Genomic DNA, 120241 nt, shown 5'->3' with positions numbered 1-120241 from the left:
GCCATTACTGTTATATAAACCCCTCCCCTGAATAAAACTTCTGGAAGCTCCTGAAGCTTACTCCGAGATGTCCATGCATACCTGGCCTCCTTGGCAAGTATGGGGGGGGGGGAGGGCATTCTTGCTGCTACACCCGGTCCGGAGCTTACCCGTGGCCCTCGTCCCGCATTACTTCCTACTGGCCAGAGGCTATGCGTGAGAGCGAAAGGGGAACACACGGAGGAGCCAAATAGGCCCGGGATCTCCACGGAAGGGGGTTTAAAGTTAGCCCACACCGGCAAGGCTTGGAACTTCACCTAGCCCCCATTCTGATACATGGGCTTTAAAGCTACTCACCCTGGCTCCACAATGAGAGCCGCCCTACACTGTATTTGCCTGGTTTGTCACCAGCCCTCCTTGGTTCAGTGTCGTGCCAGCTTAGGGGCATGCTTGAGGGCTAGGGATGCTGAGAACTCACTACGTGTGGCCTTTGCTTTTGCCATTGGTGCAAGCAAGAAGCTAGACTTGCCAGTCGAAGCCCTGGAGAAAGGCACAGTTAATCCAAAGGAGAGTCAGGATACACAGCAAAAGGGAAATAGACCAATCCACATGATTCACAGCCTAGCTCCACACTACACTGTAGAAAGTGGGTCAGCTCCAGGGAAGGGCAAGTCCATTTGTAGGTCTGCTGCACTCCCTCCTCATGTTTTATATGATACCTCAGCTTCTCTAACAGCCAGTTCCTCTGTGCCTGGGTAGCTCTGCCATGGGTTTTAGACTCTACAATCAAGACAATACTATTACTAACCTATTACCCCATTATTGCCTATTAGAATCAAGCTAGGGAAAACATTTCTATTCTTTGGAGAATAGTGGTAAATTACTTCTTAGCAGCCTAGTTTCCCTTTATTAGTCTTGCTAAGAGAATAAACAAGTAGAATTAAACTGAACAAAGTCCTGAAAGATATCCATTAGAAGAAATGAGCTATTTTGTAAGAACGTGAAGTTTTTTCTGACCCTGCTGTTTGAGTTCCATGACAGTAATACAGGAATTCCTCAAAATTAAAACTTTGTAGCTTAGCAACTTATCCATCAACCTCCAAAGATAAGACACAAGTGATAATGTCATCCAAAATAAAAATTACATGACATATGCATTACTTATGGGCAGTCTTCCCATGAAGCTATTTACACTTCCCATGAAGTTCTAACATGCTGTGTGGCCTAGTTTGTCAATCCACACCAGGCAGGAAGCTATAGTTCTAGAAAAAGATAGCAAAATGAAGATGATAAGAAGGTCAGAGGGAGTCAATTAAGTGTCCTTTTTGTTGCTATAAATAATTGCAGCTTAGTAATTTACAACAATGAATATATCATCTTGAAACTAGGGAAAAGTCAAACAGCTCTCACTATGCTAACGTCAATGAACGTGTTTATTTTTTCTAGAGGTGCCTTCACCTTCCCCGCTTCTAGATGTGCAAGGCACATTTTCTAGCTTCAGTGCCACTGTTGTATTCCATGGCCCATGACTTCCCAGCTTCAAAGCCCCACATCAGCAAACCAAGTCCTCCTACGTCGTCACTCTGGCATCTGGTTTATCCCTTTTTACCTTTGTGGGCCCTGTAATGAATTAGGTCCAGAATCATCCAAGACCTCTCTAGTTAAGGTCAACTAGTGAGTGACCTCTTATTTCCATCTTCAACCTTCATTGCTTTGCTACGGGACAGCAAGCTTCAAGTTCATGGACACTTGAACATTCTTGGGCAGACCATGTAGCAGTAAACAAAAACGAAGCTGTGGGAACTGAAGTAGTCATTCAAGCCATTTTGTATAGGGACAAGTAGTTGTCTCCACAGAAACAAGCCCAGGTGAAGGGAGAGGGAGCTGAAGTATTTGATGCCACATTCTACAGGCCAGGAGTGATGGATAGTCAAAATCAAGATTTTCTAGGATTAACATTCCTGTGGTCCCAGGCTGAAAAGTGAGCCAGGAATTCATACCTCTATCCCCAAGCTACACAGGTGACTGAGATCTGGAGGATCATGGTTCATACCCAGCCCTGGCAGAAAAACACACTAGACTCCATCTCTAAAACAATCTGCAAAAAGCCAAACTGGAAGCATGACTGAAGTGGTACAGTACCGGACAAGCGAGCAGAAGGTCCCAAGTTCAAACCCTAGTACCAGCAAAAAAGAAAAAAAGTATTTTAGGAAGGTTTTTCTAGGAATATTAAACTGGATGTGGCGGTACACACCTGTAATCCAACACTCAGAAACCTAAGGCAAGATGTGAAGTTCAAAACCAGCCTTGGCTACATAGTGAGACTTTATCTCCAAAACAAACAAAATAGAAATTTATTAGTTTGTGTTTTGAAATCAGTTTCAAAATAGAAATTTATTGATTTTTTAACAAAATAGGCCTTTTACACAGGTAATTTCATTTATCTAGAGATTATACAAGGAGCCTTGCTTCCTGCTAATGCTAGATGTTTATATAACTGAATGGTTGTCATTCTTATGAATGTAACATTTACTACCATTCACTCTAACTTAGTTGCAGAGTTGAATGAGAATCTTTAAATACAGACAACTTAATTTGATGCTAAAATTTTAGAAATATTTAAGCATGTATTATAAATACATGTAACTTCCTTTAAAAGCAGCTAGGGGAAAATGTATAAATGGTAAAGGAATTAAACTTTGACTTTGTTATGTGCACAGGTATTATTAAATTTTTGAATATGTGAAATTTAAAAATTGCATGAAATACACAAAAATCACAATTTTAATTTGATAAAAATTATATATATGTGTGTGTGTGTATATATATATATATATCGTAAACAAGATGGTTCTTTACAAAGTGTCTATATTGCTGAAATACATAACAACCATTTTAGGAATAAATATTCCACAGAAAGAAAAGCAAGGTAGTTTTTCTCAAGTCTTTCTTGAGTACTAATCATAAGTAAGTCACATGGCATGCACACAGTACCCCAGACTGTACTCTCAAGTACTCCAGTACTCTGCTACAATGATGTAGTATTGTGATTCTGGCAAGTTCTAACACAATGCAGCCACACTGACTCCTTGCCTGAAGACTTTGCCTTGAAAATGAATGAATACAGTAAAAAATGATCGAACTTAGAGACAGTTCCTTATAAAAGCAGAACACAGGGCTTCAATCAGGCAGAAAACCAAACATGGTCTCATCACCAAGGTTATCTTTAGGCCTGAACCCTCGCAGGCATACGCTTAATTCTTTACAGGCTCAGGAAGGCCACAGTTCACTCCACCACTTACAGTCTCCTTTACAGTCTTTTGAAGGCTGATAATACCAAATCCCAAATGAAGTCATAGCCAATGACTTCCATACGACACTAGGGAACTCCGATTCGTAGAAAATCTACCTAGCAAGCACTTATACACACTTCACTCTACACATTCCTCTTCTTAGGCTTGCATCCACAGTTCATTTTCATCCATCTCTGTGGGAGAAGCGCTTTGCGTGGAAAAGGATGAATAACCACCATCCTCGGGGATGGGATTCTGTGTTGGCCAGTTGTTTTCTTGCAAGAGTGATCTTGGAGACAAAATAAATTGAGTTTCAAAATATTCTATGGACTCTCCATCTTCCTTCTCCAGAAGGAACTGATACTCACCAAATCGGACCATGCACTTGTAGGGCAGGTCTATTTTATTGAGGTATCCCAGCTCCTGGCTGTCCACCATCAGGTTGGTCCTCCTACTCATATTTTTTATTTCAAAGGAGAGGACTGAGCTGTTCCATTGTTTAAATGCTTGCACAGAGAACTGGACTCGGGAAACCTGTCTGTCCTGAAAAGTATAATGACAGATACTGGAATTCCGTCCAACCTTCACCACTTGGCTAGAGGGGAGTTTCTCTCTGTTGTTAAACTTTATTGATTGAAATATTCCACCCTCCTGGCCAGGATGGTAAACAGTCATCCGGAGACAAGTTAATGTCTCTTCTGTGTCAGCGTCTTCAAAATTAGACATGATGGGCTCAGCCTGCAAGAAGGAAATCACCACGTTAGTTCAACCTTTACTGCAAGAGTGGAGAACTTTCTTTTTTCATTTTGTGTAAGTACTGGAGTGTGAACTCAGGGCCTGGGCACTGTCCCTTACCTTTTTCACTCAAGGCTGGTTCTCTACTACTTGAGCCACTAATGGATATTTGCTAGCTAATTGGAGAGAAGAAATTTTATTTGCCTGCCTAAGCTGGCTTCAAGTTTTGATCCTCAGATTTCAACCTCCAGAGAAGCTAGGCCCACTGGCCCTCTGCAATGTGTGAAATTTTATTCTAATCTCTTTCTATCCCTTCATATTTCCATTTCTAGTTTACCTATATGACCATACACATAATCTCAACAATGGAAAGGAGTGATTATTAACAATAAAGTCATGTAATGATAGCACCAAGCAGCTTATTCTTTCTCATTTAAACAGAATAATCTGAGCTGAAACAAAATCTGATCATTATACTTTAAAAAGGAAGTCAGCAAATAAATAATCTCTGGTTGGAATCCCTCAGAAGACACATGTGTAAAGAAAAACTTGATTATTAATTGTTTCACAATGAGATTATAAATGGTAAAACATGGTTAAAGCATCATAAAAAAGTCAAACACATTTATTACAAATTTTTTTTTTTTTTTTGCCAGTCCTGGGGCTTGGATTCAGGGCCTGAGCACTGTCCCTGGCTTCTTTTTGCTCAAGGCTAGCACTCTGCCACTTGAGCCACAGCTTCACTTCTGGCCATTTTCTGTATATGTGGTGCTGGGGAATTGAACCCAGGGCCTCATGTATACGAGGCAAGCACTCTTGCCATTAGTCCATATCCCCAGCCCTTATTACAACTTTTATCCTTACATCCTAGCTTTAGTTTCTAGTAAGTAAATGAATCAAAAGAGCATATTTGATAGTTTGAAATTTTATCTCTAAGTAAAAAAAAAAAAAAAACCCTGAGTTCAAGTTACAGTGTTGGAGTGTGTGTGCACACATGCACATAAACACACTTCAAAATCCAAACATTACTCTAAAAATAAAAACCTCTAACAAAGTAGTTCTAAACATCACAGTATACCTCGGTGCTAGAATTATTCTTTATGATGAATGATTCCTAGTGACTGGCAAGCAAATGGCCCTGAACCACAAGTATCAGGATCCAACTGCTGCTAAACACATCCTCCGAGCCCTTAGCTCTGAAGCTCATGCTTCACCATCTGTGCTCTTGCTAATCACTGGAATATTTACATTAGTATAACAAGAAAAGTTATTTTTGACACAAAGCTGCCCCTTAATACCAACTACATACATGGTTGTTTTTTTTTAATTCAAACAGTTGAAAAAAAAAAGATCTAAAAATAAGTCTCATTCCCCACCCTAACTCTTTTGTCTTCCTCTCCTGGAATTAACCTGCTTCACCCCCAAGTGCTGGGATTATAGTTATGTACAGCCACACCCAACTTAAAAGTTGCTTTTGATCTTATATTAACTTTCTCCAAACTTGTGTGGACACACACGTACACTCATGAAAAACTCTTGTACAAGGCGACACAGGCAGGCAGTTTTCAGCAGTGGTAGAGTGGGCTGAGGTGTTGATCCAGACCCCTGTAATGACCTGCCTTGGGCTGATGATACTGAAGACCACCTCAGAAAAACTAGCTTGTCTCCATGAGGACTTTGGTGTGGCTGAGAAGGAAACTGCTGCTGGACTAGGTGCAGGCTGGTCTTGCTTTGAGTATCTGGATCCCCTTTGGACTCTCTGACAAGTAAAGTTATGTCATCTTGGAAACAAAGAAGTAGTTCTCAATGAATGACAGGCATGCACTATTGTCTCGGACACTTTGTTGATTTAGGAACTCCCTTGCGTTTTGTCCAAGTTGACCTTAAACCAAAATCCTCTTGATCCATCCTGCGCATCAACATAGCTCAGATTCTGATGCAGTGAAGATGAGAGGTGATTCATCCTTCTGAGCCCTCCACAAACCTCCAGCCATGGCACTCTGCACTAGTCTGGGAATCATTTATTGAGGAGAAAAAAAACAAGATTATTTTACATTCACAACAATTCCCTGGGGTTGACATTATCTTCCTTATGAAGAGAAGCAAATTAATTAAAGAGTACTCAAAGCTGTCTTAAAAGATGCAGAGTGCCAGATACTGGCCTCGCTTCTCAGGAGGCTGAACTCTGAAGATCATTGTTTGAAGCTAGCTCAGGCAGAAAAGTCCATGTGACATTATCACCAATGAACCACCAAAAAAAAAAAAGGCAGAAGTGGAGCTGTAGCTCAAGTGTTAGAGTGCTTTAACTTGAGCACCAATACTTGGGGATAGCACCTAGGCCCTGAGTTCCAGCCTCAGACTGGCACACACACACACACGAGTTGAAGGGGAAGATTGCTTAACCAATTAGTGTAGCTGAAGTGTTAGTGTCACTGTTTCCTTAAGTAAATGCTAACAGATACATAAATGCTAAGATGAAGAAATATTTGCCACGCGTTTCATCTACTTCAGGGCTGCCATATTGCAAGTTGCTGTCTTGTCACAAACTCTGCTATTACGGAGAGAAACACCAGAAACTGTAAGCCTAAATGAGACTTTCCCTCCCTTATTTATGTCAGGTTGGCAGAGCATGACAGAGTTCTCACAAACACACATCCAAAAATTCTTTCCTGCTCCTCATGGCCTCTTCCTTTGGCTGTACAGGTACTAAAACATTAACTTGAAGAAAGTTGGAACTTTTCAACTTCCAGTACTTGGAACATGGTTAGCATATATGAAATGTCTCCTTGGCAATTCTTCCTTGCACTTGTGCGCATGCACTGCAATCTCCTCTACAATTCCTCATTTGCCTCACCTTTTTAGTTCAAGGTACTCGGCTGTACCTTAAACTGAGGTGCAGAGGACAACCCTAACTGCCCCAGGCTAGGATCTGAAGCATTTTGGAAAATGGAAATGAAGCTGAGGACAAGATTCCCAAAGTCTGGTACCCTCCAAATGCCCAAAGACAGACCAGGCTTCCATTTCTCCAGACCCCTTTAGTTTAAGATGAAAATATGCTGTTATTTTTCTTTTAAAAATATTTTATTCTTATAGAGCTGATGTATAGGGGTTACCGTTACATAAATAAGTCCGGTAAAGAATACATTTCCTTTGGTACGTTACCCTTTTCCTCCATCTCTCCCAGTTTTCCCCTTCCATCTCCACCCACAAGTTGTGCAGTCCAGGTTCAACATGGTGTCTACTGAGGACCACTGCTGTATTTGTTCCTCCTTTTTGCCTCTGTCCTTATGCGCATATGATGATATAAAATAATATTTTACAAAATGAACTCCAAGAAATGGAAACAAGAGACTTTTTTGTTGTTGTTGATGCTGTTTTTGTTGTCTTTTCCTTTTGTCTTATTAGTTTATTTGTCTTGGGGAGGGTAGGAAGGGCATAAACAACCTCATAACCTATAAGCCTTCTAAGTCATTCGCTTCCTCGGATGTTGCTGTTCTAACTGACACACAAAGGACCCACAGAAAACTATGGCGGAACACATGGATTAGCTGGTCACTTGTGACATCTTTCCTCCAGTCCCGCCCACGGCATCATAAAGAGTTACATTCTAGATTCAGATTGTTCACAAAATTCACTTTGTCCTAGATCCAAGCGCAAGAGCTAATGCGCATGCCACAGCATAATTCTAGGATTTTTGAAGTTGCTCATTTTGAGCTGTTTTAGTACTTAAGGGTATTTCTAGTAAGATACTGATTGGAGTTTAATCTAAATAGAACAGGACTTGAAAAGAACAAGGCCCTAGTCCCCCAAGGTGGGGAGGGCCGAGGCAATGAAGCCCAAAGGGCAGAGAGTAGAAAGCCAAGCCACCACCAGCCAGCCAAGTGCGGGAGCCACTTTTGAGGACATCCACAAAGCAAACCAGTGCAAGGCCTCTTCGATGACCAGCCATGGCAAGTGCTTGAAAACGGGGGGCCCCCAGGTGGAGGGAAGAACCCCAAGCCCATCATCTACAGGGGCTCCTATTTTAGCCACAGACAATGGCAATCTGTGCAGACCCTCCTGCGTTTCTGACAGCACATGTCAGGATGTACTGGAAATCAGAACAAATAGACTTCTCCCCTTTGAGTGGGAGCATCAAGTGCACAGACCCCCCTGGATGACCAAAAATAATGATATTCCAACTACCGTGGACCCTCTGTCATCACCTGGGGCTCCTGACACAAACAATCATCTGTTCAGACCCCTCTTTGTGGTCAATAATGGTGATATTGCAGCCACCACAGGCCCTCCGGTCTTTGACAATACAGCCTTCAGACAGACAGGTCCCGGGGTTCTTATCTCTTCCCTGAAGAAGCGGGATGTACACAGAGCCCTTGCAATGACCAACCTCCGCCTTTGGAACTTAAAACACGAAATCCTGCAAGGCCAGGCTGTTGTACCCCAGGGGGTTGAGGGTAAATCATCCACAGAGGACAGTAAGGCCCACAGAACACCGCAGAACAAGAAGGAGCACATTACCATACACCCCCAAAAAGAGCCCCGAACCCCTGAGCTCTCAGCTTCAGCAGTGAATAACTCAGTTGACAGCTCACCTGCTAGAATCCAGTCTGCCAAGGCCAGATCTTGTCTACCAAGGCCAAATCTTGACAGCCCTGCCTTGACCATCAAGCGCATCCTAAACACCTTCAGTGGCCAAATAATCGAGGGCCGAGCCACTGCTAGCCTGCCTGCCCGGAAGTGCTCATCGGCTGAGATTAAAGCAGGCAAGGACAAGGTGGCATTGAAGATGGACAAGATGGTACGATTTGACTTGCGTAAATCCATTGCAGAGGACACGAACCTGCTCCAGGCCACTTCAAACACCAAGGAGAGGCGTAAAGCAAAGAGCTGCCCATTCATGGACAACTATGATGAGTTCAAAGCTAGATATCACTCTACAGGCAGAGAAGTGAAACAGCGTAGCTCATCCTTGATGTCCATCCCCTCAAACACACAACTCCTAGGGGAACAAGGCTGTAAACTTTTTAACTGCCTATTGACCAAAAAAACAGTGAGTTCTAAAAGAGTGTTGGGCACCATGGTCAGATGCACTGCAAAGGCTGGCGCATCTGCAGAGGGTGCTCCATCTGGCAGGTCCTCCTCAAAGATCACTAAGAGGGTCAGGTTTGACCTGAGCTCCCAAAGAGCACAGGACCTAGGCACTAAACGCCTGGCTACTGAGGAAGCAGCCAAAGGGCTTAAATGGTGTGAGGCTTCCTCTCCCACTAATGTGGTCCACAAAAACTCCAACCTCCAAAAAGCAAGGGGAGGAGCTACAAGATCCCAGGCTGCCAAAGCTACTTTGGTAGTAGAGGATTTAAACCAAGATGGGACCATCTTGCTCAGCAAGAACATGCAAGAAACCAAGAGCCCCCACTTACGTGAGACCACCACCATATCTGTGGACATCCAGGCTGCTGGAACTCATTCAGCAGAGGCCACTGAATGGGATGAGGCCTCTGAGAGCACCAAGATCACAGATCAAACAGTAAGCCAACCCCCTGAACTCCTCCCTGCTAGGGCTAAGCTTGCCAGGCCCGTAATAGTCACCAAAAATATCTATCTCACCATCAACCCTCAGGACCAAACCACTGGACTTTTGACTGCCAAGGATAATCTGAAAAGCAAAGAAACGAAACTGCACAAGAATGACTCAACCACCAAAATAGTGCAGCAAACCCTGCGTCTTGGCCGAGTGATACTTCTGCCAGCCAGGGTGAACCCAGAAGAATTGAAGGAGCAAAGGGCTGTTATGGGCAGGGGTACGAGCATATGTGATCTTGGGATTATTGGCACCAATCTCACTCTTACTCATCCCCAAGTAGAAAAACTGCAGGACTTTACTAAACACGGACGCAGCAGGGGTAAATGCCCAACACCTCACAGCACTTCATGCGCCTTAGTTGTCGCCTCGGGTGAACAATCAGCACTCATGTGAGCACACGAAGTGTAAGCCACACCTCCTGAGTGCTGCTCAGATCACCCACAGCTACCAACCCTGAGACCAAAACAAAAGCACCAAACAACAGAAATTGCCCCACTTAAAACATCACCTGAAAAGGAAGATAAGGGGAAGCATCAGGAAAGATAACTAGTCAAGAAAAAACAAATCCAATGTTAAGCACAGTTGCAATGAAACAGGAAGCAGCTGCACGAAGAAACTTTGTAAAGGACCCCGAAACAGCCTTTCTGGAACTTTCAGTCTTCCTCTGTCATGAATGCCAAACGTACAACTACACTGCAGATGACCAATCATTGGTGGGATTATGAGCCCTAGCTGGGGAATATAAATGTTTCAGCCATGGTCCTAGCATGGGAAAATAGGATCCATTTTGTGTGTTCTAGCAATTGTAAGTGATGAAAAATTTTAAAAATGAATTTCCATTTTATTTACATATAAAATATATGTATAAAAATAAGGCTAGAAACAAAATTCTACAATGTGACTTTGGGTCCAGCATTAAAGTTTTTAGTGAAATATATAGGTTTTTTAAAAAACAATTTTGAGAAATTGCAAACTATAAAAAACTAAAAAGTAATGTGAAGACAAAACAAAACACTAAATTCTCACCAAATAACTTTTTTAAAAACCCACTGAATTGTCCTTCAGTGACATTTTAAATACTAGTATTGACATTCTTTGGGAATGTGTGCTCTTGCTTAAAACATATCAATAAAAATATTAAAATAAAACAAACATTCTGGACTTTGTATTGTTTTGTTAATAATGCATATGGATGTTTCTTTTTTCAAAATTTTATCGTGAAGGTGATGTACAGAGGAGTTACAGTTACATAAGTGAGGTAATGACTACATTTCTTTTTGAAGTGTTACCCCCTCATTTTCTCCCACTCCCCCCCCCATCCTGCAATGTGGGTGTTTTTTCCCACATCCACACCTTTACGTCTCATTGCTCACTGCTGTGTTTCATTCCTCTCCTCCAACATGGTGACACCATGCCACCTGCCACACACCAAGCATCCACTTGTGCTGGTACTAATTAGGGGTTCACTGATCAACAATCTTCAGTGAGGCTGCTTCTGGGTGCCATCTTTACTAAACACCCATATCAAAACCACGCTAAGAAAATAACAAGGAGTTGGGGATTTAGCTCAGTGGAAGAGCACTTGCCTGGCTCAAAAGTGCTAAGCCTTGAGTTCAGTCCTCAGCTCTGAAACAAAACAAAAACCAACATTCCCCTTCTATGCTTGCTGAGATCTACTATCAAAATACCACCTCTGGTTCTAGTTTGCAAAGTTATGCTGATAAAATCAAATGTGTGCTAGCTCAGCAAGCACAGGCCTATCCAACTAGCTGGGACCTGCTGGAAAGAGAATTGAGACTTGTTAATGTAGCATCATTCATGTCAATATGAATGAAAACCCAAGTGATGTAAGCATAATGGATGCAGAAACATAAACACTTTCATTTCACTTTTCCTTTTTTCCCTCTCATAACTTCAGTCTGGGTCCAAGAGGGAAGGGTCAAAGACAGATACATAAACGGTATATAATTTGAACAAGAAAGTCTAGTCTTCTTTCTTGAGATTTTTGGGGTCATTTATTACTGCACTCTAAACTGAATTGACAAATGTGTTCATCTGTCTTAGAAAGGTATGAAACCTAGCAGACTGACCTGCGTGCTATTTGCTATCAGGCCTTTCCCTGTTCTAGGCACAGTGCTAGGCCCTTATGAGCTGTTTGCCAGTGGCTCACATCTGTAATCCTAGCTGCTCCAGAGGCTGAGGTTGGAGGATGCTGGCAAGAAAGTCCATGAGACTTTTCAATTAACCACTAAAAATACCAAAACAACAAGAAAAACCCATATGGTAAAACTAGTAAAGACTAACCAAATCACTAAAATGACCCCCCAAAAATTGCTACATTTAAGACTGAACTTGATGGATATCTTATAAAGTGTATAGGTACTCCAATTAGTCTTAAATTACCAAGTAAATAACCATGAGCTTATACAGTGGCACTGGAGGTTGCCTACGGCAAGGAACCTGGGAAGGAGGTGCAGAAAGGAGAGTCAGCCTCTACTGTTACTCTGAACCTTTGGGACTGTGTGCTATGTGCATTCAAAGCTCTTCAAATATTTCTCCAATTTTTCTTTACAAGAAACATCAGGGGTGTGTGTGTGTGTGTGTGTGTGTGTGTGTGTGTGTGTGTGTGATCAAAAGGGAATTGGAGACTAGCAATGTATCAGTGCATAGCAACGTTTGCTATCTGACATCCATCCGCAAGTTGTAAAACAACTGTTTGGCAATTGTTTTGACTGATAGTTATTGAAACTTGACAAACAAACCAGCATTAACATAGGAACTACAACAAACAGACAACAAATATAGAACTAAAAACAAGCCATACTCTGAGCCTTGTCACAGAAAGCAGAAGGGGTCTGTTCACTCCTGATGTCTGGAGAGGGGTGCACCTCTCCAGTGTGCGATCCTAGGGTTTACACACTCACCAGGGAGTTACAGAGCTACTCAGAGGTTAGATTTGGATTCCAGAAAATGCTCTGACTCCTCTCCAGGGAAAGAAGAGTGAATACACAAGCTGTGTGGACACAGAGTGCTCAGAAAAACACTCTCACAACCATCCCCCAACCCACTCCACCCCCACTGTCCTGCAAAACTCCTCAAGAAATGTACTACCTGGCACTGTTGAAGCCTATTTGGCCTTCAAATGGAAAAATTAAAATTAGATATCATGATATGTTTGCTCCGAGGAGCCAGATGTCAGAGCAGTTTAACAGAAATTTGGCATCCTTGATTGCTCATGCATGCCAACAAGATTTTTTTTCAGGCATGGGAAGCTTTTTCCCCCTGGTGCTCTACCACCTGCTGAGCCATGCTTCCAGCCTGTACTTTTCTGGCTCTTTTGGAGAGACGCACACAATAATGTTGATGTGTTAGGAAAGGTACCCTAGAAAGTTCTGACTTTCACCCTTGCCTTGCCACAGCTTCCCATCTTCTGGAGAGAGGAGGTGAAGTTTTGACAGGCTTTTCTCCCCCAACAACCATTCAACACCGAACCAGGCAGCAGCTCACGCCAGTAATCCTAACTACTCAGGAGGCTGAGATCTGAGGATGGAGGTTCCACACCTGCCTGCCTAGAAAAATCCATGAGACTATCTCCAGTGAAGATTCTGGTAAACCCACAGTCAGAGCATCTCAGATTACAGGTCTTTAAAAGGGTGGGGGAGGGTTGAATGCGGGATGAAGAAACCAAACCCCAAACCCCAGGAGGAAAAGCCCTCAGGCAAGCGGTTGGTGATCCCCACGAGGAAGGTCAGGGCCCCACTTTGCGGGGACCCGGGATCCATCCCGAGCCTTTTCCAAGCCCCCCACGGAAGGCAGAACCAGAATCAGAAACCTGGCACTCGGCAGAGCCCAGTCAGGGCAGGGGAGCGAGAGGGAAGGAAACAGAAAACATCTTGCAGGACCCATGGAATTGTGTAAGGGCCTTGGGGTGCCCGGGGTGGGGGGAGGCGGGGGGAAAGGGGTCACGCGGCGCTCTGCAGAAACAGCGCTCTGTCCCACAGGAAGAGTTCCGGGACCCGCCCGGTCTTCCACCGCTCCAGGCGCTCGCCTCGCTTCATTTAATTTATTTATTACGCGTTCTTGGGCTGGGGGCGAACTAGCTGTAGTTTTATTTGGGGGGGGGGGTATTTTTCCCCTAACTTTTCCTTAATACCTGCTCCATATGTCTGCCAGCCAGGAGGAGGGGCAGGTGGTGAAATTGGCCACCACCCCCCCGCACCCTCCAATTCCCCGGCCTAAGTGGGACACACAGACCCGGCCCCAGCCTGCTGATCAGATTGCTGACCTGGGAGTTTGCGAACCCGCGAGCCTTCCCGGACAGCTTCGCTTCGAGGGCTCGGAGGAGGCAGACCCGGAGACCCCGAGATCCGCACCGCGCTCGGCGAGGGCGCTGCAGCTTCTACCCGGGCTGGGCGGCGAGCGGCGGGGAGGGCGCAACCGAGCCCGACCAGGGGTTCCGAGCCCTGCTGAGAGCCGCCAGCCGCCGCTGAGCCTCTATAAAGGCTGGGGGGAGGGCGGGAAGCGTGCCCGTGCCCGCCCCGTGCCCGCCCCTTCCTCCCACCCGGCCTCCCGCCTGGAGCCCGGCCCGTCCCCCCCCCCCCCCCCCCCCCGCGACCTCCGGTCGGTCTCTGGACCGGCTTCGTGGCGTCCTACACCGACCAGGACCGCGCCCTCCGGGAATCAGCCGCCTGGATGCCAACACGCGATTCTGAAAAGACAGGAATTAGGTCACCACGATCTTAACCCCCGCCCCCCAATCATGGGGTCCTGGACAGGCAGGGAGTTGAGGTCATCTTACAGATGTGTAAACTGAGGCAGGATCTCGGGCTGCGTCGGGACGCCCAGGTCCTAACGCCCGAGCGGTCCCCTCGCTTCCTCCCGTGCACCCCTGTCCTGCAATCGGATCCCTGTACTGATCCCGGGTACAGAGGGACCCCCCGGCACCGGCTCTGCCCCCCCCCCCCCAGCTGGGAGTCGGTGGGTACGACCACTGCTCTGCTCCGGAGCACGTTAGAGGAAAAGCTAAAGAGCGGGTGCCCCGAGCAGACAGGCCTGGGGCCGCGGACGGGGGCACACGAGCTGGAATTAGGAAGGACCACGCAGCCCAAGCCCTTGCGTGGACTGGGACCCCGTGCGCGGCTGCTTTCCCGAGGGAAACTGGCTTGACTCCAGAGTCTGCGCTTAACTTCAGGACAGTCGCTTGTGAGCCACTTCGCACCGGCCACAAAAAAAGAGAAGACAGCCTGGCCGCAAAGGAATTGCAAATCCACAAACACCGACATTCCACCTTACTCCAGTCAGAAGGGCTGTCCCCGCGGTGAGGGGAAAGGAAACCTCTTACACAGTCGGTGGGAAGGTCAATCAGGGCAGCCACTCAGTGCTTACCTTCCTCAAAAATCTAAAAGTAGAACTTTCAGTTCTACCACAAGTGATCCGACTCTATGACAAGCGAGGGAGTGAGCCTACATGTGCATCCGTGAACAAATGAAGAATGTGGCATGTGTACCTCATGGAATATTATTCAGCCATAAATACGATAAATAAGGATGCAATTAGAGATTGTCATATTAGGTGAAGCAAGCCTTTTCTCTCATAGGTGGAACCCAGGTCTAAAATAAGCAAAAAGAAGGCAGGAACAAGAAAGGAGGAATGTTTATATGGGGGTGGGCGTGGTAGGAGGCCAGAGGGATAATGGAGGCATTTGATCTGATGACATTGTATGCATCAGTGAAAAGATCACAATGGAGCACATCATTTTGTAAAATAGAAGGATCATTCATTTGAAAAATGATATGGCTGGGTGCTGATGACTCATGCCTGTAATCCTGGCTACTCAGCAGGCAGAGATTTGAGTATTACAGTTTGAAATCAGCAGGGAAGTCTATAAGACTGTCATTTCCAAAAACTCAGAAGAAGAGCTGTGGCTCAAGCTAAGGGTAGTGCTCAGGCCTTTAATTCAAGACCCATTACACACACACACACACACACACACACACACACACGAAGAAATGGATGCTACCCCACCTCTGGCAGGAATCACACAAGTAAGTAAGTGAGGCAGATTCCAGTTAGGTCTGCAATTGTGTTCGTTAATCATCAACACTTATTATTTCTTCTCTACCACAGGAACAGCCAGATGTCTTCTTTCAGTTGAAGATTACTAAAGCAGAAGATAACGCATTCAACTTGATGATGCCAATAAACTCACTCATACCATAAACACTATTACCAGTGTAGCAGTTGCTGCTCTATGCTATGAATATGCTTAATAAACTGTAAAGGACCATATAAGTAGTTTGTTTTGGTTTAGTCTGGGTTTTAGTGATACTGGAGCTTGAACTCATGGCCTCTGTCTTGCTAAGCAACTGCTCTACCACTTGAACCAAACCTCTAGCCTTCAACTAGGTGTTCATAGTAACATGAACAGAGAAACAGAATAATGGCTAAAATGTCCAGATGCTGAAGATTATTTTCTTCCTTAGTTTCTCTGAAGATGAATGACTTACTTGATTTACTAAATGACCCAGAAAGAGACTTCAAATAAATAGAGATTGATAGAAGAATAGAATTTCAGTGACAGTTGTTTCCATCTGACAACTAGTTTTTAAAAAAAAAAAAAAAAGATTTAGAACTGAGAATAGTTTCATAGAAACTGAGAAACAGCCAAGCATTTGATAGGTTTCTGTTCCCTAAGGCATTGGGGACATGCTGGGCAGGGGCCAAAACCAGCAGGTGAGAAGAAGCTGTCTGCTTCTGTCCCGTAGGTCACTGTGCTGTGCTCATTCTTCAGTCCTGGCTGGCTATCAGTCCACATGAAAACTGACAAAATGTCCAGACAGCTTCTAGAAGCTTGAATAGGCCCTGAGCCCAAAGGAAATGTACCCATTTTTTTCTGTAACTTCGATTGATTGAGGTTTATGAAGATCTCGAGGACATATTTACAACTTAATAAATTTTAAGTCACTTGTGTTTAATTTGTAAGCAAAGTAATTTGTGCTTTATTGCTGTTTCTGTTTTGGGAGTGTGTGTGTGTGTGTGTGTGTGTGTGTATGTGTGTGTATACACTGGGGCTTGAATTTAGGATCTGAGGATTGTTTCTTAGTTTTTTTGCTCAAAGCTGGCACTCAACAACGAGTCACAGTTCCACTTCCAGCTTTTTGGTGTTTAATTAGAGATAAGATTCTCATGGATTTTCCTTCCCATCTGGTTTTGAACTCTATAATCCTCCGATCTCAACCTCTTGAGTAGCTAGGATTACAGGAATGAGCCATCAGTATCCCACAACTGTTTCAGAAGTTTGGGGGTTTTTTTCCTCTCTTTTCTTTTTTTCTTATCTTATCTTTTTTTCTTTATTCTTTTTCTCTCTCTCTCTCTCTTTTTTTTTTTTTTTTTTTTTTTTTGGTGCTGGTCCAGGGGCTTGAATTCAGGGCATGGGCAATGCCCCTGAGCTTCTTTTGCTCAAAGCTAGTGCTCCACCACTTGAGCCACAGCTCCAATTCTACCTCTCTGATAGCTTATCAGAGATAAGAGTCACTCCTGCCCCAAGATCCAGATCTCAGCTTCCTGAGTAGCTAGGATTACAGGCATGAGCCACTAATGCCTGGCTCCAGAAGTTATTTTAAATGAAAAGAACATTTTTACCAATTTACTAGCAGTTTGCTTGTTTCAATTTCATTCAAAGTCAAAGTTCAATCAAATAGAGCAGTACTCTTTTGGATAACAGGAAAATCACTCTGATAGGAAAAGTGGCTTTACTGTTAGAAGAGTACAGTTAAGACTTTCTGCAAAGAAAGGTGAGCAAGAGCTGGGTCCCACTGGCTCATGTCTGGGATTCTCACTACTCAGGAGGCTGAGATCCCGAAGGCGAATCCAGGTGGGAAGCCTCTCAGGCAGAAAAGTCTGTGAGACTCAATGTCCAAATAATCAGAACAAAAGCAGAGCTGGAGGCATAACTCACAGGGCAGAGCACCAGCTGTGAGGCTTTGAGTTCAAGCCCAAAGAAAGAAAGAGAGAGGGGAGGGAGAGAGGGAAGGAAGGAAGGAAGGAAGGAAGGAAGGAAGGAAGGAAAGAAGGAAGGAAGGAAGGAAGGAAAGGAGAGGAGAGGAGAGGAAAAGAGAGAGAGAGGGAGGGAGGAAGAGAGGAAGCGGGAGGGAGGGAGGAAAGGAAGGAAGGAAGGGAGAGAGGGAGGGAGGAAGAGAGAGACAGGAGAGAGTGCGAAAGAGAAAAGAAGAAAGGTTGTAAGAAAATTACAGGAGGAAGAAAATACTCCACATCGGATGGGAGAACAGCAGGGCCCCTGTAGTCGCAGCCACTGCAGGTCTGGTCTCACAGGCCTGCTGTAAGGGCCTGACTGCAGTTTGCATTTGTATAAAGAACTAAACAAGAACAAATTCCTCCTTGTTTGTCTCACTGTGGTTATATCATCTTAGTAAATTAATTCTTTGCTCCTGAAGTGACTTCAAAGACTGGAACTTTCTTGCACTTCGGTGTGCACCTTTTCCATCCGACCAAGTGGGTCAGACACCTCACCTATGAATTTAATGAAGGCCTCGGAAGTTCTAAGAAGCAAACTAAATGATTCCTGGAAGACATTTAAAGTCACCCCAAAAGCTGAACGTGGATTCTTCACCAAATCAAAACAGAAGAAACTATTAGACACATATGTTCTTGATAGAGGGCTTATTTGTTTAAAACTTTAGTACCTAAGTGTTTAGTTTGAAAATACTATAAAATAACCACAATTCAACACATTTATGTCTAGCTCTCAACAATATAAATTTCCGAGTTTTATTAGTGGTAGGAAATAAATAAAATCTTGTCTCAGTGCTTCTATTCAAGCCACGGTGTCCCATTGGTAAATATTCCTCCCTCATGCCCAATGTTGGGCTGGGAATATGGCCTAGTGGCAAGAGCGCTTGCCTCGTATACTTGAAGCCCTGGGTTCGATTCCTTAGCACCACATATATGGGAAACGGCCAGAAGTGGCGCTGTGGCTAAAGTGGCAGAGTGCTAGCCTTGAGCAAAAGGAAGCCAGGGACAGTGCTCAGGCCCTGAGTCCAAGCACCAGGACTGGCAAAAACAAAACAAAACAAAACAAAACCAATAGCCCCACAATGTGGGTTCTGCGTAAGTGCTAGTTAGTAACTTGGCTATTTGGGGCTGTAAAATTATTTGCTCATGGGAAGAATCACAAGAATACATTTTAGACACTTTCTCATTTAAAATTTAAAAAATAGAGGAAGTTAATTTGTGGCTAGGCAGTCATGCCCTATAGGAAAAAAGGAAAGCGTTGCTTTCTGTTGCTTTCTGTTTGTGTCTCTGATAGTTGGATTCTGTGATATCCATTCTCTGTCTCCCACTGACTTCTTTGTTCAATCAAATTCTTCTATCTACATGTACCTTTGGGTGGCATTTCACAGCTGGGAGTGACCCAGCCAACAGCTAGCCACAAAGACACCTGCAACTGTCAACAATCACCCCCAGCCCCAGGGGAGATCTTCAGCATTCTGAGATGCAACCCCAATTTCGGGCTGATGGAAACTTGCCATAAATAACAAAGGCTGTGTTTCATTTGGTCAGTTGTTTTCCATACATTATAGAACCTGCCTTTATTTTCCCTTTAAATTCTTAAAATGCTATAAAATGACCACATTGTATTCATTACACCATTTACAGACATTGAAAATGCATCTTCTAGGGCTGGGGATATAGCCTAGTGGCAAGAGTGCCTGCCTCGGATACACGAGGCCCTAGGTTCGATTCCCCAGCACCACATATACAGAAAACGGCCAGAAGCGGCGCTGTGGCTCAAGTGGCAGAGTGCTAGCCTTGAGCGGGAAGAAGCCAGGGACCGTGCTCGGGCCCTGAGTCCCAAGGCCCAGGACTGGCCAAAAAAAAAAAAAAAAGAAAAGAAAATGCATCTTCTATAAATATTTTATGAGGAGTTTAATGGGTGGCATCTTAAGCTGCAAAAATGGAGGCAATTTGTTACACAATAGAAACCACTTGAGCTGTAGAGCACCAGCCTTGGGTAAAATGAATGAATGAATGAAAGAATGAATAAATAAATAAATAAATAATAAAGCTAAGGGAAAGCTCCCTGGTCATGAGTTCAAGCCCCAGTACTGGCACAAAAAAGAAAGAAATGAAAGAAGGAAAGAAACCTAGTAGAGTTGTTTTTATTAGAGTATTTTAGTTGATCAAGAGTATTGGCGGTGAATTCTAGTCCTGGAAACATTTATCATCCACTAAGAGACAGAGGTCATAAAAGCACGATGAACAATAGACAAAATGTGAAAGGGTTGCATTATTTCTGGCAGTTATATGCCTTCTAACCTGTTAGTGATCTTATTTGTTAGATTAAATTTCCTTGAATAGTATTCCATATCAGTGTGTTTTTTTTAGTTTAAAAGAAAAAAGAATAGCTCCCCTTTCACACTGTATTTAAATATTTAGATTTAGTTTATTAGTACTTCTGCACTAATTTTTAGCCATATTGAAGTTTTTTTTAATAATTACTTATTTATTGTCAAAGTGATGTACAGAGGGATTGGTTACAGTTTCATATGTAAGGTCATGGGTACATTTATTGTACTATTTGTTACCTAGCTATATTGAAGTTTGATCTGCATAGCTAATATCACTAGCTTCCCAATAAGTTTTTACAGCATTCCATATTATCAATAAGAGAAACCTTAAAATGTACAGTATTTGATTGGTCATATATTTGTTTTATTTTCTCCTAAAATAGAATAGGTAATATTGACCAGGAAAAAAAAGCCTGATATGCACTAAATTCTCCATCCATCCTCCATCTCTTCTTCTCCCTTTGTATTTACTGTTGTCATTGTGATGTTGGCTACATACCTATTCTAACAAGAAAGTTCCCCAAATGTGTACAAATTGTGTTACCCCACAAATACATAGCTACTCATTGCAATTTAAAGCTTCAAATTTATGACCTTATTAATTGTATATTAAAACAATCATGGTGATCTTCAGAGGTCCTCTTGCTCCAACACTATAAAACTTTGGGAAAAAAAGTATAATGCATAATTTTATTGCAAAATATGCTTCCTTCAGAAGTGTGTGTGTGTATTCACACTTGCAGCCAGTCCTGGGACTTGAACTCAGGGCCTGGACACTGCCACTGAGCTCTTTTGCTCAAAGCTAACACTCTACCACTTGAGCCACAGCGCCACTTCCAGCTCTTTTGGTGATTAGCTGGAGTTAAGTCTCGTGGATTTTCCTGCCCTGGCTGGTTGCAAACCAGATCTCAACTTCCTGAGTAGCTACAGTTACAGTTGGGGGTACAAGGAACTGGTTTTCCCTTGACTATCTTATTTAGTCTAGGCTTAAATTCCAGGGTTGTTTTTTTTTTTCTCTCTCTCTCCTGAATTTATTCTTCTTACAAAGACTTAAAAAAAGATTCCATCCCCTGCTTTCTGCCATGATGCCATTGTTTTCTTCTGTCTAAAGTCATCCTTAGCGTTCTTATCTGTATGTCTCCATGCTCCTTCACTCTGCATCCTTGAGGGCTCTGGGCCACTCCCACTTCATTGTACCAGAAATAAAAACTCCCATTACTCCCAGCTGCCCCGTTGTGGCTCTGCTCATAGGCAGGGCTGCCTTCCTAGGTGAGCAACCTGCGATCTCTTTGGTGTTCCCTACTTGGCTCTATTGTTGCCTTCTTGAAATTCTTAATTTTTAGACAGGAGCCCCATCCCCAAATTATGTTGCTGTTCTTGTTTGGGGGGCACAAGTGGTTTGTCTGCTACCATTCTAGGCACTCTTCCTCCAGCCCCTATGCAGATCCCTCTTTTTCTACAGAATCCTAGGCTGGGTGTGTAGCTCAGTGACAGAATGTTTGCCTTCTGGGTTTGATCTCAGAACCCTAAAATAAAAATCTCTCACCCATATAAGTTCTAATATTAGCAAGTTTGTTTTTCTTGGTGGCCTTTTTGTAAAATCCTATTTATTCTTTGCTCATCTCTCACTGCAGTTTAAGCTTTTTTACTTCCTGTAAGTCATTTGTCCATACTTCTGTATCTGTCACGTAGGCCTGGGAAGCTATGTCATGATAATTTCTTTTCCTGCCTGTTTTATTTCCACTGTTGGCCACAATTAGTGGAACCCAGTCAGTACTTCTGTCTAGAATAGTTCTAGCCTTTCAATTTATTTTCCTAATTCCTATCTTACTTAAAAAAAACAAAACACAACAAACACCTTCCTATCTAACCCCTATCTTACTTTCTACGCCATCCACCAGCTGGGTGCTGGTGGCTCATGTCCTTAGTCCTAGCCATGCAGAAGGCTGAAATCTGAGGATTGCATTTTGAAGCTAGCCCCTGGTAGGAAAGCCCACAAAGCTCTTATTTCCTATTAACTTCCAGAAAAGCTGGAAGTGGAGCTGTGGCTCAAGTGGTAGAGCTCTAATCTTGAGGAAAAATAAATTCAGGGACAGTACCCAGGCACTGAGTTCAAGCCTCAGGACTGGAAAATGCTAAAACAAGAACAACAACAACAAACAAACAAACAAACAAACAAATAAATATCCAGCTTTCTAGCTATGAATGCTCCTTCTAAAGTTGTCTGATCTTATGACCCTATACCTTAAAATATTTCTATGATCTCCCAATGTTTTCAAGACAAATACCCATGCATCTTAGGATGAAACACAAAGATCTTATATTGTGAGCTAACCCTTGTCTATTTTTCAGCTAATTTCTATCATTTGGCAAAAAATTGACACTTTTTTTGTTGACTGTAAGACTAGAATCCAGGGCCTGGGTGCTGTTCCTGAGCTCTTTTGCTCAAGGCTAGCACTCTACCACTTTGAGCCACAGCTTTACTTCTAGTTTTCTGGTGGTTAATTGGAGAGAAGAATCTCACAGACTTTCCTGCCCGGGCTGGCTTTGAACCATGATCCTCAGATCTCAGCCTCCTGATTAGCTAGGATAACAGGTGTGAGCCACCAGCACTCAGCCTATACTTGCTGGTGAATGATTGCTCATTCATCAGCTTGTTTGGGCATTTTCTATGCCAGATGATTAAACCTGGAAAATAAAAATGAGCATGACAGTGAAGCCACTTCTATGTATGTGCTTCCTTTTCTAGATATCCATGTAAAATGTCTGTAATGATCAAAGCTTGTGATGTTAAAGTTTCCAATGTCTTTGAAAACTTCCTGGAAGATATATTATATCTTTATGTTTCCATAGCCCGGAGGCTTTGCCAGGAATCCTTATCAGAGACTGGCACGAAGTCCGTGAGTCACCTGTACTTATTGCTCTGTCTGATACTTCCTCTTTTCCAAGTGTTCAAGGACATCTTTTAGGCCCTAGAATCCCATCAAATGCCAATTTCTAGCATTTTTTTTGTCACCTATCTCCAAACAAAATTCTGGAGGAAAAAAAACCCTGCCTGTCATATTTTTAAGATGATGTCCATCTTTTATTATAACTTTATATCGTTGTCAAAGGCCTTGGGGTCATGTTTAATAAATAAAACTCTTATGTACTCTTTTTTTTTCTTTTGCTAGTCCTGGGGCTTAAACTCAGCACTTAACATGCTGTATCTGAGCTTCTTTTGCTCAAGGCTAGTGTTTTGTCACTTGAACCACAGCGCCACTTGCAGCTTTTTCTATTTATGTGGTACCAAGGAATCAAACCCAGAGCTTCGTGCATTCTAGGCAAGCACTCTACCACTAAAACACATTCTCAGCCCTAAGTGAGTCAAATTAAGATGATATAGCCAAGTGAGTCCACATTCCCTGGCACCCTACTAAAAGGACATGCAAATTACTTTTTCAGCAGTTAGAAATGTCATGTTCTTCTTTTAGCTCCTTAAACTCCTATTTTCCTTCTACTTACTTTATGGACTTTTTTTTTTTTTTTGCCAGTCCTGGGGCTTGAACTCAGGGCCTGAGCATGGTCCCTGAGCTTCTTTTGCTCAAGGTTAATACTCTACCACTTGAGCCACAGTGCCACTTCTGGCTTTTTTTGTGTGTGTATGTGGTACTGAGGAATCAAACCCTGGGCTTCATACATGCTAGGCAAGAACTCTACTGCTAAGCCACATTCCCAGCCCCCTTTACATACTTTTCTCTAAATGAAAAGTCAAAATGCTTCAAAGATTTTATCATATTTTCTGCCACATGTACAACTTATGTACTGAAATTATTTACTTCCTTTGACTACAGACACTAAGTATTAAGTGTTTTGGAGATTATATTGTACATTATTTACAACTATTAATTTATACCTGATTAAAAAGACAAAAATAGGGGCTGGGGATATGGCCTAGTGGCAAGAGTGCTTGCCTTGTACACATGAGGCCCTGGGTTCGATTCCCCAGCACCACATATACAGAAAATGGCCAGAAGTGGCGCTGTGGCTCAAGTGGCAGAGTGCTAGCCTTGAGCAAGAAGAAGCCAGGGACAGTGCTCAGGCCCTGAATCCAAGCCCCAGGACTGGCCAAAAAAAAAAAGACAAAAATAAAGAGTTGGGCATTTGTCTCATGCCTGTAATCCTGGCTACTCAGGAGCAGAGGCCTGAGGATCACAGTCTGAGCCAGCCCAGGCAGGAGAGTCCATGAGACTCTTACCTCCAATTAACTGCTAAATCTGGAAATAGAGCTGCTGAGCAAAAAAGCTAAAGGATAATGAACTCGGCCCTGGATTCATGCTCCAGACCAGGAAAAAAGAAGAAGGAAGGAGAAGAAGGAAGCTGAAGCAGAAACAAGAAGGAGGAGGAGGAAGTGGAAGAGAAGAGGAGGAGGAGGGGGAGGAGGAGGAGGAGGGGAGGAGGGAGAGGAAGGGGAGGAGGGGGAGGAGGGGGAGGAGGGGGAGGAGGGGGAGGAGGGGGAGGAGGGGGAGGAGGGGGAGGAAGAGGAGGCCTGAGTTCAAGCGCAAAAAGACAAAAATAAAATTATATATTTTGATGACTATGGTTTTGGTCAGTCATGGGGCTTTAACTCTGGGCCTGGATGCTGTCCCTGAGCCCTTTTTCAGCTAAGGCTAGCTCTCTACCACTTGAGCCACAGCACCACTTCTGGTTTTCTGGTGGTTAATTGTAGATAGGAGTCTCATGGATTTTCCTGCCTGGGCTGGCTTTGAACTGAGATTCTCAGATCTTAGCCTCCCGAGTAGCTAGGATAACAGGAGTGAGCCATGGGCATCCAACTTGATGAATATTTAACAATGAAATTTTAATTTTTAATTTTAATTTTATTTTTTTGCCAGTCCTGGCACTTGGACTCAGGGCCTGAGTACTGTCCAAGGCTTCTTTTTGCTCACGGCTAACACTCTACTACTTGAGCCACAGTGCCACTTCTGGCTTTTTCTGTTTATATGGTACTGAGGAATTGAACCCAGGCCTCATGCATGCAAGGCAAGCACTCTACCGCTAAGGCATATTCCCAGCCTTGAATTTTTGTTTTAAAATGATTTTTTTCAATGAGATTTTAAAAATTCTTTTATGGATGAATGCTACCCATAACAAAACAGCATTCTGTGAAATAAATAAAAAAGGAAATATACTGAACATAAAGGAATAGAAATAGAGCTGATGGCTCATGTCTGTAATCCTAGCTACTCAGGAGGCTGAGCTCTGAGGATTGAGATTTGCTGCCAGCCTGGTGCAATAAACCCCATGAAATGCAACTTCAATTAGCTGAAAAGAAAGAAAAAAAGGCCAGAAATAGAGTTGTGGCTTAGGTGTTACAGTGATAGGCTTGAGCAAGTAAGCTCAGGGACAGTGCCCAAACCCTGAATTCAAGCCCAGAACTAACACAAAAGAAATAATTATGTAGTAATCTGTTTTAAGTGTTTTTAAATTATCTATCTTGTAACTACTTGATTTCTAATTTTGTTGGGAAGCAGAGCTGGAACTTATCCAACTCATTAAATAATTTGTTTCTTAGTCCTTAGAGCCATTCACTCTCAGTTTCTGAGAAGTAATTTTTTTTTTGTAAAAAATGGGATTAAAACTTACCAAATTGCATTTAATTAAATCCACCACTCTTTCAAGCCAGTGTAAACTTCAGTCTGGCATGCCAAAAAAGTATTGAAAAAGTTCAAATACTGTTGGCTTCAAAAACTTGTCCAGCAAAATGTATTTGATAAGCATATTAAAAACTTTTTAGGTATTTTATATTCTTGGCAAATATCAGTTCTTTCATTAAGGCCAATGTCTACTATGTAACATAATAAAGCAATTTTTCCTATTAAATCAGCCAGCCCAACCATATATTCTGTCAGAAAAATCCTAAACCTCATTCTACAGTCCAAAGAAACTTGCTGGTACATGTTTTTCTATGACATTGATCTCCTTCTGCAGGTGAATTCCAAGATACAAAACAAAACAAAAGCTTTAAGTTGAATTTTTCTTTTGGTAACAGATCAAGACAATGCCATGCTCAGGGTTTCTTGCTGACATTCTTCTCCTGGCTTTTGGAGAATAAGTTCTCCATTCTTAGTTTGACAAAAGTATTTCTTTACACTTTCATTGAGAGAAGGAACCTTTCCAGAGCAACACAGTTCCCAGCATACCTTTCACCTCTGTGGTTCTCAGAGGGGTGTGTCCTGTGGTGAAGCATTGCTGCTTGTCCTGGAGTTAGATGAGATGACGAAATCAAATTCTGAGACAGTGACAGGGTTTGTTTCCTTTTAGATTCCCACTTCCTGAAACCAAGGCTGTTTACAAGAAACCCTACACTTTGGCAAGATTGTGCTGGAGTTCACTATTTTCTGAGTCACATTTGCTGGTCTTCAACATAAAAGTGAGTATTGGGCCTCACATGGAAATTGGCAGTAGGTGGGGGTACAATGGATGGCACTGTGTATGTGAAAGTGTTTCCCAAATATAGACCTGTCCATCCTGTTCCCATTTCCTGGTCTTGTCTAAATCTAAATAGTACTGGGTTCTAAGGAGGTACTTCTAGCAACTACTCAGAAAATGAGAGAAGGGAGGAGGGGAGGCAATAGTAAATTTCAGTTACTAGGAAGAGGAGAAAATAGTCCTGTTGGTTTTTTTTTTTATTTTTAAGGTTTTAATAACAAGGCTCTTATGTCATGGAGTTTGCTAGACCTGTTGATGAACATCTGCTAAATTCAAATGTTTGGTGAAAACAATATAGGATTGTTGGAACAATCTATTTGAAAAACACACCTTGGAACATGAGAGATCATAGAGATCATAGAAGCCTCCTTCCTTCCTTCCTTCCTTCCTTCCTTCCTTCCTTCCTTCCTTCCTTCCTTCCTTCCTTCCTTCCTTCTCTCTCTCTCCTCTCTCTCTCTCTCTCTCTCTCTCTCTCTCTCTCTCTTTCTTTCTTTCTTTCATTTTTGCAGTCCTGGGGCTTGAATTCAGGGCCTGGGAACTAGCCCTGAGCTTCTTTTGCTCAAGGCCAGTGCTCTACAACTTGAGCCACAGCGCCACTTCCAGCCTTTTCTGTTTATGTGGTACTGAGGAACTCAGGGCTTCATGCATGCTAGGCAAACGCTCTGCCACTAAGCCACATTCCCAGTCCCAGAAACTACTTTTCATTATGCTCTTTATTATTTTGCCAGGAAGTAGAGGAATAAAAAAGGACTCTCCATATATGGGAATTGTGGGTATGGCCAAGAATTAATGTGTGTGTTTTTTTAATGGGGGCAGGGGAAGCATCTCCAAAAAAAGTTTAAATGCCTTTCTGTGTCTAGTTAGAGGAGCCCTCTCATTAAGGAACATCAGAGCTTTATCTTACTCTGGCAAGCCACATTAAAATCTTTCAAAATGCTTAGTAACAGGTCAGTCTGAGTGCATGAACAGGCAAAACCAGAAAAGAGAAGGCTTTAAGCCACAGCATCACTACATAACGGAATCTTGTTTGCAATATTTGCTTGCTTCTTTCTGTCTCTACCTCTGTCTTTGTCTCTGTTTCTGTCTGTCTGTCTGTCTCTCTCACTCTCTGCACCATTTGGGGATTTTTGTTGTTGTCGTTCTTTACTTTTTATTTTTAATATTCCTACAAGAAATGATATTCACTTTTGGCTGGCTGATCTCTCATTGGTGGGGACATTTATTTAATCCACACATGTTTTGCTGCCGCCAAATCTATACACAAGCTTTAGTACCGGCTCCCTGCTACCGATTCTCTTTTCCTTAAGTGTGGGTGAACTGCAGACAGCATTTGTAATTGAACCACAGAAGCTGTGTGCTCCAACTCTGCAAATTACCTGTCTATAATATGTATACAATTCTGTAGGAGTCAATGTTAGGAGATTTACCACTGAGAGATGTCTAGAACTGAGAAAATGGAAAGCCTTAACGCCTGCTGATAAAAAAAAAAATGTATTTTTTTCTTTCTACTTCATTCCCCACCCTGTCAACCTTTAGCTTAGAGAAAAAAATGCCAAAATGATTACAGAAATAACTTAGAGTCTGAGCCGTATCTTTTAAATTCTTCCCGAATAAGACACCAAAATATTGTAGCATCTCTATATGCATAAAAATGTACTAATAATTATTTTAAACTTCTCCTCCTCCTTCTCCTCCTCCTCCTCCTCCTCCTCCTCCTCCTCCTCCTCCTCCTCCTCCTCCTCTTCCCCCCTCCTCTCCCTCCTCCTCCTTCTCCTTCTTTTCCTTTTCCTTTTTTGGGAGGAGAAGGAAATACTGGATTTGAACTGAGAGCCTTGCCTTATCGTTGCTGAACAGGTGCTCTAACACTTGACCCATTCCTTTGACCCTTTTTCCTTGGTTATTTTGAGTCTTTGGTTTATATCTAGTCCTGCCTGCACCATGATTCTGCCATTTAAGCTCTCCATATAGTTGGAATATTGAGCATATACCACTATGCCCAGCTTTTTTTTGGCCAGTCCTAGGCTTTGAACTCAGGGCCTGAACACTGTCCCTCGTTTCTTTTTGCTCAAGGCTAGCGCTCTGCCACTTGAGCCACAGCGCCACTTCTGGCCATTTTCTATATATGTGGTGCTAAGGAATCGAACCCAGGGCTTCATGTATACGAGGCAAGCACTCTTGCCACTAGGCCACATTCCCAGCCCGTTTGCATCTATTGCTTAATTTATTTCAGAGGATGGAATCTTTAGTTATAAACTGCCCATAAGTAGACAGAATAACTCTTATCAGAAGAGTTGAAGCTTCTGAAGTAAGCACACTTCACATTTGTGCTACTGTGTTTGTTGCCTGTGTATATGGGGGGAGGGATATTGACAGTGACATTTATTTCTGCAGGATGCTGTGACTTGCTCTATCTAGAGCGCTCTATGAATAATTAAATTTACAATATCAATATTACCTGGTGTCTAGAGAACAGAAAGAGATTACAGTTTAAATAATAAATAGATATTGACACAACTTCTTTAAGGTGTGTTACACATCATACTGGTTTTAGGTGATATATGTCAAAATTTTATCTTTGAAAGTTTGAATTATGTGCTTAGTGTAATGTGAATTAAAAATATAATTTTCTGGATATTATTGCTTAGGAAGTAGCTATACAGAAATAAATAGAGCCAGTTACTATTGTACTGAAGGAAACATGGAAATAATGTTAGAGATAATATGCAAATAGAGTAAAATTGTACAGGTAGCATCTAAAATTCTAATTACTAGGAAATGCTGAGAAGTGGATATTTGAATGCCTTCAAACTTCTCTGGTTTGGAGCTACAGAATTCAGTCTATAATATCATCAATTGAATTTTCTAATTGTAGGAAATGCTGGAGACACTTGATGGATAAAGCACTTCATTCCACTCATCAGATTTGTACTACTTCAAGTGTTCTGATGAATTATCATAAAATTGAAGAGATGCAGAAGATAATTACTATTTCTTGAAATATAGTCATCAAAAAAGTGAATTGTCTTAGAGCAAGTAAGCTTTCTAGCTCTATTTTCCTACTTTCACCAAGATGTAGAGATGGCTCTGAATTTGGGGGGAGTGAATCCCTTAAATATCATCTAGGTGAAGTATATCACAGTATGTGATAATGGTCATTTAAAAATGGCCATATTTGTCAAGCATTGGTGGCTCACGGCTATACTCCTACCTACTCAGGAGAATGAGATCTGAGAATCACAGTTTGAAGCCAGCCTGGGCAGAAAAGTCCCCATGGGACTCTTATATCCAATTAACCACCCAAAAACTGGAAATGGGGCTGTAGCTCAAAATGGTAGAGTACTAGCCTTGAGCAGAAGAGCTCAGGGGACAGTGCCCAAGCCCTGAGTTCAAGTACCAAACCCACCAACTGATACACACACACACACACACACACACACACACACACACAAAGACATGCTAGAATAAAGAAAAGTAGCAGTAGTACAATAAATACAAAGTGACAGTCAAAAATCAGAACCAATTAACTATTGAACTTAATAGAAGAAATTCACCAACCAGAAATTCCTATTTGGAAGTGGAAGAATACAAGGAGGCATTCCTCTACCCCTTCTTTTTTTTTTTTTTTGGCCAGTCCTGGGGCTTGGACTCAGGGCCTGAGCACTGTCCCTGGCTTCTTTTTGCTCAAGGCTAGCACTCTGCCACTTGAGCCACAGCGCCACCTGGCCATTTTCTGTATATGTGGTGCTGGGGAATCGAACCCAGGGCCTCATGTATATGAGGCAGGCACTCTTGCCACTAGGCCATATCCCCAGCCCAAAAGACATGTGAAGTTCTTTTTTTTTTTTTTTTTTTTGGCCAGTCCTGGGCCTTGGACTCAGGGCCTGAGCACTGTCCCTGGCTTCTTCTCGCTCAAGGCTAGCACTCTGCCACTTGAGCCACAGCGCCGCTTCTGGCCATTTTCTGTATATGTGGTGCTGGGGAATCGAACCTAGGGCCTCGTGTATCCGAGGCAGGCACTCTTGCCACTAGGCTATATCCCTAGCCCCTCTACCCCTTCTAAATGACTGAATGTGTGCACCAATGCAGAAAAAATGATTAATAGTGTATTCTTCCCACCCCTTACCCATGTGGGGAGTTGATTGTGGATGCTGAAGGTGAGAATAGCTCCCATCCCTAAATATCTTTGTCCCACACATGGACACCTATGGGGAAGTTTAATTTATAAATTTGATGCAGTAAGACCTTGATAACAATAACGGATCATAAAGCAGAACAGTTATAACCAAGTAACACAGTAAAGTGATTTACTGCTAAGTGATTAACACATGGGTAGCATATAAATCATGGCTATACTAGATAAAAGGGTGATTCAAAGTCCCAGGCTGGTCCAAGCAGGACAGGAGAAACATTATACCACTTGGAGCAGCATGCAGAATGGTTTGTTTCTGGAATTTTCCATATAATATTTTTAAGGCACGGATCATTATGAGACTGTGGGAAGTGAAACAGTGGTAAGGAAGGCTACTGTTGTAACAAGAAATTTCAGGGAGCAGGGCCCTGGTGGCTCACGCCTGTAATCCCAGCTACTCAGGAGGTAGAAATCTGATCGTAGCTTCAGCAGGGAAGCCCAAGAGACTGTTATCTCCAATTAACTATCAAAAAGCTGGAAATAGAGCTGTGGCTTAAATGGTAGCCTGCCAGATTTGAGCACAAAAGCTAAGGGACAGTGCATAGGTCCTGAGTTCAAGCCCCAGTCCTGGCACACACACACATAACACATACACACGCAAAGTATTCGTTGAACAAATTTTGTGGGTCTGTCTTTCTGCTGCAAGTTGTCTGTACTTTATCTTGTTTAACACTTGCTGCAGTTTTGTGAACCAGGAACTATCACTGGTAGCCTTTGTTCAGTAACAGGAATTGATTATTGGTTCTACCCATTTGCTGAGCTGGCTGTTATCAAGATGCTGTTATTCTTCCTTATGTTGTAACTTCCTCCTTCTCTAATCTCAATCATTTGCCAGAACTCTGTCCCATTATTTGATTGAGATGATACACCAGCCAGAACAGACTTTCCGTTGCAGGTTGTCTGCCCTCCCTGGCTTAAGCATGAGGCTCCAGTGTTTGTCTTGGCCTTATCCACTCTCTTTCATTCCTCCATTGCTCTCCCTGTGCTTGCATCATGCTAAGACATGAGAGATTCCTCCCCTAGGAAAAGATTTTGCTCACAATCAAGCAGTGTTTGGCAGGAGATGAGGGACAGAAATGGGCAGATGTTGTTTTTAACATAAGCATGAAAGATATGATAGTGTGAAAAAGGAAATCATAGCACAAAAAAATAGCTATTACAAAACAAATAGACCATAGAAGCTACAAAGCTAATCCTTTGTTATTGTTGATGAGAAAAAAGCTTTTCTGTACTGCATATAAGCAAAGTAAAAATTAAGTGAGCAGGAGGGCACCAAGGAGTGTCCCAGACCAAGTCCTTTCTGTGCTTCAGTCCCCTCCGCTCCTTCTCAGAGAAGGCACAGCGCATGCGAGGTTCTGCCTCCAACTGTATTGTAATGAAGTTGTTGACTGAGATAGATCAGTGTGGACTTGTTGAGAATATAATCCATCTTTCAAAACCAAGTCAGTGGTTGAAAATGGAGTTCCCAGAGAGCCTTGGCTGGAGAAGGGAATCCCATCTTTGCCAACAAGCTTCATAATTTGAAAACCATGAACTGAATCCCCAAGGAGTGAGTAAAGATGGAGGAGGGGAAGGGACTGGCCACTGGGCCTTTGAATATTATAACCATAAAGGGTGTAAAAGAAGAGGACCCAGCCTAAAGTGTTAAAAAAGAGTTCTGTACTTAATTGATAAGATTAGTAAGATCAGTAAGAAATTAGAACCCATGCGGACAGTTGGTGGGGATATAAAATAGTGCAGCAGCTACAGAAAACAGCATGGCAGTTCCTCAAGAAAGTAAAAGTAGAAAGCCTATCTGAAAAATAACTAAAGGAAAAAGAGCTGGGAGTAAGGTTCAAGTGATAGCGCACCTTCTTAACAAGTGAGGTCCTGAGTTCAACCCCCAATACTGTGAAAAAAGAAGAGGAAGAGGAAGAGAAGGAGGAGGAGGAGGAGAGTAAGAGGGGGAGGAGGAAGGAGGAGGAGGGGAGGATAAGAGAGAAATTGACAATGCCTGAAGAATGGAGCACAGCACTGAGGAAGAGGGGGGGGAAGATCAGTGTAGAAATTAATTATCAAAACCACAGCCTAGGGAGCCTCTCCCAGGCAAGAGGAAGAGGGCACAAGAGATGGAAACCATGTGATGAGGTACAGTTGGCCATGACAATGAAGTTCCCCAACTACAGAATGTGTGCTACAAAGAAGGGGGGGGGGGGGAAGGGGCGGGGAGGGGGAAGGACACTGCCCACCAAGGCTGTAGTTCACGTTAAAGTTCAGAACCCCCACATTTGAGTTTGCAAGTGGAAGACCTCTGGAGCATTTAATACATAACTACAGCTCTTGTGACTTCCCAGTCTTCTTTCATACATTTACTTATTCTAAAATATTCCAAGAGCTGGGCCCTAGCAGCTCATGGTTGTAATCTTAGTTACTCAGGAGGCTGAGATCTGAGGATCATGGATTGAATTCAGCCAGGTCAGGAAAGTCTGTGGCACTTATCTCCAATTCACCAGCAAAAATCCCAGAACTGGAGGTGTGGCTCAAGTGGTAGAGCTTTGAGAGAAACAGCTAAGGGGCATCGACCCATGGCAGGAATTCAAGCCCCTGTGTCAGCACAAAACAAAAATGAAATAAATGAAATCAAACAAATAAATGCTCTAATAGTATTAATAGTCTTTCCTGCTCTACAAGTAGTTTTAAACTACTTTTTTTTACTATTCATTTGGTTAACAAGCTCTTACTCCCAAGATAGCACCCCTGTCTCTTTTATCATTGCTACATTGAAACATTATAGATTTTGGGACAGTGGATTGGTGATTTTTTTTTTTCTAAGATGGAATTCAGAAAGATTGATGTAGTCTTACTGAAATGAAACTTAACTAAATTCAAGTGAATATTATAGATTATTACTTCAGTGTTTCACAACAATTTTATTTTTCCGGGTCCTCAGTACGTGTTGTAAATTATGTATTAGGTGAATGGATTAACTCTGCCATCCATGTAGACACGTGCCACCAGAAGAGGGCAGCAGTGAGACACGTGGGAGAACTGGGTTACCAGCTCTGGAACTCGCAAAGGCATCAAGACCCTGGGTGAGTGAGTAAAGAGAATGACTGCACAGTTGTAGATGCTGACATCATAACAATCAGAACAGATTTATTGAATGGGGGGGGGGAATCTATGGAACAACAACTTTCAGAGTTTTCTGAATATCTGACTCATAATTCAGTATTTGAGAAAAATGTCTGGCACATTTGATGAGGAAAAATTCTTAGAGAGAAAGAATTAAAGGGTGCACTAAAGTGAAGTGTGTGGTTTCTCATCTCTCTTCAAGAGAGTAGGCAGAGAATGTTGTAGTTTTTTGAATAATATTACCAATGCCCAAAGATGGAAGGGAATGTTCCCAATTTATCAGCAGTAAGCAAGGCACAGGAAAAGCAACTAACTCAGCCTAGAGCTGCTTTTATAAGTATTGACTCTGTGTGTGTGTGCGCGCGCGCACGCCAGAACTGGGGCTTGAACTCAGGGCCTGGGAACTTTCCTTTAGCATTAGTCTTCAAAGTTGGTGCTTTGCCATTTGAGCCACAGCTCCACTTTCAGCTTTTTGCTAGTAACTGGAAATAAAGTTGCATAAACTTTCTTACCCAGGCTGGCCTCAAACTGTGATCCTCAGATCTCAGCCTTCAAGGAACTAGAATTACAGGTCTTTGCCACTAGTGCCCAGCAATAACAGATTTTTTTTAAAGCACTAGTATATGCTAGGAACTATTCTAGGTAATAAGGGTATAGAAGCAAAGTAAATATTATTAAAGTATATGTTGAGGTGGGAAAACAGATATTTACAATGATTCATTCACAATTTATAACTGAGGGGGAAAAAAAACAAACAAACACCAGAAGCTAGAAAGCAGTCTACCAAAGAGGACCAAAGTAATGAGTTTGGACTCAGTCCCTCCCCCCCACAAATTACAGATAAGGTGAAGCTGAAACAAGAACCCAAGAAAAATTGTTTTCTTAGTGTCTGTTTATACCATTTATATTGTTTATTTCCTTTACCAATGAATAAAATGTATACAGTAAAGTTTACAGACTCACAAGAATGACACTAAGAGTATTTGAATAGCTGTTTCAATAAGTTTAACAACTCGACCACACGTCTACTTCCAGCTTTTTGGTGGTAAACTGGAATAAGTGTCACATATTTTTCTGCCTGGGCTGGCTATAATTACAGGCATGAGCTACCAGCTAAATCTAAGAATTTTTTTAAAGCAGGGATCACAATGATCAATTCTTAGAGATCTATAAAGCCAGAAATCTTAGTGACCAAATTCCAGAAGGGGGTGTGCCTCCACTTGGTCTAAGTGGGCCTCATCCTTTGGGACCAGAGACAAGAATAGAAATAGACATTTAACTAAAAATAAAGTAGTTATCTCCCAAAGTAAAATTTACAAGTCAATCCCTAAAGAAAATTGGACAGAAACGTTCATTTGAAGATTTTTCAGCCCAGGGACTTTCCTCCTGAGTGTCCATAGCTCACAGGCATTGTTGCTTGAACAAGACTTCATTTAAAGTTCACAAAGGACCCTGAGCTCCCCTGCTTCATGCCTGTAATCCCAGCTACACGGGAGGCTGAGATCTGTGGTTCAAAGCCAGCCTGGGTAGGAATTCCATGAGACTCTTTGCTCCAATTAATCACCAAAAAAGCTGGAAGTGGAGTTGTGGTGTAGGTGGTACAGCGCCAACCTCAAGCCCAAAAGCTAAAAAACGGCATCCGATCCTTGAGTTCAAGCCCCAGAACCAACATGAAAAAATAAGTAAATAAATGAATAGTCTACAGAGATGCCCAGCTCTGGTCAGGATGTCCTTGCTATCGTAAGCAAGGGGGGGGGGGGCATTCTTAGGTGGGGTTTGTGGGATGTTGCTGGATGAGCTTGGAGCTTGCAGGAAGTTTCTTTGCAGTTTCTGGCTGTGTTCTCCATTATTTTTCAGCATATGGAGTAGAAGCCATTCTTTCCTGCTCACTAAATCAGCAGGCTACCATGTCCAGAGGGCATGGAGAGACTTCAAAGAGAGAGGGAGAGGACCTCGAGAAAGCCTGAGGCAATCATTTTAGGTTTGAAAAAGAAAAAAAGAGGTCAATAAAATGGATTTGCCTAGGGTAAAGTTGGCCCCCAAACTAACTCTTCAACTAAACTGTCCAGCTTGGTGAAATCAGCTAGCCTTGAGTAGTTTTAGAGTCCTTATCTGCATCATTGAGAAGAACAATACTTCCCCAAATGTCAAACCAAACCAGATAAGTTCTTAGTTCTTGGATGTAAGTGTTCAGTAAATATTTGTTATTATCCAGATCTTGTTAGTGCTTTTGTAATGCAAATAGTAATGAAGAATGATGCTTTTCTGCTAATAAGAGAAGAAAGTGGATTTTTTTCTAAGTTGAGAAGTGTGGCAGTGAAACCATATTTCACAGCTATTCAAAATTATCTTTTTAACCTAAGCTACAGCCAGACAGCAATGCATACTGAGCAGTGGGTGCCAGTGGCTCTCACCTGTCATCCTAGCTACTAGGAAGCTGAGATCTGATGATCATGATTTGAAGCCAGCCCATGAAGGGAAGGAAGTCTGTGAGACTCTTATCTCCAATTAACCACTAACAAAGCTCATGGTAGAGTGCTTACCTAGCATACGGGAAGCCCCAATTTTGATTCCTTAGTAACACATACAAAGAAAAAGCCAGAAGTGGTACTGTGACTCAAGTGGTAGAGCGCTAGCCTTGAGCAAACAAAACTCAGGGACAGTGCCCAGGCCCTGAGTTCAAACCCCAGGACCCTATATATAAACAGCATCTACCCTGATGTATCTTCTCACAATTTTCTGACCTTGGAGCTCCAGTTGCGCAATTGGTTAGCGTGGTACTTATAAGACAATCTTCTGACCTTAAAATTTATAATTGGTGTGAGCTGTAGGTGGCGAACTTGGCTATGAGAATCCTAAGCAATGACTATAGAACAAAGCTGTGGCTGGTGTTTTACCATGGAAAGGGCTAGCAATGGCTGTCATTATCAAGGCTCTTCATGACGTCAAGTTAAAAGGATTTACATCAAAATTCTTCTCTGAGGGGACCACTGGCCAGTCTGTCTAAGTGGGCCCACCTTCAGTCACCTACCACTGAGACAGAGCATGTAACTTCTGATGGAAAAAAGCCTGGATGTGTGCTCACACTGGCTTTGTGTTCACACTGGCTACTAGTCCCCGACACAAGAGAAAGAAGTGCGGAATGGGGAGCAGAAAGAGTTTTCCTGGAAGTCTCTTGGGAGGTACACATATGCTACCCTCTTGACAGTTGTATATCACACTAATTAATTACCTGATCCAAACTACCTATCTCTACCTGGTTTTAATCTAGATTAAACAATAATATTCTTCTAGCTTGTGTGGCCCACTGCTGAATACTTTTCTCCCCCCACAGTCCCCAAGGCAGTTCTGTAGGAACCAATCACCATCTTCTATTGACATCATTTCATTGGCTGACAGAGACTTCTAGAAAGCCACATTGAGGAGTTCAGGTTTCCTTCTTTCATACTTCTGTATAATCTCTGTGCCCTATGTGAGCAGTTAGAGAGTTTTCCTTTCAACTCTACTCTGAAATTATTGAATGGCTGCAGGTCACAGCGACATGTCTATGGAATTGGTGGGAAATTTTGTGTGACATTTCCAAACTCTGCCTGCTCAAGCAGTGGCCTGAGAGGTTTTGTTGATTCATTCCATTGTGAAAGAACACAGCGACTCACCCCACATGATAGATTGATGACCTTCTGCTGCATTATAAAGCAGGGTCACGGTACCCAAAGAGTGTCTGGGCTTGTGGGTCAGGTGAAGGGGCCCCTCCTTGTTTCCATGGGGCCTCTGCCCTGCCATTTATCACCAGAGTGTAACGATCACCACACACTGGACACTCACAAACGTGTGTCTCTGGAGTCTGGCAAACGTGCCATAACTGGCTGTTAATTCTGAGCACTGGCTCGCCGTATAGTAGGTGAATATAGACATTTTTGAATCAATTAAAGACGAAATGCTCATGATTAGGAAGAACAGGAAGGCAGGAGGGAGGAAGGGACAATGTAGAAAAGGAAAAGACTATAAGCCGGCCACATTCCTCTATTAATCTAAGGAACATAAAAAGAAAACTGACGAACAGCCAGCCCATTTGTCCACTTATTTATATACTTAGCCATTTGTTAATTTTTTTTTGTGTGTATATGTGTATGTGTGTGCGCATGTGCACACCAGTACTGGGCTTGAACTCAAGAGCTGGGTGCTATGCCTTAACTTTTTCATTCAGGGCTCACGCTCCTACCACTTGAGACACAGCTTCACTTCAGGCTTTTGGCTATTTATTGGAGATAAGAGTCTCAAAGACTTTTCTGCCCACGCACTTTGTTGCCCACGCTTACTCCAAAACACCGTCCTCAGCTCACTTAAGATTATAGGCATAAGCCACTGATGCCTGACTAATTCATTCATTTTTGCCAAATTTTCAAGGGTTGACTTTGCACTGAAACCAATGTTCATTCACTAATTCCAGTGAGAGTACATCTTTCCAAAGAGTATAGTGTTTATATTTATTTACATTATTGGCCTTTCCCAAACCTGTGTATTTCATATTTTCGAAGGAAATTTTCAGCTCTCAGAATGAGGTCATTTGAGTTTTCAGACAGCTTCTAAAACTCATGGGGGCTGGGCACTGGTCACACACGCCTGTGATCCCAGCTACCAGGAGGCTGAGGTCTAAGGATAGCTGTTTGAAGCCAGACCCAGGCAGGAAAGGCTGTTCTACTCTTATCTCCAATTAAATAGTAAAGTGCAAGCCCCAGGACTGGCACACACACACACACACACACACACACACACACAGACACAGACACACACACACACACACACACACCTCATGGAGTTTCAGTTGAGCTAAGATCTGTCAATATAGAAGTTATCAGAAAATTTGGAAATTGTGAGATGTTATCTAAAAGTGGGTTTTGGATTTGAAGATATCATTAATGAAAGGTAGACCTCAGGAAATAGGAGTTGAGATGTAAATAAAAGCAGCAACACATTAACAGCAAGTGTCACTTATGGAATTGATAATGGGGCATCTGACATGAAATAAGAGGGATAGTGAAGAACACGAGGAAATGCATGGCGGTAGGGCTCAGGACAGCCATGTCTGCTCCTATAAGCACTCAATAAAGGCGGGTTGAATAGGCCGGCTATTGTGTGGCTGCAGTGCTGAGAGGCAATGAACTGCCTCACTAAAGGCAGAGTTTATTTATTTACTTATGTATTTACTTCAGTACTGATAACAAAACAAAAAAAAGATATCCCTGTGAGCTTGGTGCTGGCTCATGCCTGTAAATCCTAGCTACTTGGGAGGCTCACACTCAGAGCAAGAAATGGAGAATGGTATGAGAAACGTGCAATGCTTTCTGGCACCATAGGGTGTGTCCTTGGGTGAAACAGCACCATATATGGATTATTGATTAGGACTGTATAGCATTTTCTATAGACCAGTCCCATAAAATGCTCTGCAGCTGGCCCCCAAGCCGAATCTTGGAAGACGATTGCTCTGCTGTGCGAAGCCAGCTGCGCCTGGGTTATGGGAAGACCCATCTGTCCCGTGGGAGATGGCCAGTAGCATCCTTTGCCAGAAGCAAAGTTCTCTGATGAGTGTGGGTGAATGAGACTTTCAGGGATCCCACAGAAGGTATTGTGCAACAGTCAAATCCATCCCCAGAGCACATTATCTGTCTTAGGGAGAAAAATGACTACCAAGTCTATGATGAATGGAGTTCACTATATGCAGTCAACAGGAGACTGGCCGCATCACCCAGTCCCTAGGTTTGGAGGTGTATGGATGGCTCCGTATAGAATTCTGCTGCTGGCGCTTTAAACATCCCGAAGTGGTGGTGGCCCTATCTGTTTTCATTAAAGGAAGTCTGTGTAGCTGAGCCCTTGCATAAACTCATCTTTGACACCCTGGTCACTTTGTCCTTCAACCCACTGAGGAACTCTAGTGGGAGTGAGGGAATAGGGTAAAAACAAAAGGTGTCTGTGGCACTGTCCTCTCGTCCATCTGATTATTGACAGCGCCCTGCAGTGACACCTTTTGGTGAATGGACACAAATGCCCTTACACCAGGGACTGTGAGAGCTTCCTCCATGTGCTATGCTACTTCACACCTCTTAGTCGATATCTTGCCATCATGTCCCTCCATTCTCATCTTCCCAACAAACTCACAGGCAGTATATATGAATTGGCTCTCTGGGATGTTTCCTTACAGGCAAAAGATACAAGCTAACTATACAAAATAAGTATATACAAAAATATGCAAGTTTCCTACTCATTGGGAAAACATCACTGCCCATGTCCTAATGTCTACCAATGGGGACAGCTTTGATAACATGTCTGTTTACTTATGGGAGATGTTATCCACAAGCATTAGTAAATTAATTTTGAGTCTTTTCTTCCCTGAGTACAGAGAACTATCTCTGTGAGGCTATAGATACAGATATAGACAGAAGTGGTATTGCAGCTAGATTTGGTGCCATGGTAGTTGGACGGACAGTATAAGATCATATTGTGAGCAAGTAGGAATAATGATGAAAGTATCTTGTGTCTTTACTTTTTACTTGACTTGGATCTTCTGTTTCCAAACAATTGGATGAAGGAGAGCTGCTGTGAACATTTGAAACTAGGTTGATTAATAGCAACATTATAAAAGTTGTATATGAAAACCGTATTGCCTATATCCTATATCCAATGATTAGCTAGAAAAGATGATCTCCTCTTTTGTGAGTTTTCACTTGGTTCTGGTAATGGTTTGCTTTGATGTGCAGAAGCTGTGTAATTTGATGCAGTTCTATTAGTCGTTTCATTCTTATATCTTGTGAAATTGGAATCCTGTTTAGAAAATAAGTCTAAATAAGCTTAATCTTGTAGTATTTTCTCTTTCAGTCCGGTTTCTGTTGGGTTTTAATACGAGGGTAACACTGGCTTCATAGAACCACTTTGGTAGTATTTCATTCCTATCCACTTGCTGGTGTAGATTCAGAAACAGTGGTGCTAGTTATTCTTTAATGGTCTGGTAGAATTGCATCCAGACCTGGGATCTTCTTTTCTGGAAGACTTTTTTTATTGTTTTTTAGTCTCATTATTAGTTACAGATATATTTAAGTGATATACTTCTTGATTCAAGTTTGGTAGATCAAATATATCCACAGATAGACACAAGAAGCTCATGCCTGTCATCCTAGCTACCCAGGAGACTGAGACCTGACAATCATGGTTTGAAGCAAGTTCCGGCAGGAAAGCTTGTGAGGCTTATCTCTAATTTACCACCAAAAGCTGGAAGTGAAGCTGTAGATCAAGTGGTAGAGCACTAGCTTTGAGCAAATAAAACTCAGAGACAGCCCCCAGGACCAGCATACACACACACACACACACAGTATATATACGTATACACATCTATGTATATACATATATATGTATCAGAAATGTATTCATTTATCTATTTCATCTTCAACCTCTGTTATTCTCTTTTCAGCTGTTTCATTCCATTAACCATGTTTGCAACTGAAGTCCTTTTGTTTTGGAATTTGGATTGTTGAGATTTTTTATATTCAGATTTCAAATTGAACTTTTTCAGGATTCTATATGTTTATTGAATTCCTATTTCATAGCCTGCAGTCTTCTCTATTATATTCAGCTGCTTGTTTGTATCTTCTTTGAACTCATTCAGGTGCTTATGCCTGCCATCTTATGATTGATTCTATTGACTTTATTCTTTGAAATTCATCTACTTCACTATTATTCAAGTCCTTTATGGAATGGTTAACTGAGAGAATTATTGCCTTGTGTTTTAGTCTTACTGTGGTTGTATATTTGGGATTTGTACATGTGAGTTTATAGGATATGATTACTCTACCAAATGCTGGGTGAGGAAAATAATTCCCAAGGTCATTTGTTTTATGAACTCCTTGTTATTTCTATACACTTGCTACTAAAGTCAAGGAGGAAGCATGGATGATGAAAATGAGCAAACTCATTGGATATATTTGAGGAAATGGGACAGGACAGGGCTAGTATTGCTGTGAAGGAGGCCTCTGAGTCTGACAGTGAATATGATATGATATAGTACAATATAATATCATAATCAGGAGGCAGAAATACAACTTCCATGTTTTTCAATGATTTAATTCTAAAACATCTCAGTAGTAACAGTGCCCTTGTTGGATAAGACAACACTTCATCTAGACAAGTTAAAGCAGATTCCAATAATAATAGCTTTTCTCCATTGGTGATGGGTTTCAATGGGTATTTCCAAAACAGTACATGTTCGGGCCTTTTGCAACATTTCCTTTCCTGGGGCCTGGGGGTGAGACTCAAGGCCCTTTGCTTTAATTTCTTTTTCAGGCTCTTTTGCTTTTACCTGGGACTGGCCCAAGGCTATGATCTTACTAGCTCCACTTCCTTGAGTAGCTGAGGTTACAGGTACAAACCACCAGGTCCAGCCTGGTATCTGAGATAGAGTTTCACTAACCTTTTCCCCTGTGTGCTAGCCCCAAATCAGAGTCCTCCTATCTCTACCTTCTGAGTAGCTGGAAATGCAGACCAGATCCTCAAAGTCACCTTTTATTAAATTTGTAGTTAGAAGTTTATGTTTTACAGATATGAGTGAGTAACAGCATCTTCTATATCTATCTATATTTTTATACTGTCTGGTCAGGTGTTATATACAGTGTTGTGTTGTCCTCATAAAATGAACTATGGGCTGATATTTTTTCTCAATGCTCTAAAATCATGTAAACACCCAATTACATATTTTAGAAAGATTTGGTGAAAATTAATTATGGCAGAATTGGAACTTAGCATCTGTGTTAAAATTGTAGACAAAATCTACACTTATTCTTTGATATTTTTCTTCAACCACTTTTCACATGTATTGAAATTGTCCTAGAAAAGATATACTTCATGCAAATGTTCACATTTTTTAGATTGGACTTGTACATGACAGTATTTTACCTAAAACTTTAACTATGTGGTATTTCCCATTCTGAAAATACTTTTGATCCATTTATATTCATTAACCTTTTTCTGAAAATTATTTTACTGGTCTTTTCAAACAACTAGCTTTGGGTCTATTTCTGTGTGTGCATATATGTGTACTTGTCCTGGAGCTTGAAATCAGGGTTTGGGCACTGTCCTTTAGCTTTTTCATTCTAGGCTGGCGCTTTATCAGTTGTGCCACAGTTCTACTTGGAGCCTTTTCCTGGTTAATTGGAGATAAAAGTTTCTCAGACTTTATGCCTATGTGGGCCTCAAATCTTGATCCTCAGATCTTGGTCTCCTGAATAACTAAGATTACAGGAATAAGTAACCAGTGCCTGGTTGACTTTGTCTATTATTTTACAACTATATTTTTAAAGAAATGTATTTTTTTTCAGTCACCCTGACCTATCCAAGGCTTAGTTTGTTGCTCTCCTTCTACTTCCTTGAGATGAAAGCACTGTTCATATTTCTTTTTTTTTAATTGTTAAAGATTACAAACTTACAGATTCCAATGTGCATACAGTTCTGGTTGAATCCTTAAGTTTGGAATTGCATTGGCAATAACAAAAGGATGATTTCTGAGTGCTATTGAAATCTCATGTAGTTGGATTATATTTTTATTCATATTTCATAATGCTACTATGTATTGTGGTCAATGTTTTTCTTTTACAAGATTCATGAAGTTTCCTCTTTTTTCTTTTTTTTTTTGTTTGTTGTTGTTGGGCTTGAACTCTGGCCCTGAGCAGGGTCCCTAAGCTTCTTTTTTTGCTACCGCTTGAGCCATGGTGCCACTTCCAGCTTTTTCTGTGTTTAATTGGAGATGAGAGTCTCACAGGGCTGGGGATATGGCCTAGTGGCAAGAGAGCTTGCCTCGCATACATGAGGCCCTGGGTTCGATTCCCCAGCACCACATATACAGAAAATGGCCAGAAGTGGCGCTGTGGCTCAAGTGGCAGAGTGCTAGCCTTGAGCAAAAGGAAGCCAGGGACAGTGCTCAGGTCCTGAGTCCAAGGCCCAGGACTGGCCAAAAAAAAACAAAAAAAAAGAGTCACAGACTTTCTTGTCTGGGATGGCTTCAAACCACAATCCACAGATTTCAGCCTCCTGAGAATACAGAATTATAGGCGAGAGCCACCAGTGTCCAGCTTCATAAAGTTTCTTTAGGGTCTATTGCAGTACCAATGTTCATAAATATTCAGTAGTAATATACATTTAAATATACAGTTATTTTTGATAACAGGCAAAGAGTGTGCATTGTGTGTGTGTGTGTGTGTGTGTGTGTGTGTGTGCCAATACTGGGGCTTGAACTCAAGACATAGATGCTTTCCCTTAGCTTTTTCACCCAAGACTGAGCCACAGCTCTACTCCTAGCATTTTGCTGGGTAAGTGGAGATAGGAATGTCATGGACTTTCTTGTCCAGCCTTATATCAATCTTCAGTCATCAGATCTCAGCCTCCAAAACACCTAGGATTACAGGGATGAGCCACTGGCACCCAGCAACACTTTAAAAACAACAACAAACTGCCACCCACAGGATAATGGACTTCATTTATTTTCCTTTGTTTTTATACACACACACCCCTGTTTTCTGCGATATTGTACAATATCCAGTTTGCTATTATTTTGCTGAAAATGGATCCCAAGGGCTTTGTGGGCTACCGTCAACTGAATGATCTTTGTTTGTAGGAATTATTACCTCTAAGTGCTTACTGCTATCCCATGAAAATGAGAGCATGAGGGAAAGTGTGTGACATCACCGAGCCTATTCTGATTATCCAAGATCAGGTTCTCTCAGCACTTGATCCTAATCAAAGGGGGGGGGGGGGCGGAATACTTGGATGCAGTTCATTTTAATCTTCGTTGAAAGGAGTGTGGATAGACACTTAGGGGGAAAAAAGTGAAATCAGCATAACACCTCCTCTTCAAGTGCAGTGGGGCTGGCAGCGTGTGAGCGTGGATTTGAGCCTCTAATTCCCCTTGATGGAGACAGAGGATTTGACTGCACAGAAAGCCATGGTTTATGAGGCCTGGGGACAGACGGCTGCACTCAGAAGAGAGCGCTGTTCAGCGTCTTCAAAGTGCTGCAGCCATGGCTGGGCTGCGGCTGTGACCACATGTAATATCGCCTGTAGCTCTTTAAAGAGGATTAGCTTTAGCGGGAGCCCTGAGCATTCAAGGCTGGATTTCATGTAGGGTCCAATATGCTAATGAGATGCTAATGTCTATTGCAAACATTTCGTAATATGGAAAACACTCAAAATTCAGCTTTGTGGCTTTGCACAGTGGGAAACCAAACTTTATCATATCAGAAGTACAGAGAGAGAGAGAGACAGAGAGAGAGAGAGAGAGAAAGAAAAACAACTGTACTTTTCCCTCCTAAAATATCTGCCTGGATTAAAAAAAGCAAAGTTAAACATGCACATATATACATATTTAAACTCAAATTGCCATGGTAGAAAAAATACAAACTCAGTCATCCTAATGTACTATCCACTTATCAGATGGTAGCCCCTCTGTATAATACCTTAATAATAGCAATAAAATTATTGTTAAAAATAATATCCTTGATCTATGCCTAGGAGAAGCTGGAGAAGAAATAATTCACCTTTATAGGAACTGATAGACATAGGAAATTGATTTTTTTAAACCCATTATTGTTAGGACTACAAGAAGGATTTCTTCCCATTTGAACCTAAAATTTCTCCTTATTCTCACCTTTTGGCTGAACCAAGTCTTCTGTTCACAGTTGGGAAAACTATTTTCATTGTCATTTTCCTATTTCTTGGGAAATTAACATGAGAGTTGGCCAGTTTCTTCAAAGTACACATGCACTCAGCCAATACAAAGTTGGTTTTTTTTTTCCCCTGTAGGATTAGAATTTCAGAGAATGTTTGGTGCAGGAAAGTTGAATTCATGAGAAGCTGGTTGATTTCCAAACCATGGAATGATGTGTAATGTCTTTGCCTCCTTGCACGCGATTCCCCGAGATTGAAATCCTCTAAAGCTCTCATCTCAATTGCTGGGAAAGACAGAACTCTGCAAATACGTGAAAAACATTGCCTCTGGCATGATTTCCAACGCGTGAGCTTTCATTAGTTAGTAGCATTTTGCTTTACTCAACTGAGTAGCTTAGGTTCGCTTGGTTTTTGTTGGTGGGATGGTTGTGTGTGTGTGTGTGTGTGTGTGTGTGTGTGTGTGTGTGTTACCTCAGTTTTGAAGGGTTTGTCTTAGACACGGAGGAATGGTAATACATATTCATGAAAGATTGCTTTCCCTGTCCCAGTGAGGACCCACAAAGCCCTAGCTGTCTCCCAGCAAGCTGACTTGGATTGTGTGTGAGGGCTAGAGAACCAGATTAGCACAAACAGCAAGCCCACTCCTCTCCTTGTTAGGCCTGGCCTTCCTGACAATTTTCCCAATTGTTGCTTTGTGACAAGGCCTGTCATTACGTGATGGCTTCTTTTGGCCATTTTCAGATAAAGATAATTTCCTTAACTTCCATTTTATTTGACAACAAGCAGTTTGGAAGAGAAAGGAAATGCTTCGAGTCATTTATGGATTAGGGTTTTGTCACTTCAAAGGCATCTTTGATCTAAAAATATGTGCTGTACCAAATTCATTATGTCTTTCCTTAAAGAGCTCTTAAATTTATTGATCTTCTCCTCAATTATTCTCCTTTTACGTCCAGTAATGATGTGTGAGGCGGCAGTGTGAGGAAAAGCCTAAGGAGACATGGGGGTGGGGGGAGAATGGAGCCAACTGGTCATTTTTAAGGTCATTACATGAAGGAAACAACAGGTGCTTTTGTTCAGAGTGGATTCTTCTGGGAATCATTGGTGACAAAGGCCTCTATGCTGCTCATTGCTCAACATAAGGATGTTATATGAAGCAAGTAAGACAAGAGTGTGTTTAACACTGACACTCTTAAGGAAAAACCCAGCTTATACCAAAGTTGAACTTGTGATCATTTTTATCTACAACATTGTTTGCATGTGTTTCCAAAAACAGCAAATGGCTTCTGTTGTTGACTAACGCTTTTCTGGCTTCTGCAAGAGGCAATCTTACCTTGGCCTAAGGCTGCTCAGCTAGCTTGAATTCTCACAACTGGATGGTTAGAAAGATTCCACAAAACCTGGCACAAGAGGGTAAGAATCCATTGGTTAAGATGTATAGTACTAGCTGGGAATATGGCCTAGCAGTAGAGTGCTTGCCACGTATACATGAAGCCCTGGGTTCGATTCCTTAGCACCACATATATAGAAAATGGCCAGAAGTGGTGCTGTGGCTCAAGTGGCAGAGTGCTAGCCTTAAGCAAAAAGAAGCCAGGGACAGTGCTCAAGCCCTGAGTCCAAGGCCCAGTACTGGCAAACAAAAAAAAAAGATGTATAGTACTCATAAACTGATATGTCGAATGAAAACCCCTTTGTACAACTAAAGACAATTGAAAATAATATAACATAGTGAACATTTAGAAGGTTTGCTTGCCCTCTTAGCCCTTCTTTTCTAGGTGGTACCGTTCTGATCCTACATGAACTATATCTCATGTTTCAATAACATGGTAATTGTAGGACAAAGTGATAAACAGTTTACACCTCAAATATCACAATTAACCATTATCTCCTAACACTTCATATTGAATCATCAAGTTAAGACCAAACAAGCTGCTTATTTCCATTTCTGCAATTCAGGAAAGTAGTTCAAAGAAATAGCATGGCCAGTGTGCTTGCCTTGTATACATGAAGCCCTGGGTCCAATTCCCCAGCACCAAATATATAGAAAATGGCCAGAAGTGGCGCTATGGCTTAAGTGGCAGAGTGCTAGCCTTGAGCAAAAAGAAGCCAGGGACAGTGCTCAGGCCCTGAGTCCAAGGCCCAGGACTGGCAAAAAAAAAAGAAAAGGAAAGAAACAGCATAGCCCATGTGTGGTGGTGCATGCCAGCACTCACTACTAGCACTGGGAAGGTAAAGGTAGGAGCATCACGTAGTTCAAGATCAGCTTGTGCTACCTAATGAATTCCAGGCTTCTAGTCCTATGAAGACCCTCTCTTAAAAATCAAAACATGAGCCAAAAAACCTGTCCAGCTTCCATGTTCTTGGTCTGTATGCACCAGTGACTTCCCTTCCGAACATCCAGAGACATCTGGTATTTATATTCATCCTAGAAAATCGTGAACATCCAGAGACATCTGGTATTTATATTCATCCTAGCAAATCGTGCGTCCCAGAGTGTATACATGGGAGACACTGGTGCTCTGCCCTGGAGCTGCACGCCAGTGTGGACATATGCAACGTCTACAGCATGACCGTGGTTCCTTAAAAGCAATAACAATTGCTTCTTTAGAAAACAAAACAAAAAAAACCCAATGCACTGGATTTCCAGAAACTAGTGTAGTACAACACAATACTTTTCCATTTTGAAAAACTAGTTTAAAGCTTTAGGTCTCTTGGGGCTTTAATTATGCCTCATCCTAGAACTGGGATCAAAACAGCTCTCACACAGAAATGGAGGGACTGAGGGCGAACAAATGCAGCAGCCCTACTCATGTCGACACTATGTGGAAAATGAACTATACAACTTGTGGGTGGGGACGGGAGAGAAACACTGGGAGAGAACGAAGGAAGGAAGGAGTGACATTGTTCAAAAAGCAATGTACTCATTACCTGACATGGGACACTGTAACCCCTCTGCACATTACCTTTATCATAACAATACAAAAAAATTAAATAGCTCTCAAAGCAGTGGTAGAGCATTTTGCCATGTGCCTCCTCACTAAAAGCCAGATTTAGCTGGGTTTTACAGATGAAAAATACGAGGCATAAAGATCCTAAGCAACTTGCCCATTGTCTAAGATTCAGTAAATGGCAAATCCAGAATTCCAACCAGGGTGCATAGGATCCAGAACCCCATTCTGAATGTTGAGGCTGCCTTGCCTCATCTCAGGACCTGGGCATCCTACTGTTCTCCTCTTCTACTTCCTGCCTAGCTCCTATCCCACTTCCATCCCAGTTCCTAACAAGTGTATATTCTCTCCTCCCATCTCTTCAGATCAGTCTTGGTTTCTTGCACTACACATTCCAGATGAATGGGCAGAGAGAGTGCAGAAAAGGAGAGAGGTTACTAAGAGGAAACTTGCCTTCTGCCTCAGTTTCCCCAGTGTTCTTTCTGTCTATACATTAAGCATGGCAGTGGGGAGGATGATTGATCTAAGGAGATCTATTAAGAAGAAACAGTGAGGGTTATGATTGCTAGTAATCACTCCATGAAAGATGCTTGAGATGACTTCTCTTGACTTTGTTTTGGGTCTTTGTGTGTATGTGTGTGTGCCAGTTCTGAGGCTTGAAGTCAGGGCTTGGCACTGCCCCTTAGTTGTTTTTGCTCATGGCTGGTGTTCTATCACTGGAACCACAGTTCCACTTCCAGTTCTTTAGTGGTTAACTGAAGATAAAGAGTCTCACAGACTTTCTTGCTCATACTGGCTTTGAACTTTTGTTTTCACTAGAAAACTTTGATTTGTTTTTAGCTATATGCTTTTTTATTCTTTTCCCTTAATAGACTTGGTTAAACTGTTATTTGAAATGGAACAAACCTTCAATGTGCGGGATAATGAACCTTGCAAGGATATAGTCCATGCTCATCATGAGAAATAAGATGTAGTTCAGTGAAATGAAAGAAGGATTATATAAGTGAATTCAAATGCACTTATAAATGTTATATCATCATCTGGACAGTTTTCAGGCACTCTCCAGTGTATGAGAAAGAGACAATATCTTGCCTTTGATTGCCTTACGTGTGTGAGACAGATAATACAGAAATATACAAATATGAACAAAAACAAATAATACTATTTTTTCATAGTTTTCATTTCCTATTATACTCTTCATCCGAAAGTGGAATGTATACAGTAAGAGAAATTGTCTTTTAAGTCTCTCTTGCTCAGACAGCAACAACTTTTGGTGTGTTTTTTTTCAATTTTTAAAATTATTTTTAAGTAGTTGTACAAAGAGGTTTTGATTCAACATGACAATTTGTACGTATGGTATATCTTTAAAATGTTTAGTTATCTTTAAGTACAAAGGGGTTTTGATTTAGCATGTGAGTTTGTGAGCTTTATGCATTTTGACTAATGTCCCCATTTCCATGGTCTTCTCCATCTCCCCCAAACCCACGCATCCCTTCAAGTTTACGTGGTTCCATTTTTCACATCTGCACGCTGACTATGATGACTGTATTTGCCTTCCTCTTCTTCTCCTTCCCATTTGTCTGCCTTCCTTCCCCTAGACTTCCCCACATCTCCCCCTCCTGACAATACACTCAGAAAACTTTGGTTTTGAGTTTCCTGTGAAATCAAAAAATGCCACTGGATGCCAGTTTTGAGGAAGACTGTTTTGGAGGAAGATTCCCGGTCTGTCTTAGCATTCACCTGCATTGTGGCATGTGAGTCCATGACAGAAACAGGCAGTCAGCAAACCTCAGCCAGCCAGGCTCCAGAGTAAACACTGGTTTCCAAGAGATCCCCCTGCTCCCATATGATATCAGCTGTGAGGGAAAGCCACCTCCTCTGGTCAAATGAGAAAAATCATATTATCCTCACTGTGGTATACAAATAGCTTGTAAGCCACATTCCCTGTTTGGAGGATGACAATGAAAAGCGAACCTCACGGCTGTGGGCCAGCCTGATCCCATGGCTAAACACAAACACTTCTGCCTTGGGTTGTGGCTGGGGCCGCGCTCTGGCCTCCCAGCCCCCACCTTCTCCCCTCACCCCCTTGTTAATTGGCTGAGACCACCAGAATTTGGTGGACACAGATGTCACTGATAGCTTTCCTAGGGAACACATTTATGCCCATCTGTTGCCGCCTAGAAGGCTGTTCATATATCCACAAGGCCTTTATTTAATTCTTGTCAGAAAGTAATGTAAATCCAGTTTACCTCAGAGGTCGCAGTGAGATTTATGCCAATGAGCCCCCTGCAATTTACACACACTGTCGTTGTATAGGATGAAAAGAAAGCCTTTCATGTTGGTGAATATTAACGAGAGCCTGCTTTTCCGAGGCTTTCTCATTGAGCTTTCTCCTGATTTTAATAGAGCCCATGCCAGTTGGTATACCCAGCTTTACAAAAAAAAAAAAAAAAAAAAGGGAAGAAGGAGAAGAAAAAAAAAAGAAAGGAAAAAAACCCAAATCTTTAAACTAAAGTTTCTTCTTTTCTAAGAAAAGAAAGAAAAAGCGAGAAATCTTAGCAAGTGGCACTGCTAGGTCTTTAATTATCTGTGAGGAGCAGAGTGCCCCTGAACTTGGAAAAGCTAGAGCGTGACAAGTGTGTGTGCGTGTTCTGACCTGAATTATTACTCCTTGAAGTCTAGGGAGAATTCTGATCGTAAGTAATTATCTTTTAGTGTGAACATTGTTGTCAGACTGACCAGTTGAATTAGCCCTCTAACTTCTCAGCTGTACCTTTCTAGTAGAGATAGAGGAAATTATGGGCACTGGATAACTTTTTAAAGACCAGGCTAACTAGAAATTGATCCACAGTAAAGCAGAAGAGTGCATATAGGGAAAATATTTTTTATTGGAAACCTTAAAAGCATTTGAAAGGACTTCCATTGATCTTCTCTTTCTCCACAGTGATACATTCTGAAATAGTCAGGTCTGTGTCAGTAATCTGGACAGCACATGTTTTGAAGACATCCCGGGCCAAAGTCTTTTGGGGGTACTGAATATATCACTTTAATTTCTATTTTATGTATTTATTTATTTTTAATTTTTTGTCAGTCGTGGGGCTTGAACTCTGGGCCTGGGCACTCTCCTTGAGCTCTTCAACTCAAGGCTAGTGGTCTACCACTTGAGCCACAGCACCACTTATACTACTTTTAAATTATGTGATTTAGGACAAGTTACTTAACCTCCATGATCTCTAAAGTGGGGATAAAATGTATATCATAAGGGTTTGCATTTGCACTGACCCTCACATTGCCTAAAACAGACTAAGTATACAGCCAGTAACAATTGTCCCACTTCGCTCTGCCTTTCATGGGGACAGCAACTTATAGAGGGAAATAGTAATTAACTTAGTTTAAAAAAAAAGTCAGCATTCTGCCAGGTGCCAGTGGCTAATGCCTGTAATCCTACTACTCAGGAGTTTGAGATCCGGAGATCAAGGTTCAAAGCTACCCTGGTCAAGAAACTCCCTGAGACTCTTATCTCCAATGAACTAGCAAAAATCCAGAGATAGATTTGTGACTCAAATAGTAGAGCACCAAACGAGTGAAAAAGCCAAGTAAGAGTGTAAGGCCGAGGTCAAGCCCCAAAAATAGGCACACACAAACAACAACAAAAATTTCCTCAGCATTCTAAGCACTGGACTACTTTTCCATATTTAGAAAATATGTATAAAGAGATCACGTGAGACATTCTCTTTCTCTCCTTTAGAAGGAGAAGAGCATGCAGCTTCTAAGCCTGCTACTCTGCTCATTCATTGTTGTGGTCTCTAATTTCCCAAGGCTCAGTTACTCAGGGTATACTTCTCCGGGGTTTATAGACACTGCTCAGTTACCTATGCTTTGAAGTAGATGGAATGACGATTTTTTGCACCACATTTAACTTTGTATTTTGCGGAAGGTAATGCTTGAATTCAGTTGTGATTTCAAAGCACATGCTAACTGAAGAGAGCAGCAGCGGAACCTAGCACTGGTTGTGGGCTGGGGCTATAGTCAGCATAAGGTCCTGCTTAAAAATAGAATGTATTGCTGGTAACACAAGAAGCTGAGAGTCCACATGTGCATAGGCTTGTGCATAATGTCAGAACCAGGTAAAGCAGTGCCAATACATTAGAGAGTAGTTGTCACACTAAGGGAGTAACATCCCATCTTGCTGGCTTCTGAGTCCAGAGACCAGGAAGGCCTAAAGTGATCTCCAAATGGTCTCCTGCCTCCTGTCAGAGGTCAGCAACACTACTCTGTTACCCAGCACAGGCTTTTAAAAGAACTTTAAAAAGGCTTGCTTGTACCAGTAGTAGGACTTGAACTCCTAAGGGCTGTGAGCTTTTTCACACATGGTTACCAGGACAAAAGCCCAGATCCCGAGTTCAAACACCAGGACACACACACACACACACACACACACACACACACACACACACACACGTCATCTCACTATTACAGTCCTTCTCCACTTTCAGTGACTTGTTTGGATAAGTATTTTCCATTTACTGGCCTCAAATGAACTTTTATGTGAACAACCATCATATAAAATAAATATGAATGAAACCATTCTGGGGTCATGTTGCCAACCAAGCACCTGACCTGTTTCCCCCAAGTGAGTAGGTAGAGCATATACCATTTCTTCCTCATTCTCTCAGGAAAAAACAAATCTCTGGGTAAAGCAACGGAAGGCACAGGCAAGAACCACACACATGGACATCTTAAGGGAAGGGGGAAGAGGGAAGGGTACAACTTCCTTGTTAAGCTTTCCATCCATACAAGCAATGTTCCATGTAAAGTTATTAAAATATTTGTTATAATGCTGAAAATAAATCCACTGTGCTCATAAATAATGACCCAGTCCTGGCTGACTGTATTGAGACCTTCTGGGAAGGGATATATTTGCCTGCTGTCAGGATTTATCTATAAATGCCATCACCACTTAGATTTCAGCACTCTTCACTTCCCCTTCATTGGTCCCTGTGGAATTACACTGTAACATAGATAAAGTCAAAATCAGGATGCCTTCCACCCATAAAAAACAGAGCACTTGTGATTTTAGTGCTTTAAAACTAGAGAATCAAGTATAAGAGAATCAAGTACAAAAGTTATTTCTCTAATGTATGGGGATGTAATTTTCTGCCATAGAATCAGTGTTCTGTCAAGATACTACTTGATTTCTGCCCACCTCCATATTTATTCATTTCCTTCCAATAAGACCTCGGGCACAGAGTAGACTCATGTCAAATCATGCTAGTTGGATATTTAAGATCTGTTATTCTGTTATTCATGTTATTCTGTTAAGCTGTGATTTGAACTTGGAGCAAATTATTGGACTTTTGACTATTTTTGAGGGGAGACCATATTCCTCATCATTTCATTATAATCTTATAATATTAAGATAATATTCCCAGTTCTATTCTGTTTGTCAAGATTGAAGTGTAAATGCCTTTTCTTCTAGATAGTATAAAAGTGGAAGGATGGAATTGATTCTCTAAGATTTCATCCTCTGGGTCACATTGTTGTTCTAGAATTTTTTTACAAGTTGAATCATATCTACTTGTATTTATCTTCAAATGAGATTGACTTTGAGGGTTAAAAATGTTTATTTTGTTGGTTTTTTTTCTGGAGACTTAAAAAAATGCCAAGTACAATAAACAAGGATGTTCAGTAAGTACTTACTACCATCAAGGAGTGTATCTTAATTTATATTGTAAACTTCTGAGTTAGCTACTCAAGCCAAGCATTAAGGAAAGCATAGAAAAGAAACAATTATTTTTCTCCTGTAATAGATTGTATTTAAAAAAAAAAGCTCGTCTGTTTCATTGAACTGTTTTGATTTACTCATTTAAAAATGTTTTTCTGTATCATTCCTAGTTTACTACTGGCAAATATTCCTTCATTAACTAACAGCAAAGAAAAGAATTAATCCAAAGTCTCAGATCCTATCCTCCTTGTTAGAGAAGGGAGAAAATGAGAGTCTTCCGCTTGAGAAACTATCAAAGAAATAAGCAGAGTGACTCAAAAACAATAGTTATGCCTCCAATCAGATGGCTACACTGCATATTTGCTTCATGACTAGAGGGCATTTTGTCCCTCAGGAATAGAAGTTTTATAGAAAATATGGAATCCTGCCCATCTCAAACTGGACTCATTTATCCCAAATCAGCCTGCTAATACCAGGTGCCCACAGCTGGAGGAGGTTACAGAGAGAACAGATCATGCTTGTCTGATTTAGACCAGATCTTTGACTCCTAAACTGAGTCATGTTAAGGACTGTTTTTGTCTATGCCATGGGGTAATCAGAAATCACAATAAGAAGTAGTAAGTAAACAAATAATTCAGTAGGATCTCTTTTCTCTGCAGGACCTTCTTATTTTGGTTTGTTCTCTTCGGGTTCAGTCAGAAGTAATAAAAGCCTCCTGTAATTCTCTTTCTGTTTATACCACAACCTACGAATTCCTTCCTGTTGAGCCATGTTAGGTCATTGAAGAGGTCTGCTGGATGGACATTAGGCCCACAGAACCAAGATCATACCTGTGTCTTTCCACCACAAGCTGCTTTCCACCGCAGTTCCTTGCTAATCAGCTCTTGCCAGACGCTATTTGTTCCCAAGCCAGCAGGAGGCTCCCTGCCAAGGTCCAGGGTTTGCTGGTGTGAATCACATAGACACAGGGCGCATTTTATTCTGTTAGCCCAGGAGTGTGGCCAGCCAGTCTCCATCCAAAGGCCTGCTCTCTTAGTGCCTTTGACATTTTAAGTATAAAATAAATAAAGAGCTTTGTGTGATGTCTCCCAGAGAAGAAGACGAGGGGCTAGGGGACGTATGTTTCTGTCTGATCTATAATCCCCAGAGCCACATGGCACCTCTCAGCCCCTTCAGCTCTCACTTCCCCGGCACCTCAGACAGATGCCAGCCAGAATGACCAGAGGTGAACAGCTGATTAAACTAAGTTGGCTGGGTATGGAATATTTGCTTTGTTTTGTTTTTCCTGTTTTAGCAAATTAAACTCCTATCATTTTCTCTGAAAGTCTAACTGGTAATCATATTCCAAAACTCTCACACAGTTGCTACTCATTAATGAGTGTGGATCTGACTAATTATTTAAGGGTAATTTCATTATTAAGTAGCTATAGGCTGATATATATTCTGAAGATTTTACATAGCCACACAATTTTCTTTCATGAACACATTAATGTTAGTTAATGAAGTCAACTAGGAAGCTAAACCCAACTAGAGTAAAGTAAGGGGAAATAGAGTGACCCTTAAAAACTAAAATAAAAAAATTTCCAGGAGTCAGTGGTTACACCTGTAATTCTAGCTATACAGGAGGCTGAGATCTGAGGATCAGGGTTCAAAGCCAGCCCCAGGCATGAAAAGCCCATGAGACTCGTATCTCCAATGAACCACCAAAAAGGCAGAAGTAAAGCCATGGCTCATGTATTACAGCACCAATCTTGAATGAAAAAGCTCAGAAACAGTGCCCAGGCCCTGAGTTTGGTGCAAAGTAAATTAAGTACTCTGACTATGGGAATTATAATTAGAGACTGGATATTTTTTGTTGTCAAATGAATCTTGGCTGGTTTCATCGAAAGTATGCTAGCTTGGTGTGGTAATATATCCCCATTCTTCGGGGTTAGAGGTTAGATGACTGAGATTTCAGGGCCAGCCTAGACAAGTTTAGCCATATGCTATCTCAAAAACAAAATACAGCCAGGTGCCAGTGACTCACATCTGTGATCCTATCCTAGCTCTTCAGGATGCTGAAGGCTGAGGATCAGGAAAGCAACCCAGGCAGGGAAGTCCTTGAGTCTCTTATCTCCAATTAACCAGCAAAGGCTGTGGTTCAAGTGGTAGAACAACCAGCCTTCAACAACAACAACAAAAAAAAACCCAAAAAACTAAGGGACAGCTCCCCTTGTAGAGTTCAAGCTGCGGGACTGGCACAAATGGAAAACAAAAATGAGGAACAACAACAAAAATCCAGTTAGGGCTAAGGATATGACTCAGCTGGTAGAGTGCTTGCCTAGCATGTATGAAGTTCTGAGTTCAATCCCTGTTACTGCAATGAATAAATAAGCAAATAAATGAATCAATTCAGTGCTACTCAGCCTTGACAATATTATATCAGGGTATCCTTCATGTCACTTCCATGTATGCACTGACCATCCTCAGCCTTTCTTCCTGTTTGAGTCTAGAGCTAGGAAGAGACTCACATTTGTTTCCTCATCTCACCCATTCCAGCCAGGCTAAATATAAAGGCTACTCTGCTTCTTTTTTTTTTTTTTTTGCCAGTCCTGGGCCTTGGACTCAGGGCCTGAGCACTGTCCCTGGCTTCTTTTTGCTCAAGGCTAACACTTTGCCACTTGAGCCACAGCGCCACTTCTGGTCATTTTCTGTATATGTGGTGCTGGAGAATCGAACCCAGGGCCTCATGTATATGAGGCAGGCACTCTTGCCACTAGGCCATATCCCCAGCCCTGCTTCTTTATTTTTTTAATACATGATGTATTTCTTTCCTAATGAAGTTATATGCCCTAGATTTTTCTCCAGATCCTTGTGCTATTTAAAAGGAAGTGAAGTGACCATGTGATTGAAGTACAAGGCAAGACTCTGAGCTCTTATGTAACGGTCTCAGCTTGGTGGTTTTGAGAGTTCACTCAACCTCCTTCGCCCTTCCCTTCCCTGACCCAAATCCTCTACTTAAAATCTGGGTATGTGGTATCTGCTTCCCAGACTGTACATGTCCAGTGAAAGGCCCTTCAGAATTAATAGAATCCTTTTGTGGTTCCCCACCGCCCCCTCCCCCGTGGTTTCTAAATATCTCTGGCACCATGGTGGTTCTGGCATTGGGGACATGGAGAGACAGAGAGAGAGAGAGAGAGAAAGAGAGAGGTGAGATGCTCTTTGTTTACTTGGGTTCAGAAATGCAGGCGGGAAACATAGTCCTGGATTAGCTATCTTAAAGCCAGTAGCTCAGGAGTTTGGAGCCAGCATCCAGATGGCAGGCTTGACTCACCTTGACCTGAGATATCACTCTTCTAGCTGCCGGGGTCAGCCTAATAGTTTGTCAGATGTCGGTATGGCTGATGGAGCAGTAACTGTAGCCAGCTGCAGACGTGGCCCCTGCAACCATGGCTTTCTTTCCTTTCCTTCTGGGGCCTCTAGATAGCCCACTGGTGACCCGGAACATGCTTAGTGCATTTTTTTTTTTTTTGCACAGTCAAGTTTGGTAAACACATTCAGCCTGCGGGAACAGGAGAAGGTGGGGCCCAGGGGCAAGAGACACTGAGGATGGCTTGGCACCTTGTTTAAACAAGGTCTAGTCTTCAGGCTGGACATCTGGAGATGATGGGGATGCCCAAGATTTTATTTTCAGTTATAGAAAAAAAATCCATGGAGCTCTTATAAAAACCAAAACCAACTCCTTCACTACCTATGCCAAGTATCGACTTCCTCATTGTCAATGTAAGTAAAGTGAAAAGATGGATTGAATTTCTTGGTGATTCAGTGGATCAAATTTATGGTTCCAAGTATCTGACCTCATTAAGGATTTTCTGTCGCCTATGCCTAGAGCATAAAACCCAGTCTCTTTGCATGTCATTCTCCAATTACAACTTATCTCCTCATTGCTTTCTTCTCCAGCTATTCCAAATTCAGCATCCTCTAGATTTCCTCAAGCAAGTACCCTTCCCGCTCAGAAAGACTGTACTATCTCTCCATAGAGTCAGGAGATCCTACTCTAAGAATAGTAATTAATATTTACTATCTCTTCAATATACTTAGGCATCAGTTCTCATTTTATTCTCTTTCCCCATTTTTAAAAACTAAATGCCAGATAGCTATCAAGAAACTATAAGATGGGTGCAATCTATGTAAAATAGAACAAAAGCCATAAAGCCAAAAGTTTATGTAGAAGAATGCACCACTTCGAAATCTTCTATGCCTACCTCTTTCCTCCCCCTTCAAAAATCAGTCCATAAGTTTAGATGTCTAGTTTATCATTCCTTAACTTTCATTCTTTAGATTTTGTACAAGTGTATAGGATACATTCTGATCATTTGATGCATGTGCACTGCACAATAATTCCCTATATTTCATTGTAACTTTATTGTTTATATATTTGTGCTTGGCAACAATATATTGTTTAGCTATCAATGAAATTTTATACTCATTCACTTGTGACTTGCTTTTTATGTGGTCCATGTAACTGTAATTCATTCATCTGCTTACTCTATCCCAGTGTGTGTATTTTCTAATTCATTCTGTCACTCATGGATGTGTGGGTAGTTTCCTTTGGCTGGCTTCTTACACATTCTTACATGCTAGTGCCCTACCACGTGAGCCACAGTGCATTGCTTCGAGCTTTTTCTGTGACTGATTGGAAATAAAAGTCTCATGGACTTTCCTGCCTTGGCTGACTTTGAACTGTGATCCTCAGATTTCAGCCTCCTGAGTAGCGAGAATTACAGGTGTGAGCCCCTAGGCTCACCAGTGGCCAGCTCACATTTCTTCTTGTGTGAAGTGTCTGTCGACCTTTTGCACATTATTTCTTTATTATATGACAGATTGATTCTTTTCTTGTTGATTCCTGGGGGGGGGGGGTGGCGGAGAGAGAGAGAGAGAGAGAGAGGATATTGGGCTTTGGACTCGGGGCCTCTTGCTCTTCCTTATCTTTGGGGCTCAAGGTTGGTACTCTACTACTTGAGCTATATCTCTATTTCTGGCTTTTTACTGGTCCATTGGAGATAAGTCATACTGACTTTTCTGCTCATCTTGGCTTTAAACTGTGATCCTGTAATCTCGGCCTCCTGAGTAGCTATGATTATAGACATGAGCCGCCAGGGCCTGGCTTGGAGTTCTTTATATATTTGGGATAGAAATATTTTGTCAGGCTGGGTGATGCTGCTCACTGTGATCTTAGCTACTCAAGAGGCTGATATTTGAAGATCATGGTTTGAAGCCAGCCTGGGCAGGAAAGTCCATGAGACTCATCTCCAATAAACTACTAAAAAAGGCAAAGAGTAGTTGTGGCTCAAGTGGTAGAGTGCTAGCCTTGAGCAAAAGAAGCTCAGGGACAGTACCGAGGCCCTGAGTTCAAGCTACAGGGCTGGAAAAATACATACATACATACATTACATACATACATACATACATACATACATACATACATACATACATACATACATACAAGAAAGAAAAAAGAAAAGAAAAAAAGCTTCTGTTACCAAAGTAATACATACTTTCTTTCTGTTTATGATTAGTCATTTTCTTGATTTGTGGCCTAGTTTTGCATACCTAAAATTATTACAAAATGATTTGTCTTGTTTTCAGATGTTTACATTTTTATTTATTATTCTGATTAATAGTCATGGGAATTTTCATTCATTCAGAGAGCGCTGCTCTAAAAACTATCATTTCCTTAAGTATTTATTGTTTCTATTTCTATTCCTATCAGAGTAGATGTATATTAGACCTATCTGCAAATTCTTTTCTGTTTTTTAATCCTTTTGTCTTGTTTTTTTTTTTTTTTTTCTGTTTTTGGCCAGTCCTGGGGCTTGGACTCAGGGCCTGAGCACTGTCCCTGGCTTCCTCCCGCTCAAGGCTAGCACTCTGCCACTTAAGCCACAGCGCCACTTCTGGCCGTTTTCTGTATATGTGGTGCTGGGGAATTGAACCCAGGGCCTCATGAATACGAGGCAAGCACTCTTGCCACTAGGCCATATCCCCAGCCCTTGTTTTGTTTTTTGATGCCGGTCCTGGGGCTTGAACCCTGAGGCTCTTGGTGCTCAAGGCTAGTGTTCCATCACTTGAGCCACAGTGCCACTTCCAGCTTTTTCTGAGTAGTTTATTGGAGATGAGAGTCTCACGGCCTTTTTTTCCCAGGCTAGCTTTGAACCATGATACTCAGATCTTAGCCTCCTGAATAGCTAAGATTACAGGCATAAGCCACCAGCATCTACCTTTGTTTCTTAATCCTTTTATATGTTTGATGCCTTATGTTGAATTCTAGATGATATGTTCTGATTTAATATACAGTTCAAAACTTCCATCTTGGGGCTGGGAATGTGGCCTAGTGGTAAAGCGCTCACCTGGTAGACGTGAAGCCCTGGGTTCGATTCCCCAGCACCACATATATAGAAAATGGCCAGAAGTGACACTGTGGCTCAAGTGGCAGAGTACTAGCCTTGAGCAAAAAAAAACCACAAAACTTCCATCTTAAGCTAGAACTAGTAATATCTTATTAAATCTCTCCATTGATTTGCTTTTTAATTATCACATTTTTATTCCTAAGAATTCTAATTCCTGTTTGACCTGATATGCTTTATAGTTGTTGCTCTTGTCTCATATTTTCAACATGGTCATTTAGTTCTGTAAACATTTATTTTTTAACTGCATGTTTTTGATGTTTCTTTTTCAGGACTGGGCCTCGAACCCAGGATGTTGTAATTGCTAAGTGTTTTGCCACTGAGCTACGTGCCAGCTCATATATATAAAACATTTTTTTCCACTCCTGGGCTTAAACTCATGGCCCAAGACCTGTCCCAGAGCTTTTCTACTCAAGGCTAGCACTTTACACTTGAGCCACAGCTCCATGTCTGGCTTTTTTGGTGGTTAACTGGAAAGAAGAGTCTCACAGATTTTCCTGCCTTCCAACTTCGATCCTCAGATCTCGGCCTTCTGAGTAGCTACAATTACAATTCACCTCTCATCAACTGCTCTACCCCTCAGCCACACTTCCAGAATCATTTATAATTAACCATTACTTGTAGATTATAAGGAATGATTTTATAGACCATTTATAGATACTTTAAATCAGTTGTCATCAAGAAGTATTTTTCCTGGGCTTTTCAATTCTCAAGGGAAATTTTGTTGCTCATTCAAAGCAGCACTTTGTCAAGGGACTTTTCCAGGGAGATATGAGGAGAAGGTGAGGGTTTGGTGATGCAGTCATTATGTTGAAGGTGCAGCCCCTCAGGGCTTCGGTGTCATAGGGAGTGGAATCTGGGCAGAGGTCTCCTCTTACCTTCTCCATTGGGTAGTTCTGTGGTGTCATTTCCAATCTTTCCACTCACTAAGAGCATAGAAGCGGATGTATGAGTGTGTTTACTTTGGCAAATATACTCAAGGCAAAGGCTACCTTCTGCATTGCTCTCACAATGTTAGATTCCATTAGAATCCATTGGAGTCTTTTTTATTTTTTTTCTTCAAGTGATGATTGTCCTATGAAAAGCACAGACGCTCAATAAAATCTGCTGCTTTGCTTTCTTTCTAAGATGGGTGATTGTTCAGCTACTCCGTAACTCATAGCCTCTACTAACTTCTATGTCACCAATGGAATTGAAATATGCACGTGTAAAAAAAAAATCAAGCACAGAACCAGGCATTGGTGACTCACAACTGTAATCTCAGCTACTCAGGAGGTTGAGACCCGAGAGCTGTGATTCAAGGCCATCCTAGGCAGGAAATCTGTGAGACTTTACTTCCCAATAGCCACCAAGAAGCTAGAAGTAGAGCTGTGGCTCAAGTGCTAGAGCACCAGCCTTGAGCACAGAAGCTAAGGGACAGTGTCCAGACCCTGAGTTCTGGGACACAAAAAAATAAAACACAGAATGTATAACACATGGCTATTTGGCTGTGTGCGAATGTGAGTACGTGTGTGTGTGTGTGTGTGTGTGTGTGTGTGTGTGTGTGTGTGTACCTTGGAGAGCATGATTCTTATTTAGTTGGGTTCTATGTTTTTCTAGAATTCTCTATATGTTTCCTTATTTTCCCTGGTCCCTTTCTATTTCTATTTAATTTCTAAAAAAAAATTTTATTTGGGGGAAAAAAAATAACTATTAGGTTGCAAGAAATACTGAGAAACTTCTGTTACTCATTCTTAGAAACAACAAACCGCTCACAAAAGGCCACAGTTCAGAGGAGCAAAAATTGTGATGGGTTAAAATAAAAAAATGGTTCTTTTATAAATGAAGTTGACCCAAAATTTCCAGCAGGACTGTTTGCCTGAAGCAAAGTTTCCTGGGCTCCAGCCTGTGAGGCCTAACAATGGATCACAGAGGCCTGCACAGATGGCTGCGTTCTAAAGTGTGTCTCGAGTTACAGTATTTGCTTCCTATTGTCTCCCCCTGAAGTCTACAGGAGAATCAGGAAAAAGCTACAAGTTTTGAGAAGTGTAAAGAATATTTTTAGGACATGTATAACTACTAAACCTTGATTTATCTTAGACATCTCTTCTTCCTATTTTAGAAATGTATTCTCAGTTACAATAAGATTGCTTGCTGCAGATGCCCTGGTTTATCTTCCTTTCTGTCTTTAGAGCTAGATAGATCTCTCTGGATGTTCACTTAGAAAAAATCTCTTCTATATTCCTGTCTCAAAAGGTGGTTACACCACCATTCAACTTTGGAGAAGAAGAAGAAGCCTGGGACTTGTCCTTAACATTTTCTGTTGCCCTAAGTACTACCTCCATGGCCTAAAGTCTCAAAGCCATGCAGCATTCTACATTTCTAATATGATCATTTTGCCCTAAAGTCCCAGATTATTATAAGTACTAATTGGTTGATGGTGTGTGTGTGTGTGTGTGTGTGTGTGTGTGTGTACTAGTACTGGGGCTTGACCCACAGATGCTCTTGCTTGGCTTTTTGCTCATGGCAGGTGCTCTACCAAATTGAGCCACACTCCCTCTTTCACAAGTACCTAGATGCTCTGCCCGGGTTGCCTCCAAACCATAACCCTCAGATTGCAGCCTCCTGAGTATCACCCAGCCGAATTTTATTTATTCTTATTTTTTATTTAATTTAATTTATTTTCTTTTTGTGTCACTTCTAAGGCTTGAACTTAGGGCCTAGGCACTGACTGTCCTTGAGCTTCTTTTGCTCAAGATTAGTTCTCTATCAATTGAGACACAGGTCCACTTTTGGCCTTTTTTTTTTAGTAGTTTTTATTGGAAATAATAATCTCATAAACTTTCCTGCCTGGACTGGCTTCAAACCACAATCCTCATAGCTCCCTGAATCTTAAGAATTACAATGAGGCACCAGCACCCAGAATAATTTAAATGATCATGTACAATATCATATTTTGATATATGTATATTTCATAATTCAAGCTAATTAATGTGTATTACCTCACATACTTATATTTTGGGGTGAGAACATTTAAAGTATCCTACCTCAACATTTTTAAAGTAAAAAATATTATTATTATTAATTATAGTCACCATGCAGTTAAATACTTCTCTGAACGTATTCCTCCTAGCTAACTGGATTTTGTGTCCTCTTACCACATATTTACAATGTTCCTACTTCTTTGTGCCCTACATCCTTTGTGCTTCTATGATCTGGACAAGACCATATTCTACTTAAAGTAAATGATACAGCCCCAGGAAAAGCTTACTTTAAGCCTGTAGACAATGAGATGATAACCTATTAAATTTTTATTATAATGTAAGTTTATTTCTTGGTGCATGAGCTAGCTGTTTATATTCTCTTGTGACTCCTTGTTTTTCTAGCTGATGTTCTACAAAAAGGATCTTAAGATTGAAAATACTTTTCTTACATTATTTTGGATTTGAGAAAGAAAAAAAAATGAGTGACCAAATCACCTACAGTTTAGACCAAACCCAAATGTTTTCTTAACATTTCAACCACTAAATGGGTTTCTCGGTCTCTGGACTAGCCTCCTATTTTAACTAATACTTCCCTCTCTCAAAGTATAATGGTATAGAACCACGCTCTGGTGGCTCATGTTGGAGGATTGTGATTCGATGCCAGTCCAGGCAGGAAAGTCTGTGACACTTTTATCTTCATTAATCTACCAAAAAAGATGTACCTGGAGCTGTGGCTTAAATAGTAGAGCATTAGCCTTGGGTTTAGGGACAGTGCCCAGGCCCTGAGTTCAAACTCCAGGACTGGCACAGAAAGAGAGAGGCAGAGACAGAAAGATGAAGAGACAGAGAGACAGAGGGAGGGAGGGATGGAGGGAGGGAGGGAGGGAGGGAGGGAGGGAGGGAGGGAGGGAGTCAGGGAGGGGAAGGAAAGAAGGAAGGAAGGAAGGAAGGAAGGAAGGAAGGAAGGAAGGAAGGAAGGAAGGAAGGAAGTAATAGTTCCATAGTTCCTTGCCTGCTCCTGTCCACTATTTTTTTTTATTTTTCTTAAATCACTTCTTGCTCCAACAGAATGTATTCCTTGCAAGAGCAGTATGAAGATAAAATTCTGAGCAGCCTTTACTGCTTTATCTTCTCACAGTGAGGCAGGCTAATGACTAGCTAGTAGCACAAAACACTGTGACTTACAGACACTTGAGTTAAATGGGACATTGGAAGCCATTTAACCCAACAACCCAAGTTATGCAAGTATACTTTCTAAAAAACTCCAAGCAGAGGAATGAGAACATTTATACGGACACTCAAAAGTCCCGATTGACAAATGGGACTACTTCACTGACATAAATGTTCTTTATGGCAGCACAAAGCTGCTATCAAAGGCCACCTCCGTGTTCACCAACAAATACAACATTCTTTTGAGTAAAACAAGATTGTAGTAGCCAAAACTTTACTTTGGCAGTGGTGTGGCTCTGTGAAATGCATGTGCATGGTTTAAAACCAAAGCACATACATGCACCCCAACACCAACACAGTAATTCACTGCTTTAATATTTAAATGATTACTTCATTGCATAGGTAAGCTCAGACACAGAGACTCATGCCATCCTCATACCCCTATCTGCCCTACCTTCCTGCCTATCTTGCTCTGTTAAAAAATGTCTACATGGGCTGGGAATATGGCCTAGTGGTAAAGGTCCTTGTCTTGTATACATGAAGCCCTGGGTTCGATTCCTCAGTACCACATATATAGAAAAAGCCAGAGATGGTGCTGTGGCTCAAGTGGCAGAGTGCTAGCCTTGAGCAAAGAGAGGCCAGGGACAGTGCTCAGGCCCTGAGTTCAAGCCCCAGGACTGGCAAAAAAAAAAAATGTCTACATGCCCTGTGAGAGTGTCACAACTAGACAGAAACTGCACTATCTATTCTGGCAAAGTCTGGGAGAAAATAATTCCCTTGGCTTGTTTACAAGGTACTACTTTAATAAAGAGAAGAGAGATTGTTAATCAAGTAAGTACCTTTTAATCAAGTATTACCATGATTGTTAATCAAGTGTATTTTTTTCCTACTTATTTGCAAGGCATTTTTTGCACTGGCAGTAAATCATTTTGTTCTTAAAATTATTTGGACTACAATAGATCGGTATATCACATTCCTATGGACATAAGGGACTCTCAGTGATCTCTTTGTTAAATGGCAGTGTGAGCAGATCCAGCCTTCTTTATGACAGATCTACCTCTGTGCTAGATCTAGAAGACCCAGTCTTCTGGGATGGGTCTTTCTCTTTTTTACTTAGCAATGTGCCTGGCAGTGTAGAGCTTTAAATTTGGCATCTGTCTTTGTCTAGCTGTGTCCAAATGATAACATGAAGAATACAGCACTGGGGAAATCAGCAGTGGGTTATGAGAGTGGTAACTTCATATTCTTGTGTGCTGGTGTGTAGATATTAGAACGGTTAGTCAGGTGCTTCCTGTAGACAGACTTCTAGAAAGGCAGAAAGTGAGACGCCACTGGGGTCCAGAGAATGGATGGGAAGTGTGCAGACGATACATAAATCATGAAGCGTATTCATCTTCCTTGGCCCTCAGTGATTCAGGACCCTCTCCCTTCTGCACTCATGGCCTTCAAAGGTCCGTCCATCCTCACTGGGCTGCCATCATTTCACACACTCCTCTAATAATATCCTCGGGGGCTGTCGTGTATTTTCCTGTGGTTCCCCTATTATCTCTCCCTGCTTGAGTCTTACAGATAATTGATGACGCTCTAGTTCATCATCTTTCTTCCTCTTTTGTTCACCAGGTACCTCGGCCTTCCAGGGGCTCCTTTATTGAGAATCAATGTCTTCTCCTAGGTAATTGATCACCATAGACCCAGGGACACTGAATTCATCGTGGAGGGAGGGAAATCATGAATAATCACAAAGCAGTGGCTGTGCTGCTGGAAGAGTGCAAGCGAGTGCTGGACCAGCTCTTGTTGGAGGCTCCAGATGTGACGGAGGGGGACAAGAGTGAGGACCAGCGGTGCAGAGGTGAGGAGCCGATGGGAGAAGCACAGGGGTGAGCCCACAGGTCCACTCCTCTCTTCCTTGACCACATAGCACACTCTCATTCCCTGGCCTATTTTTCTTGTTTTGGCAGATGACCACTGGAAGATGAGTGGATTTCTAGGGCATGAATGAGACAGGGGCTGCAGGCAGACAGGCCGGGCAAGGAAAGCCTACTTTGTTGCAGTGAATTGCTGTCAGTTCTCATTTTAGGCTTCAGTACACATGAGGCTTCAAGAAACAGTTTAGCTCAAGAAGAACAATAGGGCCAAGTTGGCTGGTGCGCGTAAATTTCAATTATTAAAAAAAAATTGAAGCAACTTCTGAATGGTGTCCCATACAAGGTTTTTGTGCCTCATGAATTTCCATAAATTTCTGCCGTTTCTGCAAATATGTCATCTTCCCAAGCTCATCTCTCATGATCACCATTCTTCTTGCCATTCATAAAAATCATCCACTCATCTCAATAAATACTGACTACATCATGTTCAGGTGTTAAGAGTTTGGCTTTTTTGCTCATCTCATAGTTTGTACTACTCATAGACAAGTCATTTTTTTCTTTCTTATTTCCTTCCTCCCCCCGTCTCTGTCTCTGTCTCTGTCTCTCTGTCTCTCTCTGTCTCTGTCTCTCTCTCTCTCTCTCTCTCATTCTCTCTCTTCTTTCTTTCTTTTGTCAGTCCTGGGGCTTGAACTCAAGGCCTGGGTGCTGTCCTTGAGCCTCTTTGTACTTAAGGCTAGCATTCTACCACTTGAACCACAGTGCTACTTCTGGCTTTTTCGGAGAAGTTTATTAGACATAAGAATGTCACAGACTTTCCTGCCCAGGCTGGCTTTGAACCACAGTCCTCAGATCTCAGCCTCCTTTGTAGCTAGGATTACAGGCATGAGCCACCTGGGACTGGCAGACAAGTCATATTGGGGACATTCCAGTCCCAAGATCTTGAAAATGTGAACAATTCTTAGTTCTAGAATGACAACCCTCTTTATTTAGATTTCTTTTCAACCATTCAAATAAATGTCCCTCCATTTCTATAAGTAGATCCCTTATCGTGCCTTCTAACATTTTTCTTTTAACTATTAGCATTTTAATGCCTTTTTTCTTTATTATTTCCTACCCAAATACCATGCCCAAATAAATGGCACACTCCTCATGTCTTTGGTTATAGATGTTGTTTGTGTGCTGGGGTAAAGGTTGTGAGAGAGTCTTTTCTCCTTTATTCTTGTATATAGCCACAGATGGTTTTACAGAGGTGCTTCCATTGCTCAAAGCCTCTTATCTGTGATCCTTTTGAGGTAAGAGTCTCATGTGTGTAGTCAGTTCCTACACCTCCATGTGGGTGTGTAGCCTTAGTAGCCAACTGTACCAGTGTGTGACTTTTGTGTGTTTGTAAATTTGAGATCTCTGCTGCTCCTGGATGTCAACCCCTTATCAAGGATTGGCAGGTTCCCAGCCCCTAGGGAATAAGCTCAGTGGCTGGCCTTCCTTCTCCCTGGAGACAGTGAGTTTTTGTTTTGTTTTGGTCAGTTGTGGGGCTTGAACTCAGGGCCTGGGTGCTTTCTCTGAGTTCTTTTGGCTTTAAGGTAGAGCTCTATTACTTTGAGCTACATCACCACTTCCATTTTTTTTTTTTTGGTGTTTAATTGGAGATTAGAGTCTCACAGACTTTTCCTGCTTGGTATTCATTCCAACTATGATATGGTGGCATAGGCCACCAGAGTCTAACTGTGTGGTTGCTTGAAGTTTCTCTTTTGTCTTCTTACTACATCAAACTCTTTGTTTTCCCAATCCATATGCCTTGAGCTTTGTGTTCTCTCTATTGAAGCCTTGGAACTCCCAATCAGCTAGCATTTTTCTTTTCCCTTTCCTTTCCTAGAGTCACAGAATAGGAGAAATGATCTGTTTATTTCCAGATAAGACAAACCAGGTCATCAAAAAAAAAATCACTAAATTGGAAATAGAAACAAGAGGTATTTTCTTAGTTGCTGGTTTGTTTTGTTTTCCTTTTGTCTTGTTTGTTCATTTATAGGTGTTTGGAGGGTAAGAAGGGGAAAAACAGAAATGGAGGGACAAAGGGTGAACAAATGCAGCTGTGGTACTCACTAGACACTATGTGGAAAACAAACTGTACAACCTGTGGGTGGAGATAGAAGGAGAAAAACTGGGAGAGAACAAAGGAAGGGGTAACATCATTCAAACGTAAATATACTCTTTATCTGACTTACACAAGGCCTGTGTAATACTACCTTTATAATAACAATAAAAATATTTACCAAAAGAATCGCTAAAATAGACATAGCCTTAAGTATTAAGCTGCTTGACACCACAGGCAAAGGGGGCTGCTGCTGGACGTAGGGCTGCCAGCCCCTCAGGGGCTGAATCCAGTAAGTCAATAAGGCAAGAAGAACCCTCCCATGCAGAGCCCTGGACAGCACCACTGCTGCACATCTTCATGGCCCAGCTCTTGGTTTCACTCAAGCACCAGACCCTGGGTGATGATTGGCCAGTCTCACCCAAGTGCCAGACCCTGGGTGGTGATTGGCCAGTCTCACTCAAGCGCCAGACCCTGGGTGGTGATTGGCCAGTCTGAGTGACATGCCCCTCCCTGGCAGGTGGTTCCTGAGCATCTCTACCACCATTATCCTCACCATGCTAATACAGAGTCACTTCAAGTAGCAGGTGAGGCAGTAGATTCTGAAATACACATACACTGCGTTTTTTTCTTTATCTTTCCTTCTCCCACCTCCATGCTTCTCTCAGAAACTGGCCTGGTTAGCCTGGGGAGCAGTCTCCCTGGAGATGGAGAAAGAATGAAAATACAAACTTTTGTGTGTGTATATGGGTTGTGGGGCTTGAACTCAGGGCCTGGGTGCTGTCCCTGAGTTCTTTTGCTTACAGCTAGCGCTCTACCACTTTGCACCACAGTGCCACTTCCAGTTTTCTGGAGGTTAATTGTAGGTAAGAGTCTCACAGACTTTCCTTCCCCAAGCTGGCTTTGAACCACAATTCTTGGATCTCAGCCTTCTGAGTAGCTAGGGTTACAGGGGTGAGCCACCAGTGCCTGGACCAAGAGGAGTGAAAAGTGAGAGTGAAAAGTGGCATTATGGAAAAGTCCACTTAGAGCACAGGACACAGGACTGTCCCAAGCAAACAGGCTCGAATGGCCTGTCCACTCCTAATACTTGAGAAATGCCCTTGCAGAAATTTGCTCTATGTAGGTACTGAGAATATTTTCGGAAATTGAAATAATCTCAGAGACTGGATGAGAGCCAAGTTCTACAGCAGAATGTGACCCTGTAAGTCCCTCATGCTAGGACTCAGATTGCATTGGGTGAGACCATGGCAGAATATGTGTTCCAAGTTCAAGACCACTGAATCAGAGTGGGAGAGCTCACTTCAGGGCAATACTTGAAAATCACCATTAGTTGTCAAATTGGTCACTCATCAGAGTGTTTCACCTGATATCCCCTCGATGCGCAGCAGTCCTCTTCCTTGTAAACATGGGTGCCAGTCCACAAAAAGACATAAAGGAAAGCTGAGCACCAGTGACTCACACCTGTAATTGTAGCTACTCAGGAGGCTGAGATCTGAGAATTGCAGTTTGAAGTCAGCCCAGGCAGGAAAGTCTGTGAAATTCTTATTTTCAATTAACCACCAGAAAAGCAGAAATGGCAGTTGGACTCAAAGTAGTAGAGTGTTATTCATGAGCACAAACCTCATAGACAGAGCCCAGGCCTTGAGTTCAAGTCCTGTGATGGAAGAAAGAAAGAGAGAGAGAGAGAGAGAGAGAGAGAGAGAGAGAAAGAGAGACCAAGACATTCGATTTTTCCTTCTTATTCTTACCTTTCTTTGTTTTGTCCTATCTTGTTTGCTCTGGTTAGCATGCCTCAGGCTCTCTTAAGACTAATGCTGTCTCTTTACCTTGATGCTCTTATACCCAATACAGTATGATTTTTACAAAGCATGAGACATGATACATGTTCTCAGGAACTCCCAGCCCAATTCAGACAGATGTAGTCACATCGAAGTGGGATGATGCCTGAAAGGAGCTCAGAGAGGGAGGGGGCTTTTCAATTCCACTGTGAAGTCCTGGCAGGCTGAGAGGACCCGCCATGTCTGCCTTAAATGCTGAAGGCAGTGGGCCTGAATTTGGCCATCAGGGCATTGGGGAAAAACAATATAAACAGAACAGAAAGGGTGAAACTAAAGAATTCAAGAACTTTGTGCAGAGCAATATGCGGTTTCATTTTGTTAGAAAGGGGATGGAAAAATAAAGAAGATAGAATGGATAAAGTTAGACTGGAAGCATTAAGTCAGGTGAAAAAAAATACTGGGCAGGAGAGAATGGGGTATCATGGGATTTCATAACCAGTTCGATTCAGGGAGAAAGACAGAAAGCAAAACTAGACTAGTAAGGCTTCAGGTCTGGGTGACAGATTTTTGATGAATGATGGCTCTATCCATCAAAATGGAGAATATGGTGGGATTGGGGGGCACACATTTAGAAAAGAGCTGATAGATTCAGCTTTGGATGCATTCAATGTGAGATGCCTTTGAGACAAGTAGCAGGCCATTTATAGTTGGCAAGATAAAGATAGATAGATAGATAGATAGATAGATAGATAGATAGATAGATAGATAGATAGATGATAGATAGATAGACAGACAGACAGATAGATCCAAAACCCCTTTCTGAGAACAATTCAAGTTTTTTTGTTTTGTTATCAATAGGACCTAATGGTGGTGAGGAGCTTTTGAATCAAACATTACAGAGGTTCAAAGTTTGCACAGTGGAAGTGTCTAGTAATCTTACCAAGTAGAAATCAGGACTAGAAATAGACTTGAATTGACTAAATTCAACCTTGATGATAGAAAATAGAAGGATAATATCCACTTTCCAGAGTTTTCCAGGCTGCTGGAGCTGGGCTAGGGGACTGTTGAACCAGTGTAAGTAAGTACTTTTTTACAGGACATTTTACCATGAACCGATATCATTTCAGATCTCATGGCTTTTTTTCTTTTGCATAATTCTCTGTGATCAAGCATATTTGCTTCATAGAGATGGCATGTAACACACTGAAGTCAAAAGAAGTGGAATCCATTAGTCTCCGTGACCCAGCTGCCACGAACCCCACATGCCATGCCATTCCAACTCCGTTCTCATTTTACAGGGAAAATAATATTTCCTTCATCCCTTTCTCTGATTGTTCATGCAGAGATAGACAGTGAAGTGCCTCGCTTCCTGCTAAAACCCTTTCTTAATGCCTGACTACCCCCAATTTACCCACAGGGCACAGTAGAGCAGGGCCACCCTTGACAGATAGCTCCTTGCTATTATTCTTTGAATCTGAACCGACTGCTTAGACCAGCTGGCAAGAAGTAGGGACAAGGTTTTCTCTCTCTCTCTCTCTCTGTCCCTGAGCTGCTTCATCATAACATGGGTAGTTCCAGAGCCTTTTCTTTGACTGCCATTACCTAACCTGAACTCTGACCTTTGTAGCTCTACTCCCCAGCGAGTTAAGGACTCTGATCCAGGAGGCAAAGGAAATGAAGTGGCCCTTCGTGCCTGAAAAGTGGCAGTACAAACAAGCAATGAGCCCAGAGGACAAAACAAACCTCCACGATGTGATTGGTGCTGGCCTACAGCAGCTACAGGTAGGAAGAGACATACCACCTGTCCTTCTGCCTCCAAAGAAGCCATTTAGACTCTAAGTGGTCTAATAGATTCCATTTCTTTGAAGCGCAAGACAAGCCCTCCTTTTATGGCCAGTCTGTTCTGCCAGATTGACTAATGTGGGGGAAATAGCTGTTTGAAAAGCATCGCTTCTCTGTGTGAGTAAACTGAATGGAGTAAAAGTGAGAAGGGTGGCCGACGGGTTCAATCAAGGCCTATCTACGTGAAATATCGATGTCTCTGTGGGCTAAAGAATTTTTGTGGCTTCACCTTGCCTTATAACCTATTTATTTTGAAATGACACTTGGATACCTTTTTAAAAATCAATATATTCTCATCCGTGTGAACTATTGAACTATTGAATTCTGACCTACTCTGGGTCCTTCCTTTTTTTTTTTTTTTGTCAGTGCTGGGGCTTGAACTCAGGGCTTAGCACTGTGCCCAAGCTTCTTTTGCTCAAGGCTAGCGCTCTACCACCTGAGCCACAGCACAACTTCCAGCTTTTTCTGTTTATGTGGTACTGAGGAATCGAACCCAGGGCTTCATGCATGCTAGGCAAGCACTTTACCACTCAGCCACCTTCCCAGCCCTCTGGGTCCTTTCATGGCTCCAGAAACATAAAGTCAGAGTCATTGCCATGTTTCTTTCTCAACTCACTATTTAGAAATGAGTGAACTACCTCCACCAAGGGTGGAGACAGGCTTTAAAAAGAGCAAAGGAATCCACATTAGAATTTGGGATTCAGGCTTCGGTTCTGCAGATCTTAAAGGAGTATGGCTTTCCTTTCTGGTTACATTGCTTTTGATTCTCACTCTCTGAAATAATTGTCAAGAAAATCTGTTAGCTTCTATGACTTTTTTTCTCACATAAAAATATGTTTGATGCCAGGCACTGGTGGCTCATACCTGTAATCCTAGCTCAGGAGGCTGATATCTGAGGATTGCAGTTCAAAGCCAGCCTTGGCAGGAAAGTCCTTGAGATTCTTGTCTCCAATTAAACACCAAAAAGCCAAAAGTGGAGCTTTGACTCAAGTGTTGGAGCACTATCCTTGAGCAAAACAGCTTAAGACCAGTGTCCAGGCCCTCAGTTCAAGACTCAAGACCAGCACGTGCACACACGTGCACGCGCACATGCACATACACATATACACTCCAATACATATATAAATGAACACACACACATGTATATGGCTGTCAGACACTATTAGAACAATGATAACAGTTTAGGGATTTACTAAGAGTGGTTACGCTTCTATCTCTTTCTTCTCACCAAAAAACTAGAAATCCAAACAGATTGAGCAGACCCAAGGATTACAGGCAATGGAAAGAGAATACTTGGAAATAATGCAATGTCTGACCTTTGCTGAGGTTTTAAATAAATATGTTTGGTTTTAATGGAGAAATTGACTAACCCTGTTTGTGTTCTTCTATGTAGCACTCGCTCAGCATGTTAGACCCTTGAACATATGTACTGCTCAGTGGGACTGAAGACCTGAATTTGTGGCTTTACTAATTTTTGTAATGAACATCTGTGTAAATATTCATGTGGCTGAAGCTAACACCTTACCAGCTAGGGTATTTCTAAGTCAGTTGTTCTTTTTTTTAAAATTTATTTATTAATTGAACACAAAATTTTTGACAAGGTGTTGTGCAAAAAGGGTACAGTTACATAGTAGGGCAGTGTGTACATATCTTGTGATATCTTACACCCTGTTTTTCTTTCCCTTCCCTAGGTCAGGTAGACATATATACAATACACAATGTATCAAGAACATATACAGTATCCACATGGCCTACGCCCAAGAAAATTCGCCTAGGGCTTTAAATGTAATGTCTATATTAGACAATAAGTCGACAGTAGTCTTATATGAATGTACATACATAGCTTTTGAGCTATTGTATTCCACTGAGAGGTCAATTTTTGACCTTTATATGTTGAGTAGTTGTTTGGTTTTAGTTACATACTGTTGGGTCGCTGCCCCAATCCTGTGGGAAATACCATTTGACAAGCAGTTTTTGGTTTCACAGACCTGGTCTCTACTGTCTCTCCGTCACCCCTTCTTAACAGTCATATATCAGGGAGATCATGCGCCTTTGTTTTCTGTGTTGTAGGCTTGTCTCGCTCAACATTATTTGTTCAAGTTCTGACCATTTCCCTGCGAATAACAATATTTCACCACTCCTAATTGCTATGTGGTATTCCATTGTGTATAGGTACCATATTTTTTTGATCCATTCATCTGTGGAGGGGCATCTGGGTTGTTTCCATATTTTGGCTATTGTGAATTGTGCCACGATAAACATGGAAGTACAAATGTCTTTTTGATATCTTGGGACCTGCTGTTCAGGATAGATGCCTAGGGGTGGTATGGCTGGGTCATAGGGTAGGTCTATGTTGAGCTTTTTGGGAAACCTCCATACTGTTCTCCAAAGTGGTTGTACTAATTTGCACTCCCACCAACAATGGAGAAGGGTTCCTCTTTCCCCGCACCCCCTCCAGCATTTGTTGTTGCCTGAGTTCAGAGTATAGGCCATTCTAACTGGAGTGAGATGGTATCTCAGGGTTGTTTTTATTTGCATTTCCTTTACTACCAGGGATGTTGAACATTGCCTCATAAGTTTCTTTGCCATTTTTATTTCTTCTCTCTTTAGCTCCTTTGCTCATTTCCTAATTGGTTTATTGGGCTTGGAGGGGCTTAGTTTTTTGAGTTCTCTGTAGATGACAGATACTAGGCCTTTGTCTGTTGCTGTGCTGGTAAAGATCTTTTCCCATGTGGTTGGCTGTCTTTCTATTTTGGTGGCTATGTCCTTAGCTGTGCAGAAACTTTTTAATTTGTAGTAGTCCCATTTGTCAAGTCTCTCTCCTATTTGTTGTGCCCCTGGGACTATATTCAGGAAGTTCCTTCCTGTGCCTATAAGTTCTAGCGTCTTTCCTACCCTGTCCTTCAGTAGTTTCAAGGATTCAGGTCTGATATTGAGGTCCTTGATCCATTTTGAGTTGATCTTGGTGCATGGTGATAGGCTTGGGTCTACTTTGAGTTTTCTGCATATGGCTGCCCAGTTCTCCCAGCACCAGTAGTTGAAGAAGCTATGTTTATTCCATTGTATGTCTTTAGCTCCTTTGTCAAATATCAGCTGACTGTAAGAGTGCGGTTTTATTTCTGGATCTTCAATTCTCATCCATTGGTCTTCCAATCTGTTTTTATACCAATACCAGGCTGTTTTTGTTATGATGGCCCTGTAGTAGAGCTTGAAGTCTGGTATTGTGATACCTCCTGCACTGCTTTTTTTGCCTAGAATTGCTTTGGCTATTCTAGGTCTTTGGCTGTTTCATATGAATTTATGGATTGCTTTCTCTATTTCAGTGAAGAATGTGACTGGGATTTTGATAGGGATTGCATTGAATTTGTATAACAATTTGGGCAATATGGCCATTTTCACTATATTGATTCTGCCTACCCATGAGCATGGGAGGTCTTTCCATCTCCTTGTGTCTTCTTTGATTTCCCTTATTAGATTTTTATAGTTCTCATTAAATAGGTCCATCACGTCCTTGGTTAAGTTGATCCCTAGGTACTTTATTCTTTTTTTGGCTACTTTAAATGGAATTGTTTCCATAATTTCCTTTTCTGTTTGTCCATTGCTGGTGTACAGAAAACCTGCTGACTTTTGTGGATTGATTTTGTATTCTGCTACTTTGCCAAAATGGTTTAATAGGTGTAGGAGATGGGGACTGAGTTTTTTGGGTCCTTCAGATATAAGATCATGTTGTCTGCGAATAGGGATAACTTGATTTCTTTCTTGCCGATGTGGATCCCTTTGATGTCCTCCTCTTGCCTTATTGCTATGGCTAGGGATTCCAGCACTATGTTGAAAAGAAGTGGGGACAGTGGGCATCCTTGTCTTGCTCCTGAGTTTAGGGGGAATGATTTTAGTTTCTCTCCATTTAATATGATGTTAGCAGTTGGTCTGTTGTATATGGCTTTTATTGTTTTGAGTAAGGTTCCATCTATTCCTGTTCTCTCCAGAGCTTTTAATAAGTATGGATGTTGTATTTTGTCAAAGGCTTTTTGGGCATCAACTGAGATAAAAATGTGATTCTTGATTTTTAGTTCTGTTTATGTGGTGAATTACATTGATTGATTTACGGATGTTGAACCATTCTTGTGACTGTGGGATGAAGCCTACTTGGTCATGATGTATAACTTTCTTGATCAGTTTCTGGATCCTGTTAGCTAATATTTTATTGAGCAGCTTTGCGTCTGTGTTCATTAGTGATATTGGTCTGTAGTTCTCTTTTTTTGTTGGGTCTTTGGTTTGGGAATGAGTATGATATTAGCTTCATAGAATGAGTTTGGGATTTCTCCCTCTGTTTCTATTTCACGGAAGAGTTTGAGGAGTATTGGTATTAGCTCCTCACTAAAGGTTTTATAGAATTCATTGGTGAATCCATCTGGGCCTGGGCTTTTCTTTGTTGGGAGGTTCTTGATTACCCCCTGTATCTTGCTGTAAGTTATTGGTTTATTTAGTTGATTTATTTCTTCTTGGCTCAGTTTGGGAAGTTTATACTTCTCTAAGAATTGATCCATTTCTGTAAAATTATTGTTTTTTAGTGAGTAGAGGTTCTGGAAATGGCTCCTTATGATTGTCTGAATATCGTGTGTACTTGTAATTTTTCCGGTGGAGTCCCTGATTTTATGTATATGAGTCTCTTCTTTTTTTGTACGTCTTGCGAGGGGTCTGTCAATTTTATTTATTTTCTCAAAGAACCAGCTTTTAGTCTTATTTATTTGTTGAATGGTCTTTCTATTTTCAAACAGATTTATCTCTTCTTTAATCTTTGTGATCTCTCTCCTCCTAGTCATTTTAGATTCGATCATTTCTTGTTTCTCCAGTTGTTTTAGTTTCATCCTGAGGTTATTCACCTGCTCTGCTTCCATTCTTTTAATGTGAGTGCTGAGGGCAATGATCTTGCCCCTCAGTACTGCCTTAGCTGTGTCCCATAGGTTTCTTTGTGATGTATTTTCATTGTCATTGTGGCTTATGAATTCGTTGATTTCATCTTTAATTTGGTCTGTGGCCCAAGTGTTGGATAACAGTGTGGGGTTTAGCCTCCAAGAATGTGTATAGCCTCTGTGGTAACCATTGTTATTGAGGGTTACCTTTAATCCACTGTGGTCAGAGGGAGGGGGCAATGGGGGACTCACTGGACCTGGATTGTGTGTGTGTCCCGCACTGCCATTGGTTCTTTGGGAGTGGAGTGCTGGGGTGTGGTGAAAGGTTGTGGTGGCTTCCCGGCTCTCCCCTTCTGCACAGCTCGGTTCCCCCGCCCAATCCCAGCCGTGCGGTTCCGAACTTCTCGTCGCCCGCCGTGTGTCTTGGTCCGCTCTCTCCCTGGGGTCCGTGGAGTCCTGCTGTCTGGACTCTGCGCTCCCGGTGTGAGTTTTTGGCAGTCGGTCTGCCGTTCGCCCGGTTCCCCTTTCCCAGCCTGGCCCTGCTCGGGCCAGGGTCGGCTGGTGGGGGGAGGGTACCCCGGAGATTCTCCTGCTCCGTGCAGGTTACAGGCTCTTCTTTTTTTGCTCCTTTTTGTTTCCTGCGTTTCTCCACTGCTTCTGGCTGCTGGTTTTGCTGGGTTCTTGATAGGGTATTGGGTGCTGGAGTTCCCAGCTCGCTATTCAGTTGGAGCAAGTTGAGGTGCCTCCCTATTGTGGCAGCGCCATCTTCTCTCCTCCTCAGTTGTTCCTCTAGCAAAACCTTCTAACAATAGTGCTAACATTACATGGAAACTTGAGCCCTAATCAAAGCCCCTTACCTAACAACTTCACCAAAAGTCCTAGGTGGGGGTGGAGGCCTAAGACACATAACAGACAACCACTCCAGGTGAATGAGAGTCTAACTAAGAGAGATAGACCATAGCCTATCAAGCAGGCAGAAGCAGAAGACACAAAATGAGGCAAAAAAGGAGAATCCAGTGTGAAGACTGTGAAAGATCAACCAGAAAAGAGCTCTCTTCTCCATCAGTTGTGCAAACCGTTGCTTCGGCTGAACCATTCCAGAATGGCTGCTTCAGAGATCCCTGGTGTGGTCAGGCCCATGGAGCCTTCCTAGGGAAACCAGAACAGAAGAGGCTCACAGGAGAGTAACCCTTGCTCTGACCTTTGGAGCTTAAAAAGCTCCTCTGGCTTTTGAACTTAGGCTGAGAACTTGAGGTGCATAACATTGCCATAACCATAGCTTTTCTCTTCTTCCATCTTGCTATCCTCCTAGTCCCCAGTCCTCCTTCCAAACTTGCTAGTGACATCCGTTTTTTTTTTTTTTAAAATGAACCCAGTGTTGTTGCAAGTTCAAGGCTGTCTGCATTTGGGGGTTCATGTGAGCTGAGTGCTAAACCACTCAGGAATGTGTTCAGAGCACTAGTCCTCTGTATATCCCATGCATTTCACAACAGTGGAATCAAAAGGCACAGAATTTAAGAAGTGTGTGCCTCACACACAAGGTCATTCAGGGGCAGCTCTAAGAATCTGCATTGGGGCCTCCTTTCGTGCCTAATGCATTTAATCTGGGATCTTTTTGAACTCTGAGCTTCATTTTCTTTAGCTTAGCCAGCAAGCTATAAATTAAGCAACCACACCTCCTAAGACTTTTAGGATGTTTTCCTACTGTGCCAGGCCCCACGTGCACAACTGCTTGACCCACCCTGTTTTGTAAATGTGGGGGAGTCCAGTGCCCTCCTCCCCAGCCAGGCTCCCTCCTGCTCTCCCTGCTCTTAATTTCTGAGCTTGTTAGAACAGCTCAGTTAACTTTCCTGATGGGGTTTTGTCCTGGCGTGACATCAGAGATCAACCTCTGAGGATTTTTTTTTCAAACGTTAAAAGGAATCCTTCTTATAAACATTTTTCCTTCCACTTTAAAAGTTAGCACACTGCCTAGTGTGTAAATAATATGCCTTTTTGTCAATTCCATACATAATGGACTGAAAGTCAGAAGAAAAGGCTTAAGGAAATTCTTCTATAGCTTGTAGTTGGTGAAAATGAGGAGCACTTGTAATGGTACTACTCAGGCTGAACTTAGTTAATGCAGCAAAATGGGATGTGTTCTATGCTTTCTGTGCCTTCTCTCCTCCCCATCTCCCTCCCCAGCCCTCGCCTTCCCTTCCCCTAATTTCTTGTCCTCAACCTTTTCCTTCTTCTCTCCCTCATCCCCTTCCACTCTAGTCCTCCCCTCCCCTCCTTCCCCATGTATCCCCTCCCTAGCCTTCCCTTTCTCTCTTTCCTTGCCCACCATGTTCCCTCTTCTCAGCCCTCTCCTTTTCTCCTTCCCCCCTTCTCTACCCCCCTCCCCAGCCCTGTCTTTCCCTTCTCCCTCCCTCTCCAGTCTTTTTTCCTTTGGTGTGTGGCCGTAGACAGATATTTATGGCAGGGGTCAACTTCCTTTACACTGCACACAAAGCTTGCGGACTTGACAGAGTTTGTCTGCGCTCTCCCAGAAACAAACACCTGCAGGACGCTCCCCAAGAAACCTGGAGAGATGGGAGATTAATGTGGCTGTAATAGCCAGGCAGTGCTTTGGGTATTATGCCCTCTCCCCAGGTAGATGGGTCTTTTCCGAGATGATACCAATTATTTATTGCGGAAACATCTGTTGATAACTGCAGCTGCCCTTGTAAAACAAAGGATATCATGGGGTCACAGGCTATAGGGACCTCAAATCCTGCCTCATGCTAGCTTTGGTCTATTCAACAACTCCCCCAAGTCCATGGGCTACCATCATCTTTAGTGTCTCATCGTGCCATGGAAATACTTTATAAACACGGCTCTGCCTTGCCTTGCTGGCTTTGAAGTATTATTTCATCTTCATTGGTAATTTATATTCCAGCGCCATTGTGCTGTGGGAAAAAGAAGGGGAACTTTTTTTTGTTTTCCATTTAATTGTAGATCGCCTGACACTTTGACCTGTATTATTAGTATTAGTCAAAAAAAAAAAAAAAAGGATTTTCTCCCTCTCTTATTTAAAAATAAAATTTCAAGGGAAAGTAAGCACTCCTTCAGCTCTTTTCAGTCAAAACAATGTTTACACTCCAAGAGAGAAAGATGAAAAGCATGAGCAACTTTTTTTTTCAAGTGCTGGAGAAGGGCAGTTCAGTTTTTGAAAGCCAACAGTAAAAGCCCTTATAAATATCATTCAGCTAACCCTTTGATGGATTTTTTAAAGGATTGAAGGCATTTAGAGTTGGCTTCCATGTCTTTTGCCTTTGGTGCAGAAACAGAGCGCTGACTAGAAGCCCCGGCTCTTGCCTGCCGGTGCCAGAGGAGCTGGGCTATGGGTGCCACCTTTGAGGAACTTTTTTTTTTTCAGTAACTTTCACTTTTCTGAAAGGAACCATTTCTATACCATCAAAAGGAAATCTGAAAGTAAAGCTTTTGAAAAAGGAGAGAAAGGGTAAGCTGAGATTTGCATGTCTATAGCAATTGGGCACAAGAATTGATTGCTCAACCTTGATTTGAAATTCCCCTCAAAAGGGGCCGGTGGGGGCCTGGCCTCTCCCCACCTGTGTCTTGCAGGAAGGAAGCTAGGAAGCTGGTCCTGCTCACGCAGTGGCTCCTCTTCAGAGCCACAGGGTGAAGCCTGAGGCTTGTCTGAGAAGAGGCAGGCTCAGGATGACATGTGTCTTTTTTGGTTCCTTTTGTGCTCTTAAGACAAGGGAATTTGGTAGCTTTTAAGCCATGGATGTTTGTTGAAAATTCCATGCTATCCTAAGATTTGGAGAAAGAACACTGTCCTCTCCAAACGATTAAACGTGTAGTTACTTCTTTATGCTATTTTGGCTGGAAAAACCTTTGTGGATGAATAACAAATGGGAAAGTTTAGCTTCCAGAGTATTTTGTTTTTATCTAAAAGGTCTCTTCAGATAATCTTGATTCCTGTAATTTGTGTGTGTGTGGGGGGGGGGGGTTGGTTTTTAGTTTTGTTTCTTCTGTTTTTGTTGTTCTTTTGGTTTTTGGAGTTTCTGGAGTTTAAACTCAAGGCCTCAAGGCACTTTACCATTTGAGCCATGCCCCTAGTTATCCCCCATACCTACTGAACAGCCTTTTCCCTGGGGTTAGACTAAAACCAAGAGCCTCTTACCTCAGCTTCCCTTGGAGCTGGGATTATAGGTATATAACACCATGCGCAGGCCTAATAGTTTTGCTTTTGAACAAACTACTTAAGATATCAAATGGACAAAAATAAAAAATAAAATAAGTAAACATGAATAAATATGAGTTGGTCATTGGAAGCTTCCAGGACAATGCTAAGAAAAGGTCTAGTGTCACCAGTTTTGTAGCTGAGAGGATAAAGGAAGGTTTTCAGCAAAAGAAACCAAAGGGAGGGTTTATTAGAAAATAAAATATCAAGTTGGAAAAAGGCAGTTATGTGGTGTGAAGGTTGGGTAAAAGGGTAAGGTGTCATGAGTGATAATAGTCAAATCTCATCTAGTAATTAACTTTTGTTTAAAAGATGTTCTTGGCTATGGGTCAAAGGGTAGAGCATTTGCCTGGCAAGCAGAAGGCCCTGTGTTCAAACCATGGTACTGTTCCCCCAAAAGAGAAAAGGAAAGAGAGAAAGGAAAAGATATTCATAAGATGAATGTCAGTAGCAGGTACCATTTGGATCATGACTGTACAGCAGTTCATTTTCCCAGGTGGGTTTTTCATCTCCAGTTGTATAATTAGAGGCTTTAAAAAGGGCTGAATTGGGGCTGGGGATATGGCCTAGTGACAAGAGAGCTTGCCTCGTATACATGAGGCCTTGGGTTCAATTCCCCAGCACCACATATACAGAAAACGGCCAGAAGTGGCACTGTGGCTCAAGTGGCAGAGTGCTAGCCTTGAGCAAAAGGAAGCCAGGGACAGTGCCCAGGCCCTGAGTCCAAGGCCCAGGACTGGCCAAAAAAAAAAAAAAAAAAAAAAAAAAGGGCTGAATTATTTTCATTAGTATGTGGGGGGAAAAACAAAGACAGTATGAACTATGGAGTCATTCATAGTATGTGGGGGGAAAGACAAAGACAGTATGAACTATGGAGTCATTCATCCACTCATAACTATTACATGAATATCGCCTTGTGCTGAACCCTTGAAATAAAGCTCCAAGAGAAATGTAAAAGAAATAAATGAAGCCAGAACCAGTGGCTCACATCTGCAATCCCAGCTACTCAGGAGGTAAAAACTGGTTGATCATGATTCAAAGCCAACCTGGGCAGAAAAGTCCATGAGACTTTTTTCCCCCAGTAAACCACCAAAAAGCTGGAAGTAGAACTGTGGCTCTAATGGTAAAAGAGCTAACCTTGACAAGAGGAGCAGTCAGGCCCTGAGTTTAAACCCAGGCCTGGCAGAAAGAAAGAGAGGAAGGGAGAGAGAGAGAAGGAAAGAAGGAAAGAAAAAGAGAAGAAAGAAAAAAGGAAGGAAGGAAGGAAGGAGGGAGGGAGGGAGGGAGGGAGGGAGGGAGGGAGGGAGGGAGGAAGGAAGGAAGGAAGGAAGGAAAGGAGGAAGGAAGGAAGGAAGGAAGGAAGGAAGGAAGGAAGGAAGGAAGGAAGGAAAGAAGAAAAGAAAGGAAGGGAGGGAAGGAGGGAGAGAGGGAGGGAGGGGGGGAGAGGGAGAGGGGAAGGACTCTGGACCCCAGTGGTATTCTGGAAGAGTTTCTGTAAGAAAGAAGAGAGAGGGAAACACTTATCAAAACCCCATGTATTCACATAATTCTTTTCATCTGTTGACCATCATGTGACAGATATTCAATATATATTCCTCTGATTGCCACTACTCTCTCGCAAAGTTAACAAAGATGAATGCTCAGAGAAGTTAAAGAAGATTTCCATCTCTCTATGGAAATCTCTTGTTCTTCACATTCAGGAACACGCTGTGGGACTAAGCTGGCTGTCCGCATGGTGAGACCTCTGTGGCTGCCATTGCCCAGAGCCCCGGAAGCCCGGTTCTGATTGATTCAGGACCCCAGACTTTGCTCCATGACCGAACACGAAGCATCAGGCTCAGAAAGGACCCATCTCCAGCCAGATGACTGAGGGTTGAGGATGCAACCATTGCCAGACACTTCCCCTGAGCCACTTTAAAAGGAGAGCATATCAGAGAAATGGACAGTTCAAAGTACAACAGATGTTGGGTTGTGAATCAGTGGTATAATTCTTGCCCAGCAAACGTGAGGCCCTGGGTTCAACTCTCCAGAAGAACAAAAGTAAATAAATAAATAAAAGGTTCTGCAAATGTGTAGCTGAGCATCTTGTCAGAATCAAAACAGCCTCTGTGTGACAACAGTTACCCGCATAAAGTGGTCACCAAGAGCGGGGCAGGTGGCGGCCTTTGCGGGGAAGGTTGGTTAGGCTTAGCTGAGATAGAGGATGTAGAAGAAGGGACAAGGGTGTGCAGCCTTGATTTCCGTTCTGGGATGTCTTAAGCTCCTGAGTATTGTCTGTTCTCTTCCAACTTCTGGTCCTCTTTCAGGGCCCACTGAATGTCTCCACCAGCCTTCACTAGCACAAGCTGGAAACTCAAGTCACTCTAGTCAGCCTTCTCTCCCTTTCCTGCCATGTCTGCACCCTCACCAAGTCCTATTGGTTCTCCTTCTAGAGCTCTCCAGTTAACTCAACAAAGTAGTTAGTTTGGTGTAGTCCTAGAAGCTAGGAAATCCAAGAGCATGGTGCCGGTCTCCAGGGTGGGCTTTCATGCTGTGCCCTCTTGGTGGAAGGTAGAAGAGGGTTTGAGCACAAGAGAGGGCCAGACTAGCTCTTCTAACCAGTCTACTCTCACCATAACTGACTTGTTTCCACCCAATGACATTAACCCATGCATGAGGGCAAAGTCTTCATGACCTAATAACCTCCCATGAGAATCTACCTCCCAATACTATTGCTTTGGAAATGAAGTTTCCAATACGCAGACTTTGGGAGACCCATTCAAACCACAGCACTATCCTTGTCCACGGTGCAGATGTACCTTATCTGGGCTCCTGCCACAGCTTCCTGAGTGGAGTCCCAGGTCCATTCTGCTCTGTTCCTCCAGTTGATGGGAGGTAAAAGTCTCATGGACTTTCCTGTCTGGGCTGGCTTTGAACCATGATCCTCAGATCTCAGCCTCCTGAGTAACTAAGATTGTAGGCGTGAGTCGCTGGTGCTCAGTTTAAACTAAAAATCTTATACCACCCCCCCCAACTGTCTAGGAATATCTGGCTCTGTAACATGGTTCACTGATGATTCTTCTGCCACCCTGACTAACCACATACTTGCCATGAATCTCTCATGCACAGCTATCTCCACTCAAGACATACTCTGCCTTCTGCTCTTTGTGATGTTGCGTGCAGGTCTCACATCTCAGCTGAGATTTCCCATGCAGGAAGCCTTCGCTTACCTCCAGAAGCATAGAGGGTCACAGCAATGAACTGAGGACCTGGCTTCTTCCTTTTTAAAATAATGTGCTTATTCCATCTGCTTACTTCGTGTCCATCCGAGGTCAATGGTGAGGCTCTGCTTTATGTCAGCCCCCTTAGGAACCGTTTAACTGTGTGAAATACCACTGGTACTAGTGGTGTGATGGCAGTCAGAAAGGAAGCAGGACTGAGGAATGGCACACTGGATCTGAAATGCTTCCATGCAAATAAGCCATAGTATCCTCCTTCCAGAGAAATCTATCCTCCCATATTCCCAGGAGCAGACCCGGAATATGTGAATGGAAGTTGCTTCCATGAGCATCGCGGCTCCTCATCACCCTTTCTCCACATTGCAACTGAAGTATCTTTGTCACACAGGAATTTGGTATTATTTCCTACGTACATCTGGGGACGAGGGTGTGGGAAATCTCTTTTTCTTTCTTTCTGGGACTCATACTTTGTATCTACCACCTGAGCCTCACCTCCAACCGCAGGGAAATCTCCATTAGTTTTATTTTTTTAAGGAAAAACAAAACAACAACAAGAAGAAATGGAAATCTTAGAAAAGTGCCTATAATAAGTAAATATGAACATTTTTACTAGGATGATAGGATTACTGGTTGCTTTATATTTCTTTGAGTCTTCACAATAAATAGCTAATTCTGTTATAATAAAAGAAGAGAGTGTCTGTTAAGTACTTCTTCTTAAACCTAGATGAGATCAAATATTCTAAACATAAACTTCTCTGCATCATTGTAAAAATACATTCAAATGCTAAAGTACACATTATTTTAAAAAGGAAGAAGCCAGGTCCTCAGTTAAGTGACACTTGCAATACATCATTTTTGCCAAATAAAGTAAAGCTTTTAAGCGCAATGTTCTTCTTTCTGCATTTTTTCTCTGCATTTGGTGGCCTGCTATGAACTAATTCTCATGGTTCTTCATATTTTCAGAGATCATGTGAATGTGCACACATGCATGTGTGTGGAATGTCTATTCAACTGGTATCAAACACAAATTATTTCTCTGCCAGATGATAGACGCTGGAGCTAGAGGGGAATTTTAAGACCCTCTGTCCCAATGTCACTGTTGGTTAGGTGGGGGAACTGAAACCCTAAGAGAGTAAGAATTGGCTCCTCCTGTCTTGAAACCCATCAGTGGAAAGGACGTGACACAGTGCTTATGGTTCCTAACTCTACACATGGCATCTCTTCTGCAACTCTGCCCAGGCCCCATGACCTATCAAACCCTTTCACAGGGCGGGTGGAGTCTGCTACAGCTTTCCATGTTTTATGTCCCTGTTCTCTTTGCTGCCTCAACCCCCATTCTTCCTTTTATTGATATGATTTCACTTTTTCTCTAGAGCACAATTCATTACAACAGAAGGTTTACAAATTCCAATCGTCAACTTTTAAAACTTTAATTTCTTCTGCTGACCATTGTGATTCTTGCTCTGAGAAGACAGGTGAAGGGTTCAGATTCTTCAAAAAATAAATTTAATAAGTGTCAATTAAGTGGCAAGAGAATGGAGCCTAGGAAGGATAAATATTAGCTCCAAGCCCTGTGCATTTCCAGACCTTAAGATAGAGTATGATTAAAGTCACCAAGGACTTAAACTCTGCTCTAAAACTCTGCCAAGAAAAAAAAAAACCTGTCCTTTTAATATGGTACTTTTAAGTTTCAATAGAAGATAAATTAAAATGGTGGCTTGTTCTTAGGATTCTACCAATGAAACTCTGGTTGCCACAGAATCAGGCATGCGAGTTATCCCTTTGATGGGGGCTGACTCTGTGGAGTGAATTTTATGTCTCCCCATAATGAGGGCTGAAGGCTGAGCCAAGGCTGGCAGTCATGGACTGGGAAGGTGGGGGTGGGGGGCAGGCAGAGCTGTGCAGCTCAAAGTGCTAGCAGAAAATGAACAAGCTCGTGTGTTGGACAGACAAAGAAAATGATGACCTTCAGAAAATAAGTATCTAGGATGTCTTCACTGTGCTTGTAAGTACAGGACTGTCACCTCCCAAACTGTACAAATTGAGTAAATAAGGAGGTTGAGCACTAATGTCCTGTCTATAGATCTGGTGTGTTTATATGAGGTTGACGCATATGAACATGTCACCCTTGTATGTCAGCAAACACACACTTTTGATTAGGTATGATGGCGTCTGATTATTCTTCACAAGATCTCGACAGCGCTGCAAAGTGAATTCATGATGCCCCATTTTGCACGTGAAGTGAGTGGCTTGACACACGTGAAAATACTCCCAAGCTAGACTACAGAATGCAATGAGGCTGGAATCAAACCCCAGTTCTTCTCTCAGTGCCCCATTCCCATGCACCATATCTTGTCACCTGCCCACCTCATCAAACAAGATGGATGGACTCATGAGGGCAAAAAATCAATCCCCCCCCTTTCTCTTTGATGCCAGTCCTGGGGCTTGAACTCAGTACCAAATTACTTTTCCTTAGCTTTTTTCCCCCCTAAGATCAGTGTTCTACCACTTGAACCACACCTCCGCTTTTGGGTTTGGGGTGGTTAATTAAAGATAAGAGTCTTGTGACCCCCCCCCTTTTTTTTTTTTGCTGGGACTGGCTTTGAAACAATCTTTAGATCTCAGCCTCTTGAACAACTGGGGATTACAGGGGTGAGGCACTGGCACCCAGCTGACATCAAACATTTTTAAGTTCAACAGGTTTCTAGGTTTTTGGATTTAAAAACTGTCTTTTTGTTGTTGTTAGTGGAACCATGGCTTGAACTCGAGTGAGGACTTCCAGCTCATTTCACTCGCTTGCTCAGTGCTGGAACTCTACCCCTGGAACCACACTTCCAGCCCAGCCTTTTGTTTGTTAACTGAAGATGAAGTCTTTTGGACCTTTTTTCCCAGGGCTGGTTTTGAGTCATGATCCTCCAGATCTGAGCCTGCTGAGTAGCTAAGATTACAAGTGGGAGCCGCCAGCATCCCCAGCCGATAGTCTATTTTTTAAAAAGTGTATATAGTACACAAGATGTTGGTCATTTTTCCACTGACAGATCTATTATGAATCACTTGTCATGATCCTCTCTTCTCTTTTTTTAAACTTTTATTTGTTCATCCCATGAGTAAAACATGGTGCGGTAGAATGTTTTCTTTGTTTTGGTCAAGGTTTTGCTATGTTTTTCAGGATGATTTTTCAAGCCCTGCTCTCCAATGATTGTCTGGCCTCAATTTCCTAAATGCTAGGATTAGAGACAGCAGAGGAAGGAGTGACATTGTCTAAAAAGAAATGTATTCTTTACCTGAATTATAAACTGTAATCCCTTTGTATATCACTTTTATAATATCAATTTTTTAAGCTTGTAAGCTTGTGCCCCGTATCCAGCTTCCATCAGTAAAATCTTTTGGATAAGCATACATTATGTTATGCAGATTCCTATTGAATTTTAAGAATAATGAGGTAAAGATTAAAAATAATATTTTAAACTCATTTTAAAGTTTGCATTATTACGATAAGAAACTTTTTGTTTGTATTTGCATCATGGCTGGTTATGTTTACTTTAAAATGTCATGGAAAGTCAGGTACCAGTGGTTCATGCCTATAATCCTAGTTACTCAATAGACTGAGACCTGACGATCTTGGTTCAAAGCCACCCTGGGCAGGAAAGTTCATGAGACTCTTATTTCCAATTAACCCTCAAAAATCTGGAAGAGGAACTATAGTTCAAGTGGAGCAGCACTAGCTAGCTTTGAATAAAAAGCTCAGCGAGAGTGCCAGGCCCTGAAGTTCAGTCCCCAGGCCTGGCACATGCATGTACGCACATACACACACATCATGAAAGTAGAACAGGAACACTCATAAGACAGAAGAGGGAGGGAGTGCCCTTTGAGGGCATGCTCAGCTGATTGACACATCCACTCTTTTCCAGAGAAGACAAGGCTACATTCTTTCTACACAAAGGCCCAGAGTCCCTCACCACCACTCCCTCACTGCCCCCCCACCCCCATCAGTCACCTTTAAACTGAAGTCAATCTCTGGGGAATCCTCAGAAAATGCTGCTTAAGGTGAATGTTGGCTACAGGCACCATAATTAAGAATTTCAAGAATGGGGAAGATGGTAGATGAGAAGCATCTGCTCTTTTCATTCTGTCAGAGAAGACCAGACTCAGAACAAAGAGAGGAAAGAACTTGAAAACAATAAAACAAGGTTACAGGGAGTGAGAAAACTGCACAGAAGCTATGTTAGTGGAAGAAAAGCAGAAAGGAAGGCTGGGTGCTGGTGGCTCATGCCTATAATCCTAGCTGCTACTCAGGAGGCTGAGATCTGAGAATCACGGTTTAAATACAGCCAGGGCAAGAAAGTGCATTAGACTCTTATTTCTAATGAAATACCAGAAATCTAGAAGTGGAGCTATAGCTCAAAGCGGAGAAATAGCTCAGGGACAGGGCCCAGGCCTTGAGTTCAAGCCCCATGACTGACAAAAGAAAGGAAGGAAGGAAGGAAGGAAGGAAGGAAGGAAGGAAGGAAGGAAGGAAGGAAGGAAGGAAGGAAGGAAGGAAAGAGGAATGCAGTGAGGAATTCAGAACCTCAGAACCTCAGGTTCCCCCAATTGGGGAAACAAAAAGCAAAGACTGCACTACAGGTTAATATCAGATGGACCACCATCAGCTTTAGCAGAGAGGAAAAGAATGTCCACAAAAATCATAAGCCTTAACCCCACTACAGAATATTTGTGAGATAAATCACACTCCAATGTGAGAGGCTAGACTTGGAGAAGAAAGCCATTATGGTGGCTCCCTGTATCCAGGAAAGCCATGGAGAGTCGCCATCTTGAGAGTAAGCTGTTTATGAGGACTGAGCACCCCTAAGGCCCTGGGGATAAAGAGCAACCAGCCCTCAATGACTCACTGGACGTGTTGCCATCAAATTCAGTTCTATGTCAGTCTTTAAAAGATGACTGGGGAGAGGAAAATGTCTGACAGGACCCCACAGAGAATCCCAACTAGTGAGAAGGAACACTTTCAGCTTAGAGGACAGAAGCTCCGGAAGCCTGGCTGGATCAGTGATGGAGGCTGGGGATTCTCTGTCCTCAAAGATGTACATACTGCAGAAACATGGATCTGGTGGCTGTGTTGTTGCCATTTTTTTCCTGGTGTGTGTGTGTGTGTGTGTGTGTGTGTGTGTGTGTGTTTGCTTATGTGATGTGTGTGAGAGAGAGAGAGTTCTTTCTTGGTTTTTTCCTTTCTTGTTTTGTGTGTTGTTTTCTCTCTGTGTCTCTTTCTCTCTCTGTATTTGTTTTGTTCTCTTCATTTCATCTCTCCCCTCCCTACTCCAGCACAAGATAGGGTTTGTTTGTTTTTTCTACTACCTCACTCAACTTTCTCATTAACCTCTTCTCTTAGGCTTAGCACTGAACACTCCTTCCCAGTAAAGCCAAATACCTAACATTCGTTATTAGTATTATCCCCACCACTTCCTTATTACAATCCTGAATGACCAAGGTGTTCCTAGAGCACAAAGATACATTTTGTCTTCTATGTTTATCTAAATATATTGGAGCTGGTAATGGTGAGTAATCTTTATTAGGGATTGCCACACATTATGAGAGAGAAGAAGAAGATTAGGGGAAAAACTTTAGTGAAATGAAGACTGAAAAACTATACAAAGAATCAACAAATCCAGGTACTGGTGGCTCACACCTATAATCCTAGCTACACACAAGGCTGAGATCTGAGGATTGCAGTTCAAAGCCAGCTCGGGCAAGAAATTCAGTGAGACTCATCTCCAATAAACTACTTTAAAAAGCTGGAAGTGGCACTGTAGCTCAAGTGGTAGAATGCTCACCTTGAGCAAATGAAGCTCAGGGACAGTATCCAGACCTAGAATTCAAGCCCCAGGACTGGAAAAAAAAAGAATCAATGAAACAGCAAATTATTTCTTTGAAAAAAATAAACATCTTTGGTAAATCCCTAGATAATCTAACCACAAGAAGGAAAGTAGAAACACAAGTTAATAATGCTAGAAATGTAAAGAGGAATATGACAACAAACATCAAGGAAATCCTGCCATAGCATGATTGGGCATATATTCAACCAAGTGTAAATAAATATATAACAAGAATACCACTATATCCATGTTTATTGTAGCCTTGTTCACAATACCCAAATAATGGCCTCAGAGAAAGTGTTCAACAATAGAAGAATGAATAAAGAAAATATACGACATATATGTCATAGATTATTACAAACCACAGAGAACAAAATCAAATTTTTTTCAAAATCTTTGAGAAAAAATGTGATTTTGAGTATCTGAACTTATTTGAATAGCCTCCTCTTAAAAGTAGCATTTACTAACTTGCTTCTTTTTCTATATATGTGATCTGTCACACTTTGAAAGTATTAACAAGTGATTGCTGGAACATTTGTGTGTGTGTGTGTGTGTGTGTGTTTGTGTATGTGTGTATGATATATATAACTTACATGTTTATATGTATATGTGTATATCTCTATCTATCTATATACATATAGTGTGTGTGTGTGTGTGTGTGTGTGTGTGTGTGTGTGTGTGTTGGTACTGAGACTTGAACTCAGGGGTTGGAGACTGTCCTTAAGCTTTTCTTGCTCAAAACTAATGCTCTACCACTTGAGCCATAGCTACACTTCTTTTTCTTTTTCAGCTTTTTCTTGCATGGCGGGGGTAGTTAATTGGAGATAAGAGTCTCAGGGACTTTCCCACCCAGGCTGACTTCAAACTGCGATCCTCAGATCTCAGCCTCCTAAGTAGCTAGGATTACAGGTGTGAGCCATTGGTGCCCAGCTCTCTTTAGATATTGAGATTTAAAAAATGCTTAAAACTGTTTTCCAATCTGTATTTTCCACTGCTAAAATGAAGGAGAGGCCAAGGAGATGTTAATTGAGCACAGCATACACCTTAATGGAAGTTGAGTCTCTCTTTTCTCCTTCTCACATTTTGTGGATGGTCAAATAGGGAGTGTGCCATATTTGGCCTTCCTCTGACCTTGAGCAGTCCATCTTGATGCTCGCTACTGTTCCTAGGCTTGTGCTGCTGGTGCATACCTTGTCAAACATCAATCACTTCTCATTTATTTTGCTAATTCTTCACCTCAGGACATGCCCCCCCCCCCATCTTCCCTTCCTGTTCCCTATCTTCCAATTTGCTATGCAGCAATAATTTCCCTTCACACTGCTCCTGCCAGTTGCTGTGCCAGATGGCTCCAGTTCTGAGCCCCTTCCCACAGCTCCCTGTGAGAACAGCTGCCATTGCCGTGGCTGTGAACACTTCGTGGCTTTGAACTCACAGCTAGGACCAACTCGATGCTCAGTATCAGGAGGGGCTGGCGCTAACGCCAGGAACCATGAAAACAGCACACTTTTTCTTGTTGCTGTTCAGCAAAAGCCCTTAGAAAAGGCTCTTTAGCATTTTTTCCATCATCTGTGTATCAAAATCTCATCGTGGGGTTTAATTCCTCAGCCACCTGACTCAGCCTCCTAGCCGCAAAGTTCCTTTTATGTCTTAAACTCAATTAGAAACCCAGATTTCCCAAAGTGACAGCAGATGTGAAAACACAACATAGGTGTGTGTGTGTGTGTGTGTGTGTGTGTGTGTGTGTGTGTGTGTGCATTTGCAAGCCTGTCTTTTGGAACTCAGCACATTGTCATATCCACTTCTAAATATTTTATTTGACATGATCACTCAGCAACAACAAAATCTAATGTGTGGTTGTTCAGACACTTTTTTCTTGAAGTCAGTCTCTGAGAAAAGACAATGGAATAGAATTCTCATTTAGTTTCTAACATGACATCATCCATATGACATGACCCATAAGATCCTATTTGTGAATCCTCTGACATGGTCAGTCTACGGTGGCCCGAAAAATTCAAACAAAAGAACATTCCAGAGAATCAAATTCTGTGTCGATCAATATGCATTTCAAAGACGCTGTATGTGTGAGTGTGTGTTGTCTTTGGGTCCGGGTTTTTATGTTATTTTCTTTTACTTTCTTTCTTTCATTATTTTTAGGAGGTGGGGGAGGGGAGGCACTCTCTTTCATGTCAATCTGATTGTGTAGAACCCAGGCCCATTTTGCCACTAGGGAGACTTTTCTCTTTGGTTGTCCCTTCCCTACCACACACTCAGGCTCCTTTCATTTCTCGCCCTCTGATGTCAGAGTGCTCCCCACTGTACGTGACGGGGAGATTCCGGGATGGGTGAAGCATGCTGCTTTGCTGTTGAGGAATTCACGATCCGCTCCGTTGGCAGCAAATGAAAGTGGGTATTAATTTCTCAGAGTGTGGGTAGCCACACAAGAGCGCCGGCTGCAAGAATGATACCCACCTAACTCTGTATGTTATGCACAGCATGCTGCCATTTCAAAAGAGGGAGAGCAAAAAGGGGAGGGGGGGAGAAAAAGAAAGAAAGAAAGGAGAGGAAAGAAAAGATTCTCCTGAGATGACTTCTACTGCATTTTGCATCGTTAGGCTTTGGAGAGAGATGTGAGGGGCTTGGGCCCCGAACCGAGCTAAATTATGCAGCTGCCAACCATGCCAAGGCCCTCTAGAATAGGATGCTTCGTTGAGATTTTCCACAATGCTATTGAAGTGCTTATTTTCCTCCTGAAGAGACACAAACAGATGCAAACTTCTGTAAACACTTTAGAAATGAATTCAGTGAGTTTGGCCTCTCGGCGGTCCTCAATAGCTGACAGAAAAATGTCTAATTAGTGCAAGTGGAAATAATAGGGCCACTTGGATCCATTCCATCCTCCTCCAAGTCTACTTTTCCAAGGAACTCAAAGGCCCTTTTGTCTGGCAGGTCACCCTCTCTTGGGCTTTTGTGCTCCGATCTATTAAGAGGAGAAGGGGGGAAAAATAGATTAGGCAATGTTCCCTGCTCAAAGATATGGCATGTTCGTGCAGGGTGCAGAATGGCCTGCTCCCAGCCTCAGTTTACAGGTGCTGGGGGAGGGGTCCTCCAGTGGCCACAGCCAAGAGCAAAGCACACGAGCTTGCAGAGGAGCTCCTTGAAAGAGAGCAGCTTCCTTCCACCCTGTGCCACAGAGCCTGGGCCTCTTCTTTTTCCCCTTCTTGGTTTCCAGGAACATCCATCAAGCCTCAGAGTGGGTGAAAAGAAGAGATGACAAGTAAAATGGTTCACTATTTCCTGAGATCAGCTTTAGAGAGGTGATCTGCATGACCTATTATTTAGCATTGACTCTTCTACAAATTTTACCCACACTTACTTCCAGAGCCAGTTTTTGTCAATTGCTGATATTTTGTCACAGAGGATGAAATGATGGAGTTTTTCTTTTCAATCTTTTTTCCATTGTGTTCTGTGTCTTCTATCAAACACCTGCCTCACTCTGCCTCACTCTTCACTGACCATGTGACTGGATTTCCCTCCAATCCTGAAACAGCAAAGCAAAGACACATTATCCAGATTTCTTTTTCCTCTCTTCTCTTTTTCTTTCTTTCTTTTATTGTTTTTGTGTGTGTGTGTGTGTGTGTGTGTGTGTGTGTGTGTGTGTGTGTTAGTCCTAGGGCTTGAACTCAAGGCCTGGGCACTATCCTTGAACGTTTGTGCTCAATGCTAGTGCTCTATCACTTGATCCATGGCTCTTCTTCTGGCTTTTTGGGGTAGTTAATTGGAAAATTCAAAGCATTGACATTAAAACTATCTCCTGAGAACTTTTTTCTCCTTTCTCTTTTTAAAAAATATGACAGAAACACTCTTTTCGTAGGAATTTAATTTTGTCTTTTTTTCCCCTTACCATAGTCTCATCACAACAAAAGATATAATAGCACCCTACACCCACTGTGTAGCCTCAGCAGTGAGTTCAGATCTAGCTCCAAGGAACTATTTTGCTCCAATAGGTATTGTTCCAAATGACCTTGATCTAACCATGGTGGAAAAGCAGAGGACAAACTGACCCTCAAGAGCCTTGTATCCCTAACATGTGGGGTAAAATGTGGGGCAAATGGAATCCTCTTGTTTGAGATTGCAAAATGATGTGTAACCCCAATGAAAACAGTATGAACCTCACCCCCCAAAATATCTAATAAGATCCAGAAATCCCACTTTGGGGTGTAAATATATCCAAAAGGATTGTAGCCCCTTGTGGTAGTTCATGCCTCTAATCCTAGCCCTGTGGAGAATGAGGCAGGAGAATCCTTAGTTTGAGGCCAGGTTGGGCTGTGTGGTAAATTCCCACTTCACGAAAAGAATTGGAGAAGGGTCTCAAAGAGGCAGGTGCACATCTATGATCGCATAGCACCCTTCACAACAGCTGAGGAGTTGGATAAACAAATCATGTACACATGCACAGCAGAACATCATTAAAAGGGACAAAGTGTTGTCACCTCCTTCAATACGGATGACGCTTGAGGGCACCACGCTGAAGGAAGCCAGGCATCCAAATGCAATGTGGATTCCATTCATACAAAGTAGCTGAAGTAACAAATTCATAGGGACCGGAAGCAGAATGGTGGTTTGTCCAGATTTAAGGAGAAGAGAAGTTGCTGAACATGTAGAGGCTTCAATTTAGAAGAGGAAAGCGTTTGGAGATCTACTTTGCCACAGTGTGAGATTATTTAACACTAGAGAAATAGGTGCTTAAATAAATTATATTTTATGTGCTTCTTGTCCCAATTAAATAAATACAATGCGAAAGAAAAGGAGGAGAGGGAAGAAAAAGGGAAGGTGATGGGGAGAGAGAGGAAGTGGAAGAGGAAGGAGGGGAGGAGATCCTGTCTGACTCTGATCCTCTAGATATTTTCCACTTTGGGAAATCACTTAGGCTCTCAGCCTCAGTTCCTCCTTTAACTGTGTGTGTGTGCACGCGCGTGCGTGCGCACGCACATGCATGAGGACATGTACACATGTGCTTCCGCATGCACACATGCACGCTACACGTGCTGGTCCTGAGGCTTGAACTCAGGCCTGGACATTGTCCCTTGAGAAAATTTTGCTCAAGTCTAGTGCTCTATGACTTGAGCCACAGCTCTACTTCCACCTTTTGGGTGGTTGATTGGAGATAAAAGCCTCATAGACTTGCCTGCCAGGGCTGGCTTTGAATCACAGTCCTCAGATGTCAGCTACCTGGGTAGCCAGGATTACTCTTGTGAGCCTCCAGTGCCTTGCTCTTCATTTCTCTTTGAGAGGGGTGAGAGATTCCAATTAGCTGGTGGGTGTGAACATTCTTCACAAGCCAGGTAGAGAAGCAATGATGGAAGACCTTATTACTGATAAGGAAAAGAGCGAGGTCACTTTTTAGAGCAGCCTGCCTCTGAACACGGCCACTCAGTGGTTCCTGCGATTACTTAAGGGTTTGGAAGGCACATGGGCACCAAGGAGGAAGCAAGACAGAACTACTCATCAAAGGGGCAAGAAGGCATTGGCTGGCTTACTGAGGATCCTGCAACATACATGGCCAGAGAGGATGACAGGATAAAACCTTAATCCTGTCACAACCCCCTAGGTGCCACCACATCTTACAGCCTAGCCAATCCAGAAGCCCAAACAACAATCGCTGCTTCTTATTGAACAGCCTCCTACTCCAAAGCTTCCCTCTCTTTGCCTATTCACACCCCTCTTATCTACAAGCAGTGCAGACCTACTGTAAATATCTTATGTCTGCATTCTCTAAGTTTTCATTACAGAAATAAAAAGCCTTAGCCATTCAATAAACATTTCCCAACCGCTATCTGGCTTTACTTTTGGAAGTTATGGAAACTTGCTCCAGGACTAGGCCCTTTCTCTGGCTAGCATTTGTTCACAGTTCAATAAACCCTTTTATTTCAAAGATGTCTCAGCCTCCAGATTTAATATTTTCAACAACTGCATCGACTGATTTTGTAGTATATGTTAAGTTAAATGCCATCCAAACCTCCAGCTTACTCAAGGGAGATGAGCATGGTTGCTGTGCGCACAGGTCATGTGACAAGTTGTGATGTCACAGGTCATGTGACAGGAGCATGTGACTCAACCTCTGAATCCTTAGCTCCCCTTCTGAAAATGAGCTTAAGGATAGGATCAGCCGAGGCCTGGGTGAATTATTCATCTAACAAGTTTCACATTATGGCTGGCACCTTACTTTTCCGGATGAGTGTTAGTACATAAGACTGCATTGTCAAGAGAGCAGTGCTTTGTAGCGTAATGCTGTAGTAGGCAAATGCTTACTGTGCTTTTCAGCCTGCATGTGTGAACCAACATGCTAACAATGCACTCAGCTTGGTTTTGTAGTAGTAAATTTAAATAATAATAATAGTGAATGATCACCTTGGTCAGGCTACTAATCATATAAACCGCTCTAAGGCCTAAGAGAGCATTTTCCCATGAAAAATATTTATTCACTTTATTTATTTTTACTTCCTATTCATGTTACATTTTTATGTCACTCCTGTTTCTTCATTTCTTGCTCATTAACTAAACATGATCATGTAAACCAATTTTAAAATATTATCTGGAATTCTTTATTTCTTCTTAAAGTAAAAGGTATCCACTCGAGCTGGGCATAGAGGAATATGCCTGTAACCCAACTACTTGGGAGGATGTGGCAGGTATATGACAAATTTGGACCAAGCCAGCCTAGCTGGAAGAAAGTGAGGGAAGGAGTAACATTGTCCAAAGTGAAATGTGCTCTTCACCTGACTTATGTGACTGTAACACCTCTGTACATTACCTTTATAATAACAATTTAATTTTTAAGGCATCGTGGGCTACACAGTGAGACCCTGTCTCAAAAAAAGAGTGTATCCAATAAATAAATCAAGGTGTTATAAATTGATATGCAGATGACTAAAAGAAGGGCTGACTAAAATGGAACAAAAGGAGGAGAGGGAAAGAGAGCAAAAGGAAAAAGAGGAGAGAAGAATGAGAGAGGGGGCAAAAGGAAAAAGAAGAAGAAAGGGGAAGGCAAGGAGAGAGAACAGGAAGGAGGAAAAAAGGAGGGAGGGAAGGAGGGAGGGAGGTAAGAGAGTCAGACAAGCAAGCTCTGGAAGAAACCCTCTTGACACCCTTGCCAGGGAAAATGGCTACAGGACTGAGGGAAACTGAAGACAGAGGGTGAGGGGTGAAACTATGGATTGCTTTGATTTCGTTTTGTCCTCCATACTTTACTGTTTGAATTTTAACAGGAAACACCTTTAGCTCTCCTATAATTTTAGCATCATAATGGGGGTAAATGGAATGGTGGAAATATTTTATCCTTAACTACTCATCAGATTTTTCCTTAATCTTTTCTTCTTCTCATGGCTTTAGTCACCTCATAAGGAACGCTCTTCCACTTGGCTGCGGGTCTTGGCTGTTGCTTTCATTTAAGAACTCCAAGATGGGGGTGAGGGGATCTTGTTTTAGGGTCCTGGCTGTGTTTCTTGTCTGGTCCGTTTCACTTCTCCAGGCGGCCTTGCGAGCATCTATCGTGGCTCAGGACTGTGCGGTCGCCTCGGCCATCGTCTTCTTGATGGACAGGTTCCTGTATGGACTCGATGTTTCTGGAAAACTCCTGCAGGTCGCCAAGGGCCTGCATAAGCTGCAGCCAGCCACACCAATCGCCCCGCAGGTGGTTATTCGCCAAGCCAGGATTTCTGTCAACTCAGGTAGGCGGTGTCCAAGGGCCTCTTCCCCCTGGTTCCTTGGGGTCCCCTGAATCCTCTGGGAGAGGGGGGCAGGTGCCTGGTCCTCAGCTGCCCTTGGCTGCAGAGAAACTTGAACTCTGCAGACGCCCAAGGGCACTGGGGCCGGCGTGCCACCTCTGCCCCGCGCCTCCCCCGCTGCGCCAGCCCTTGCACCCGCCTCTCCGCCGGCACAAAGGCCTTGGCATAAAGGGTTTCAGAGCCAAAAGCAGGGGAGAAAATTGTGAAAGGGTGTGGAAAATACTAATTGGAGCTTTTGTCCTCTAACAAATCTATCCTGCTGCTTTCAAACAGGGGTATCTGAATTGCTATACTTCTGACCAAGAGCCTTTAAAAAGCAGATTAGAATTCTAGTATTTTCTCTTAGCTCTCCTGTCTTCTTTCTGTAGGGCCACTTGACTAAGCTAACAATGGAGCTAACAAACCCACTGAAGCAATTTGAGGGTTGATTTTCTCTCTCTCTCTCTCTCTCTCTCTCTCTCTCTCTCTCTCTCTCTCTGTCATTCACAACACTGGTACAGTACCTGATTAGGTCTGAAAGTATCTTTTTCTTTTTGCCCTGTCACATTGAATGAGATGAAAAATGAGGCTGACAGTCTAACTTAAGATGGGGAGTTGGAAGTGGGGTCTTGGAGGGGAGCTAGGGCTTGTAATGTGTCACAGCCAAGTCCACCTGCAAAGAAGTCCTGAGTGACTTGAATTACCAATACCCACTGCATTGAGAAACGCAGCCAGCTTTGCTATTCTCGTTTCCTAAAATGAAGGCCTCTTGCGCCTCCCAGGCACAAAACATAAGCTCTTTTTTCTTTTGCTCCATTTTAGTTACTGCTATTATTTTAATAATTCTAGTCTGTAAGAGGTTAAACGCTCTTCATTTCCTTTGAGAAGAAGCTGTAGTGACTATACTGCGCAGGACAGCCACTGAACAGACAGAAGAAGAGACAGAGAGAAAAGGACATGGAAAAAATGGGCTTGTGGAAGTTATTTTCTTTTTTCTTTTTTAGGTCCCAGACTGGGACTTGACCTCAGTACCTGATGCTTTTCTTCACAGGCTAGCACTCTACCAACTGAGCCATGCCTGAGGCCCTGGAAGTTGTCTTCATAAGAGCCTCAAGTTCACTTACTTTCAGGCTCCTGCAAATGCAGATAAAGTGTGCTCATGTCTTACGTGCAATTCCAGAGGCAGAATTGAACTGAGAAAGAAAATATTTTGTTCCAAATGTCCCTGATGTTTGGGGCATGAAGAACCCTAACCATAGACTCACCAGGTGGCATCAGATGACAATGGCACAAGGAACATGTTCCGGGGGTGACTCAGGGTGAGGGCTGGCAGTGCCCTGTGGTTTCTCGCAAGACCTTGAAGCCAGGTTCATGCTTGTACTCTTAGCTACTCAGGAGTCTGAGACTTGAGGGACCACGGTTCAAAACCAGCCCAAGCGGGGCCGGGAATATGGCCGAGTGGCAAGAGTGCTTGCCTCGTATACATGAAGCCCTGAGTTCGATTCCTCAGCATCACATATATAGAAAAGGCCAGAAGTGGCGCTGTGACTCAAGTGGCAGAGTGCTAGCCTTGAGTAAAAAGAAACCAGAGACAGTGTGACAGTGCTCAGGCCCTGAGTTCAAGCCCCAGGACTAGCAAAAAAAAACCAGCTCAAGCAGGCAAGTCTATGAGACTCTTCTCTCCAATTAACCAGTAATAAAGTAAGTGGCGGTATGGCTCACATGGTAGAGCAAAAAGCTAATGAAGAGTGCACGCCTCTGGGTTTAAGCCCCAGCACTGGCACAAACACAAAGAAAGAAGAACATGGAACACAGTAACTGTATTTTCACACCACCAAATGAACTTGCTAAGTTTTCTTTTGGTTTCATTCCCTTGTGTCTCCAGCCAAGATGGTAGAGATTGCTTTCCTCTGATAAGGGGCAAGCCTCAGTATCATCAGGAATGGTGAGATGTTCTGCTCGCAGCACCGCACTGCCAAGACATGGGTCCCGAGTCTCAGGTCCCAACAGTTGGGGTTCTTTTTCACAAAGTACCCCAGCCTTATGTAAACTTCAGTCCAAAAATCTTATCTGGAGCCTCCAAGTGGATTGGGAGAGGGAGAAGTCGAGGGTGGGGGAGGGATTACAGCAGGGTGTGAGCAAGCATGGGGTAGCATGAAGAGACTGCTCCTCCAGAAGCCTTGAGGTGGCCCGTGAGAGGAAGTGTGTTAGAGTCAGGAAGAGTGCGCTGGGTAAGAGAAGCCAGCAGTTCACCTCCTCCTGCACACGCTTTCACTGTGGGCACTGTCTAGAGTTCAGATTCCTTTTCTCCATCAATCAGAGGTGACAAAGACAGAAAAGTGTTTAAAGCACACAGAGTAAGTTATGTGAAAACAGAAGAGACTGTGGAAGGAACAGGAAATCAGACTCCTCATGCAAGGAGGAGTCCCAGAGCCAGGGGATCCTCTGTTTCTCACCAAGTAGGACCCCCCAAAAGACAATCTGACACACATGTTTTTTAAGTTACAAATGTGTGTATATACTTGTATATATACTCACACATACACAGTTCTTTCTGTAGGCTATAAGAATGTAGCCAGCCAATAGAAAGAGCCAGAAAATCAACTTCCCCTACATGCCTGCCTATTCCTCTGCCATAAGCTGAAATACCTTAGAACCCAGAGCCATTTTCTCAGGTGTCCCATAGTAGGATACTAATACTAATAAAAATGGTTTTTCTCCAGCTAAGTATAGTTCCTATGCTTAATATGCTGTCTTTTCTCTGTTTCCTTTAAGAGTTTCTTACTGCATTTTTTTCGTAGTTTTACTAAAGTGTGTCTAAAGATAGATTTAGTGTTTTATTTTTTCTAAGGTTAGATAGATTCCTTGAATGTTAGACTTTCTTCCATGTGTTTTTCCCCAGCTCTGAATCTACTTACTCCTAGAAGTGCAATTGTGATTACCTGGGTTTTTCATTCTCTTTGAACTTTATAACTTCTTTTTTCTATTTTCTTCTACTTTATTCTTTCTTTGTCTTTTCTTTTTCTTTTTTCCTGTAGAGCTAGGACTCAGACTCATGGCCTGTGTATGCCAGCAGTCAAACTCTCAACATGAACTACATCTCATTTTTTTCTCAGCATTTTCTTTACATACTTTTCTCTCCTGCTGTTAAACCTGTGGACCAGATGGACCAGGACTGAGCGAATGTAACCAAGAAAAATGAACCTTTTCATGCTCAGACTGGATAAAGTACACAGTGTCACCTCTAGCATAACATGTTGGTATAAACAAGCCATGGGACTAGCTCAAATTCAAGAAGAGGACCTTCTTTTGCAAGGTCACATTGCAAAAGAACCTGTGGATAGAAAATAGCCTAGTGATCTTCTTAGAAAGCACCATATACACAGCCAAGTTGCTTTTGCAACTTTAAATGGTGTGCTAAGTGAAGGCCTTCAAAGAAAATTTGGAATCTGGGTACCAGTAGCTCATGCCTATAATCCTAGCTTACTCAGGAAGCTGAGAGCTGAGGATTGAGGTTTGAAGCCAGCCAGCACAGGAAAGTGTATGAGACTCTTACCTCCAATTAACCATAAAAAGCTGAAAGTGGAGCTGTGACTTAAGTGGTAGAGTGATAGAAGAGCTAAAGGATAGCTGTGAATTCAAACCCCAGTACCGGCACACACACACATACACACACACACACACACACACACACACACACACACACACATACACACACACACACGTGTTTGGAGATGTTTGGGATAAGGTCAAAATAATTATTAATATGAAGTCTTTGATGTGAAAACAATCCAAGGAGGTGGCAGGGACTATAGACACCTACTGTGACTGAAATAAGGGGAGTCAGAGCAAAAGGGAAGCATTATAGAGACGAGGTGGAAGAAGCACCTGGCAGGCTGGGTTAAAAGAGGATCTTCTGCCTATGGAAAACAACAATACCTTCCTATTAGGTTCAGGTATTCAAAATAAGTGAAAAGGTTTTGGGTTTTTTTCTTTTTAAACTCTAAGCTTCCCCACACACTATTTCTAAATTCCTTTGTGACAATTCTGTAAAGAAACCTGATGTAGGCAACTCTACACACAGCCTGAGGTACAAATTTTACAAAGGAAACACAACTGTTCGCAAAGCTTTGCCTCTTGTTACCCCTGCTCTGTGAGCATGGTGTCCAGATACATTTTTTTTTTTTTTTTGCCAGTCCTGGGCCTTGGACTCAGGGCCTGAGCACCGTCCCTGGCTTCTTCCCGCTCAAGGCTAGCACTCTGCCACTTGAGCCACAGTGCCGCTTCTGGCCGTTTTTTGTATATGTGGTGCTGGGGAATCGAACCTAGGGCCTCCTGTATCCGAGGCAGGCACTCTTGCCACTAGGCCATATCCCCAGCCCCACAGATACATTTTATACAAACACACACATTCATACAAGTATTATGTATGTGTGTATGTGTATATATACACACCTATGTGTATATACAAATAATTTGCCATTTCAGATACTTTGTAGATGTTTAACTTGCCATCTCCTGAAAATCTCATCTTTTTCAGTTGATTTTAAAAGCAGAATATTTCCAAGGAAAGATACAGTTCTTGATAGAATACATCTATCTTAGAGCAGGAACTATTTGTGGATGCCTGATGGCATAGGCCTTTAATTCCAGCACTCCAGCAAAGGCAGAATAATTGCAATCTCCAGACCAGCTTGGTGAGACCCTGTCTCAAAAACACCCAAAATAAATAAAAAAATAAATAAGTATGTAAAGTACATGTTCAGACATGATTGCATGACATATGCTCTCTGTTTTTCAGGAAAACTCTTAAAAGCAGAATATATCCTCAGCAGTCTCATTAGCAACAATGGGGCGACAGGTAAGACTGTCCATCCTCACAGTAATTTACCCTTAGTCGCTACCAGATTCTAGTTTGTTGTTGTTGGTGGTGGAGGTCATGGGGTTTGAACTCAGAGCCTAGGCGCTACCCCTGAGCTCTTTTGTTCAATGCTAGCACTCCAGAAGCTCTACTTCCGGTTTTCTGGTAGTTTATTCGAGATAAAGTCTCATGGACCTCCCTTCCTGGGCTAGCTTTGAACCACAATCCTCAGATATCAGCTGCCTGAATAACTAGGATTATAGATGTGAGCCACCAACACCTGGCCAAGATTCTAATTTAATCACAGCGTAATGACCTAATCCTTATTCTACACTAGATTTTCACAAAACTACCTAGAACTAGCTTTGTACTGATGAATAAGGTGACTTTTGGTCAAACATAGCTGTGTTTCTGTTTCTCTGATTCCCAAAACAATGCTTGAGTTTATAGTTCTAGTTACTCAGAACCATGATCTAGAGGATCATGGTTTGAGGCCAGCCTGAGCCAAAAAGTATATGAGACTTCATCTCCAAAATAATTAACAAAAATCTAGAGCTGGAGGTGAACCTCAAGTAGTAGAGCACCAGCCATGAGCAAGCAATGCTCACGTGTGAGGTCCTGAGATCAAACCCAGTACTGGGAGGGAAAAGAAAGGATCTTAATAATTATTAATATCCTTAATAATAAAGTATTAATAAAACAAAATCTTTTCCTGCTGAATTTTTTTAGAGAAATTTACAACTGTATACTATTGCTAGATAGATAGATATAAATTTACAGTATATATCTCCTTTGAAATATGTTTATGTACCAGGTTATTTCCTTAATAACTCCAGGCATCTTCTCCCCTCCCTTTTTTTTCTTTTAGGTACCTGGCAGTACAGGAAGGAAAGTGACAAGATCCTGGTGCAGTCCGTCTGCATACAGATCAGAGGGCAAATTCTGCAAAAGCTAGGTACTCACTCCACTCCTCCGGTCCAGTAAGGCTCATTCACGAAGCCTGGCTACGAGACTTCACTATGGAATTTTCTTCCTGCATCTGGTTAAATGGTTCATGCTCGTGTCTCTTAGTTTCCTCATTGGAGAAAGAATGACATTTAAGATTTCAGGAGCTGAGCTGGATGCCGTGGCTTTACTCAGCTAATTGGGAGACTGAGGTAGGAAGTGGACCCTTTGCGTCCAGGAGTTCAACATGAGAAAGAACAGCCACAGCAAGAACATACTATTAACTAACTATAAATAAATACATAGATAATAGCCAAGATATGAATATTAATACAATTTTAAAGTTCTATCTAGTATTGTTAGAGAAATTTACAGTTTTTTTTTAACAGTTAACTTCAGGTCTTTCAATATTATTCATAGCCTCTGACTCAGCTTTGCAAGAATTTGAATTATATATATTATATGTTATATAATATACATATTATATAATAAAATATATAATGTTATTTTATTATATGTGTATATAAATATATATATACATATTGGCTGCTTCTTTTGCTTCTTTTCTTTCTTTATTTTTTGTGAGGGTAATTAGGTTTGGGCTTTGGGCCTGGGGCTAATTTGATAGGTGTTCTACATCTTTTTTTTTTTTTTGGCCAGTCCTGGGCCTTGGACTCAGGGCCTGAGCACTGTCCCTGGCTTCTTCCCGCTCAAGGCTAGCACTCTGCCACCTGAGCCACAGCGCCGCTTCTGGCCGTTTTCTGTATATGTGGTGCTGGGGAATCGAACCTAGGGCCTCGTGTATTCGAGGCAGGCACTCTTGCCACTAGGCTATATCCCCAGCCCCGATGTTCTACATCTTGATCCATGCTTCCAACTTCCAGTAACACTTGATTGTAAACTTATCAAAACCTCTCACTTTTTCACTCCTTAGGGTAGTCACAAATTTTTCAAGCAAAATTTACAAGCCATAATTATGCTTTAAAGTTATGCAAACTTAAAGGAATTGAAATGTAAGAGATGTCTTCTAAAAAATGGAAATAACTATATATAAAATGATAGTATGTTATATGCAAATTTTAGAATAATTACTAACTATTCACCAGTGAAATGGGAAAATAATTATCAGTATTGAGACAACTGGAAAAATAAATTGTGTCAATGTAATCCAACGCTGAGTTTTCTTAACAGGATTCAATAAGTCTTCTTTCTGCACTACTTTTCAAGGGTATTTTTTTCCTTTTCTGTGGTGTATGTGTGTGTGTGTGTGTGTGTGTGTGTCTGTCTGTCTGTCTATCTGTCTGTCTGGCCATCTGTCTCTCTGTCAGTATTGGGGCTTGGACTTGGCCTGGGAGCTAGTTTATGTTCAAGGCTGGTTAGTACTTTACCACTTTAGTCACAGCTCCACTCTGGCTTCTTGTGGTTAATTGAAGGTAAGAGTCTCCTGGACTTTTCCTATTCTGGCTTCAAACCACAGTCCTCAAAGCTTAGCCACCTTGAGTAGTTAGGATTACAGGCATGAGCCACTAGCACCCCCAATTTTTCTTTTTCTATTTATTTGCTCTTTTTTCTTTTCTTTCTATCTTCTTTCTTTTTTTTCTGTGTGCTGATAATGGGGGCTTGAACTCAGGGCCTAGGCACTCTGTTTTAGCTTATTTGACTCGACTGGAGGTCTCACTTGAACCAAAGCTCCACTTCCAGATTTTTGCTGGTTCATTGGAGATAAGAGATTAGATTTATCTTCCCTGGGCTGGCTTTGAACTTAGATCCTCCAATTACAGCCTCCTGAGTAGAATGGATTACCAGCCTGAGCCACCAGCAAGATTATTTTCTAACACAGAAGTACAGATACCAGCTGTTTCTGTGTGTCACATTTTGCGTTTTGTTTGATTTTAGGCATGTGGTATGAAGCTGCAGAGTTAATATGGGCCTCAATCGCAGGATACTTGACTCTTCCTCAACCAGATAAAAAGGTTGTATGTCTAGTATGTCCTTTTCTATTTTCCCACATTTATCCTCAGACAGTTATCTCCTAATAGCACAGTTAGATTGACTAGTTATCAATTTCATGTTCCTATTTTTATTTATTGCGTGAACATAGGACCAGGAGAATTCATTAACTTCCTTTTGTCTCATTCTGCCCTCACAGTTAGATTCTCTGCATATATCCAGTGTTTCTATAATCATTTATTTGTCTCTTCTGATTCACTCCCCTATTTTCTTTATCACATATATATATATATATATATATCCTTTCCCTAATTCTAGAGCAAAGTTGGGTTGGCCAAGGGGCTGAATATGGAAAACTGTTCTCCTTGAAGTAATAGGTTATGTGACATTTTTCAGAAGTCAAAAAGCAACCTTGTTTTTCCAAATGGACATTGTCATTCTCTGTAATTTTGTCGGAATATTCTCCTCCTTATCAGAGCTGTGCTAGCAGTTTTACTGTCTACAACATGGATTGAATGGGATGTGAGCTCTCCTACTTAGGCCCGTTATCCAACCCTAGCAGTATGGGCCAGTTAGTGCAACGTTAATGAAACCCAACTAAGAAATCATTGTTTTCAATGGGTCCATTGAAAACTAGTGAAAGCTAGTGACATCGGTTCAAAAGCATCTCCCAAATCATAGTAATAATAGCAATACTAGGGTCATAGGCAAGTAGTTCATGTGGAAGGTTAATCATTGCCTTTAGGCTATGAATAAGAGCAATAGTCAACTCTGAATTCTAGTCCGATCCGTTTGTTTTCCCTTACAGGGCATCTCCACATCGCTGGGTATCCTGGCAGACATCTTCGTTTCTATGAGCAAGAATGATTACAAAAGGTTTAAAAACAATCCACAGATTAACTTGGTAACCATTGTTTGACAAATATATGGTTCATAATGGTGACACAACAATTCATAATGTTCTCCTGTACAACTGTCAACAATATTTTTGGTGCTGGTTAGTAAATCACTTTCCCAGAAGAGTAGGGGTTGGGAGCACATAAGCTCACGTAGAATAACGTAACTGAACCTGGAGCTGATCCCAGCATCTAGCAGAGAATCAGACACACAGAGTACACTTGAAATAATCCTAGTGAATGAATTAATGAATTAATGAATATCATCGAAGCAATTTTGAGTTCCATTTATTTCTTTTCAAATTATCACAAAGTTCACCATCCAAACTTGGGCCATCTTGATGAAAAAAGAATAACCATTTTGAAACTCTTTACCATCTATTCAAATCATGCATCACTCATTTATTCCAGTGTTCTTGCCCTTAAAAGTAATGACTACTAGTATTTTTTATCTTACTATTAAAAAATGACATGACTGTCTACACATACCTTGTAAGACAAAACAGAATGTATCATTCCCAGCTTACAAAAAGGTAATTCGGGGCCTGGGAATATGGCCTAGTGGCAAGAGTGCTTGCCTCCTATACATGAAGCCTTAGGTTTGATTCCTCAGCACCACATATATAGAAAAGGCCAGAAGTGGAGCTGTGGCTCAAGTGGCAGAGTGCTAGCCTTGAGCAAAAAGAATCCAGGGACAGTGCTCAGGCCCTGAGTTCAAGCCCCAGGACTGGCCAAAAAAAAAAAAAAAAAAAAAAAAAAGGTAATTCACAGTCTTGAAAACCAACAAACCTCTAGTTTTCCCAGCTTTGGAGAAAGATCTGGGCATTGACTGTGACATTGAAATTCTGCCCAGGCAGCACTGAAACTGAGATTTTTTATTATCATCTCTACTTCTCCTTTATTAAAAGAAGCCAAAAGAATAGAAACATATTCCACATTAGTATGACAAACACAGCTTGCTCTTAGTAATATTAATCTCATGTAGTTGTTACTTCTGTTCTCAGATGAAAACAGGGAAAAGTTTATGCCCTTTGTTTAGTGAAATTGTTACTGATGATGGTTCCAAATTAATGACTTTTAAGTTAGGCACTGGTGATTCATGCCTGTAGTCCTCTCTCCTCAGTAGGCTGAGACCTAGAGGACTATAGTTCAAAGCCAGCCCATGCAGAAAAGTCCAGAAAACACCATCAGCAATTAACCAGCAAAAAGCTAGACTGGAGGTGTGGCTCAAATTGTAGAATGGGACAGGAAACGCCAAGCAAGGGTATGAGGCCTTGACTGGAGGCTCTGGTACCCACATTAATTAATATTAGTTAATCAAGTACAAATTTCCTTTCCACCCCATACCACTCCAACCCTTTCCCCCAGAACTTTTACCAGCACTTGAAATACTATTTTACTTAATTTGGGTGCAACCGTCCCTCTCTGTCAACACAGTAAGCACATGTGCAAACTCTCTGTAGAGTTCCACTCAGAGTCTACAACAGCGCCTGTCCTATAGAGCTACTCCATACCTACTCCTGACTAAATGACTGAATCCCCAAGAACAACACAGAAACAGCTGATCAGGGCTGTAAAGTGTGTATACACCATGAGAACAAGACTACCACATTTTCCAGAGAAGCCAGAAGCCCATCTGGCTTACTTTGCACATAGTAGGCCCTCTTTAGAGTATAGGTGGAAGATGATAAAGAATAGTCAGTGTTCTGGAGTTTTTAATCACACCCCACTTGGTCTTGCTTAGCATCTTCTAGCAAGTTAAGGAGTAAGGAATCCTTCAGAATCTTGAGAAGTAAGTAGAGACAATTCATCACATGATTTTGTTCATCGATAAGTAATAACTGCAGATTCCTTGCTTCCTATGTCTCGCAGGGCTTGCTCAAGGAGTTTGATCACCAGTTGCTGGCGGCTGCAGAAGCCTGCAAGCTGGCGGCTGCCTTCAGCGCGTACACGCCCCTGTTTGTGCTCACAGCTGTGGTAAATAGACTGCACCACTCCTGGTACCCCTGCCCCAGGGGCCTCTAGCAAATAGCAGTGGGAGGGAAAGGTGTCTCCCTAAAGGAGGTTTGTGCCTTATGGTTGGCAACTGTGCTAAGACTCCACCTGGAAGAAAGAGCTGATGGTCAAAATGGTCATGAACTTCGGGAAGCTAAGTTAATTCAGCCCAAGTGTATAATGCTTGTTTGTTCTAGAACAATGGTTCTCAAGCCTGGCAACACAGAATAACCCAAAAAGCCTTTTCAAAATACACATTCCAGGCTGGGAATATGGCCTAGTGGCAAGAGTGCTTGACTCGTATACATGAAGCCCTGGATTCAATTCCTCAGCACCATATATATATAGAAAAAGCCAAAGTGGCACTGTGGCTCAACTGTTAGAGTGCTAGCCTTAAGCAACAAAGAAGCCAGGGATAGTGCTCAGGCCCTGAGTTCAAGCCCCAGGAGTGGCAAAAAACAAACAAACCAAAAAGATAAAACCAAAAAACCCACATTCCTAGGCTCTACCCTAGATCTCTCTATTAAAATCAAATCTCTGAGCTAGGTACACAGAAATCTTTTATTTCAAAATACAATTAGCATTCCACATCCAGAGGTTCTATGTCTACATATTCAACGAATCTAGGATCAAAAATATGCACGCGCGTGCACGCGCATGCACACACACAATCATAAGGTTACATTTTAGATGGTAGCTAAAACTAATTTCTTACCCCTTCATACTAACCAAGTACTTACATTACAGGCCATTAATCTCATTCTCCAACAGGCCTCAGTGTTTGCTCATCTTCCTTAGAGTATTTGTGGAATATTGGTTTCGTTACCTACAATATTTCTAAGGAACATCCTCTAGGAATGGAGAGTTTTTCCTGATTCACTTTTGGTTTCCCATTCAGTATCTAACTTTGCATTTGATATTTTCTGTAGAATATCCGTGGCACATGCTTGTTGTCATACGCTAGTTCTAGTGACTGTCCTGCAGGCATGAAAGATGCATATCTGCATGCGGCCAAAGAGGCATTTGAGATTGGCCTCCTGAGCAAGAAAGATGATGAGCCAGTGATGGGCAAGCAGGAGCTTCACAGCTTCATAAAAGCCGCCTTCGCTCTCACCACAGTGCACCGACGACTGCACGGAGAGACGCACGCCGTGTGCGCTGCGAGTGGGCTCTGCACTGCCGCCCTGGGGAAACTGTATTCCTTCAGCACTTCCTCCAGAAGTCAGGACACAGACACCTGCTCTCGGGAAATCATGACTGCTATCAGCCGGGTGAAAGATCTTTTCCAAGTTCAAAGCTTCTCAAATTTAGATGACAGATCTTACGTTCCAGAGAGCTTCAAGAGCAGATTGGATCAGCCCATGTTGTATGGGCAAGTAGATTTCCAAAAAATCCTTGAGGCCTATTCACAGCACCATACTTCAGTGTGTGAGGTTTTTGAAAGCAGCTGTGGAAGCAGGAAAGACCGACAGAAAGACACAGAAACAGGAATCTGTGTCACTGCTCTAAAAACGGAAACAAAATGCATGGATACAATGAGTATGACAGAAGACAACCAATGCTCCCAAGAAGGCAGAGGAATGAACTCCTCCGTGATGGTGGAGGAAGGTCGGGAGAGACTCCGGAGGGCAGGGAGGAGAAACTGGGCCCACTCTGATGCATTCCGAGTCTCCGTGGATCAAGGGATGGAGACTGAGACTGAGCCACTTGACCACAGCAATGGATGGAGAGATGTTTTGAACAAGTCTCAGAGCGACAGCCAGAACTCCAGTTCTTGGAGCAACTTATCCAGGCTTAGTTCTTCTACAAGCTGGGAGGAAGTAAACTACCATGTGGACGGTAAGTCAGTGAGAAATGAATCCAGCAAAGAACATCCTGTGGATACTCAGTGTTCTACTGCATTGTCTGAGGAGAGGGAGAACAACAAAGGTGGGAGACCTATGAATTTACTGTCTTCACCATCTCATGATCTCTCTCTCCATAAAACCAAATTTGACCATTCAGAGTCTTCTCAGAGTCAGCTACATACACCTGTGCCCTTGACGACAACAACAATGAACACTTGCAACACCACAAGCACTCATTTGGCTGCTGGCCTAGGATTACTAAAAGAGCAGAAAGGTATCCGGGAAGTCAGACCTGAAGGACCCAGGAGTTCTTCCGCTCAATGCACACCTTCAAGGACTTCCCTTTCTTGGCTTTCACCTGCTAATGGCAAGTGCAAGTACCTGAGCAGATACCCTTCAGTCCAAAAAGAAGAAGCTTTTGAAATAATTGATGATTTTCCAAAAACAAATGGTGACTGCACAAACTGGCATGGGGAAGAGAAGGGAAAAGAACTCACTGGAAGAGTCACAGGCTGTCTATTCACAGAGAATCCATCCAGGGTGGACCCGGAAGAAGAAACAGCAGAATGCAGAGAAGATGGGCCCTTAGACTTCCAAGCAGTTATGGGCAGTGCTCTGGGCAACCAGTCCAGGTTGGTGTCTAGCCCCTTTACTCTTCATTGGCCTGCTCAAAATCTTGATGCAAGAAAGAATGGTGGCTCCGCTGAAGATCAGAAAATTGACCCCGATGCCACGACAGAGGATGAGAAGGGTTGGCAGCCTGCCAGCCCAGGTATCAGCTCCATTAATGAACATGGACCTTGTAGACCATACATGGTGAGGCAGCTCTCTGCTCCAAGACCCGAGACCCTCAAATCCTGTTTGAGTGGGAACGCTCCCTTCCCTGGCCTCAGCGAGGACTGTACCACCACAGAGGAAGGGAAGGGAGCAGCGATCCCACTAGACTGCAGCCAGAACTCCAGCTCATCTCCTTTCTGGTGGCTGAAATCACCCGCATTGTCCAATGGTTCTTCAGAAGGGGACAACTCATGGTCCTTCCTAAATTCCAGTAGAAGTTCTTTTGTCTCAGTGCCAGGAATCACCAAGGAAGAGATCCTTAAGGCTCGAACTCTGCAAACTGATGACTTTGAAAAACTCCTGGCAGGAGTGAGACAGGACTGGCTACTGCAGAGATTAGAGAATACGGGAGTCTTTAAGCCCAGTCAACTCCAACGGGCACACAGTAAGTACCATGTTTTTGGTTGGCATGACCTTGTGAAGCATCTATGTTGGGGGATTCTGAAGAGCTTGTTGTGTAGACCACTTAAAGCTCATGAAAGTAACACAGAGAGAAATGTGTGGGCTACTGCCTCCTTCACTTTTCATGTGAAGGACCCTAGTGATCGCCAAGAATAAAGACTGGCTCAGGCCACCACACTACACTGGAAGTTTCCTACAAAGTCACATTAGACAGAAAGTGAAACAAGAATTCCAGAGGATTTGTCCATTTCCTCCACATTACAGGGTGATGTCATCCTGTAAGCAGAGATTTCCATACTTGTCCATCCTAAGCAATTTCTTGCCAACTCATGGATGGATTAGGCTCTGCCTCATCTTAGTTTGTTTGGTGTGCTATAACACAATATCATTCATGGTGTGGATTATAAACATGAGGCATTTGTTTCTCACAAATTCTAAGAATGCTATGAAGTCTAAGATCAAGAGACAGGGAGTTTGAGTGTCTGGTGAAGATCCACTTCTGGTACATAGACAGACTTTTCTATGTGTCTTTCCAAGGTGGGAGGGGCTGGGCACTTCCTCTAGATGTAATCATCTCTCCCAGAGCCCCCTCTCCCAATACCATTACATTTCAGGTTAGGATTTCCACATGTAAAGTTTGAGAAGGCCCAAATGTTCTGACCACAGCATTCTTATGGCTGCAATAGGTCAGTGGTGAAGAAGCTGAAGGAAAATAGGTTATTCTTTAAGGCCAGATAATCATATGTGGCAGAATTATTTGAATGGAAAATTGTTGAAAGGTGTATCTCAGAAGAAATGAAGAAATTAACTACATAGTTACTAAGCAATGGATACTAAACAGTGTGTGTGTGTGTGTGCACATGTGCGTGCACGCGTGCGCACGTTGGCTTGAACTCAGGGCCTGGGTACTAGCTCTGAGATTTTCAGCTCAAGGCTAGTGCTCTACCACTTGAACCACAGCTCCACTGTGGATCTTTGCTGATTAACTGGAGATAAGAGTCTCATAGATTTTCCTAGCTGGGTTGGCTTCAAATCTCAATCCTTACATCTCAGCTCCTGAGTAGCTAGGATTACAGGTTTGAGCCACCAGATCCCAGCAATAAGTATTAATTCTTAATTTTGGCACCTAGTGAGAGGATCTTTTATCCCAGAGAATCCATACAATAGACCTGGTTCAGAGATGCCAGCATCGGTATTTTTAGGAGCTCATCCTTGATAATCCAATGTTGAAAACTTCTACTTCTACTTCCAAGTACTCCAGTGGTTAGCCCATGGCCTTGAAGCCAGACCAAAACCCAGGATCAGGTCATCACTATGAAAATGAATATTTTCTAGTAGTAGTAGCGTCCCCCTGCTATTGTGAGGTACTACAGTTTCAAAATCATATTTCTTAGAGTTAGGTAACTGCCCTATTGCTACTTACTGTTATTTTGTGCCAATGTGTGGACAATAAATACAGTGGAGGGGACAAATTGCAAAGTTAGGGAAATAGAACAAGTGGAAAAAGAGAATTTTTTCTTGTCATTTCCCTGTATTTGCCACTCTCCTTGAGTGTAAAGGTGACAAACAGCTCACCTTCCATTTCCATCTCAGTTTCTTCTGATCTCTCAATCCTATTCCCTGACTCCCCAGCCCAGATATCCACTTCCCACACCTGTGGATGTCTGTTAAGCATTTTGTCTCCTAAGTGTCCCATTCTTCCCTTCACTACCACAATGGAGACATGGGAGATCTTTGCTTAATTTTAACTTGGGTCCCAAGTTACATCCCTTTCTTAAAGTACATGCAGGCACACTGTACAAAAGGAAATGTACTCTTTACCAGATTTGTGTAATTGTAATCCCTCTGGACATCATGTTTATAATAATAATAAAGTGGGGACTGGGAATGTGGCCTAGTGGCAAGAGTGCTTGCCTCGTATAATAATAATAATAATAATAATAATAATAATAATAATAATAATAATGTATAAAAATAAAAAACCAAAAGTTCATGTAGGTCTTCCCCTAGAAGAGACGCTCTTCTGCTTAATACTCTTCTTCCTTCTATTAGTATGGAGACACCCCTTCCTATTTCCTCTTTTTCTTTTCCAGTAGACCTCATATCTTTGAATAGCTACATTTTCTCAAGTAATTCCTGGAATTTCCCAACTTACAACAATTAAGAGAACATTACCCCAGGGAATTAGGGGGTACTTTACTGAGTAACTTGGGATCTCTGAAGGTCTCAGAAGTCTATTAGGTACATTACTTGATTTATTTCTCTATGACCTGACAGAACTACCTGAGGTTCCTAGATCATCAGAAGTTTATGATTATTATTCAACATTTGTTATGTTTTTCTGAAAAATCACCTTGTCTTTTTTCCCCCAGATGCTCTTTTGTTAAAATATTCCAAAAAGTCTGAACTATGGACAGCCCAGGAAACTGCTGTGTATTTGGGGGACTATCTGAATGTGAAGAAGAAAGGCAAACAGAGAAATACTTTTTGGGTCCATTATCTTCATCAGGAAGAAACCCTGGGGAGGTATTGTTGTAAACATTTATGTCATCCGCGTAAAATGGGCTAACCTTTCCTACTGCACTAACCACTCATGGGGTTCTGAAAATGCTATAAAAAGTTCCAAATATAACCTCTTTTCATATGTATTATTAATTAATGATAGCAACCATGCATTCAAGATCCCTGTTCTGTCAGTCATGCTGTTTGCTGGCTGTACTGTGTACTACATGATCTTAACTTTTATTTTGCCAGTACCAGAGTTGGAACACAAGGACACACACACACACACACACACACACACACACCATTCAGAACTAGCACATCTTGTGCCCATAATAGGTGTTGGTGAGAAATAAGTATTTAGAGAAATTAAATAATCCCTCAGAGGAGGGATGGAAGAAGGCTGCAGATTGACACATTGGTGTGTTTCAATGAGGAAGACCTGGCTTCAAAGCCCAAGCATGCTCCAGTACACTGTGCACCATGCTGATGCCCATGGCTTACCAGCAAAGTGTGGCAGACACAAGGTGCCCACTTTTGTGGGCACACACACACACACACACACACACACACACACACACGCACATGTATGCCTGTACTGGGGCTTGAACTCAGGGCCTTACCTCTCACGTTGCTTTTTCTCCTAAGGCTGCAGCTCTACTTCTTGAGCCACACCTCCACTTCTGGCTTTCTACTGAAGAGTTCACAAAAGTCTTATGGATGTTTCTGACTAGGCTGCTTAAAACCTGATTCTTTAGCTCTCAGCTTCCTGAGTTGCTAGGATTACAGGTGTGAGCCACTGGTGCTGAGCCACACTTTGGCTACACCTTCCCGTTGTCAGCCATATCCTGCTGGGACAGTCAGAACTGAGTGTGTTCCACTATCCAGGTGCCCCTTGCAGAATTACTTGAGGCGTAAGTCACCATAACTAATATTGATTTGAATACGGCAGAGTAAATGATAGCAAACACGTCTACGTAACTTTGTCTTCTCTTTTTTACTCTATAATAAAGAAAATTGCTTTCCTGTTGTGTGGTGTGGATTTTCTCCCTCCCTAGATATGTTGGGAAAGAATACAAGGAGCACAAGGAGCTCTGGCACCACTTTATCGATGTGGAGCGACAGATGACCGCACAGCACTACGTGACAGAATTTAACAAGAGACTCTATGAACAAAAGATCCCAACACAAATATTCTACATCCCATCCGCAGTATTGATGGTAAGGCTGCTGCCTCCTCCTCCTCCTCCTCCTCCTCCTCCTCCTCCTCCTCCTCCTCCTCCTCCTCCTCCTCCTCCTCCTCCTCCTCCTCTTCCTTCTTCCTTCCTTCTTTCTTCCTCTGTCCTGGGTCTTGAACTAAGGACCTGAGTGCTGGCTTTTCCTTAGCTTTTTCTCCCGAGGCTAGTGCTCTACCATTTTGAGCTATAGCTCCCCTCCTAGTTTTCTGGTGGCTAACTGGAGATAAGAGTCTCATTGATTTTCCTGCCTCTGCTGGCTTTGAACCCCAATCCTCAGATCTCAATCTCCTGAGTAGCTAGGATTATAGGTGTGAGCCACCAGCACCTGGCTTTATGGGCTTTTTTGAGAAATGAAAACTTGGTTAAACTGGCCTATAAATGTATGCTAGGTTAGATTTCAATCAGCAAACTGTCTACATTACTCACTAATGTGGTAAAACCCAGTAAACTCAGTTCCTGAACTCCTTCATCAGTGTCATTAGTACTGTCTTCTTAGGCAGAACAGTGTGAACTATGACCCTCTCAGTGTGTTATAGATCTTCCAAGCTGAACATATGAATGTCAGTTGATCCTGGTATTTTATCCTACATGCTCAAGTTATTAGTCTTAGTTACTTACATTGTTCTATTATTTCTGAACTTACAGAAAGAGAGGGACCTAAAGATTATATTGAGTACAGATGTGCCCTTCACAATGTGCCACATCAATCCCATTTTACATCTGTTTGTCCCCATTCCTTGCAACCAGGTGCTAAGCTATAAACACCTATCTAATCTACGATTATTCAGTTTTCTAGCTCTACATGCATTTTCACATGTAATCCTTTCAACAGACCTAAAGGGGAATTATTATTAGTATTATACTGACTACATAGATAAGGGAATTAAAGCCTAGAGTAACAAAGCAACTAAGTGACAGAGTATAGTTTCAAACGGAGGTCAACTCAACCCCAAAGGCCAGAACTTTAACCATGGTGCTACATCACATCTCATCTCTGTTTTTCAGCTTCTAGAAGACAAAACAATAAAGGGATGTATCACTGTGGAACCTTATATACTGGGAGAATTTGTAAAGTTATCAAATAACACTAAAGTGGTAAAAACAGAATACAAAGCCACGGATTATGGCTTAGCTTATGGCCATTTTTCTTACGAGTTTTCTAATCATAGAGATGTTGTAGTTGATTTACAAGGTATGTAAAACTGTGGATTTTATTTTTAATATTACTTATATGCAATTTATTTTGAATAGTATTATGTGCAATTGGCTTCATTAATCACTATTTAATAGAAAATGTATAGGTATCTATTTGTAATCAATTGATTGATTTTACTGCATGTAGCAAATGATTCCTTTAGTTAAGAAAAAGTATGACTTTTACAAGCTTATAAAGTGTCACATAATCAGTAGGGGTGGGAGGCTCTGACTGGCTCCCCACAATAACTAATGTAGATTTCCTATTATTGTATTTTTTAAGGGCCCAAACCCATTTTTTCTATTCTATAGCCCTTTACTCTTATTAAAAGTATGATACAGAGTTTCACAATTGAGATCATTTTGAAACAGAAAGCTATGTATGCTTAACTCTGACTTTAAGAAACATCTACATTCGTATTTGATTCGGTCCCATTTTATTGAGATTTTTTTTTTTTGATCCTCTCATTCTTACCTAATTTTTTTACTCAGGGCTGGTATTTTTCTTCTTGAGCCACACCTGTCTTCCATCTTTTTGCTGGTTAATCGGAGATAAGAGACTCTTGAGGGGCTTGGAATATGGCCTAGTGGTAGAGTGCTTGCCCTGGGTTCGATTCCTCAGCACCACATATATAGAAAAAGCCAGAAGTAGTGCTGTGGCTCAAGTGGTAGAGTGATAGCCTTGAGCAAAAAGAAACCAGGGACAGTGCTCAGGCCCTGAGTTCAATCCCCAGGACTGGCAAAAAAAAAAACACCACAAAAAACCCACAAGAGACTCTTGATTTTTCTCCTAGGGTTAGCCTCAATCCACAATCCTCAGAACTCAGCTTCCTAAGTAGCTAGGAATACAAGGGTGAGCCACCAGCCCGAAGCTCATAAGAATTACTAACAAATATTCTGTACTCTTATGTAAATGCAAATGAAATTTATTATAATTATTTCTAATAATGACCATTTTCATTCCCTGTCTATAGCATTTATTATCGGTCACATTGTGTTTTAGTTGGTTATAGTTTACTGATCTGCTCCCATTTTACCAGAACTTTATTTTAGTGAGTACAGAGATGTTTGACTAGCTCATTACTGCTGTATGCCCATCACCTGCAACATTGCATTGATAGTATCTACACTTAGAGAGTTCTTACTAAGGAATAGATGAATATATAATCTAACAGATAAAGTACTAAAGAAGCTTCCAAATTGTGAAATAGATATTCGATATTGTGATTTTTTTTTCTCAGTCATGGGGCCTGGGCATTATCTTTCAGCTCTTTTGCTCAAGGCTAGAGCTCTACCACTTTGAGCCACAGCTCTACTTCTGGTTTTCTGGTGGTTAATTCAAGATAAGAGTCTCAGAGACTTTCTTGCCTGCGCTGGCTTTGAACCCCTATCCTCAGCTCTCAGCTTCCTGACTAGCTAGGATTACAGGCATGACCCACCAGTGCCCAGCTCAATATTGTGGTTTTAATCATTTTTCTAAGTGCATTTTATTGCTACTAATTTCTTGAAATTATAATAAATGACAAATATAATTCTGTTTCTTAAGTTTAAAAAATGAAAAAGCAGGGCTGGGGATATGGCCTAGTGGCAAGAGTGCCTGCCTCATATACATGAGGCCCTGGGTTCGATTCCCCAGCACCACATATACAGAAAATGGCCAGAAGTGGCGCTGTGGCTCAAGTGGCAGAGTGCTAGCCTTGAGCAAAAAAGAAGCCAGGGACAGTGCTCAGGCCCTGAGTCCAAGCCCCAGGACTGGCCAAAAAAATAAAATAAAATAAAAAAATAAAAAATGAAAAAGCAACCCAGAATTCCTAACAGGAACTTACTAAATACAAACCATGGTATAAACCCAAGTTTTAAAATAATCTCTTTAAGCATGTGTGCTTTAATACTCCTCTAAAATGCTTGGCTGCCATTTATGAACTAATACATTCTTTTCTCTTTCAGGTTGGGTGACTGGTAATGGCAAAGGCCTCATCTACCTCACAGATCCTCAGATTCATTCTGTTGACCAGAAAGATGTCACCACCAATTTTGGAAAGAAAGGAATTTTTTACTTCTTTAAGAACCAGCATGAAAAATGTAATGAAATATGCCATCGTCTTTCTCTGACAAGGCCTGCAATAGAAAAACAAAGCAAGCCATAGACTGCATGGGTCGTGTGACAGTCCTCGGTCCTCTCCAACCTCAGAGTCTCTCTCCTTCCAGGCACCTGGAACATGGCATACCATACTAGTTCGGGGCTTGGACAGGCCACAGGCTCATTCTGGCCCGTGATTTAGTTGATGGGGGGTGAATGGTGGGAACTGGGGCTTAAACTCAGAGTCTCCAGCTTTCATTTAAATTTTGATTCAAGGCTGGCACTTTACCACTCAAGCCACAGTTCCATTTCCATGGCCAATGGTTTCTGAGAGCAACTGCTGAGTGTCAACGTCAGGCTTCGTTGAATTGCCATAACAACATAGTGCAGAGTCTCTTTCCTGCTGCCACAGTTAAGGAGCGTGTGTGGGGAAGAACCATGGTAAACCATCTTACAGCGAAGGCAACAAGGAGAAGAGCCCCATCTGATCAGGACAAATACAAAGCTCTTATTTGAAATAAATTTTTGTTACTCATGCCATTGTGATTCCAGCACTTTGGTCACAATCTGTCAAGCTTCATACTATTGTACCATTTGGGCTTTTTGTTTGGGTTTAGAGTGTGTGTGTGTGTGTGTGTGTGTGTGTGTGTGTGTGTGTGTGCTGGCAATGAGTCTTGAACTCTCAAGTCCTGGGTGCTGTCCCTTATCTTTTCATTCAAGTCATATCCTTGGGCATTTTTGGTGGTTAATTAGAAATATGAGTCTCACAAACTTCTTTGAACCATGATCCTCAGATCTCAGCTTCTTGGGTAGCGAGGATTACAGGCATGAGCCACCAGCACCCAGCTAGTTTACTCTTTTAAATGATAATTTTACAAATTCATTCTATGACAAAATAGAGGAATAAAATGATATCTCAGAAGATGCAGAAAAATAATAAAAGTTAAAAATCAATTCTTAAGGGGCTGGGGATATGGCCTAGCGGCAAGAGCGCTTGCCTTGTATACATGAGGCCCTGGGTTCGATTCCCCAGCACCACATATACAGAAAACGGCCAGAAGTGGCGCTGTGGCTCAAGTGGCAGAGTGCTAGCCTTGAGCAAGAAGAAGCCAGGGACACGGCTCAGGCCCTGAGTCCAAGGCCCAGGACTGGCCTAAAATAAAATAAATAAATAAAAATAAATTTTAAAAAATCAATTCTTAAATTGTAAAAGAAGCTTTGAATGCAAGGCATTATCAATGGAA

The 120241-nt window shown here is 42.2% G+C and overlaps 2 protein-coding genes across 2 annotated transcripts; one reads left to right on the top strand and one right to left on the bottom strand.

Annotated features, from left to right (window-relative positions):
* Nucleotides 1-2809: 2809 nt before the first annotated feature.
* Nucleotides 2810-14005, bottom strand: Tifa (TRAF interacting protein with forkhead associated domain). Its single transcript, XM_048333431.1, has 2 exons — nucleotides 13877-14005; nucleotides 2810-4010 (listed from the first exon to the last, which is right to left on the bottom strand). The coding sequence occupies exon 2, from the start codon at nucleotides 3996-3998 to the stop codon at nucleotides 3432-3434; it is 567 nt and encodes a 188-aa protein (XP_048189388.1). The 5' UTR covers nucleotides 3999-4010; nucleotides 13877-14005; the 3' UTR covers nucleotides 2810-3431.
* Nucleotides 14006-33551: 19546 nt separating this feature from the next.
* Alpk1 (alpha kinase 1) lies at nucleotides 33552-119381 on the top strand. The gene is made up of 14 exons (XM_048333677.1): nucleotides 33552-33689; nucleotides 66351-66527; nucleotides 72041-72195; nucleotides 98016-98214; nucleotides 103052-103111; nucleotides 103980-104066; nucleotides 105953-106029; nucleotides 106815-106910; nucleotides 108775-108879; nucleotides 109827-111966; nucleotides 114356-114509; nucleotides 115544-115706; nucleotides 116729-116915; nucleotides 118865-119381. The coding sequence occupies exons 2-14, from the start codon at nucleotides 66407-66409 to the stop codon at nucleotides 119062-119064; spliced, it is 3744 nt and encodes a 1247-aa protein (XP_048189634.1). The 5' UTR covers nucleotides 33552-33689; nucleotides 66351-66406; the 3' UTR covers nucleotides 119065-119381.
* Nucleotides 119382-120241: the final 860 nt, after the last annotated feature.

Source organism: Perognathus longimembris, chromosome 24 (genome assembly GCF_023159225.1).
Source record: "Perognathus longimembris pacificus isolate PPM17 chromosome 24, ASM2315922v1, whole genome shotgun sequence".
Classification (NCBI taxonomy): Eukaryota; Metazoa; Chordata; class Mammalia; order Rodentia; family Heteromyidae; genus Perognathus; species Perognathus longimembris.
This window is presented reverse-complemented; position numbering and strand designations above follow the sequence as displayed.

Coding starts and splice junctions, on each gene's coding strand:
- Tifa (XM_048333431.1), bottom strand. CDS start 3,998: ATGTCTAATTTTGAAGACGCTGACACAGAAGAGACATTAACTTGTCTC.
- Alpk1 (XM_048333677.1), top strand. CDS start 66,407: ATGAATAATCACAAAGCAGTGGCTGTGCTGCTGGAAGAGTGCAAGCGA. Junction 66,528..72,040: donor TGAGGACCAGCGGTGCAGAG/GTGAGGAGCCGA, acceptor TGACCTTTGTAG/CTCTACTCCCCAGCGAGTTA. Junction 98,215..103,051: donor CAGGATTTCTGTCAACTCAG/GTAGGCGGTGTC, acceptor TCTGTTTTTCAG/GAAAACTCTTAAAAGCAGAA.